At 46.2% G+C, this 144,179-nt stretch overlaps 1 protein-coding gene, 2 long non-coding RNA genes and 2 pseudogenes across 3 annotated transcripts; 4 read left to right on the top strand and 1 right to left on the bottom strand.

Annotated features, from left to right (window-relative positions):
- The first annotated feature begins 24,201 nt into the window (after positions 1–24,201).
- Positions 24,202–25,239, top strand: LOC144158984 (uncharacterized). The gene has a single exon (XM_077690202.1). The coding sequence runs from the start codon at positions 24,445–24,447 to the stop codon at positions 25,108–25,110; it is 666 nt and encodes a 221-aa protein (XP_077546328.1). The 5' UTR covers positions 24,202–24,444; the 3' UTR covers positions 25,111–25,239.
- A 51,074-nt stretch (positions 25,240–76,313) lies between these two features.
- On the bottom strand, positions 76,314–86,344 carry LOC144158982 (uncharacterized). Its single transcript, XR_013320220.1, has 3 exons — positions 86,074–86,344; positions 81,524–81,597; positions 76,314–80,567 (listed from the first exon to the last, which is right to left on the bottom strand). It is a non-coding gene; the product is annotated as an uncharacterized LOC144158982 (long non-coding RNA).
- A 191-nt stretch (positions 86,345–86,535) lies between these two features.
- On the top strand, positions 86,536–91,059 carry LOC144158980 (uncharacterized; annotated as a pseudogene).
- A 1,336-nt stretch (positions 91,060–92,395) lies between these two features.
- LOC144158981 (uncharacterized) lies at positions 92,396–96,384 on the top strand (annotated as a pseudogene).
- Positions 96,385–102,130: 5,746 nt separating this feature from the next.
- Positions 102,131–136,728, top strand: LOC144158979 (uncharacterized). Its single transcript, XR_013320219.1, has 3 exons — positions 102,131–102,678; positions 123,790–123,887; positions 135,125–136,728. It is a non-coding gene; the product is annotated as an uncharacterized LOC144158979 (long non-coding RNA).
- Positions 136,729–144,179: the final 7,451 nt, after the last annotated feature.

The raw sequence follows: 144,179 nt of genomic DNA, 5'->3' as shown, positions 1-144,179 counted from the left end.
CAACTTGCAACCTGACTGTCACAGTTACGCCACACCACACGCTAAACACTGTCCAATGTGTTATCTCTGACAAATAACTCCTCCATGAGACAGATGATGATCTCCTTGAGGGACCAAATGAACAAGGTGTTGTTGGCGTCCGTAGAATTATTATGAGAATAGTTGGAACAGACATCAAGACCCGACACATCATCCTAACATATGCTAGCTCTACCCTGCCCGAGACCGTGACGGCAGCTTTTCTTAGCTGTCGTGTACGCGCCTACATTCGAAACCCGAGGCGATGCTTGTCAACACTACGGTCATGGAACACTAGCTTGCCGTGACAAGCTCACCTGCGCGAAATGTGGCGGAAATGATCATTCTTCTGATGACTGCAAAACACAATCATGAAATGTCCGAACTGCAGTAGCTCATACGCTGCATACTCACGATCATAGCCCATCTTTGAAGAAAGAAAAAGAGATCATTGAGATCAAAGTAACCGAAAATATCTGGTTCCCTGAAGCACGCCAAAAGCACAAGATGTTTTCGGCTGCATCCTATGCAGACGCCGCCCGCCGGGGTTGAGGCGACGTTTGGTTAGTACTGCGACACAGTGCAGCTTAGCTGATGTGTCGCTGTCAGTAACCCCCTCCGAGCAGCCACCAGCTCCTGCCTCTACAGCAGAGGCCCTGGTGGTTCCACCTCTTCCTGGCTGTCATCCACAGCCGAGCACCCCACCGCAACTTCTGCAGAGCCCGTGGAGGACGTGGTGACGGGCGCTGTTGAGACTATTGCTGTTGAGCCAATATCCAAGTCAAGATTTGAGTGTGTTTTGTGTCCTATATTAACGTATGTGGGCTTATCCCAGGTAGCAGAGGACCGTTCGGCCTAACTCAAGCCGGTGTACTTTGGCCGGTGATTTTCTGTCCGGCCTTTTTCCGGCAGCCGTGTTCGGCCCGTGTCCAAATGTAGGCCTTTTGGCCGTACACGGCCGTACTCCCATGTCTGCACCACGGCCAGTATCCGTCAGCCAGTCGACCGGCTTACATTCATACGGCCAGATTACAGCCGTAGGGCTCCGGCCATTTCAAAGCCACCCGTGCGCGGCCGAATTACGGCCACCGGAGGACAGCCCAGATGCGGTCGTCGTTCTCCAGCCGGACTAAAGCTGCCGGAAGTTCAGCCATGCTACGGGCATTGGAGTTCAGCCACAGTACGTTAACTGTACTGAGGCCGGTGGACGACCACTGCGTGCAGCGCAAGCAGATGACTCAATCGCGCTGTCCAGCAGCACAAACCAACCATTTTGAGTCCACTGCACCCACATAAAGTGATCCCGCGCGCCACCACCAGCCGTCCAGCCTTCAGCGCAGCCTTGCCTAATTATCAGCGTCAGTTGACAGCAAAATTTATTTATTAAACAGTGATCACAAAAGGTCGTCCCTTTAATTGCTGTACCTCTTTTACTGTTGGATACAAAAAATATTCATTTCTTTGCAGAGCTGGAATAGATGTAATGTCCAGCTCTTGATATCTTCTTTGGGGCGGATAACCTGTAATTAATGGGGATTGAGATGTGGAGGGGGCGGAAGGCGCATACTTCAGTGGGTCCAATTTCACAAAGATGAATTGAACCGCTTTTAGCCAATTTATTTTTCTACAATATTCCTTAACACTTTCGTGCAATGACTAAATAAACTATTTTTACAACAGTTGCTTGACCAGTTTTGTATTATACCAAACCGGCGCGAATGCCTTTACGAAGCGTTTTGGTACTCCACAAAACAGTCAGGAGCATTCAATATAATTTCCTTCATACAAAGAGTATGTCCAGTTCTTGCCCATTTTTTTGCAAAAAAATTTTCTACCCGATCAACTTTTCTGATGATCTTTCACAGGGCTGCTCCTAGGTGAGATCGAACAGGTACTTTCATTTTCACTCGATTTTTTTGGTTGTTTTCATTAGTTACATGCACACCACATAGTAGTCCAAAAGAAACTAATTTTTCTCTAATGTCGTACTACGTTCAAAGAAGTGGCAGCATCTCGACTCCGTGGATGATGGTGAGGATGCGGAGTACGGGTACTCGAAATGACATCCAAGCTGCGCACCGAACGACATCCGGTTTTCACCCCGACCGTCATTCGATTTGAGCCGTGAGCTGCACCTTGATTATTCCCGAAATGAAACTGCGACTCACGGCTCAAATCGTATTTCGCCTAATGGTGGTGTGTGTACGGATGAAGGCGGGCGGAGATTGCGCGGTGCTAAGGTACTCCGCGCCTGAAAATTCTAGACGCGTTGCGAATGATGCCCAGCTTCAGGTGGCTGCAGTTGTATCCCTCTGTGTTTACGCAAGGAAAGCCGTAAGACTAGAGTTTCATAATTTGTTTCCAACCCATAACATAGCAATGGCAGTATTCATACCGCAAACCTTACATGCTGCAACGAATAAAACAATAAATATTGCATTGGTCAGGTTGAAGGCGTAAGGTTATCAACCCGTCGGAGGCGAACTTGCGGCTCAACAAGTTTATTTATTTATTTATTTATTTATTTATTTATTTATTTATTTATTTATTTGTTTGTTTTTTTGTTTGTTTGTTTGTTTGTTTGTTTATTTATTTATTGTTTTTATTTGTTTATTTATATATTTATTAATTTATTTATTTATTTATTTATTTATTTATTTATTTATTTATTTATTTATTTATTTATTTATTTATTTGTTTATTTATTTGTTTGTTTGTTTGTTTGTTTGTTTGTTTGTTTATTTATTTATTTATTTATTTATTTATTTATTTATTTCTTTATTTATTTATTTATTTATTATTTATTTATTTGTTTATTTGTTTGTTTGTTTGTTTGTTTGTTTGTTTGTTTGTTTATTTATTTATTTATTTATTTATTTATTTATTTATTTATTTATTTATTTGTTTGTTTGTTTGTTTGTTTGTTTGTTTATATATTTATTTATTTGATACCTGCTTGCTTTTGCATGCATTACAGCAGGGAGATACATAACACTAAGCATCGAATTTGAGACCGACCAAATAACAAAATAATTCTACAAAGCGCGGTGAAAATCGTCATTATAAACAGTGGATACAATCATACGTGGAAGATAATTACACTCTTGTATTGATCTAAGATAAAGTGAATCTCACAAGGCGATACCTATATAGAAAAGTTAATAATTTGCTTTAAGCTAGCGGTCCCACTTTGGAATATGTAGAATGACGCTTGGATATGCTTCTCCCCTTCTATTCCAGTTTTAGAATGATAGATATTACGAAAAAAATTCGACTTGAGGTTTCGTCTGTTATCCTTCACGTCTTACCATTTAAGTTTACTTTTACTTTCCCTCATGCTAAGTTGACAGGGCCAATTACCTAATAAGAATTGCACTGACATATTCTGTATGTTTTCCGGCGTATCAACCAGCTCTTTGGTGTAGGGATGAAAACACATTTGTTTGGAAACATGCGTACTCCAACGTCGAGCGCACATGAGTGAAATACGGTTGTTCTTTTATGTTAGATGGAGGTTCGATTAAAATTTGTCTCAGAAAGCCAAAAACACGGGCGGCCGCAATTTTTATGTTGTAAACGTGCCTATTTCACCTCTAACCACTCCTTAAATAAACTAGTTATTTATATTCCCCAGCCGTTCTTAAAGCAGCGTATTGTATGGTATACATATTCAATTTGAATGAAGGTTTTCTTGTAAAAGTGACGTTAACACACTTTTTAACATTCAACGACTTTTCTGAATCAGCACACCAGGATGTCATTAAATTCGAATCATGCTGCAGGCATTCGGAATCACGTTCATTTGCCATAGTCCTAAAAACTACAGAGTCATTCGCGAACATTGTGAACAAAAATATGAGGCCAATAGTAATAACAATGCAATAACAATTTATTCAGTTTATAGACCGCAATGTACTAACCAGAAGGTGATATGGAACACCGTGAAATGCTTTTTTTGCAGACCAGGAAAATACAGTCAACTAGTTTAAGCTTATCTATTGCTAGAGACCAATCGTGCGTGAACTCAACAATCTGCGTTAAGCAAGAAAAACCTGGAAGAATCCGTGTTTGGTAGGATAATGTTTAACCAATTGAGTTCTATAATAAGTGTAGCTAAGCTCACCTTCAAACACCGCCACTAAATTAACATCCAAGCTTCGTCATTGACAAGGCTCTGTTGTTATCGCAAATTGAAAATAACAATTTTTTCTAAATAGGCAGTCATAAAATCTGATGAAGTAACGTAGTGCACGGCACAAAATTGAGCCTACCAATGCACGAGCTTAGCCTCTTCTACGTTTATCACCAAAAAAAAGTGCGACATTGTTTTTCGCAGTATTATTGTAAGAAGAATATCCGCAACCTTGCGCTTTTGCGCGCCCCTTGCCTTTTTTGGTGGGGAGTCCTTGACATGGCGCCGTTTGAGCTCCTGCGTGGTGGCCGCTTCCTCGAAGCCCTTTAAGGCCAGTTATTTTGGTGAACCACCGTCATCTCGTGTCGTACATGTCTGCCGGGTCGATGTCTTCAATGCTCTCCATTTCTTGAGGGGGCGAATAGCCTCCAGCTGGTGCGTCGACGAAGCCGGCGGGCGAGGCGTGGTCTCGGCTATGACTGGCGAGGCTTACCCCACCCGTGGGTGTGGCACAATCTTCTTGTGGAAATAAATGGCATTTCGGTGGCCTAAAAGTTTCCCTGGTAATGTACAGTGAGTCCTTGCACCTCGCCCGTTCGCCTAGAACACTCATTACTGTTCGACAAACGAAGTGCGTTCATTTAAAACATAGAAACACCGAGCGGAAGAAAAACGTGTCCCCGTCGTTCGGCTCCCTAACGGCTTTTTCTTCACCCAGAGAAAACCCGGTTTAACACTGGCCGGTCTCCTTCCAACAAATAGGGAATGAGCTCCGGCATCCATACCCATGCCTTTCTTCTGCTGTATGCCGCTTGCGGAGACAATGACGTATAACCAGAGACCTTACGTAGGCTGGTCTCCTCTTTAACACCGGTTGCCAAATATTCTGCGGCCGTTTGCTTACCGTAATTCGGCCGAGGACCGCTAAGAAAATGAAAAACGTACATTCTGGTGCCGTACGTCGGGCGGTCTCCTTCATAACAACGCTTGCACGAAGAAAACGAATATTCTGCCGCCGGACGCGCGGTTCACCGTTGAAAAAGAGAATGCGCGGCAGCCGCGCTCCGGCCGGTCTCCTTTGGAACACCTACTGCCGCAAGAATATGAATTTTCTGTGGCCGCTCGCTTGCCGTGCTTCGGCTGAACACCGCTTCACGAAGGAAAAAGGGATGCCCTAAGGCCTTACTTCGGCCATTCTCTTTCTCAACATCGGCAGCCGAAAGTGAACTGAATATCTGGCAGCCGGCTAGCTGCCGTTGTGCGTCCGAACACAGGCGGACAGAGAAATACCAAAGCGCTGGTTGCCGAATGTTGGCCGTTCAACGCACGATCAGTGGCTGCCAGAACCTGGAAGCTGGCCGGACATGCCAGGAAGCGGCTATAGATGGGCCGGTCCTGGGACACACTTTTGTGCCGCCTGGGATTTTTGTTGAGGAGGCATGCTCCTGAAGATGTAAGGAATGTCTCTATAAGGCGACCTCGGGCATCCGTGCGAAAGAGCCCCAAAGAGAATTTTGTGCATTAAGGTCGCCTGTTAGGATGTATAGTTCGGGAAGCTAGTCGACCAGCGCCTCGAAGTCAGAGCTGGAAGGTGCAAGATCAGGAGGAAGGTATATGGAGCATACCGTTATCAACCTATTGAATACTATTGGCTACAGCCTCAATAGTGTTCAAATTGCTACAGCCTCAAGAATAGTGTTCAAAGTGGCAGGGTTGCATGCTAAAGATTTTCGGGCGATTATGGCCACACCCTCAGAAGAGTGTGTGCAGCCATCTCTGTCCTTTGTGTATACTGCGTAACTATTCAAGAAATTTGTTTGTTTAGAATTCAAATGTGTTTCCTGAACACACATTACACTTGGCTGATTAGCATGCAGTATTTCATATACATCATCAAGATGTTTAAGAAGGCCTCTGCAGTTCCATTGTATTATGTTTTCTCTTCCCATTATGAAGTGTTCAGAACTACTGGAGTGGGACTATTTACGTAAGGTCTTTCGGGACTTGCACTCTTGGAAGGGGTTTTTTAACCTTCTCTGGAGGTTTCGATGAAGGGACCCGCTCCTTCCGCTGCGAAGCAGACAGGAAAGGTCCCACATCTATGTCATCATCAGATTTGGAAGGGGTACCCGGCGGACCGGTCCCCCCTGAATTAGCACCCTTTCCGGTGCCCTTTGTTCTAGCCGCGACCGCCCAGGGCGTCAGCAGCGCCCCGGGTGGCACAGGCGGTGCGGCGGGGGTGGGAAATACTGCGATTTCCTCCGCCTCCGTCTCCTCCGGGCCCTCGCGTGTGCTTCGGGCCGGTGCAGAGGAGGAAACAGTGGGCGCAGCAGCGTCCCCAACGGACGTGGATGCCACCACAGCCGCTGATGGCTCCGCGAGCGGTGCGGAGGCGGGTTGGACTGCCCGAGGCAACCAAAGGGGGGGGGGGGGGGACCAAGTCCGACTCTCGGTACTGGGTCCCCGCCAAAACCACACGCCGCTCCGGCCCCCGGCGAGCTGCGTCTGCGCACCTCCCCAGGGGGAAAGAGGCGAACCTTTTTCGCTCCTCTGGGAAGGTGATGTTTTCTGTTACCTTTACGTTAATGATTTTTTTCTCAAGTTGAAACTTTTCACAAACGCGAGAGTATGCTGCGTGTGGACCCTGGAAATTCGGGCAGGTGAAGTTGGTGGCAGTGCAGTTGTCGGAGAGATGATCATGCTGGCCGCATTTGGCACATCTTGTTCTACCACAACAGGAGTTGGTACTATGCCCGAACCGCTGGCACTTGAAACAGCGACGCGGGTTCGGGATGTACGGCTGGACAGAACAACGAATGAAACCTGCGTTGGCATGCTGGGGCAGTGTGCTGCGGTCCAAAGTCAGTATCAGGTGTTTGGTGGCTATTTCTTTCTTTTCTCTCCTAATGACGATGCTCTTCACTGCTGTCACGCCTGGATCTTTTAGGCCTTCGCGCAGATCGGCCTCTGTCTCGGTTAGGAGGTCTGGCTCAGATATCACACCCTGGGAGCTGTTGAGGCTGCGGTGGAGTGTGACTCTGATATCCAGGTCTGCCATGCGGGTTTGGCTCATGAGAGTTGTGGCTAACTGCGGTGTGTTTGCCTCAAATACGATCTCACAGTTCTTAGTTTTTTAGCATTGTAAGTCTTGCTAAGGATAGATTCAAGAAACTTATTTGGATACAAGGAATACGGATTGTGAAACAAGAGGCTTGAATTTTCAACCGATTCAACTATCAAAAAGCGGGGGGGGTACTTGTCAGGTTTCGGGGAGTAGATGGCCGGCAGAGGTGGAAAAGATACTTCGGTGGGGACCCTTTTCAGGGTCCGATCATGTTTGAAGGGGGGTTTTCGATTTACCATATGGCATATGAAAAAGCAGGGAGACAGGGGGTACTTTCTTCGTCAGCCTTACCCTGATAGCTGAAGGGGTCCCGGAGCACCCTGCCTGGTAAACAGACAGGGAGCCCATCCGCCGGAGCTTGACCTGGGCTCCGACGGCCACCGTTTGAGGTTTCTACCCTTCATCCTAAAACACATCGTCACGGTTGGTCACAACTTATGCATGGGGGCTCGGGGTCCGCGGTGTCGCCAATACCGTGACCAAGATTGCTCAAGGTATCCCTTGCGGGGAAAAGAGCTCCATGCCTATTCTATTTGTTTTATGTGTGTTCAACAAATTTAGGAAAAGAGATATTTGCCCAACCCAAGAGTAACGGTACTTATGACACGCCCTACTTTCCACTCAAATCCTATTGTTCCTTCAGTTTGCATGATGGCAAGGAAAAATGCTTTTGAGTGACCTTTTCCGTACGAGTCAAAGCAGGAAATACAAGCCACAGCGTTACTCGTTAAGCGAAACTCTCACTTATAGCAATTAATGATACCGCGTTCTAAAACCGGCCTTGTATTTTAAAATTAGAGAAGTACGTGGATGTCCCTTCTTTGTTTGGCATTTTGTGACACTTTTTTCCGGTATATTTTAGCTTTATATTACTTGGACAATAGTTCGCTCTGAACGTAAAGCGTGTGTACTTTTACCACGCTCCCTGTAAACAATATACGTGTTAATATACGCGTTAGTGGATATTTTAGCGACTGTATTTCGTTTTGTGTGCATCGACAAGCTTCCCTGACCGAAATCACACAGCATGCGCGGCCCAGAACCGATCTGGAAAACAAATTCACACTTCGAGTTTGGCGTATCGCGTCTTGGTCTCCCTGCTTGTAAACCGCGGATAGCAGCCACTCTAGCATGACTACTCAATGATAAAAGTTTTAAATGCCTATTTCAAAATCATCCGGAAGCATCAAGTGCTCCTTTTGTGAGAAAGTGTTGCTGACGTTGTTGTCTTGAATAGAGAGAATGATGGCAGCTATAAAGAGTAGAAATGTATGCAGAAATGTGGCAGTTTGGGCCAAAGTGCGATCTACAATAATTCTAATTTCCTAAATCAATTAGCCTGGAAAGAAAATTCTGTATACTTGAGCTCGTGCGAGAATCGCATACGGGTGTCGAGAGTAGAACCGCGTGCGTTGCCATTACGCTCAGTTATCTTCAGTAGAGTTTATTTTGAGTGTACAAAAATATATACATAGACTAATAACAACCCACATTGATTAGAACACAAAGCCAAGTAGGTAATATGGATTTTTGTGAACAAAAAAATGACCTCAACACTCTCACGTACTCAGGAACAATGCAGGGCTCTTTCCGTAAACTAGGTTTCCAGAGCAAACTTACGCTCCACAGTTAACTAGAACAAACCCTGGGGGACAACAAAGCAGTCAGCAAAGTTACGTGCGCAGTCGAGCACTGACGAATAAAATGCCGTGGCGTTCGCTCTGCAATTATGTATCTCCGGACGCTATCCATCGTAGAACAACTGAATTAAATCGAGAACATTGTTGATCAAACAAGAACAGTCGAATTAGTTACGACAAGGCGACATCTCTTTCCTGTAAAACAAGACTGCCCGGCGTGGAATCCGGGACAAAAGGAAACGAGTGCTCCGCGAGAAATGCCCGATAACTTAACCGGATGTGGCCACACTCCATCAACAAATCTAATAGAAATCGCGATGCACAGTTTGTGGCAATGTGTTCTATTAAGGAGGTAATAATACACACTGGGGCACCGAACAAAGCCAATGAGGTGTGAGGGCATTTTAGTTGCAGCGACCATTTCGATTTATTGTAATTTCACATTGCATGCAGCGTAGCAATAGTTCGCGTTGTTGGTGGGGCCCTGAAGCCATATCGCCTTACAGGTCACGTGACGGCACTTGAGAAGAGCCGGTGTATCTCAGCGACGGAGAACGCTGATTCTAGGGAAGCACTGCTCTCATTAAACGGGAGAAAATTATTCCCTTTCTCATTCCTTTTGAAACACGCGTGTGAGTGCGTGCATTGAACTCTAGGGAGTTTTTTCAGCATCACCCACGCAACGAGAGCGCCCACCGATATAGGCGTCGAAAGAAGAGGCACGGGAGCACAAGAGCGCGGCTCCGCGCGCATAGAGCTAACAGAACGAAGATTCACCTAGGCTTGAGGCCAAAGCTAATGCTTTTGCCTTAAAATGTGAGTAAACTGCAGTGTCCCAAATTTTTTTGAACTTTTCGGGCCTCTATTATGGCCTACAGGTCAGAATAAAAGCTATCATGGTTGCAGATTTGAGAGCAAAACGAACAGGAACGTTCGAAGTACCTGCAGCGGCTGCCAAACGTAACACATGGTGCATATCGAGAAACGTATTGTCCAAAAATTTCAACGCCATTTTATTACTTTCATACCTGGACCGTCGTGTGCCTCGCCAAACTGTCCACGTATGGACACACTGCGCACGCCCGCGTTCTCGTTTCTCTGGGAACTAAAGTGATCAATCGTGTTGCACAAAACGTTATTTCAGAGAATCATTGCAACTGCAAAGATTTACGTGCACGGCTGTTCCTAAGACAGTATTACCTCAACGTGATTCTCTCTTTCTTTTCATTGCGCTTGCCGGGTCAATATTCCGAACCTGCTATTGTGGTCTATTGATGAGAACTATCACATGTAAACGCTCATTATTCTCGTGTTCCAACAAAGCATACCATAAAATATCATATAATCCAGAGATGCCGCAAACTGGGACCTCGTTTAGAGGCGCCTTTTCCACAATATGTTTATAAAGCTGCCACCTTTTTTTCTTCCAGAAAGGTCACTGCTGTGGACAACGAAAAGTGTAACAAAGCCTACGTTTTCCGGCTTATCCTGATGCTTTCATTTCTGTCAAGGTAACCTTTAGAATATGAAGTGAGTGCCATTGGCTGTATTTTCAACAGCGAGGCGTGAATTTTTATTCTGTCAATCTGCTCACGTCATCACATTTCGTGTTTCTCATATTGCGGTCGGAAAATATACTCGCAATATTTATCTAACGGAACACCGAGTAGCCACTGAAACATGAGACGCAATGCAAGTTTAAAAGCAGAGTGAGGCTCGATATTTCCAGCATTCGTTCATGATGACTGGCCAAACAGAAGCCTGCTTCTCTCATATATGTTCTCGGACTGCTTTCTCACTATTGCACGGTAGCAGAACAGTTTACTATTGATCTGTTGAACAGGAATGTTTTGAGATTCAATCCGGCAAGCTTCGTAATTATTATTTTTTGACCGGCCTTTGCGAAACGTGATCGAGTAATCCTCTTTTTCACAAACGCCGATGACAGCAACGAATAAAAAAAAAAATAAAGAACATCGCTTTTCCATGCTTACCCAAAGGCTCCGACGAATATTTGGTTCAATTCTGTAAATATTACCCGCATTAAGGTATCGTAATTTGGCTCATTTGAAACGAAATGCATCTGGTGGCATAATGAGCGATACTTTACTTCCGTGAACCTCAGGAGTCTTAGTGCTTTTGATGACAATGCGCTAAAACCACTTCTGTTGTCTGCAAAATAATACGCTGCTCTCTAGCTACGAATACTATCATTTTAAAGAAACAAAGCCCAATTATATTTCGCATGCTTGGGTTACGTATCTATGGTCTCAAAGTATGGCGCAGCATAGTATCTTTACTGAGTGAATGACCATGAAAAAAAGTATGTGCCCTGAAGAGCGCCTATAGTAAACGGTTCTTTCCATTTTGGCTGTACCCCCTATCCTCTACAAAGTGATTGATTGTAGGGTTTAACGCGCCAACGCAACGCAGGCGATGAGGCGCGCCGTAGTGGAGGGCTCCGGATTAATTTTGACCACCTGGGGATCTTTAACGTGTGCCGAAATCTCGTACACACGGGCGTTTTTGCTTTTCGCCTCCATCAGAAAAGCGGCCGCCGCGGCCGGGAATCGAACCAGCGACCTCGTGCTCAGCAGCGCAACGCCTTAGCCACTGAGCCACCGCGGCGGGTTCCTATACAAAGTGTTACAATCTGAACACGGCTGATTTTGAAGTATTAGAAAAAGCGTCAACGTATCAGCTTGATTGTAAAGTAAAAGTATGCTTCTGGAGCAGGCGCAAGGTAGTGGTTTTGATGCGCGCCTCAGTAGAAGCCCGAGAAAAAGTAATAGAAAGTCCACTCATAATTGTTTCAAGAATGCGTGAGAAACTCGTATCTGCCCTTGGAGAACGTTATGATCCTTCCGGTGTGCACGCCTTTATCCGGCTTCAGAAAGTCACCCCACGGCGTTTCTTGGGTACCTTTTCTGCACCGCTCCAAGTATGCTTCGCACTCAAACCGTCTCAGCGGTCGCATTCGATCGCTTTAGCAATGATATTGGCTGCCTGCCATTTTTTTTTGTTCACTCTTAACATCGTCATTTCGCGCCGTGACTCACATTCGTTCCTCTTTCCACCCTTCACTGGCGGAACAATCCATCTTACAACGGGTACCAGTAGTAAATAAAATGGCAGTACCAGTCGAGGCAGCTTGTCGCCGCCGCGTCGGCAGAGGCGGTGCAAGCCGGGCTTCGACTTTACGCCATCTTTCAGAATCAGTGCAAGTGGTACCGCGCAGCATCCTCCAGCTTACCACGAATGGTGCGGGCGTTCCCCAGTAAGCCGCAGACATACATGCCACGGCTGCATCCAGCAGGAGATGAGCGATGCGAGGCCGCTCCGCCGAGCTCCCACCATGACCTCCCAGCAGAAGTTGTCCAGCTGGCTCCAGACGCCGGCAACGACAAAATCTTCCGGACGGCTGTATGAAGGCACGAGACCCTTACCACTCCCAAGAAGCGAATCTGTCTGGATTGAGGTGACAATGAAGTTTTCTATCCCCTAGCAAAGCCGGCAGCAGAGAGAAGGCACTGCATCCGCTGCCCCCACTCTCTTGTCCTCATTCCTTTATTCTCTGCCGACCAATCGACGGTGGAAATTTTTATTGACATTCCCCTTGTATTGCTGGCGCATATCACCACAGCTCGATCTGAAGCTTAGCGACTCCTTTGAGTCGCCACCAAAAATTCACCATTTGTAAACGACGCAAGCACCACAGTTATTCATAAACGAGCGCCGCTCCACAGAAATTTTGCTCAAAAGGCACTTGAAATCTTAGTGAGGTCACTGAAGAAAAGCGATATATCCTAACCCTGCGCACTCTACCACATCAATCCCTCGCCCAGACATGAGCATTGGGTAGGCATGCCAGCCATCCCGCACTGAACGTCTGAAAAGGCCCACCAGACCGCTACCTCCCGAGGACTTCGTGATTAAGAAAACCTCCCATCACTGTGAGTCCACGAATTAACTAATTTTTGGTCCAAATAACGGTTATTGCTACTCCTTACTGGGATTAAAGCCAGTATCAACAGAACGCTGCAAAAGTACCTCGCAGTACGCTGAGTATGTTTTCGCAATCCCTCGAGAAAAGATGCTTCCCATAGAGCTACGGACGATAGCCCAACGGCCTCTAGAACCTGGTACAACAACCTGCTCAAGTTAAAACAACGGTACAAAGCGAGCTGTCGTCTTAAATGATAGCTGGAAGGAAATACATTGGATAACACTCATTTATGCTGAACCGCTACTGCTAGCTGTAATGTGCACCCGTCCGCGAGGTTGATTCATAAGTTAGTAACGGGATAAATACGACTTGCATGTGGATATAAAAACTGTTCATTAATGCGGTGCGATGAACTCCCGCGAATAGAATAATGGAGGAAAATGTTTCCTACGTGACAGGAAACATTTAGTGACCTATGATGGCTTCATATACGGCCACGAATGACATCAAAATGTAGCCCTGACAGCAAAATAAAGAAGCACACTATCGGGGGCCAGTTGAACAGGTACAAACTTGCATTTTTAAACAAGCTATGTCAAGTGGACACCAACTTCAAGCAACACCAAAAAAAAACATTATTGAGCTTTAAGAATATCAGATTCGTACTGCACTTCCACCCATTCTCGATTTCTTGAGAATCTCCTGTACGCAGCAAGCGTCTTGTAATAGCCAAGCGCATACATTTAGGACGTGGTTAGTTGAGGAAGCATTCCGTATTGACCTTTTTTGAAACATAATTGCAAAAAAAGCATTACCAAGACACTGCGAGAGCCGCACTTCTGCGATAGAAGATAATTGGTCATTTCTGCACTTGTGTTTAACACCTGGTTACCAACAGCTAAAAAGCCTAAACCAAACTCCCAGGTAAATTTCAAGAGAAGTGAGACGACTACTTTCTTGTAACATCCATTCATTCAGCGAAAATCAGAAAGACATCCCCGCTCAGTATCATACGTCCGCAAGGTTTATGTATGCAAACACTAAACGGCACGCAGTAACTAAAACATGAAAAGAGAGGCATTAGCTGCCAATTCTACCGCCTCGAGGAAACATTCTTACTTCTAAATCATTGCACGGTCTGTGCGACGCCCCTCTAAACCCTGCGGGAATCTGAATGAGGGAGAGACGGCACTGCAGCAATATTTCCGACCCGTAAATAAGCCATCCATGCTCCAGTGCCGTGATGTTCTTCGCCATTCTCGAATAAAAATTCAGTTTCCATTTGGTCTCGTGAATCATATACATGTGCACTATTATACTCATTAAGCGCCTTAACATTAGCAATTATGCATTTTCTTGAAAATGAGAATTTTTCTATTCGTGTTTCTGTATATTTTGGGTTGGCTTTTCAGTTTTTCTCTGTGTTTTGCGGGGAACTTTCCGAATGGTATTTTCTGTACACATTGCTTGTTCAAGCATTCTATCCACGTTTGGCTGGATGGCTTTAATTGAATAAAGAACAGATGAACCAACTTTTCGCGTTCATTGAGCTCACGCAAGTGCATCGTGTTTACAAAGCTTTCAAGATTTCTTACCCATTTTTCTTTCTTCAGATGTATGTTTGCATAAACTACAACCCTATCTGTAAAACGAAGAAGTCATTTTTACGTTGTAATAAACTTGTAAGCATTTATTTTATACCAGATTGAAAGCACGAAGCGGCAATGAAAGCAATATTGGCACTCAAGGTGAAACTTTTGTCGCCATCCTTCCCTTTCATTTTAATTTGTTCTGACTCCAATTTTTCGGGTTGTTTTCAAGGCACTGTTTCGGACATTCTTCTCGGAAGTTATGCGTTATCAGGGGTGAGACAGCTGAACCTGATTTGGGAGCAATTTTTGGAGCAGCAAAATCTCGATTTTGGAGCAGAAGAACCTTGATTTGGAGCAGAAGAACATTTATTATGTCACCTTAGGAGCCTAAAAAGTCAAAATTTTGGCAACTCAGGGAGGGGGGGAAGTGGACGTTTTAATCGGTTTTGAACGTAAAACAGCAGAGTATCAAAAGGTACGAACTGCACTACATCTTTACAAACCATTTTTAAATTCTTAGGCTCTATGCATGGATAGCGTGGAGCGCCATTGAGAATATCAAATTGAAAAAACTGAACAATTGTAAGGCATTTTTACTATCATGTGGATGCCTAAACTATTATTTGTGCATTCCCAGACTGGGCTTTACACACAAGTGTAGAGCCACGGCAAAAGTTGCGCACAGTGAGGTGACAGTCTTCGCACCCCACCAGCATCCCCCCCCCCCCTTTTCAATTCCCAAGGTGCACGTTCACAACGATCGTAATTTGAGTAAAGCTGGTATGTTTATCGACCTCCCTTTTGGCATTAAATTTCACTTCAGTTAGACGAACCTTTAATACTAGCGTGCAATAAGAGCCCGGGCCGTCCCGTTATCTGACACTGCTTGAACATTTTGCGGCGATGTAGCCTGCGCCGCCACTTCTGCAGTGTCGATCGTCCCATTCCCGCCGCTCGCCAGCTCGCTGTCAAAGGCAGCAATAACTCAGCGTTTTATAACACCGCAACGAGTCCAAAATTTCACTTCAAGCGCGCACCGCTTCTCACACTCAAGGCCGAAACACGGCGAATTCGCGGGCCCCACGCTGTTTTAGGATGAACTCCGGTCTTTCAAGTCGCGGAACTTCCCGCAACAGATCAAACGACTAAATGTAAACGCAGCCACCCCCATAATCAAAACAACGGTAGAAATCGGCGAAGAGCACTCTGCCTGAAACACGAGCAACTGCTTTGCCCGGCGGCCATGTTTTCCAATCTTCTCCACACCAAGATGGCGGCGCCCAGTGATGTCGTTCCGGAGATACAGCGCTCCGAGGATTGTCGTTTCTTCATCAACTTACACAAGTAAATTTCATGCGGGTTTTTATTGAATGAGCAATCAATTAAACCTTCACAAACAACATCACCCTGGTGGTGGTGGAAAATTATGCCGTCAGTAAGCATTTTTCCCCACTCAAACTGACGGGAGCGTTAACATTCTTGGCTCTCCGACTGTTTTGGAGCAGTTTGGCGCAATTTTTGCGAATTTAAAGCTTTTGGAGCAGCCCGGCGCAGGAAAACACATTTGTATCAAAACTGCGCAATATGCGCAGCTGTCTCACCCCTGCGTTATGCAACGGATTGGCAAATAGGCAGAATAAAAAGTGCAATAAAGGAAAATATCCGTCATGTTACTTACGACGGCGACAATGCTTTAAAAAATAAAGAATACGTAACGGTGTGTTTGCTGTTGTAGGCGAAATAAACTTTTTGTTGTGTGCTACATAGTTTGTCACTGTGACTGCCCGCTTGGAATATATTTATCGGAGGAATGCATATAATCTCGATTCTAATGAGTATTTTCGATACCTGGTCAAAGTGTGTGAAAGCTTTGTACGTTGCCACCATAAAGAAAAATGCGTTTTTGAGGCGTTTAGTGGCGAAAGAAACATGTCTTAGCCTTCAGGCAACTGTCTTCTAGTAAATCTTTTTCAGCATCCGCGATTATTCGTGGGGCGCCACTAGGCCGACAAGCGTATTTAGGCGTTTACAAGGCGCATAAAGTTTTGTTATGGCAAGCTTGGCTAACTGCGATACCAATCAATAACCGCTGTTATGGCGAGCGAAAAAACAAACCATAGCCAATAAAAACCATAAAAGCGTCTTTAATTTAAAGGTTGCGTCCATGCAACTTGATACGGATATCCCTCTGAGCTGAGTTGTACCAATCGCTTGAGCTGTCTACGAAATATGTGTATGTGTACGCAGTCAAGCACTCAGACACACACGCCTATGTATGTAAATATAGTTAGCACTGTCATCACACCAATAGATGCACTAGCCGTTCTCATCATCATTTGCACCAGCCAGGAACACTCTCAATACCAGTGCCGTCTTCATTTTCATTCATAGCTCCATAAAGGAGGCTATGGCTCATCTCATCCAACGGGCGCTTGCGATCATCATCATCGTTTTTGGCTCCGCATCAAGGTAGTGCCGGCGCCCTCAGAAAACCCGTTCACCACGTCTGGTCATGTTCTCTGCAGTGGAACCTCGACCCCCTCCGGCCCTTTCCTGGAGCTCGTCTCATTTCAGAGAATTTACCGGTCGGTTCATACAACAGGGACTTTTAGCATACAGTTACCATGTACGGTGATTGCGAGAGTCGACTGTGCATCTTCGAGTACATATAGTTACCATGAACGATAACTTTCCGGCACAGGTTTTGCCGTCGCCACCGATCTCCCTGGGCCGACAAACTCTACCTTTGCGTATTGATTAGAGCAAATGCACTGCGTTTAGTTCTCGATTCTTGGCACAACCAGTAAAAGCAATCTTAGTTTGTGTAGTTCATTTCGTTATTCTTTATAAATGATGCTGTGGAGTACGACAAACGAGAAGTTCTTCAGATGGCCGAGCAATATCGCTGCTCCTACTTGGGCTAAGCCTCGCCCGCGGAGTTCTAAAACCTGTCCTACGTGGTGCGAATCTACGTGCGAATCTACCTGCAAATTTTCGGCTACGGCACAATTCGCGAGGTAATTTGATCCATTGCCACAGCTACAAAAATAGGTCGTTTTTTCACACAAGCCGTGCCAGAGCAGCGAAGTCGCAGGTAAATTGTAACATGTACAAGACCATGCAGGGCAACAGAACGTACGTTCCAGAATGTAATTACTTAAAATAATTTACTCATCTTATTCTGAAATACTCAGTGCAGGCGCGAAAACTAGTTTTGATGCAAACTGCGCCCGCTAAAAGGCGGCAGCGACATGTTTTACTTTTGAAAGCTCCACTGATATCTGCCATATCAAAATGTGTGGCAAAACGTTTAATGAGCCAAAGGGAAGGGGTAGAAGGGCGTGGTTAGCCTCCTACGTCCAGGAGGCCTCTTGTCCAGGCTGCCTCCAGTGCTCGCCGCACTGGAGGCAGTCTATAAACGTATATAAGCGAGTATATAAACGTTGAAGCTATTTTCAATGAAAGCGATTATTTTTGGGCAACAAAGTTTTGCCATTTGTTTGCGACAAACTCGCCAGATCTCGCCCCTTGCATTACAACGGCGGCGGCTGCCTGCGGTGCTGGGTCGGGAAACAAAAGCGGATATTACCGCCTTGGTTTGGCCATTAAAAAGCTTGTCCATTAAATGCATGCGTCATTAGTGCAACCGTATCACGCATGTGTTTGCCGTTTAGCAACTAAAGCCCACAGGGCGGAGTCATTCGGCGATTATTCAGCTTTGTGCGACCTTATATTATTTTTTATGTGCTTTCTCTTGCCATATTCCGGGCATATCGTTCTAAATAAACCCCTCTAAATTGAGTAAGTTCTGGCACTGTTTTATTTCAGTTCTTTAAGTGTGAAAAATGTACAAGAATCGTGGAAAAGGCACCGCTGAATGCGTTCTTGAGGGACTAGATATCGGTCGCTGACCGCTTGCACAGTGCAGTGAGTTTTGTGGCGTGCAAATCCAAGGGCAGAAACCGGATAATTATGCACGCAATACCTATGCACGGTATTTGCAGAGCGATGACGCAATTAACAGTTTTAGATAGCGCATATCTCACAGCAGATAGCGCATATTTCACGGCGAAGGGTGCGGAAGACAAGGCGACGGGCACAGCGAAAGGGACACAGCCATTGTGCTGAATTGGGTTGCGCATTTTCAAATTCCACCGGTCTCAAAAAAGGCGCTGTCACTAGATGTTGCCAGCGCAGTACGGAGCACGCCGTCGATCATTATAGACAAGCGTTTTACCGACTGTACATTGTACATAATTTAATGACTGAGTGTTGTTCATTGTTCCTTGGGCCGCTAACGACGACACAACGCAGAAAACCTTGACTGGGTCTCAAAGCACAACCACGCAGAAAACTGAGCCGAGCCCCCAAGCATACCAAGGCATAAAGTTAACCCAGAATAAACTATAGTGGAGCCACTAGCCTCGCTGTTTTCCTAGTCCTCGCATCACTAGTGAGAAGCTTCGCCATTGTCCCTTCTTTTAGTAGATGGAGAATGTACACACACTCACAATACACATAACGAGAAAGACACAATACAAAAGCTCTAAGGCGTTGCGCTGCTGTGCCCGAGGTCGCGGGTTCGATTCCCTTCCGCGGCGGCCGCTTTTCTGGTGGAGGCGAAAAGCAAAAACGCCCGTGTGTACAAAATTTCGGCGCACGTTAAAGATCCCCAGGTGGTCAAATTTAATCCGGAACCCTCCACTATGGCGCGCCTCATCGCCTGCGTTGCGTCGGCACGTTAAACCCTACAATCAATCAATCAAATCAACAATACAAAAGCTATGAAGCATCAAAAAATAGGCACGCAAGCCCAACTCTGATTTCGAAATTTTAGCAAGCGGACACACACGTCCAAAATATAAAGCAAACGGGTTGCAGACAATTCATCGAACGCCATTACATCAAACGCCACTTCATGGAAGCCGTTTCATCTAACGCCGTTTCATCGAACGCCGTTTGGTAGAAGCACGTTTCATCAAGGACATTTCATCGAATTTGTTACGCAGTAAAGCAGAGCCTTTTGGTTATTTTTTGCGCGCTTATACTTCATGCTGATCATTTTGGTATGACCATTTTAATGCGTAAGAAACCGCTGATTTATTTTGTCGAATCATGGAACCAAGCACTTTGGCATGTAGCTAAACTTTCAAGAGTTCGCTAAATACTGGCATCTACATAAGTGTCTCAGCCTCAGCAAACGACGCCAATTTTTCGGCCTGCGTTCGACAAACCTGCGGTTTGACCTTCCTGACACGCCATACAATGCGACTGAACGTCAACCAGCTACCGCTCCTGCGCGCGTTGCGAAAATCTTGCTAGCTGGCAAGCGTTTGACGAGCTGAAGAAGGAGTTTCCACCTGCCGTCTCGGAGGTGGTATGCTCGTTCGCATGGGAAAGCCACGTCAGCTGCCCGAGCTGCCCGTTGGACTATGTGGACTGGCGATCCGCACGCCACCTCGGTTTCCGCCATGAGAAAATATATCTTTAGAAGGTTGGCACTGCAGGTTTTCAAAAGTTGTTGGAATCTGACATCTGGGCGTTAGACAGGAACAAAAAGCTACAAACGACCGGCTAAAAGCACTTATGCGTAGCCAGCAGCAGCCTAAGCATAGGAAGGCTGTGCTAGACGAAAAGAGGCCCTCGAGCGTATCTCGAACCACCGGAGAAACCTGCGAGTAAAGGTTTTATTTAGAGCAAATGCTCATCATTAGAAACAGTTCCATCTTCTTCGTACATGTTTATGTTATTGTACATTGCAGTTACATGTATACAGCTCATATCGTCCTTGAAAAGTAAACTTGTTTGATTTCTGCCAGACGGTCGATAAATTTTAGTGCATCCCGAAAATGTATGACTTCTGGCGATTTTCGCGATTAATTTCTTTGTATAAACACAGTTCCAGAAAACCGAAAGAAAGGAAATAACAACCAACTTTAGTATTCACAACACAAAAGGCCGCATCACCCGGAACAACTTCAACTCATTGCACGTTGCCTATAATCGTCACGACAAGTTGTAGTGGCCAAGCTTCCTGCTTGAAAAGTACGCGGTTTTCTTACGCGACCCTAAATTATAAAGCCTGCATGCTTCATGCATCTCTTTATAACGAGAAAACTTTAACTTTTCTAGCAGCAATACTTATCCCGACCGCAGCTTCCGAACAGCATTCGATAAAACGGGCGACGTCAGTTCGATGAAACGGCGTTCGATGAAACAGCGTTCGACGACTTGTCGCGTACCCAAAGCAAACGACTATCAATCTGCACCGCAAAACCTTCCTCAGCAACGCTGCCAGTTAACGAAAAATGGACTTAGTCGACGGGTTTCCGCATATATGCCGGTCAGTCGTGCAGCACTGCCGCAAGCTGTACAAGCCCAGCACAACAAAAACGTTGCAAGACACTCGGTTAACATCAAGGAAAGGCTGGACCCGAGTTTCGTCGTTATAATAGCAATGTCGTTTTTCAGAGTCCGCTTTTAAACATCCCAGAAGAACACCGCGCAGCGGGAAAACACATTACGAGTGGTAGAGCGAAAGTTGTCGTTGTTCCTTTCATTGTAGAACACGCCCACTTGGATTGGCCACTAATGCGGAACTTGAGGAACTAACGTGCCCCCTTCACAAAATTCCCAAATTATGAATTTGCGATGTAAAAGCTGCGCCTGTCTTTGTGTACCTTTAACTGCGCCTGTCTTTGTGTACCTCTCTCTATGTAACGTCTTCATTAGCGCAGTTTACCCCTTCTGAGAAAATGCACCAACTCGCCCAAGAACAAGTCCTTCTAAACTGCAGAATAGCGCGTGCCTTATGACACGTGAACGTGATGGCGCGAGAGTAGGACAGGTGCACAGCAGTCCCGCAGATCTCCGATTCTAGGGAGGCTGCGGCGTGTGCCACCCCGCTTGCGGAGGAAATGAAACTGGAGAGAGGGGCGGAAACACGGTGGAGCAGAAAGCAAGCCGGTCGAACCAAAAGAAGCTCCTCGAAGCAAGAAGTTATCTTTGTGCCGTTTATTAACAACCACGCCACATTAAAAAAAAACCTCCCTGAGCAGTTCCCAAGAGCGGAGACGACTGCACTCTTTGGTAAAAACAATTGCAAACTGCCAACAACATTAACACGTTTAACGCTCAACCGATGACCACGGCGACGCTGTTTCACGGAAGTAAAGGTGTGCGTTGTCCTGCAGCGGTCGCGCTAATTAAGTTCCTCGGCGAAATCTGCGAATAAAGGTCACCATCATAGGCGTCTACACGAGTGAAGAAGGGGGGGGGGGGTACAGATTGCGTGAGACGAGCTGGCTGGGTTTCGCCCAACCTTGGCACGAAAATTACATTCTGTCGTTAATTTTTTTTTTTTTTTGGTAATGAAGGAAACTTCTCTCACGGATATTTCTGGGGTTCAGCATTGCCATCCCCATTTTATGCGGATTGAATAGTGAGATCATTTGAACTTGGCCTAATTTTACGGCCAAACACACATTAGTGGTGGTGGCTCCACGTTCCTGCCTACCATGCCTTGCTTGGCTGCATGCGAGTGTCAGTTAGCTAGCCTCGTAGATATAGCGTGCAACCTATTGTTATCCACTAACCCTTGTGGCTATAAAACTAACGCCAACATAACAAAAACCTTGCCTGTCGCATTTAGCATGTGCTTACGCTTTTTACTTTGTGTAAACTATTACGCACATTTCATACGACCCCATTTTTTACAGCGAAGCTGTTTAGCAAATCTTAATTTTGCGTGTCCGCAGTTAAAAATACCAATAAAATGCAAAGCGCACGTGAGCGCGTGCAACGCGGCCACCGCTCAGCGTCTCCGGCGCACGTTCGTCAAGCCAACCAAGCAAGCTAAGATTGGCCAAAATTGCCCAAAAAACTCCAGCGTTCCACGTTAATGTGGCAGCAGTTTCGCTATCCGAATCACACAGGTCATGTCACTCGTTCTGGCTCCGCCCGCGAAACAGGGCTGTTTGTTCGTCATTCGCATGCGCTAGGAGGTAGCACTATAGTCCGTCTTGGAAGTGCTCCGGCTCAGTCACAGGGATGGGTCGGCCACAGGTCGACCGCACGCCCGATGAGAAGGCCACTCGCCTTGAGGGTCGTCGCGCTAGCGATCGAGAACGGAAACTATTATAGAAAGCCAACATGAACTGCGTGGCCACAGAGGGTGCTTCCAAGCGACGTCGGTGGGCCCGGAACGCCCGGAACATCAGCGGGAACGTCCGTCGGTAACGGGAGCCGACGCTCGGTTCAACCGTGAGTTTCTCTCAGCCGAATTTCGATACTGGTGCCGAGTTTGTGATAGGTTCTGGTTTGACTCTACTATAACGGCGATTAAATCCATCAAGTCCATTCGCCGGCATCAGAAACACACGGAAGGTCTTCGAGTGCTGCGTGAGATGCTTCCATACGCACCGGAGGACCACGACAAGATGCGAGTGTGACGGACGTGCCGCGATTCGCTGGTTCGAGGAAAGGTGCCTCCGTTCAGCGTGACCAACGGGTCCATGTACCCGCCCAAGCACGCGTCGTTGCAGCGGTTGAATGAGGTTGAAGAGCGGATGGTCTCGCCTCGGATTCCGCTCATGAACATTCGTCGTTTGACCAAAGGCTACAGTCAGTACGGAATCCTTGGATGATTGCAAACGTGCCGACCGCCGTTCAGCGAACGGTGCAACTACTCCCGGATGCATTGCCGGAAGACAAGGCGGTAGACGTGCACCTACCTTAAGCGTCGCCTGCTTGCAAAGCCGGTATACAAGTTGGGTCTGGTGACCAAGCGGAACCTGTACCTGTGGTTGGAGTACCTGGCGGAAAATCCCCTGTATGTACATGTTCTACAACGTCACGATAGACTAGGCCAAGTTCGATCGAGTCCCCAACATGCCGCGCCCGCCAGATCCCATCGAAGGAGAGGCAGACGAACAACAACAAGAAGGTGAGGATCACATCAAACGCGCAGTGCCGCTAGGAGATATAAACGATTCACTGGAAGTGTCTTCGGTGACGCAGCCCTCTTAGTCCGGCAGGTGCTCGACGGCAGGCATTACCTCGACATTGCGCCCGCTGAGAACAAGTTTCCGATCTTTCTGATACGTGGCGGGCATTCGGAGGAGTTTCCGTTTCCTCAGGTATATGCTTGGGAGGAACCGCGAAAGATTCGCTCTCAGCATCCCTCTCCATTCGCCATGGAGAGGGATGCTGAGGGAGAGAGATCAGACGCACGGATAGAAAGTAAAGGTCGTTACGGCAGTGAAGATGATGCAAATCACCTGCATTCGGGGCCTTAAACCGTTGTGATGGTCCTGAAGGTTGCGTACAGCTTCGTTACCTTCCTGTCTTGCGCGTCAGTTTAAGCTTCCTCCATTTTTATTAAAAGAAACGCGACCGCAAAGCTATGAATATGACTTCTTAATTTTTTTGTCTCCAGGGGTAATCACTAGGATTGAATTCATTTCGTACTGCACAGCTAATTTTCAAGGGAGTGGAAGGGGTGGGGGGGTTGCTCTGGCGAAAATTGTCCCCCTCTTATGCGGTACCACGCGCGCGCTATTGGTAATCACGCCAGTGCTTACTGCAGCCGTGTTCGGCTTTTATCTCCGTTAGCGCGCTTCCTGCGTCGTGAGCAGCGAAAACGAGCACCCGACGCGAAAGCGGCATCCACACCCACGGCCGGTCTGGAGCGTGCCACACAGGGAATGAATCGTCACAACGCAGCCAGGGCCAAACTGGCCAAACCGCGTTCGTTATCCGGGCGAATATTTCCCGCGCGGCTAGATAAGCTCCGTCTAGCAGCGACGGAGTGTCTTTACGTTGCCGTTCCATCGCCGATGAAGCTGCTCCTGGCAAAGCTTGCCACCACAGTCGACACGTATCGCCTATAGCTGCTGAAGCTGCCGGCTGCTCCCGAGTATCTCCGAGACGGTGTCTGCCGAAAGCGTGAACACTTGAAGCAAATTCGGAATTTTCCCTACGCCAGGTGAAGGATGAGCGACGCTGGAAATTCTGCGGGTGACAGTGAGTTCTACGGCTACTTTCTCGTTGGCTTCAACAGCTTCCTGGACTTCAGGACGATTGAGTTTCGAGAGCGGCTGCCGGACGCCCACGTCTGCGACAACTGTGGTGCAGTGTCCGGGGAAGTACAACTGTTGCTTCCCTGTATGCACGTCTCGTGCAGTCGTTGTGTTGTCAGAAAAATGCAGAACGGCTGTTACTATATCACGTGCGCGGTCGACAACACGGCCTCCAGGAATAACTCCGAGTGGAACAACGTGAAAGACGTCCTGTACCGAAAGGCTGTGCGCTGCCCGAACACATCGTTTGGCTGCAATCACACCTGCACCCTGAAAGACCTGGAAACTCATTTTCCAGTGTGCCAATTCTCTAAGACCGTCTGCTCCATCTGCGGAATACCCATTCAGTTTGGGCAGCTGGCGCATCACTACGCCGGCTGTCGAGCCATTTTCTTTTCGGTGGCAGCCGCATTTACGAAGTCCAAGCAGCTACTTGAGGACCTCACTAATGCTAAGAAAGAGGTCGAAGAAGTTGTGGCCGGGAACCCGAGCGACGAGGGAGCGCTTCGCCGGAAAGTGAATTCAATGCTCGATGTTCTGCAAAGGCTGCAGATCCAGGTTCCCAACACCGACGCGTGAAATTGAGAGATTTTCCACGCACTGAGACACCCCGCTCTTGTTGACTTTTCTTTTTGGTTGACCCACGTACGACTAACTGTGCGTGATTTGTGGTCTGGGTAAGCAGCCAATAAACGTTCTTTTTCCTTGCGACTTGTCATTGACTTCTAATTCGACACTCAAGCTTTGATGGTTCGGCAATCTATGCATTGCGTCAAAGAGTAACGCTGCTTTGACGAAAAATTGCTAATGTTCCGTGCAAATTTCACGCCATACGACGCCCGCAATTATGCCATTCTAGGGGTACAGAAACTCAGTAATAATGCCTTGACACCATGCTGCCGGCCAAGCAATTGGGTCAAATCAATACAACACCCTGGGCAAGTCGAGACGGGACGCTAGAGTCGGCTTATTTATTTTAAGCTACGCTGCCACAGTTTGAGAATGGGCCTTCTCGACTCCAAAAACGCTGCTGCTAGTAGCGGCGATTGAGAAAATCGCCAATAGTGGCTCTTTCGTCCATAACCACCATTACAGCTGGTGACGCTCTTTCCCAATATTGCTAATCGCAGGGCGCGTTCATCGTTGTGGTGCTAAGGGCTTGCTTTGCATACATATCGCGCTTCACCTTCCAATTAAGCTTCATGCGCAAAGGTCGCTCTTTGGGTGCGATCTTGACGACTTTTAGCGCATTTCTCAATGCCAATGATTGACCGTGCAATGACTCACCGATTTAACAGAAGCCACCGAATGTCAACCATAATCTGTTTGAAGTTCGTCTCGACGTGCCCATGGCATCCTTCAGATCCGGCAAGCGCGTTTAGAGCGAGCCACCAAAAGTAATGGCGGCACCTGCAAGCGCCCGTGCAGATGGAGGCCGTGGGAAAGGTCAATTGTGCAATGCACGTTTTCAACCATCTTTATCTGCGCTTGCAGGCACCGCCATTACTTTTGGTGGCTTGGTGTTATCGCACAAACCGCTTCTGACGGAAGCCGCATGGACGCCAGCCCAACTTCAAAAATATACTGGTTGGCCTTCGTGGGCCGCTGCAGAAGCACTAATTCATTGAATGGTCAATTATCGGCATAAAATATTGTACTAAACTTCGTCAGCAGCGCACCCGAAGATCGAACTCTGCGCATGAAGTTCGAAAATCGGAGGGTGTGAGCATGCGAACTGAGCCTTTTAGCTATCGTTATGGGCGTTCTTCGCAGTGATTAGCAACATTCTAAAACAGCGTCACCAGCAACCAAGGCTGAAAGAGCCACCAATTGTGATTTCCGTATTCGCTGCTACGAGCGCTTTTCATGTCCTGGAAAATGTCCATTACGCTCAATGCCATCTGCACCGACGTCGTATCTGCCGCCTAGCGCTGTTTACGCGAGACATTTGACGGAATCGATTGATTGATTGTGGGGCTTTAACGAGTCCACGCTACACAGGCGGGGAGGCGCGCCGTAGTGGAGGGCTCCGGATTAATCTTGACCATTTGGGGATCTTATAACGTGCGCTGACATCTCCAACACACGGGAGTTTTCGCTTTTCGCCTCCATCAGAAAAGCGGCCGCCGTGGCCGCTAACCGAACCCGCGTCCTTGGGCTCAGCGGCACAACGTCTGGCCACGGAGCCACCACGGCGGGTAAATTTGATGGTATTAATGTTGTGTGCAAAAAGACAATTCTTGCAGTTTAATTCGTATCATGTCCTGCAGCCGAATTCTGTAAAGCGTTGGCCGGCAGGTTGAAATGGCGTGCGGCTGCGGTGTGAATTGTATTCTCCTAAATTTTATTTTCCTAAATGTATTTATAATTTTATTTTCCTAAATGAGTATGCAAGCCGGGAGAAAACACAGATTTGTGCTAGTGCAAAAAATTGCAACGAAGTATTCAAGGTGACAAGACACACCCGAGTCGCCAGAAGTCATCGTTCAGGCGGTCGTCGAACCCTGATCAAGTCGCCGCCGACTTGGCTCTCTAGAGTGCGCCCATTGCAGCTAACGACCAATTCTATCGGGTCGTATTTTCGACTTTACGTGTTCGTTGTGAACTCTCCATGCTCCTTTCCGTAAGCGATGGGTGAGCTTTATAAACCCACGTCAAAGTTTGGTGACACATTCTAGTTGGACATTTGTACAACAATCGCCACGAAAATGTCTAATTTCCTATAACAGACACGAAAACACTTGCTACAAATATAACTATGAATGTGTAAGTAAGCCCAAACAAGATAAACCTATTTTACCACTTGAACTCAGTTGCAACCGACCGGCGTAAATTTATGTGCGGGCGAACGGCGAGTGTGAAACGAAACAGCATCCCGCATGTTTTGTACTACAGTCGAGCCCACACAAACGGCCCCACCTAAAACGAACTTTCTCTTATAACGAACAAAACCCGCGTGACCGTCAAAGTATGCGTTATTTCAATGGCATAAAATCCCACGTACAATGAACGTCTTTGAGCCCTGCCGATCGGTTACAGCGAACGGCTGGCGCCCTGATGTGGTTTGAAATGACGGCCTCTGCCCAGCTTTGCCGGGGCAAGTCGCTTTCCCAAACCTCCTCGCAAATGGAGGAGTTGTTTGAAGCTATGCGAGAGCGTGACGTCTATAACGCGGATGAAACTGCGTTATTTTACCTGATGTTGCAGGATAAAACGCACGCCATGAAAGGCGACACATGCACTTGAGGGAAGCATAGCAAAGTGCGCGTCACAGCTCTTCTGTGCACTAACATGGATGACAGCGACGGGCGCGTGCCCTTCGTCATCGGAAAATCGAAGAAGCCGGGTTGCTTTAGGAGCTATGTGCCCGTGCGCTACAGGCACAACGCTAAGGGGTGGAGGACGCGCGATTTATTCGCCGAGTGGCTGAGCGAGTTTGTCCGTGACATGCAGAGGCAATGCAGGCGCGGGGCTGTGACTTCGGCTGGGCCGATTTCGCTTGTGCCGATGAAGATGCTGACACTGCGGAACCGTGCACGGACGAGGACATCGTTAATGAACTGCGGGGCAATAGCGATACGGAGGAAATTGACGCGGATGACGGCGAAACTTTTCAGCCTGCGCCAATAAGTGCACATCTTGCAATGGGCTACATAGAGGACCTTAAACATCTTGTTTACGCCTCGGCGAAGAACACGCGACAGCTCTAAATAAACTGGAGACCGCCTTCATCAAGTCTGCACTGCAGAAACAGACAGCCATTACGGACTTCTTTGCGAAAAAATAAATTGTGTGTTGGCTTTTGATTTTGTTTACTGGGGTTCATTTACTATATATACGACCTTCGGGATATAACGAACGGAGGCCGCGTGACGCTCAAGTTCGTTAGAAGCGGGCTCGACTGCTTTCTCTTTATTTTAATTTTGACCGATTTTAATGAAACAATCCCGTGGTCCATTGTCATGACAACTTTCAATTGTCTTCGCTTTATCGCTTTCATGGCCATAATCCCCGCCAGGCTATCCTATGCTGATAGCTGCGGGCAGTTCGTGTTACGTCTATCGATTTTATGATAAGGTACGGACAGCAACCGCTTCTCCGCAGTATTGAGTCTTACCGATGTCGCCGACTCACATAATTCGCAAGCTAGATATCGATAAGCGCAGCGACAAATAAGACCACTGTATTGCTTTTTAATTGTCTCTCGCTTAAGATAATGTGACCCGCCAGCTTGGGTTCGTCGTTGGATTCTTTGAATTGATACGTATGGACTGCCGCCTCGTATTTCTGTTACACTAAACCCACAATTTCGATTTTACTGCTATACTCGTATACCTTTTTTTTGCTTACGCAGCCGACATTATCACTACTTTGGCTAGTAAGCAGTTATAAACGGTGCCTTGTGCAAAACGGCGGCTGCTATAAATTCCTGAAAAATTCATGGCGCTGAACGCATGCCAAAAGTATGGGAACGCGTTGGGCAATGGCGACCATAAATAAATTTCGCTGGAGCAAAATCACACGAGAATTGGGCAAAAAGGTGTTAAGTGCGACGGGTTCTTTCGCACGGGAAATTGCACATACGCCACGACCTCGCACCCGATCCCAACGCCAGCCGGGCCTTTACGCATTTCTCACGCCTTATCTGTGCGGAAGACCAATTTAAAAGTACCTCAAGTTCGTATCACCTAGTGTTTGAACACTAGGCACCGCGGTTAGGTTGACATTGCGGTCAGCCCAAAACCAAAAATTCGCTACGCCTCTGTCGAAACGACAACGATGTGAAACGCGAAGCTTTCCAAAATCAAGTCCAACACCAAACAAACCAGCCGAGTAGCGATTGGTCGAGAGCATGACGCAGCACTGTGCGCTCTTCAGGGGAACGCCTGTTTTGCATCGGGACGGTTTAGTGCACTGCGATTGTTCTCTAGTGCTTTACTGATACGGGCATTCCGTGACTCTCCCTCGCGTTCCACCATCCCCGTCGTTGACAGAGGGGTGCATTTTCGGTCAAATATAGTTTTTCCCGTTCATGCACTCCTCTCCAAATCCGAACTGTTTGCACCATGACGGAATGACGCAATCGGATACATTACGCAATTACGATCATTACGAAATGCTTCAAGTGACACTAAGCTCCTGCACGTAAAACCCTTATTCTTCCAATTCTGGACTATACTCAAATATTAGCTGGGATCCCTACACTGCTGTTAATCTTCCCAAAGTAGAAAAAGGTACAAAGTAAGGCAGTGAGGTTCATCTTCAACAGCGACGGAATTACATCGGTTTCTCAGTTGGTTGCCAGAGCAGGCTTAAAACAAATTTCAGCATGAAATCGTATTGATTGCTTTTCATGGTTAAAAGGAGGCGCCCCAGCAGAACATATGATTATGTTGAGTTTTCCTAAAGGTACGCCACAAGGCAACGACAAGCGTTCAGTTTAGTACCATTTAAGAACCGAAACGATGTATTTAAGTACTCCTTTATTCCTCGGACCTGAATAGACTGGAATGGCCTAAAAGCACACGTGGTTACAGAATACGGCATTGAAAGATTTCACATTCATCTTGAAATTTGAAATTGCTGTCGTGAAGGTGTAGAAGTGCTTCAATTTCGTTCTATTTGTTAATAGATGACTGTGCGTACATACATTCCTGAAAAAATCTCAAATCTTGCTTCGCGTTGCTCGCGTTGTGTGATAAATGCACTTGAGTTAAATCTCGAGGCCGAGCTCGGGAGATCGCTGTATTGTCTGCACTGAAGTACTCTGATGTTGTTTGGATTTTTTCTGATCCAAACGTGTACACACGTATCTATGTATTAACCACTCCGCTACAACCCCTTTCATTGGTGTTAGCAGTATTACAAAATAAATAAATAAATTAAGACGTGCGTTAATTAGCTGCAGTGATGTGCCTCTTCATGAATGACTGCTAATTTTTGTATTGTGTAATAATTGCACATTTTCTATGCAGTAAATAAAAAAGGCGTAATCCGTAAGCGGGGCTTCGTAACGAGGAATACCCAGGTTCGAATTTCGCTTCACTTCACCCGCGGTCATCATCGTCGTCTGAGAAAGTTGATTTTGCTGCAGTGCGTTTTGGGTGGACTACGGATGGCATCAGCTAGATGCTGAAAGCTTCGCTTTAATAGCAGGGTGAGCCTTATGACCGCTGCCGCAAAACTACATTCAGAGTCAGCTTTGCGAATTCACGCAGATTCTTCTGTTTTTTTAACCGGAACCCCGTCACACCACTGACTGTCAGTGTGCAAAAAATGTTAAGATGGCAATTTTACAAAAAAAAATTCACGAAATCGGGCCCAGAAGCCCAAAAGCATAGCACCACATACCAAAAAATAGGGTTTGGATATTCTGCTACACCTAAGCAATCCTTTACAACGTTGCGGATGCAAAAGCATTAGTGTTGAACGGTAAGAAGGGTAGGCCGATATTGCGCGCGCAGCCACAGCTGCTGTTGACATCTGGGGCGGTATTCTCGTGTTAGTACGTTTTGAAAACGTCCGTTTTCCGTCCGTTTTATTGTGACGTGCTTCCAGTTGTGGGTGCGCTTTGGGTTGACTTTTGCGCAGCTGTTGTGTAAACATATTTTAAACGAATAAACCTATTTTAAACTATCTTTTCTGTGTTTATTGTTCTGCCAGCGAACCAACACCAAGGCGACGAGAAATCGCCTGCTCCAAATCGTCTGCTCCGAGAAGCCGCGCCTCTAGCTCCGCCGTGCTTGCATGGCGTCACATCCGGGTGTTCGCTTTTAGCCAATCAGGGCTTGCTCAAAACGGAAACTTTTGAAATGGACACAAAACGGACAAAACACGAGAATACCGCCTCTGGACGCCAATGGGCCTTTTCCACCGCCTCTGTCTGCGCATGCGCTTGCGGGCACCGCCATTGCTTTGGGGGCTCTCAATTATTGGCGATACCGCTTCTAGGGAATCAGGCGGGACGCCGAACTCAACTTCAAACAGTTACTGCTTCGCATTCCGGTGCCGGTGCAGAAGCCCTAAGTCATCAGACGGTCGTAAAAAAGCTAGTGAATTTTGTGAACAGCGCACTCAAAGACCGACCTTAGCGCATGAAGTTAAAAAAACGGAGGGTGGGGTGCATGCCAAGCAAGCCTCTTGGCCTTCACCGCAGGCGTGCATCGCGATTAGGACTACAGTTAAACCTAGATGTAATGAACCTCTACTTAACGAATTCCTGGATTTAACGAAATATTTAAATTCCCCTTTGAAAGCCCCATTGAAACCCATGTGTTTGCGACCTCTATGTAACGAAGACGCTGCGGTGGTTAACCTTTGTTGTGCCAGAGCGCCTGGCCCAAAGGCGTTGCACGAGGCGACGCGCCGACAGCGAGGCTGAGTCACGCATCTCCCTTTGTCGCTGCGGCGCGGCCGAATCCTGCATCTCGAAACGCTGCGGCGCGGCTGAATCCCTCAGCGGAGAACGACCCAAACAAGGGCATGTCGCTACGCCCGGAGGCGAGGTCACGGAGACGGCGGCGGCATCGCTCTCCCTTTCCCCATTGGCGGCGCAGCTGACTCACCGCTTCGCTACCATTCGTCGGAATTCAAACTTCAGGCAGCGAGAGCCCTGATTGGAGCTTTTCAAACTTCTCGGGGCCACAACGAACTTCCCGGGCTATAAAAGAAGCTCGGAGGCTCTCATCGTCGGCTTTCCTCGGCGGCTTCTCTCCGGCACCAGTCTCTTCGGAAGCACCGAGTGAAAGGGGTGCTGTCGCCTTTGTGCGAGTTATGTAACTTTTGCTTACCCTGTACATACTGTATATAAATGTTACTTTGAGTTTTCGTCGGCTCGAGAACTTCTTCGCTCGGCTCTGCGCCGCGTCGATAGCGGACGGAGCAAGGCAACATCGCTACGCCGGTGACTGCGCTCGGGTGGCCAGTCGCAACAGCGGAGACAGCGTTGGGATGGTCATTCCCAACCTCGGAGACAACAGTGGGATCGTAATTTCACAACATTGGTGGCAGCGGTGGGATAGTCATTCCCAACAGTGGATGGCAGCTGCGGGATCGACCGGCAACGGCTACTACCTGGTGTGGTAAGCGCTCGACGTTTTCTCTCAGTTCACCAGACTTCTCTAGCACAGGTTATGGTAGTTTAGAGAAGGGCTGGGTGAAGCACTGTGTATAGCTTTGAGTGTTTCAAGCCTAGAGAAGTGTTTTGAAACCAAAGCTAGTGCCGAGAGGTAAACAAAAGAGCGTAGAGAATTACTTGCGCGTGCCGTACTAGTAGCTCGATAGTATAGGAACGGCAAGGGAATTCTAAAGCGGGTAAGCAGCAAGAGGCCAGTGCAAACGATGGAGGACCTTAAAGTGAAGGAACTCATCGAAATTTGCGAGGAGCTGGGCCTTGACTTAGGCCGTGCGAAACGGAAGCATGCGATCCTTGAGATCATGCGGAAGGAGAACGTAACGGCTGAGGAAGTCAATGAGGCCAGGGCTGATATCAAAGAGCGCCGGGAGCGCGAGGAGGCCGAAGAGAAAGAGCGCCGCGAGCGCGAGGAGGCCGAAGAGAAAGAGCTCCGCGAACGCGAGGAAGCCGAAAAGAAAGAGCTCCGCGAACGCGAGGAAGCCGAAAAGAAAGAGCGGCGTGAACGCGAGGAAGCCGAAAAGAAAGAGCGCCGTGAGCGCGAGGAGGCGGAAAGACGGGAACGCAGGGAGGAAGCCGAAAAGCAGGAACGGGAAGCCGTAAGGCAGTTCGAGTTGAAGCGGTTAGAGTTCCGGCAGGGCTCGCCGGCGCCTAGCGTAGCTTCTCCAACGGCTCCTGCGAACGGTCCGAGAATTCGGGACCAACGGCCGCAGTTCGTTGTGGAGAGGTCAGGGCCGGAAGACGGAGCGTCCGAGGGCAAACGCGAAGCGACCGCACTCGTATTCTTGGCCAGAGAAGCGAGCCAAGAGAGCGAGAACGGCGCGGAGGCAGAGACGCCGCTGCGAAATAAAGATTTCGAAACGCGCGCAGAGTCCGCGAGCAGTGGCCAGTGCAAGGCACTTACGAGTTCGCAAGCGGGGAAGCTCTCGGAGAATGTTGACTCTTCCCCAGCGAGCGAGACGCGAAAGGACGCCGAGCAACGTAGCTCGAACTGCGAGCCGACCGAAAACTCTCGCGGTAGGTTAGTCGAACCGCCAGCGGCTGAGGCGGGTTCCGTGAAACCCTTCGGTGGAGAAACGGAGCCGGGCGACACGGAGAGTACGTTGTCACCGTTTTCCGATCAGTCGTTACGCGAAGGCGAGCTCAAGGTCGAAGCGCTGCCGACATGGCCGACAGAGAAATCCGGTGAGCTCGTAGAGAGTGACGTTGACAGAGACCGTACCGCCGTCTCGGAGAGCAAGGGCGTACCTGAAGTAGATAAAGCACTTGCTGAGACGTCCGACAGAGGGCCGTACGGGTCCGCTGATCGCGTTCATGTGTCGGTCTCAGGTTCAACGATCTCGGGAGAACGCTCAGAATCAGCGGAGGCCTCAGGGACGGCTTCCAACAGGATCGCGCAAAGTGCGCGAGCTAGCGAGGTTTCTCGTGAAAGTTTGGACGGCGAGGCTGGCCAGACGAAGCCGCTAGAGCCCCCGGAAACAGAAGGTGTTCCTTCGGGTGTGAGCTCTAACGCGGGCGATGTTGTGGCTAAGCCTGCGAGCAGGACACGAGAGACGAGCGAGCAACGAAGGCCGAGCGGCGAGCGGACCGAAAGCTCTGGCAGTAGCTTAATCGAGCCGCCGTCGGCCGAAGCGGGTTGCGCCATCCCCATCGGCGGGGAAACCCAGGTGACCGCGCGTTGCGAGGCGAACTCTCCGTTGTCCCCAGTTCTCGATGGCTTGCTTGAAAGCAAGGTGGGGCACTTTCACCCGCATTCCAAGCCAGTGGAACGAAGGCGCTCAGGGCGAAAGCGGGAGTTGAGAGCTTTCTGCTATGAGCGGAAACGCGGTTGCAAGGCATGCGTGCCGGCCGCGGTGTTGGCCTTGAAGTCAGCTCCGCGCGCGATAACGGGCGTCAGCTTTGCGAGGCTTGTACATGACCGCGGAAAGAGAACGCGCTTCGAATAACGAAACTAGCCTTTGGGGAAGAGCTAGTTGTAACGCTGCGTTCTTTGTTTCCCCGTTCGGACAGTCCGTCCCGTCATGTTGAGTTTCGGTCTCAAACGCGCGCCGTGTGGCCTCTTGAACCGAAACTAATGGATCGGTGTTTTGTGGCCTGTCGTAGTGCGCGCTCCATTACCTCGACGATGGCGCCAGCTTTTCTAGCACATAGTAAGGAGCCAGTAGAGCACTTACGAGTCTTGCTGAGCAGGCTCAAAGCAGGCCTACAGTCAAACAGTTGAAAGTGTCACGTAAGTTACGCCGAAGTGACGTATCTAGCGCATGTGGCGGTGGTAGCGCGGCCGACGCAGACCGTCAGTCGTCGAAGTAGCCGCAGTCGTAAACTATCACCGACCAACGGCTAAGTCAGAGATAAGGACTTTTCGGGTTTGACTAGATATGGCTAGCCCTATTTGAAAAAATTACTCCACACTGGCTAGTCCGGTAGTGATACTCTTAGAACGACGGAGCCAGTTAAGGTGGAATGGGACACAAAGTAGGAGGACGCGTTTTAAGCGCTGAAAGTAGCCTTGAGCGAGGAGCCAGTTCTAACGGTCCCCGACTTTTCAAAGGGTTCGTTATTCAGTGCGATCGAGCGATCGTGGCATGGAAGCTGTACTATGCCAAGAGGATGCGAACGGCCGGGAACCGCCAGTTTGTACTTAAGCCGCAGGCTAACTTGCCAGGAAGAGGCTTACAGTACTTCCGGAAAGGAATGTGGCTGCGTCGTGTGGGCAGTGCAGAAGTTTGCGTGCTCTGTAGCCGCTAAATCAGACGCACTAAGCCGTGCGTTCTAAGTAAGGCTGCGTTCGTCCTCCCCGTGTCTTTCGTTTCGTCTCTTCGTGAGCAGCTTTTATCTTAGCAGGTAGATGGGAGCAAAATTATTGCCCTCATTTGCTGCCTCAGTTGATTATTTCCGCACCGCGTGATTTCAAGTAATCAACTTTAGCTAAGATCACTTAATGTCGTGTGTTACGTTTGACACTTAGTGTGAGTTCTTCTTTTAAGAGTTTTACGTCCCGCATGGGTCTCTTGGTGTAGAAGGTCCAAATTTGGGATAGACACTTAGCTAGGAGAGTTTGTCACGCTTTGGAGTCTGGTGTTCTGACAGAGGACAGAGGGTGCTTGCTTGCGCTTGGTGTTGCCTGTTGTCGGTCGGTTCTTTGCAAGCTCCAGAACGATGAGCAACCGGTGCTGAGGACAGACCGAAGGAGCCGGACGGAACTGGTCGAGACACCTGGGCAGCACGGCGAGGTACCGGTGATCCGGACCTGGCAGGCGGTACCCGTTCATGGAGAGGGACCTGGTGGAGTCGTCCTTTTCCTGGGGCACTGGAGGTGTACCTGGATGAGCCTGGCGAACGAGCGCGCCCAGCATCCGAGCCACGTGGAGGCAGCTCGTCTTCACGGCGCATTGTCTGGCGGCGGGGGTGCTGTTGTGCCAGAGCGCCTGGCCCAAAGGCGTTGCACGAGGCGACGCGCCGACAGCGAGGCTGAGTCACGCATCTCCCTTTGTCGCTGCGGCGCGGCCGAATCCTGCATCTCGAAACGCTGCGGCGCGGCTGAATCCCTCAGCGGAGAACGACCCAAACAAGGGCATGTCGCTACGCCCGGAGGCGAGGTCACGGAGACGGCGGCGGCATCGCTCTCCCTTTCCCCATTGGCGGCGCAGCTGACTCACCGCTTCGCTACCATTCGTCGGAATTCAAACTTCAGGCAGCGAGAGCCCTGATTGGAGCTTTTCAAACTTCTCGGGGCCACAACGAACTTCCCGGGCTATAAAAGAAGCTCGGAGGCTCTCATCGTCGGCTTTCCTCGGCGGCTTCTCTCCGGCACCAGTCTCTTCGGAAGCACCGAGTGAAAGGGGTGCTGTCGCCTTTGTGCGAGTTATGTAACTTTTGCTTACCCTGTACATACTGTATATAAATGTTACTTTGAGTTTTCGTCGGCTCGAGAACTTCTTCGCTCGGCTCTGCGCCGCGTCGATAGCGGACGGAGCAAGGCAACATCGCTACGCCGGTGACTGCGCTCGGGTGGCCAGTCGCAACAGCGGAGACAGCGTCGGGATGGGTGATTCCCAACCTCGGTGACGAGCAGGAAGGCGAGTCACAACCTTGGCGACCGCCCTGGGATGCTCATTCCCAACACCTTGATGTAACGAATTTTCTACGCTGATGAGCCATTGTTTTTTGCCTTTTTCTGTAAAATTGACGGGTAATATGCATTAATTTAGCTAATTTACCCCGCACCACAAACTACCGTGCGTTTTCAAGTGTCAGAGTGCGGCGGTTAGGTGCTAGGCCGGCCTGTCAGCAGGTAGTCGCGAGTCTCTACCTCTATCTGTGGCGTCGGTTCGTCGGTTATAAGTTCTGCTGCCACAAAACAAAAAGTTTTGTCTTTCCAAGACACGCGCGCAATTTTAAATGCCGTCTCCACCGGCGACAAAGAAGAACGTCGCCACCCGGTACAGTATCCCAGCTAGAACCATCTCACCACTTTTGGGTGCGTAAAACATCAAGTTCACAAAAAGGCTTCCTTTCAGCAGAAGTTCGGTCCTTATAGAACGCGTGAAGGTACCGAAATGTGTCAAACGGCAAATGTGATACTTCATTTGCGTTTGTGAATACGGGGGTGAGTGACATTGCTTCTTTGTAGTGTCATTTAGTGACTAAGCACGTGGAAAAGCAGCAGAAGCAATTCATGCAGTTTTTTTTACTGAAGGGCGAGGTCACCGCCACTGATGTCTAGCATTTTCTGCATGTAACGAAAACCTGCATGTAAAAGAAAAATTGCGAATTTTTGTCACCTTCGTCATATCCAGGTTAAACTGCATATGGCAGCAGCGTCACCGGCAAGCATGGCCCCAATTGCCACCAATGGTGCTTTCCTTGTTCCCCGCCACGTGCGCTGAACTTGGCCTGGATAAGATCCGTTGCAAACAACGAAGAGAGTGTTCGATGTGCGTAAAAAAGAAAGTTTCTTCGTCAAGCTCCTGTGATCTTTCTAATTTTGCCGACACATTTGCCCGCTTGAAATTATGTTGAAGATGAAAACGTTTACGAGCGGACTAAAATCTATCGAACAACATGCGCTAGATGTAAAGCTATCTGATGTGTTCAGTAGGCTCGGATCACTAGAACGCAAGTCCGGTGCCTTAGATGAGCTTGGATGCGACATTGACAATGTGAGGGATACTGCAGAACGCCTGTCATCTCAACAGCTTGTCTTGAGCAACCGCCTAGACGAATCTGAAGACAGGTCTCGCCGCAATAATGTTATCTTCTACGGCATTCCGGACCAGCAGGAATCGTGGGATGAAACCGAAGCGAAGACGATTGATATTGTATCGTCTGAACTTGCAAGTGGCTTTCCCCGGTTTGCAGTAGAACGCGCGCATCGCATCGGCGTCCTTTCTGACGGTAAATGCTGGCCAGTCATCATGCAGCTTAGTAGCTTTAAAGTAAACGAACAAATACTTTCACTGCCTTCTAAACTAAAGCAAAACAGTGCCTCAGTGTCTGAAGACTTTTCGCCTACAACGAGACTTGCAAGCAAAAAGCTCTTAGAATTTGCCAAAAGCCGGCAACAGTCCCCTCGCTACAAGTTAAAATACAACAAGCTTGATATTGATGGTAAGTGTTGTATGTTTGACGTTGTGAATGATAGGATCAGTGAAATTAGGCGCACGATCTCGGCGCATCTTGCCCCGGCCTCGCATCAAACTAAGACCGGATAGGAATCGGCGAGGGGTAGTGGCGCATCTTCGATAACTCAACCGTTGCTGCCAACATCGAATGCATCTCTTTTGTTAGCTAACACCAGAACTGCCATTAACAAACGCGAAGTACTTAATTCTTCTATCGACGCCGGTAGTGCTGATGTAATTGCTCTCACTGAAGCCTGGTTACATTCTAGCATTCATAACAGCGAAATTTTCGACAACTCTTCTTGCTTCAAAATATACCGGTGTGATCGCACACAGTGCAAAGGATATGGTGTCTTTCTCGAAATTAGGAAGTCAATACAGTCTACTGCTATCCACTTTCAGAGTGAAGTAGAAGTGGTGTGGTCATGAGTACAGATTGGTCACCGTAAGTTTGTATTTGACGTTTGTTATCGCCCGCCCTTCTTCGGTCGTTACTGGTGGGATGTCTATCCCATCTGAACTACTGTCTCGTTCGGCATTATCCTGTATGTCCCGGCTACTGTAAAGATCCCTATAGAACTCCTCGGCCGCTCTGACTATTTTATCCCTATTTGTGATGACATTGCCTTGCTTATCCTTAAGTGCATACATCTGATTTTTCCCCACGCCAAGACGTCTCTTCACTGCTTTCAGGCTACCTCCGTTCTTTACAACGTATTCAATCCTCTCCATATTATACTTCCGTATGTCAGCTGTCTTACGCTTATTGATTAACTTCGAGAGCTCGGCTAGTTCTATTCTGTCAGCTGCGGTAGAGATTCTCATGGTTTGTCGTTTCCTGATTAGATCTTTCGTCTCCTGTGAAAGTTTACCAGTATCCTGTCTAGCCATAGTGCCTCCGAGTTCTATTGCACACTCCGTGATGATGCGTGTAAGGTTGTCGCTGGCTTCCTGTGTCGTAAGCTCGGCTTCCTCGTTAAGGGCGGAATATCGGTTCTGCAGCGCGATCCTGAATTCTTCTACTTTACGTCTTACTGTTAGTTCGTTTATCGGCTTCTTTTTTTATACTAGCTTGTTGCGGTCCCTCCTCAAATCAAGCCTAATTCGAGATCTTACCATACGGTGGTCACTACACCTTACCCTTCCGAGCACCTCCACATCCTGCACGACGCCAGGGTTATCGCATGATATGAAGTCTATTTCATTTTTGTGCTCCCCATTCGGGCTCCTCCAGGTCCACTTCCGACTCTCCCGTTTACAGAAGAAGGTATTCATTATGCGGAGGTTATTCCGTTCTGTAAACTCAACTAGTAGGTCCCCCCTGCTATTTCTACAGCCCAGACCATAGTTCCCAACTGCTTTGTCTCCAACCTGATTCTTGCCTACTTTAGCATTGAAGTCCCCCATAACTACGGTATACTGTGTTTTTACTTTAGCCATTGCCGATTCCACATCTTCATAGAAGCGTTCAATACTTGGTTGTCGTAGCTGGATGTGGGCGCGTAGCCCTGTACCACCTTGAGCTTGTACCTCTTATTGAGCCTAATTACAATTGAGCCTAGTAACGACCGAAGAAGTAAGGAAGGCTTTGAAAGAAATGAAAGGGGGCAAATCACCTGGTGAGGATCAGATAACAGCAGACCTCTTGAAGGATGGCGGAGAAATTGTACTTGAAAAACTGGCAAACCTGTATACGCAATGCCTAATGACCGCAATGGTACCGGAATCTTGGAAGAACGCGAACATCATCCTAATCCATAAGAAAGGCGACATGAAGGACTGTCAGTCGTCTACAAGGTATTTACCAAGGTAATCGCTAACCGAATCTCTGCAATCTTAGATTTCAGTCAACCTAAAGAACAAGCAGGGTTCCGTAAAGGTTATTCAACAATGGACCATATTCACACGATCAATAAGGTGATAGAGAAGTGCGCTGAGTATACTGAACCCCTATATACAGGGTGTCCCAGCTATCATGCACCAAGATTTTAAAAAAGAGTAAAGGCGCAACTCGACGGAAACCAGGTGCATATTGTTTGCAGTACTGTGAGGAAGCGGACAGTATTTTTTTCTTTAATGAGACTTAATTAACTAATTGTAATTAATTATCTAACTCGAGAAATACTGTCCTAATCACTAAAGTGTCAATGAGGCACTTGTAGGTAACCACGAGGGGCATCTAACTGCGGCATTTTCAGCGATGAACTAATTGCGTACACATTTATTCTGACTGATAAAGGAAACCCGCGAAATATGAAAAATACCACGTGACGGCGCCTCCGCGCGCACCGTAAAGCAACGCCCTCAAACAGGCTGCCTCTGAGTTAGCCAGAATGAAATAGACAAAAGAAAGAAAGAAGAAATAGCGACCGAGTTTGTCCCTTATCTGCACACGCGTCCCGCGAATCTTGCTGCTGCTGCTCCTTCCATGCATGCTATTATCAAGGTGGTGCGCTGTCTCTTCGGGCGGGTAACACGCGAAGCAGTTGCTTTCAATCAGCTTTGTTTGGGGACGCTGCTTTACAATGCGCGCGTAAGCGTCGTCACGTGGTATTTTTCATATTTCGCGGGCTTCCTTTATCAGTCAGAATAAATGAGTACGCAATTAGTTCGTCGCTGAAAATACCGCAGTTAGATGCCCCTCGTGGTTACCTACAAGTGCCTCATTGACACTTTAGTGATTAGGACAGTATTTCTCGAGTTAGATAATTAATTACAATTAGTTAATTAAGTCTCATTAAAGAAAAAATACTCTCCGCTTCTTCACAGTACTGCAAACATTATGCACTAGGTTTTCTTCGAGTTACGCAATTTCTCTTTTTTTAAATCTTGGTGCATGATAGCTGGGACACCCTGTATAGCCTTCATAGATTATGAGAAAGCATTTGACTCGGTCGAAACCCTAGCAGTCATTCAGGCATTACGGAACCAGGGGGTAGATGAGCATTATGTAAGAATACTAGAGGATATCTACAGTGGGTCTACAGCTACCATCATCCTCCATAGGGAGAGCAGTAAAATACCTATAAGGAAGGGTGTCAGGCAAGGAGACACAATCTCTCCAATGTTATTCACAGCATGCTTACAAGAAGTATTCAGAACGTTGGATTGGGAACAGGTGGGAGTAAGGGTTAATGGAGAATACCTCAGTAACCTCAGATTTGCTGATGACGTTGCCTTGCTAAGTAACTCGGGGGACGAATTGCAAAGCATGCTTTCCGCACTGGGCGAACAGAGTAGAACCGTGGGCCTGAAAATTAATATGCAGAAAACTAAAGTAATGATCAATAACCTCGGGACAGCACAGCAGTTTGAGATAGGTGGCGAGGCAGTGGAAGTGGTAAGCGAATATATCTACTTAGGCCAAGTTGTGACCCCAGATCCCAACCATGAGGCAGAGATAATTAGAAGGATCAGAATGGGGTGGGGTGCATATGGCAGACATTCTCAGATAATGAATAGCAGCCTACCATTGTCGCTGAAGAAGAAAGTGTATGACAGCTGCATCTTACCGATACTCACCTACGGGGCAGAAACTTGGAGGCTCACTAAGTGGGTTCAACTTAAATTGAGAACGACTCAGCGGGAATGGAGCGGAAAATGATAGGTGTAACATTAAGGGACAAGAAGAGAGCGGAGTGGGTCAGGGAGCAAACTGGTGTTAAAGACATATTAGTAGAAATTAAGAAGAAGAAATGGACGTGGGCAGGGCACGTAATGCGAAGGCAAGATAACCACTGGTCATTAAGGGTAACAGAGTGGATCCCTAGAGAAGGCAAGCGTTGCAGGGGGCGGAAGAAAGTTAGATGGGCAGATGAGATCAAGAAGTTTGCGGGGATAAATTGGTCACAGTTGGCACAGGACCGAGGTAATTGGAGAATAATGGGAGAGGCCTTTGCCCTGCAGTGGGCGTAGATAGGCTGGTGATGATGATGATGATGATGATGATCGCCCGCCCTCTTATCCCCCTAGCTTTGTGTCCGATCTGCATTAATCACTTCACCATGTTTGTACGCGACACCCTTGCGCACCAATTTTGCTATAGGGTGACTAATTTTCCAAGTATATGCTGGTCTCGTCATCGTCCTTAATATGTTCGAGTGCAAGAATTCCTCGATCTTTGCTCAATTTTTTCTTTGTCGCAGATGGTTCATTGACTGATTGTAGGGTTTAATTTACCGACGCAACGCAGGCGATGAGGCACTCCGTAGTGGAGGGCTCCGGATTAATTTTGACCACCCGGTGACCTTTAACGTGCGCCGAAATCTCGAACACACGGGCGTTTTTGCTTTTCGCCTCCATCAGAAAAGCGGTCGCCGCGGCCTGGAATCGAACCCCCGACCTCGTGCTCAGCAGCGCAACGCCTCCGCCATTTGTCGCAGATGGTAACTGAACCCACAAGAATTACAAGTGATTGGGCTAATACGCTTGACCTTCTTTTAACCACGCATCCTCAACTTGTGCTTAAGGTTTCTTACCTACCTGGGATAAGCGACCATTTGCTACTTTCTTTCAATATTAACATTGAAGTATCCAAATCGACCTTCACCATTAAGCTGATTCGTGACTATAATAAAGCTATCTTTGAAGCTATTAATAACGAACTTTCCAGATTTATAAGCCAATTTGTGAATAAATTCGATAATCACATGGTCGAAATAAATTCGAATTTATTTAAATAAAAAATTATTGATCTAAGAAATATATCCCGTTTAGCAAGCTTTCGTCAAACCCCAAGGCACTTTGGTATAGCATAAACCTTAGAGGCTGTCTAACTGCAAAAATCGACTCTATTGGGCCATTAAGCGGTTTACATCCGGAAGCCGATTGGCTCCATATAAACGTGCTAACTCGGACTACGTAAGTGCCCTAAAAAGCGGTAAATTTAACTTCCTGCACCACGCCGTACCTTCCGTGCTCACAACTGAACCAAAAAAATTTTGGCGTGTCGTTAGGCATAACAAAAATACGTTTATTCGCTTAGTTTATTGCAGTGGTTGTTGTGTACCTGATGCCGAGTGTCCTCTTGTGTTAAACGCTGTTTTCAACCGGGACTTTGTTACACTCTCTGATTTTCCTTTGCCAAGCGACCCATACTGTAACTATTTACCAATGCACCCTATTATGATTGATGCAGGCGGCATTGATAAAATAATGGAATCGTTAAAATCTTCATGTAGTCCAGGAAGCGATGTAATTACCACGAAGTTTTTGAAAAGCACTACTTTGTACTCAGCAATTATATTGTCTAAACTTTATCAGCATTCGCTGGACAATCACGGCGTTCCGGCTGACTGGAAGGTCGGGAAGGCGGTCGCTTTTCATAAATGTGGAAGTCAAGAGTCACCTTACAATTATCGCCTCATTTCATTGACTAACATTTTCATTTCATTTATTGGTACCCTCAGGACCGAGAGGTATTACAGAGGGGAGTGGTACTTGCACATGGGGGAAAAAAATACAGAAGTGCAGCAGTTGATATGCATGTTATTACAGTGGTGCGGCTCCTACTCATACAATCTTAGCTAATAGCGTTTTTAAACAATTCATGATCTCGGATAGTTGCTATTGATGCGGGAAGGTGATTCCATTCAATGCTCGTGCGTGGTAGGAATGATGTGTAGCAGCCATTTGTTCTGCATAATGGGACTCCGACCTTGTGACGATGATCTAGACGAGGTGAAATATAATCTGGTAGGGATATAAGTTCTTTATGTAATTGGGGATGGTGATATATTTTGTGGAAAAGACACAATCGAAGAATCTGACCGCGGGATGCTAAAGATGGGAGATTCAAGCTAGATTTCATTGCTGATATGCTGGCGGTGCGGTTATAGTTAGAGAGAATAAAACGGACAGAATTATTTTGAACCATTTCGACTGAGTGTATTAGATTAGCATATACAGGATCCCAAACCGAGGCAGCATATTCTAATTTGGGGCGAATCAGTGTTTTGTAGAGGGTGAGTTTTAAGGAAGAAGGAGCTTTAGCAAAGTTGCGGCGTAGGTACCCCAGCATTCTGTTTGCTTTAGCAATTATGTGTTCAGTGTGGATTGCCCTGTTTAAATTGCTGGTTATATGTAAGCCTAGATATTTATAGCCAGAAACGGTATCCAAAGCAAGAATATTGAGATAGTAGGTAGGAGGTGGATTAGTTGTTCTAGACACTCTCATAACTTTGCACTTGTTGACGTTGAGTTTCATTAACCATTTTTGACACCAAGTTGAGACAGCAGTAAGGTCAGTTTGAAGAGCAGTTACGTCGGCATCGGAGGTTAATTCACGGAATATTACACAGTCATCAGCAAATAAGTGTACATGAGAAGAAAGACACGCAGGTAAGTCGTTAACATAAGTAAGAAAAAGAAGAGGACCAAGCACTGACCCTTGCGGTACTCCAGACTGAACAGCGGTGTGGCGGCTATTCACCCTGTTAGCTGCGACATACTGAGAGCGATTGTTAAGAAAGAATTCAATCCAGGTTAGTAATTTCCGGTCAAGGTTTAGTTGAAGTAATTTGTGCATTAATAAACTGTGGGAAACTTTGTCGAACGCTTTAGAAAAATCTAAAAATATGCAGTCGGCCTGGGAAGAGTGGTCCAGTATAACGTTCAGTTTATGTGTAAAAGATGCCAGTTGGGTCTCGCAGGAGTATGTTTTTCGGAAACCATGTTGTGCTAGGGTAAAAAATGAATTAGATTCGAGGAAGTCTACAAGGTTAGAAAATAAGATGTGTTCTAATATGTTGCACGGTATACTTGTAAGGGATATAGGTCGGTAATTTAGTGGGTCATGGCGGTTACCAGCTTTGAAAAATGGAGTCACCTTCCCGATCTTCCATTCAGCGGGCAGGCAACCTTGGTCGAGTGACTGTTGAAAGATCATTGTTATAACAATGTAACAATGTAACATTCCATGTAACATTCAAGAGCATGTTTTGTTTTCAAATCTTGTAAGGTTTTCTGAGTCTAATTCTTTTTTGTTTCATGCGCACAACATGGTTTTCGCAAACATTTTCGTTTGAGTCACAGTTTTTATCTCTCACCCATCCACTTCACGTCATTTTGGACCATCGCTCACGAGCCGTTTGTATTTTTCTTGACTTCTCCAAAGCTTGCGATAAGGTGTACCATAAACTACTTCTTTTCAAGCTTAGCAAATTGAACCTTAACCGAAATCTTTTCGCGTGTTTGGAGCAGTTTCTTCTTCACCGCTCACAGTTTGTGACGTGCAATAACCATGAATATTTACTTAGTCCCGTTTTATCAGGTGTACCTCAAGGTTCCGTTCTCGGTCCTCTTCTTTCTCTCATATATATAATGATTTACCAGACAATGTCTCATAAAATATGCACTTATTTGCTGATCATTGTGTTATTTTTCGCGAGATAATGGACACTAACGAAACATATTGCAACACGATATCGATGCCATATCAGCTTGGTGCACAATGTGGGAAATGGAACCTAGCACTACTAAATGCAAAGCTTTTCGTGTCTCTCGGTCGGCGTACTCCTCCCCTGCTTACTATCTCAATAACACCCCGCTCAAAACCGTTACATCATATCGGTACTTAGGTGTTTACATATCTGATAATCTAACCTGGTCATTTCATGTTGAAAATATAATTACATATTAAAAATATAAATCGCATGCTAGGATACTTACGTCGTAATTTTAGATCGGTCTAAACTTAGATACGCCGTATATATTTGGGATCCAAGCTCCGAAACTCTGATTACATTGTTAGAACTAGTCCAAAACAGCGCCTCCCGCTTCATCCTTCAGAACTACAACAGAACAGCTAGTGTTGCATCCATGAAAAATTTCTTGCACTTACCTCACCTGGCTACTCGTCATAAATACAATCTTCTCTGCTTGTTTCATAAAATTTATTACCACAATTCTTTTTTGCACACAGCCCTCATTCCACCACCTTCGTATGCTTCGTCCCGCACTGATCACATTCACAAAGTAGCCGTTATCACTTGCCTAACTAACACGTGCTTTCAATCATTCATTCCTCGCACATCGAACGAATCCACCTTCCCGCACCAATTGTTGGCATCCAAGACAGCGAACGCTTTCCAGCTGCATTATCAACAATGTGATGCAAAGTGTCAGTGAACCTGTACTGTTGTTGCTGCTGCTGCACTTGTTTCTGTTATTTTTGTATTGCTCCTCCTACGTCAGTCCCCACTCCCCTCTGTAATGCCCTTGGCCTTGAGGGTAAAATAAATAAATAAATAAAAACTGTGTTTTTACTTTAGCCATTACCGATTCCACATTGTCATAGAAGTGTTCAACTACCTGCTCGTCGTGGCTGGATGTAGGCGCGTATCCCTGAAACACATCGAGTTTTTACCTCTTATTAAGCCTTATACAAGACCGCTACCCTTCAGTTAATGCCATAGTATTCGTCTATGTTGCCAGCTATGCGTCTATTGACTAGAAATCCCACTCCCAGTTCTCTTCTGTGCACTACACTACGGTAACACATCACGTGTCCATTTTTCAGCACTGTAAAGGCTTCACCTGTCCTCCTAACCTCACTAAGCCCTATGACATCCCATTTAATGCTCTCTAATTCCTCGAACAACACCTCTAGACTCGCCTTGCTGGATAAAGTTCTCGCGTTAAACGTTGCCAGGTTCAGGTTCCAATGGCTGCCTGTCCGGCTACAGCCATTCTTAACACCCTCTGCTGCGTCACAGGTCTAACCGCCTCCATGGTCAGTTGCCTTGCAGCCACTGGAGACTGACGGGCGAAAGTTAATTGGCGTATTCATGGCAGTTTGTGACCATTACTACACCACGGTGTCCAATCCTGCTCTGGTGAGGGACTGCGTTACCGGCAATTCCCGCCGATATCAGGCCGTACACCAAGCCTCCTCCTGCAATTCCATCAGCACGCGGATTTTTTTAACCCGGTGGGAATTGTGTGGCACCGGGACTCGAACCCCGGTCTTACTGCACGCGAGGTGGATGCGCTGCCCTTATGCCACTGCTGCCACACCACACACACACACACACACACACACACACACACACACACACACACGCACACACACACACACACACACGCACGCGCACACACACACACACACACGCACACACACACACACACACACACACACACACACACACACACACACACACACACACACACACACACACACATAGTCTGACAAGATAAAAACTCACACAGAGCGCGAAAAAAATAAGGTTAGTAGAGACAGAGACAAACGAGAAAGACGTAGAAAATAGAAATACGTTTACTGACGTTTCAGGGAGAGGACTCCCTTTCTTCAGAGTACCAAGAAAGGAACTACTCTGAAGAAAGGGAGTTCTCTCCCTGAAACGTCAGTAAACTTATTTCAGTTTTCTACGTCTTCTCGTTTGTCTCTGTCTCTACTAACCTTATATATATATATATATATATATATATATATATACAGAAAGAAATGCCGGCAGTCTACAACGCCACAGAAGGCATAGGTGAATGGTTAGACAATTTTTACCGTTAGTGACGTTACATTATTTTTTATTATAATTACGTGAGGAAGAAAGAAAGAAAAACACGCGCCCAGAGTGGAGACCGAACCCACGCCTTTCGATTAGATCTCGAATGCCTTACCAATTCGGCTATCTGGGCGACTGTGTTCTCTTTCACTTTCTGGGGTATTTATATTTACTACAACTGTATCTGACGCTTGAGGGTGGTAGCCAGCGCCACTCAGACTACATGGGGAGAAGGTGACCTTCTTTTCAACCCCCGGGGCGTGACGCGAACGTCTACAGCTTGTCATAAGCGGGTAACTGGCGGGAAACCCCCTTATGCTACCTTGGCATCAAGGCTTCCAGAACCGAGGCCCTCGCTAAGCTTTCGCACGATAAACGGGTTTGGAAATGAGGGGCTCGTTAGGAAATACTGAAAGAAATGCCGGCAGTCTACAACGCCAAAGGAGGCATAGGGGAATGGTTAGTGTATTTTTTACCGTTAGTGACGTTACATTATTTTTTATTATTATTACGTGAGAAAGAAAGAAAGAAAGAAAAATACGCGCCCAGAGTGGGGACCGAACCCACGCCTTTCGATTAGATTTCGAATGCCTTACCAATTCGGCTATCTGGGCGACTGTGTTATCCTTCACTTTCTGGGGTATTTATATTTACTACAACTGTATCTGACGCTTGAGGGTGGTAGCCAGCGCCACTCAGACTACATGGGGAGAAGGTGACCTTCTTTTCAACCCCCGGGGCGTGACGCGAACGTCTACAGCCTGTCATAAGCGGGTAACTGGCGGGAAACCCTCTTATGCTACCTTGGCATCAAGGCTGCCAGAACCGAGGCCCTCGCTAAGCTTTCGCACGATAAACGGGTTTGGAAATGAGGGGCTCGTTAGGAAATACAGAAAGAAATGCCGGCAGTCTACAACGCCAAAGAAGGCACAGGGGAATGGTTAGACTATTGTTTACCGTTAGTGACCTTACATTATTTTTTATTATTATTACGTGATTATTATTATTATTATTTATTATTATTATTACCACCCTCAAGCGTCAGATACAGTTGTAGTAAATATAAATACCCCAGAAAGTGAAGGAGAACACAGTCGCCCAGATAGCCGAATTGGTAAGGCATTCGAGATCTAATCGAAATGCGTGGGTTCGGTCCCCACTCTGGGCGCGTGTTTTTCTTTCTTTCTTTCTTTCTTTCTTGCGCTGTTTACTTGCGCTGTTCAAAAGAATGTCGTACTAACACGCCCAAGCTTCTACCTTTAGTGAAAGCAATGAATAGGCGTAACACTAGCCTGAGAAATGCCGCCGAAATTTTAATCGGAGGAAAGACACGTTAATTTCCCACAACTTTCACTGATGCCAAATGACGCTGACTTAAACTTATAGATGAGGTAGTACTCGCGAACCTCGCGATCGTGATGCGCTTTAAAACTAGATTCGAGAATTGTGGCCTTCAGTTGTTCAAAAGAATGACCAGGAGTGTTAACATGCTTTGATAGATGCAAAGAAGGGCAGGTTTTTGCATGAGAACGGTGATTGTTAAACCTCAAACGAAAGGGTGTTTCAGTCTGGCCGATGTATTGTTTGCCGCAGAGGGTGCATTCCAGCAGGTATACAACGTTGGCGGAATCACAGTTAAAGTTCCTTTTTACATCAACATAATAGTTTGAAGCTGTGCTCGCGGCACGCTGTGTGGTGGTCATTTGTGGGCATACCTTACACCGTGGTTTGTTACAGGGCATGCAATCAGTAGTCTGTGGTCGGCTGATGCTGGATTTAGTGAGAACGTCGCCCAAATTTTTGCTGCGTCTATAAACAACGCGTGGTGGCTCGGGAAATATTCTCTTTAGGCGTTCACTTTGAGCAAGGATATTGTGACATTTCCTTAATATGGATGCAACTTTCGGAGAAGAGGCCGAATGGGTCAAAACGAGGTTTGTTTGTTGATAGGGTTTTGGAGCTTTTTCGCGGAGAATGTCGGTGCGGTTCAACTGGTTAGCTAGTGTTATCGCGTCATCAATCACCTGCTCTGGGTATTTTTGATTCAAGAGCGCGGTTTTAAGTTCTCTGCAGTTGGAATCGAAATCCGCCTGGCTTGTGCAGATTCGCCTAAAACGGTGAGATTGGTTATAAGGTATTGCAGTCTTGCAGTGCCTGACATGGCTGCTGTGGAAGTGCAAATACTGGCGCGTATCTGTAGGTTTCCTATAGAGATTAGTCTAAAGCCTGCCCTGAGAAACTCTGGCAGTAACATCCAGGACATTTATGCTGTGCGTAGAGTAGAAATGAGAGAGGGAGATAGTAGGATGCGCAAGGTTCTACGTCTTTCTCGTGTGTCTCTGTCTCTACTAACCTTATATATATATATATATATATATATATATATATATATATATATATATAGCAAGAAAAAGAAAGACACACGTCATAAAAGTAAAAGGTTTAACGTTTCGGCCGAGGGACCGGCCTTCGTCAGAATAACAGCAGTGGCTGTAGCCACACAGTATATAAAGGTGATCGTTGCTAGGTCACGAGAGGGGATGACAAAGTAAACAATTCAAATGCGATATACTGAGGCTCCATGCGAGAATCTTTTCGGATAAATACAACATAATAATAAGTGCGGCACGTGCAGTATAGCAAATAAGCACTGTCGAGCACACACGCGCACAAAAATTAGGGGGAGAGAGAAGTGGATAGCAATATTGATTACGGTCACTGATGCAAGCAACTAAGTTTTCCTGCACTTTCATTTAAACCACGTGCTTTTGTATCGAATTTAAATATTAGAAAGGATTCGCGGATTTCCCTGTCATGATGCGTGCGGAAGCCAGACTCAAGTATCGTTGCTTTGATATGGGCAAATGAGTGGCCCGCGACATTGGCATGCTTTGATATCGGTAGGTGAGGTAGTGTAGAGATATGAGCCTTGTGGTTGTTGAACCGCTGCCGGAAGGGGGTTCTGGTCTCGCCAACATACTGCATTTTACAGATATCGCATTCAAGCGGATAAACCACGTTGCTCGTGTCGCAAGTGTAGTTCCCATTTCTCTTTACTCTGAAGTTATTTGCTGTGCTGCTTGCGCTTATGGATGTAGTCATATGATTGCATACCTTGCAACGTGGCTTGTTGCAAAGGCGGCAGCCAGTAGGCACTTTACGTTTGTTATTGGATGATGTAAGAAGGTCACGCAAATTTTGCGATCTTCTGTACGTTACCCGTGGTGCTTCTCGGAATATTGATTTTAATCTCTCACTCTGTAACAGTATGTTATGGGGCTTTTTTAGAACGGCATTTACATTTTGTGCAGGCGCGGAAAATGTGAGAATCAGGTTTGTATGTGAATAAACCGGCTGTCTTGTTTTGCGGCATAAAAGTGATTTGCGGTCATGGCTATCAGCGCGCTTAATGGCGTCGTCGATAATCTCCGGTGGGTACTTCTGCTTAATTAATGCACTACGAAGTTGGGCGCAATTTGAATTAAAATCTGCCTGTTCGGAACATATTCTTTTAAATTGAAGTGCCTGACTGTAGGGTATGCTGGTCTTGCAGTGCTTTACATGATAACTATTGAAATGCAGGTACTGTTGTTTTTCAGTAGGCTTCCTAAAAACTTTTGTAGTCAGTTGGCCATCACACAAAGTCAGAGTTACATCCAGAAAATTGATCGTTTGTTCGGAGTAGATATGGCTAAAAGAAATGGATGGATGAGCGTTATTAAATTGTCAATAAAACATAACAGCTGAGCTTCCCCGTGCTGCCAAATCATGAACATGTCGCCAATGAACCGCCTGTAGTAGAATGGTTTCAGCGAACGGCTGGCCAGAAATTCGCTTTCAAGTACACCCATGAAAATATTCGCATAATTAGGGCCGATGGGTGGGCCCATAGAGGTCCCGTTAATTTGAAGGTAATGGATGCCATTGGATTCCAAGTTGTTAAATTCTAGTGCAAATTTTAAAAGGGTGACCGAAGTGGAACTGCCAATTACTTTTTCGCAGATCGACTGATTGTAGGCATGGAGTGTTGCCCGTATACCGTCTGCATGCGGTATATTGGTGTAAAGGGATGCCACATCTAAAGTAACCAGTAGTGAATCAGGGCGGACACAAAGACCGACAATATCGGATAAAAAGTGGTTAGTATCTTTGATATAAGATGCATAAGAAGGAGGAATCTGGTTAATCACTGTATCCACAAATTGGGAGATTAGTTCTGTAACCGTACCGATGCCGGAAACGATCGGCCGACCGGGGTTTCCTGCCTTATGGATTTTTGGAAGAAGGTAAAAACGACCCGCGACAGGGCTCAGTGGAATGAGTGATTGCAGGGCGGAAGGCGGAATTTCATGCTTTAAAACCAGGTCTGTTAGTTTACTCGTAATAACGGATTTAAAATTCGCAGTCGGATCCTCATCAAGCCGCTTGTAAAACGAGCTATCACCAAGTTGTCTGGACGCTTCGCGGTCATAATCAACTTTGTTCAGTAGTACAGTTGCGCCACCTTTATCGGCTGGCTTGACAATAATATCGTCACGGCATTTAAGGTCCTGCATTGCCGACATTTCTTTTGCTGAAAGGTTTCTTTTAAAGTGGGCTTGTTTACGATAAATTTCTAGAACATCCTGTTGAACGGCGGTGATATATAGATCGAGGCATTTATCTCTTTGAGTAGGGGGGGTCCAGTGTTTAGAAGATGGAAGAATAGCAGCATTAGAATCAGAAGGATCTTTGTCAGCAAAATATTCGCGCAATGTCAGGTTTCTGGCAAAATTATCCAAGTCCTTCGTGAGGTAAAATTCGCCTTAACTACCTCACGCTGGACAAAAATTGAGTCCTCGAGACAACAGTGACATTTCGTCGTTGGATAGATTATAACTAGACAAGTTTACTACATAACTAGATGACGGTAGGTCATCCGTCGATGGGGTATTATTTGAGGTAATATTTGAGGTCTGAGGGAACATGGCGGCAGGCATCTCAAGGGGTACATGAGGTGCAATAACTTTATCTCTCAAAAGCTTCTTACGTGTAATCGCACCTATTTCAATCGACTTTTTTTGTTGGTATTCCGCTAGTTGTTCCGACTCGTGAGAGCTGAGTTTATGGTGGGAAATCAGTTGGCGTTCTTGATTACAAAGGGATTTTAGGACAGATTCGTGGTGGCAAATTGCAATGCGGACCAAACCAAAAGACGAATTTAAAAGTACCTCATTCCATGCGGCAATGTCAGAAGGAGATATATTTGTTACGGCAGGCTTTACAACAATTCGGAGGCCCTTGGGTACAACACCGGCCTTTAAATAGGTCTTTAGCGTAGAAATATGCATTTGGCACCGCAGGCGCTTTTCTACAATTTTACGTATCCTCATGAATACTCTAGATACAGAATAGATACTGCTCGAATAGATACTGCTCGAATCATTCTGTATCTAGAGTATTCATGAGGATACGTAAAATTGTAGAAAAGCGCCTGCGGTGCCAAATGCATATTTCTACGCTAAAGACCTATTTAAAGGCCGGTATTGCACCCAAGGGCCTCCGAATTGTTGTAAAGCCTGCCGTAAAAATATGTCTCCTTCTGACATTGCCGCATGGAATGAGGTACTTTTAAATTCGTCTTTTGGTTTGGTCCGCATTGCAATTCGCCACCACGAATCTGTCCTAAAATCCCTTTGTAATCAAGAACGCCAACTGATTTCCCACCATAAACTCAGCTCTCACGAGTCGGAACAACTAGCGGAATACCAACAAAAAAAGTCGATTGAAATAGGTGCGATTAAACATAAAAAGCTTTTGAGAGATAAAGTTATTGCACCTCATGTACCCCTTGAGATGCCTGCCGCCATGTTGCCTCCGACCTCAAATATTACCTCAAATAATACCCCATTGACGGATAACCTACCGTCATCTAGTTATGTAGTAAACTTGTCTAGTTATAATCTATCCAACGACGAAATCTCACTGTTGTCTCGAGGACTCAATTTTTGTCCAGCGTGAGGTAGTTAAGGCGAATTTTACCTCATGAAGCACTTGGATAATTTTGCCAGGAACCTGAGATTGCGCGAATATTTTGCTGACAAAGATCCTTCTGATTCTAATGATGCTATTCTTCCATCTTCTAAACACTGGACCCCCCCTACTCAAAGAGATAAATGCCTCGATCTATATATCACCGCCGTGCAACAGGATGTTCTAGAAATTTATCGTAAACACGCCCACTTTAAAAGAAACCTTTCAGCAAAAGAAATGTCGGCAATGCAGGACCTTAAATGCCGTGACGATATTATTGTCAAGCCAGCCGATAAAGGTGGCGCAATTGTACTACTGAACAAAGTTGATTATGACCGCGAAGCGTCCGGACAACTTGGTGATAGCTCGTTTTACAAGCGGCTTGATGAGGATCCTACTGCGAATTTTAAATCCGTTATTACGAGTAAACTAACAGACCTGGTTGAAAAGCATGAAATTCCGCCTTCCGCTCTGCAATCACTCATTCCACTGAGCCCTGTCGCGGGTCGTTTTTACCTTCGTCCAAAAATCCATAAGGCAGGAAACCCCGGTCGGCCGATCGTTTCCGGCATCGGTACGGTTACAGAACTAATCTCCCAATTTGTGGATACAGTGATTAACCAGATTCCTCCTTCTTATGCATCTTATATCAAAGATACTAACCACTTTTTATCCGATATTGTCGGTCTTTGTGTCCTCCCTGATTCACTACTGGTTACTTTAGATGTGGCATCCCTTTACACCAATATACCGCATGCAGACGGTATACGGGCAACACTCCATGCCTACAATCAGTCGATCTGCGAAAAAGTAATTGGCAGTTCCACTTTGGTCACCCTTTTAAAATTGGTACTAGAATTTAACAACTTTGGATCCAATGACATCCATTACCTTCAAATTAACGGGACCTCTAAGGGCACACCCATCGGCCCTAATTATGCGAATATTTTCATGGGTGTACTTGAAAGCTAATTCCTGGCCAGCCGTTCGCTGAAACCATTCTACTACAGGCGGTTCATTGACGACATCTTCATGATTTGGCAGCACGGGGAAGCTCAGCTGTTATATTTTATTGACAATTTAATAACGCTCATCCATCCATTTCTTTTAGCCATATCTACTCCGACCAAACGATCAATTTTCTGGATGTAACTCTGACTTTGTGTGATGGCCAACTGACTACAAAAGTTTTTAGGAAGCCTACTGACAAACAACAGTACCTGCATTTCAATAGTTATCATGTAAAGCACTGCAAGACCAGCATACCCTATAGTCAGGCGCTTCGATTTAAAAGAATATGTTCCGAACAGGCTGATTTTAATTCAAATTGCGCCCAACTTCATAGTGCATTAATTAAGCAGAAGTACCCACCCGAGATTATCGACGACGCCATTAAGCGCGCTGATAGCCATGACCGCAAAGCACTTTTATGCCGCAAAACAAGACAGCCGGTTTATTCACATACAAACCTGATTCTCACATTTTCCGCGCCTGCACAAAATGTAAATACCGTTCTAAAAAAGCACCATAACATACTGTTACAGAGTGAGAGATTAAAATCAATATTCCGAGAAGCACCACGAGTAACGTACAGAAGATCGCAAAATTTACGTGACCTTCTTACATCATCCAATAACAAACGTAAAGTGCCTACTGGCTGCCGCCCTTGCAACAAGCCACGTTGCAAGGTATGCAATCATATGACTACATCCATAAGCGCAAGCAGCACAGCAAATAACTTCAGAGTAAAGATAAATGGGAACTACACTTGCGACACGAGCAACATGGTTTATCTGCTTGAATGCGATATCTGTAAAATGCAGTATGTTGGCGAGACCAGAACCCCCGTCCGGCAGCGGTTCAACAACCACAAGGCTCATATCTCTACACTACCTCACCTACCGATATCAAAGCATGCCAATGTCGCGGGCCACTCATTTGACCTTATCAAAGCAACGATACTTGAGTCTGGCTTCCGTACGCATCATGACAGGGAAGTCCGCGAATCCTTTCTTATATTTAAATTCGATACAAAAGCACGTGGTTTAAATGAAAGTGCAGGAAAACTTAGTTGCTTGCATCAGTGACCGTAATCAATATTGCTATCCACTTCTCTCTCCCCCTAATTTTTGTGCGTGTGTGTGCTCGACATTGCTTATTTGCTATACTGCACGTGCCGCACTTATTATTATGTTGTATTCATCCGAAAAGATTGTCGCATGGGGCCTCAGTATATCGCATTTGAATTGTTTACTTTGTCATCCCCTCACGTGACCGTGCAACGATCACCTTTATGTACTGTGTGACTACAGCCACTGCTGTTATTCTGACGAAGGCCGGTCCCTCGGCCGAAACGTTACACCTTTTCCTTTTTCGACGTGTGTCTTTCTTTTTTTTTTTTTGCTTCGACTTGCCAGTGTCCAAGAAATATTTTCCTGCGATATATATATATATATATATATATATATATATATATATATATATATATATATATATATATATGTATATATATATAAGCAACAGTGCTAACAAACAACTAAAACCGAGAGTTCGCAGTGTACAGTTATATATGTAGGTATATGCCAGTTTGAAAACTAAATCTGAATTGGAAGTTAGGCGTGTCTCTGTCCTTCCGTATCCCTCTCTATATATTTAACGCTTGAAAGTCTTATCGTTTTATGCTGTGTTCAGAGTACTGATGCAGCAGCCATATCGTGAGCTATGGATGTAAAAAACGGCGTTTCACGCAACTCGGTTGGCTGAGACGTGAAATGACGTAATTATTTAAAGATATTACGACAGTTGAGAACTTGCGACAGCAGCCTGAACCCCGCGTTACTCAGTACCGCTTCTGTGCTCCCCGCCACCGCCGACGCCTCTTTCACATGTTTTATACCTCTTGCCCTCACCGATATCTCTTTCATAATACGCAGAATCGGCAGATTACGGCGCCAGCGCCGTTATCAGCAGCGGAACTTTTAACTTGCTATGGGACTGGCGCGAGTCGTTCGCTCAGAGGAATTCAGGGGAAATGTACAGGATCGCACCATCGTTTGCGGCCGCAATATCGTCACGGCATATTGAAATAAAAGCGCGTGGGGAGCGCACTTTTATCAAAGCAAACTTTCGAGAATCTTCACTGTTTTTCACTGCTTGATATAAAGCGCCTCATCTGCATTGACCTGCCCTGCAGTCGCTTCGAGATATCGTGACGCAACGTCCTCAGCAGACAACCATGCGATCTAGCTCTATCAGGGAGTGTGTCCGCTAAACGCTGTAACTAAGACAGCGCGCCAGCCCGTCGCTAGACCGCTCCGCATGCAGTGAGAGGCGCACACTCCCATATCTTTAATGGAGCTATCAAAGGCTAGGTCATATGCAAGCTCCAATGTGGTGGTAACAGCCCTTTGGCTGTAAAAACGCGTAAAAAATTTATGGAAAATGAAGAAAACGACTACTTAGAAGGACGAAGTAGCTTTATTGGTTGCTTGCCAATGCTACAAAGAAAAGCCTGAACTCAGTCGTCTGAGAACAACGCAGATAGGTTAACAAGAGCACAGTATCTTATCGCGTGAAAAGGCAGGCAAAATCCCATGTACATGCTGGCATTTCCAAAAATACTTGAACTTAGTCGTGTGAACAACGCAGATAGGTGAACAAGTGCACTGTATCTTACCGCGTGAAAAAGCGACCGATTTCAGACGCTTGCGTTTCCAACCTGTACGCGCAGCTTCTCTAGGACTTCGAGCATTGAATCTATTTTCTGCCGAAGAACGGCCCCCTCACTCGATTTCTCGGCCACGTCTTCGACCTCCTTGGTGGCGTTTGTAAGGTCCTGTACTAGCTGCTTGTACTTCGCAAACGTAGCGCCCGCAGAGGGCAGGAGGGAGCGGCAGGCCACGTAGTGGTCCGGTAGCTCCACGAAGGGAGTGCGACTTCCGCACAGGCAGCAGACGGTCCAGACGAATTGGCACTTGGGAAAATGAGTTCCGAGTTCTTGCAGCGTGCAGGTGTGATTGCAACCGTACGATGTGTTCGGGCAGCGCACTGTCCTAGGGTACAACATGTCTTTCACGACGCTCCACCGCAACTCTTTGTAGAACTGCTGCTTGTCAACGGCGCATTTTGTAATGTGGTGATTACCCGTCCATTCACGCACATGACAAAACTTACAGGTGATGTGCATGCAAGGAAGCAACATTACTTCCCCCGGCACTGCACCACAGCTGTCGCAAACGTGAGCGTCCTGCAGCTGTTCCGAAAACTCTACCGTCCTGAAGTCCAGGAAGCTGTCGAAGCCAACCAGACAGTACCCGAAGTACTGTCTCTCACTCACGGTGTTCCCAGCGTCACTCATTCTTCCCTTGACGTAGCAAAACTCTTCAACGATCTTTGAGAGTTGACGCTTCCGGGCACACACACAGACTGGTCACCGAACGAGCCGAAAAATTCGGGAGCGGCAGATAGCTGCTTCGTGTCGACTGTGCTGGCAAGCTGCAAGGACAACCTTATCGGTTGGGGGGCGGAGACTGGTTACGCCCCGTACGAACTGTCCCGTCACTCATAGCATCCGCTTATCCAGCCACGCGAACATTTTGCAGTTGCAAGAATGCGCCCAGGTTTTCTTCTTGCTTTTTGCTGGTGCTGTCTTAATTTTTGTCTGAGCACACGAATAGAGCCCTTTGGCGCACGGCCGGTTTTATAGATAGCGACCTGCCCATAGCAGCCGACGACAATAGGAGCGAACGTGCGAAGGGATTGCTGAGTAAAGACGGCGCACGGTGTCAGGGGGCGCTAAATTTAATAACCAACCAAGGGGATGTTGAGAGCAATGAATCAACGTAGGCGGACAGCTAAAGGTTTTAGGTGCCTATACATGAAAAGCGTGGACATGCAGTGGCTAAGGAAGCCTAGAAGGCTAGCGATGACAAAATACAGAAAGAATAGTGGACAATCAAAGACAGCCAACGTAACCAAAAAAGAAGCAAGGCAGATAGAAACGAATAAATGGAGAGAGAAAATGGAAGCCAAAATTAACGTCGTTAGAGATGTACAGGGCAGAGAAATTGCACATCAGAATGAAAAATTTCTACGATAATTGTTAGGGCAGTGATTTGCTTTTTGAGGATAGAGCACGTTGCTTGAGAACTAAGAGCTTTGTGGGGAAGTATACAAAAAATTATGGGGTATTCGTGGTCTGCGGGAAAGAAACAAATTATGCGGCACATAGTGTTATAATGTGAGTGTATCCATCCAAATATACATGAGGGAAATATTCCCCTTCCAGAAGCCCTACGATTTAAAGGTAGCACAGAGGGAGTTAACTTCAAGGCTGTCGAGGCGGCGAAAAGACGATTAGAATGCTAGTGGACGAAAAGAAGAGAGAGGAATATTGCCTAGGACAGCTACCACCCGTAACAGAAAAAATGAGTATTTTTCACCTGCCGTAAGAGCAGCGCTAGTATTAAACGAAGAGTATAAAACATTGATATACTACTTTTATTTGGTAAGGTGACACGCTATTACCCCATAGCAAAGGGGATGCCACTAGCAATCATCATCAACAACTTCGCCAGCCTCACTTCACTCGCCATGTAACCTGCGACTGCTGACATAAAATTTATCGGCCGTATAAATCAATACTGACCATCCCTGTCAGATCGCACACTAGAGGTCAGCACCCAGAATTAGCGGTTCTGTATACACCCACTTCTTTTTTACGGAAACTTCCACGTATGCAATAAAGCGCACTGCTATGCCTGCTCGGCTAGCTTTCTCTATTTCAGAGCGTTTCCGTTCATTTAAGCATTTGGAATCTTCATCGACTTTGGTTTTATGTCGAAAAGACTTCTTTTGAAGTGGAGCTCGTCTATGCACGTGGGAAAGTTCACAGAGAAGACTTGAAAATTGTGTAAAGCAGCTCCACTGCGGCAATCTGTGCGTGGAAGCACCGTTATTCGTGCATGAAGACAATGTTTTTTTTTCAGCGAAAAGAGCACTTATCGGTGGCAACCCCTTTAACAGCTGCGGTGTTTTCACCATAGCTGGAACCACGCTTGTAGGGGATCTCTCGGGCTGGCTCACAAGCGCACAAAGTTGGCGTGACGGCCGTCTCTGGTATACGCCTGTGGTGAGAACAGGAGTTATCTCGGGGATATATTTTTATATTTACTTTTATTTTTATTTACTTTTTATTTATTTTATTACCTATTTTTGTTTTATTTTTTATTTTTTTCTATTTACTTTTATATTTATATTTATTTTTATTTTTACGGGGATATATAGACTGCCCCGTACCGAAGGGGTGGGAGTTTGATGAAAAGATTTGCCTTTGCCGTGTGGCTGCTGGTTTCACTCGGCTGTACGCAACAATACCATCGCGTATGTATGTTCACCTAAAGTAAGATGCAAAAACATTGCACATGGTCTCTCAGCATATCCTTTCGCGAAAGCGTTTCTTTTGGCTAGGTTTGTTGCCGGGCCTTCTGCCGATGTCGACTGTATCATACAACCGCGCCATTAGACGCACGGCCGCTACTTTTTCCTTTATCACAATTCACGCTGCTGCAGCCACAAAGTGTCATACTAATACATACTAGAGGGAAATCTGGCGCCATTTTCTAGGGGAGGTCCGCTTTCACTTGTCCTTGGCATGGCTTATGAACAGGCTGAAAAGTTGGCTCTGGCCGGCTCTGGCTGCAAAAAAAGCAACAATATTACTTTAGAAGGTTCATTAAATTTGTTTTGTTACTATAAAATTGAACCTCCAAAAAGATTAATTTGTCAGTGATTATAAGTAGAAGCTTCATGTACGATGAACAAAAAAAATGGTACCGTTTTTTGATGATTTTGGCTTCGAGACAAGAAAGAAGCCATATGGCTAGCTAAGCCAAGTACGCGAAGAACTACGACGCTAGCTGGCTCCGCTCAAGGCGGTCCGCATTGCGGTCCGCGACTGCAGCGACAGATTTCCCTCTAGTATATATTAGTATGAAACTCTATGGCTGCATCACTGCCTGCGCAGAAGCTGAAAGCAAAAGCACAACGCGACATATCGTCGGAGCTTGACTCGAAGCAAGTGCAAGTACCCTTTTAAAAAAAAGCCGCCCGCATCTTCCCACAGGGGGAACTCGAGTAAATGCGTCGCATCTACTCGAGTCAAGCAAAGCGTTACGTCAAGCGAAAGCCAAGCAAAGACGCCCTTGACTGAATTCCGAACGCGCGCTCCGCCGCTTATATACGTTGAGGGGACTGCGTAAGCCGGTCCCAGTCGACGACGTCGGCGTACTTGTAAAGCGGCGTGGACTCTAGGTCTTTGAGCCAAGAGCGGATGTTGCTTCGCCGGAGAACGGCACACCGGTTATATGCGCAGCGCGCCCGAAGGAGAGGAAACCGCGGAAGAGAGAGTCCTGCACATGCGCCAGCCCCAGCGCGTCTGCCGCGGCTATGACGCAACACAATCCACTTTAATCCAATCCGAATCCAATCCAAGTCAAGCCAATCCAATCCATGCCAATCCAATCGAATCCAATGCCCCTCGCGAGAGAGTGTTCGAATCCAATCCAATGCCCCTCGCGTGAGTGTTCGCTATCGCCTCGACTCGACGCGCATGCGCAGTGAGCGTGCGGACTACGGACGCCAACGCGGGTGACATCGTGAGTTACTGAAATGCTCTGCATTTAAAACTTGGCGTGTCTTAACAAGTGAAGACCCACAATGCCGATCAGAGCGGGGCCCCTGTTTCGTCGCAGCTATTGGCCAATCGAACGTTTGGAAACAAACTAGTTTTATTGGCACCACACAAGACACAAGTGGTCTCTGTTCAAAAACAATTTTTATAACATCAAACTTGTTCTGACCTGTTCTGTTCTGACATCTGCTCTTGTTCTGCTAGCGTGATCATAGAACGCATTCTTGCATACGAGCATACGCTAAGGGTCAGATACTGCACAGGTGCACACCGCACTTCAGGCGTTATCGCAGTTACGACAGCCTTGCCAGCAAGAGATTACGCTAACTCAGGGCCCATTCATGACTTCGCCGGGCTGCTGGCTTCATTTTACCCCATCGCTTAATTGCTAACATGGTAACACGACACAAACTGATTGATTTTGGAACCTCCCCAATGACGTCTATTTCCTACGTTTGTCAAGATAATTTCTTTGATAGAAACAACATTCACTGTTGCCAGAATTCATATTTAATAGTGCTGTCAAAGGCGAGGTCAAACTCAAGCTTCCACGCGATGGTCACAGCCCTCTTGCTATAAAAACGCGCCTAAAATCATGCAAACTTACTGTTTACAGAGAAAAACGACAACCTACAAGGACGAAGTAGCTTTATTGGCCGCGTACCAAAAACCGCAAGAAATTGTACTTGAACGTAGTCGTGTGTACGCACAGCACATAGGGGAACAAAAGCCGCGTACCTTAGCTCATTATTTCAGGTTTTCGCGTCTCCAACCTGCACGCGCAGCTTCTCTAGGACTTCCAGCACTGAATCCATTTTCTTCCTAAAAACTCCCGCGTCGCCCGAGTTCTTCGTTACAACTTCTTCGACCTCCTTCGTAGCGTTCTCGAGGTCCTGTACCAGCTGCTTGGACTTCGCAAACGTAGCGGCGGCTGAGGAAAGAAGAGAGCGGCACTCAGCGTAGTGCTCCGGAAGCTTCTTGAAGAGAAGGCGGATGCCGCACAGGGAGCACACAGTCCAGAAGAATTGGCACTTGTGAAAATGAGCTTCGAGCTCTCGCAGCGTACAGGTGTGATTGCAACCATCCGATGTGCTCGGACAGCGCACGCTCCTACCGTACAGCTTCTCTTTCACGACACTAAACCCAGACATTTCCTCGAACACTTTCTTGTCGACTGCGCACGTCATCGTGTACTTATCACCGCCCTTCCGTACAGTCGCACAACTGCAGCGCTTACAGGAGACGTGCATGCAAGGAAGCAGTTTTACTTCCCCCGACACTACACCACAGCTGTCGCAAACGTGACCGTCGGGCACTCTTTCCTGAAACTCTACCGTCCTGAAGTCCAAGGAGCTGTTGAAGTCAACCAGACAGTAGCCAAAGTACTGACTCTCACTCAAGGAGTTTCCAGCGTGGCTCATTCTTCGCTTCACGTAGCAAAACTCAACTTCCTTTGAGAGTTGACGCTTCCGGGCACGCACACACTGGTCACCGAACGAGCTGAAGAACTCTGGCGCAGAAGACAATTACTTTGTATCGACTGTGCTGGCAAGCTTTGCCAGGGACAACTTTATCGGTAATGGGGCGGAAACTGGGCTACGCCCCGCACGGACTGTCCCGTCACTGATAGCATCTGCTTATCCAGCCAGGCGAACACTTTGCACTTGCAAGAATGCGCCCAGGTTTTCTTTTTTTTTTGCTGACTCTGTCTTATCTTTCTTTGAGCCCACCATTAGCCCACTCTTGCGTGTCTTGGCGATGTTTCGGTAAAATAATGTGTGAAAACTAGGGCATGCTCTTGACAACGGCACAAAAGCTTGATTTAATTCGTTTTATTTAGTTCAGAACCCAAACTGCCAACTAGGTGGTCGATAAAATAGTAGTGCACTCCGAAATAATAGTGCGATAAAATATCCGATAAAATATTAGTGTGTGTGCGTGCGTGCGTGTGTGTGTGTGTGTCTGTGTGTTGTGCTACCGGCATAATTCTAGCGCTGCTCTAGGGCAGGTTCAAAATAAATTTTGTTTGAAAAAATTAAAACAAGCGCAAAGAACGCGGACAGAGAAACACACTGACACAGTAGACTGGACGAGTTTATCTGTCCTCGTCCTTTTCGCTCGTTTTAATTTTTTGAAGCGATGAACCAAATCGCCCAACAAAGCATTCTAATTAAAGCATTCTATTAAATTTTGTTTGTTACAGATGGTAACTATCCTCGGCAATATTCCCCCTCTGCTCTTCCAGAAGCATTCCAATCTTCGTTTAGCCACCGGAGTTTATTCGCTCTGTGCTACCCTTACCTCGTAGGGCTTCGGGAAGCCGTATATTTCCCTGATATCGATTTGGACAGGTACACTCACATTTTAACACTATATGACAGATATTTTCTGTTTCCTTTATGCAGACACGCATATCTTATCATTTCGTGTATACTTTCCCACAAAGCTCTTATTTGATTTGATTGATTGTAGGGTTTAACGTGCTGACGCAACGCAGGCGATGAGGCGCGCCGTAGTGGAGGGCTCCGGATTAATTTTGACTACCTGGGGATCTTTAACGTGCGCCGTAATCTCGTACACACGGGCGTTTTTGCTTTTCGCCTCCAGCAGAAAAGCGGCCTCGCGGCCAGTAATCGAACCCGCGACCTCGTGCTCAGCAGCGCAACGCCTTAGCCACTGAGCCACCGCGGTGGGTAGCTCTTATTTCTCAAGCAGCCTGCTCTAGCCTCAAAAAGCAAAGCACTGCCTTAAGAATTGTCGTAGAAATTTTCCTTTCTGGTGTCCTATTTACCTGCCCTGTACTCTGACGGCGCTGCATCACTCATTTTCCTTTCCATTTGTTGATTTCTCTTTTAGATGAGGAGCATCTCTTGCTCGGGGGGATGTCACTTGTCCGTGCCCCGTCCGCAGCGCCTCTGATGATGATTGTGGCAGGATGCCCCTAGGGATTGGCCAACCAAAAAATCCATCACGAGATAGCTTCGCGTTCAACCACCGTTGTCATCTTCCCGTAGGGGAACCGCTGAAGAACAAGAAGGAGAAGAAGACAAATCTGCGAAGAGGAGGGCGTCTGCGTTGTTCTCAGCCGGTGCACCGACGTCAACAACCTTTACCTCACCAACGCTTAGATGCGATGCATCTCTTGCTCGGGGGCATGTCACTTGCCCGCGCCCCGTCCGCAGCGCCTCTGATAATTATTGTGGCAGGATGCCCCTAGGGATTGGCCAGCCAAAGAATCCATCACGAGGTAGCTTCGCGTTTAACCACCATGGTCATCTTCCCGTAGGGGAGCCGCTGAAGAAGGAGTAGAAGACAATAAAGCTGCGAAGAGGAGGGCGCGTACGTTGCTAATCCATCACTAGATAGCTTTGCGTTCAACCACCGTCGTAATCTTCCCGTAGGGGAACCGCTGAAGAAGAAGAAGGAGAAGAAGACACAGCTGCGAAGAGGAGGGCGTGTACGTTGCTCTCAGCCGGTGCACCAACGTCAACAACCTTTACCTCACCAACGCTGACGGAGACTACCGATTCTACCACAGAGACGACAACATCGAGAAGAACATGATGGACGAGTTTCGGCGCCTCGAGAACCACCGCCTACTCACCGTCATACAACAGTACTTGCGTGCCTTTGCACCGGTGTGGACCCGGACGTGGAATTCACTCTGGCGCTACTAAACAAACACCAGATCACTCAACATAACGGTAACACAATGGAACCACACGGAACCCCCATGATGCTTCGCATCATCATCAGGGTTCCCCACGGGAAGATGGTGTAAGTTTTTTTTTTCTTGCTTCTTTTTTAGTTACCTTGGCTGTCTTTGATTCTCCACTGTTCTTCCCATATTTCATCGTTAGCCTTCTAGTCTTCCTTAGTCACTTGATGAATATCCACGCTTTTCATGTATATGTACCTAAAAACTTTAGCTGTCCACTTACGTTGGTCCATTGCTCTACACCTCCCTTGTAAACATATTTTACTCTGAGCTTTTGGAAATTCAAACGACGCCCAGCCCATATCTGCCGACACAGCTTTTAGTTCAGTTCAGTTCAGTTTCATTTTATCAGACAAACATAGTAAATAACATAACGTCAGTATACAGGCAGGGGTCCCATAGTGAAGAACACTGCAGTCGGGACCCCTGATGATTAATAACAAGATGAACAATAGGTGCAGTCGCTGAACAAAAATAAATTCATAGGATACAACTGATAAACAAAATACTAAGCCATGAATGTTGAGGCAATGGTAATATGCTAGAAACAAACAGAATTGAAGAAATGCTAAGAGTGGGCGAAAAACATGTAATGGAATCTAACAGCTTAATATTTGTGAGAACCCAAATACACATGTAAGCACACAATTAGTTATGCACACATACAAAAAATGTACTTATCTATATGTACCCATGTATAGTGTACTATCTATAGATTCAGATATTGTGTATTTTAGTCAGGTATTAGAAACGTTTTCGATTACATGGCCGCATAAACATACACACAAATTTGTAAGGTCGAGAATACCGTAAGGTGTGAGGAACATGACGTTTTGTGATGGGTGAAGTGAAGAACGCAGCAAGCGCTTAAATGAGTTGAGAGATCTGGAAGTTTTGATAGTGAACGCCAAGTTGTTCCACTGCTTAATCGCGGCAAATTCGAAAGTGTACTTTCCATAGTTGGTCCTTATTTTTGGGAGTATGAAATTATTTTGTTCCGAAAATCGGGTGTTATTAGGGTTAGACAGATATTGTCTACCTATTATATACAGGAGGTTTTGGTTGTTGAACAGGCGGTATGCCGTAATACTTATAGTATAAGTTATCAGCCTGTCTAGAGGGAAAATTCCAAGTTCTTTGTACAGAGGTGTGACATGGGCATTATATGGGCTACGAGTGATAATACGAAGTGCTTGGTTCTGGATATGTCTTATTGGATCTAAATGAACTTGGTATGTCTGGGCCCAAGCTTCGATGCAATATCTGAGATGGCTGTGAATGAAAGCATTGTAGAGTGTAAGCAGGGTATGCTGGCGAAAGTAGTAGCGCGCTTTAACAAGTACTCTTGTGCCACATGCCATCTTTCTTTTTAGTGCGGTGGTATGGACATTGAATTTTAAGAGGTTGTCCAGGTGGACTCCAAGGAATGTGCATTCATTGCAAGGAAAGATAGGGTGCATGTCAATGTATAACGGTTGCAGGTTATTTGTTTGGTTCCGAGAACGGAAGACCACATATTTTGTTTTCGACAGATTGATTACTAATTTGTTTTTATGACACCAGTTGTTTACACAAGAGAGATCGCGAATTAATTGGGTCGTCAGTGTCTGTATAGATTTATGCGAAGTATAGATAGTTGTATCATCAGCGTACATTAGACATTCTGTGGAGGTGGAAAGACAGGTAGGAAGGTCGTTTATGTAGACTAGAAATAGTAAAGGCCCCAATATGGACCCTTGCGGTACGCCGACGTTAATTGTTTTTTTGGTTGAGATCGCACCAGAAACAGTAACTACTAATACTCTATTTAACAGGTAATTATGAAGAAGCTGTAAAGGAGGTCCTACTATGCCATATGAAGCGAGTTTTCCGAATGGGATGCGGTGATCGATGGAATCAAAAGCTTTAGTAAGGTCAACGAAAACCGATCCAACAAGTTTACCATCGTCTATTTCTCGTTTGAATTGATCAGTAAGTGCTATGAGCGCTAGGGTGGTCGAATATCCAGGGCGAAAACCGAATTGTTTTGGTGTCAGAATACTATATTTCTCGAGATAATTAGAAAGCCGCTGGTGGATTAATTTTTCAACCACTTGACTTAAAAAAGGAAGTATAGATATTGGTCTATAGTTTGTTATTTGTGTCTTGTCACATTTTTATGTATTGGAATCACTTTACTTTGCTTTAGTTGGTCAGGAAAAACACCAGTTTTGAAAATCAGATTTACAATATAAGCGAAAGGTTCTGCTATATAGTCAACGACTTCTTTCATGTGACAGGCGTTGATAACATCAAGAACACTGCTAGTATTTTTCATATTAAGAATAGCACTTCTAACCTCGACATGCGTGCAAGGGAACATGAAAAATGATTGCGGAACACGTGGCAGACTATCGACCTTATTTATAGAAGACTGGTTATCAGTGAGATTACCGGTGTTAGTGTTTGGTGGTTTCGAAAAGGCCGTGCTAAAAGCATTCGCGATGTCTATGGGGTCTTGGAATATGTTGTCGTCTTCATGAATTTCGCTTATTTCACTTTTCGGTGTTGTATTGTTCAGCAAAGTATTCAGTATGCGCCATTGCTTAGAAACGTTATTACTCGCATCACAGATCTGTTTTTCCAGGTACTTTCTTTTGGCGGCTTTTAGCAGTTACGTCAAGGTGTTGGAGTATTTTTTGTAACGTTGTTTTAAAACAGCGTTGAATGGTTTCCTTTTCATTTTTCGATACAAGTTTTCTTTTTTACGCATGCTGCTAAGTAAACTGTGCGTCACCCACGCGTTTTGCGGCGACAGGTAATTCTTACGACATAATCTGACCGAGGTGGAAGAGTCTATTGCGGATTTAAGAATTGAATAAAATTCACCATAAGCACTTTTAGGATCTGTAAGAAAGGTAACACGAGACCAATCGACGACTCCTATTAATTCGGCAAACAGTTTTTTGTAAAAAACAGAATGGCGAGATTGAGGGTTCTTATCCGGCCTGGTCGAGTGAAAACGCAGTGCGATCAAATAGTGATCTGTGATATTCGCCCGTATTACGAAAGCCTCTGGAGGAGTTAAAATGTTGGTTAACGCATGATCAATGAGGGTGCTTGTGCCTTGATCGGAACATCGTGTTGGAATGCTCAATAGAGAGTTTTAGCTGGCCGTTTTTGACGCTCCGCTATGCTCCCGACGTCCCGCTCAGCACAAAACGGAGCGTATTGAAAGGCTTTTAGCTAAGCGATAACCGTATCTCCCTCGACGGGGAATGATTCGCGTGACTGGTCGTTTCGCGTTCGCGTGTGAACGAAAACTTCATCCTAAAGGAAACCTAACAATTTGTATTTGGTCGCCCAAACAAAGCAAAATGCCGTGTTTTGTATCCTCATTTAGCCTTTTTTTTTGTTTAATGTAGTCGCTGAAATGATATAATTTTTCTAAATAACAATAAACAACCCTATCAACTTTGGAACAGCCAAGCCAAGGCTGTCTTTCTCGGCGCTGCACAGAAGCAGCCCCGCGCTTCGGTCGACGTTTTTCGCTTCCGTTCTAAAGATCTTTGAGGTTTGTGGCACCATTGCCTATTTGGAAGCGCTTTCGCGGCTTCGTCAGTCGTGTTTCAACTGAAGAAACGAAGTTCGCCGGAGCGCGCTCGCATTGCGGGGGCAGCCATGTTAAAATTCCGCCCGGTAGCGTAAGCTGCCGCGACGGTCCGCTAAGAGGCCCCGGTTAGCCCCGCTCCGGTATCGCCGGTAGCGCGCTAGCGTGCCACGCATGCGCAATGGCGCTCCCGCTTGCTATCGGAGCGGAGCGGACCGTCAGAAACGGTCAGCTAAAACTCTCTAATAGTGTTTCAAGGCCGTGGCCTTGATAGCAGTCTGAGTATTCGTTTACACTTGACCAGTCATCGATAAGGTTTATGTTTATGTCTCCTAGTACTGCAACGTTTTTGTTCTCATCAGTTACTAAGTGCAGCACTTTGTCAAAAGCGGAGCAGAACTTTTGAATAGAGGAACTTGGGGATCGATAAATACAGCCAAATAAGGTGTTTTTGCTAAAGCTACCAAACGTTGATTTGCCAATTTCTACCCAGACTGATTCGCAGTCTGCGACATTCAAATCAAGATCAAGTCTGCGTTTGTACTTCAAGCTAGAATGAATAAAAATGGCAGCCCCGCCGTGATTGGATGTGTCTCGATGGCAATATTCTGATGAGTATGATGGAAAACAATAAAGGTTCTTATCGGCGTTGCTGAGCCAAGTTTCTGATATACAAATTATTGCGATTGGGTGTTTACTCGTGCTCAGGAGGCACTAAAATTCATCGAAATGTTTTCTGATGCTTCGGGCATTAAAATGAATGGCCAGTTCTTGGTTTTCTGAGCATAAAGACGGACGTTCGCTGGTGTTCACGTAAGCCATGGTGGCACGTGTACTGTCTGTTTATGCTGTGTCAGCATTTATGTCACTGCGCATAGCGTCAGCGCGCACAGTGTCAGGACGTGCGGCGGCAGAGTGCTCCGTGTCGTAGAAAACGCGTAGGTCCTTTTCGTCCCGTATCACGTACACCCAGCTATCATCCGTTCTGCGTGCTTTGATCCGACAATCGTCCGTCCACAAATACTGCCATTTCATTTCCTTCTTTCTGTTCAGGGCCATCGCAAACAACTTCTTGTTTGCAGCTGTGAGGTGTTCATTTACGTAAACAGGGCTGGGTTCTTGAGCGTGAAATCCGATGTCCTTGGTCTGCAGACGGGCTTTTCGCGCCTTACTTACAAATTCTGCCTTTTTGTCACGAGAACAGAAGCGCGCGATGTTAGTTGTTTTACCATGCTTTACTAAAGCCAAACGACCTGCCGTTTTTTGGTTCACTTCAAGGCATGATAGTGCGTCTGGTTTTAAGTAGCGTACTGCATTCGCAAATGTGAGGCCCGGGACTAATACGTTTTTACAAATTTCTCTCAATAGTTCTTATTTTTGTACCCCCACAAAGCCTTCCTTTATTTTTAAATTTTTCCTCGTAAGTTCTTCAGTATTTTTCCCCGTCGTTTATCCACATTTCCAAATATTTATATATTCCTTGACTCTGGGTAACTCGCCATGCTGGATTGACACTGCATCAGTGCTAGTCTGATTGAAAACCATTATTATCGATTTTTAATGCTAAGATTTAACCCGAGATCTCTGACTTCCTGTCACTAATATTTAGGAGCCATCGCATATATCTCTGGTTATCAGGTAAAGAACAATGTCGTGTGCGTATAACATTCCCGCAATACGCTGTTCTACCACGTCGCCTTGCCGCATGTGCATTAGGTTGAACCCAAATTTAACTTTTCAAGTTCATTTTCTAACCGTGCCATGTAAAGCATAAACAGTATTGGGCTCAAAGGACATCGATGTTTCAGTCTTCAATAGGTGTTGTCCTGCTGTGTCCATTTCTTTCCTTCCCATGTCAGGTGCACTCTCTATTATTTAAAAATTGCTTTAAGGAACTTTATTAACTCGTCATCTACAGGCGCGTAGCCAGGATTGTTTTCCAGGAGGGGGGGGGGGAAGCTATGTTGTTCTCAACCCTTCCTCCCCCCCCCCCCCCCCGAGGCAAAAAAAGTGCGGTAGTTTGCAAATGCCCTTAAAGGCTATGGAGACAAAATACATGTTTGGTTCATTAAAAGGAGTGCATTGTCCCGATAACAATCATACACATTTTATCGCAAACTTCAAAGGAATAATCGAGGTATTAAATAAAACATATGAAGCAGTGGCGACTCCCCGCCCGCTTTCCGGCGATTTCTCTATGACATATCACAGGACCTTGTTCGTACGATTGACGCCCAACGACCTGAGCAACCGCCAAGGAACATCACTGCGCGATTGTTCCATCGATCCTATCGTTTGAATTCCAACATTCAGTTAACGCACTCATAACTACCGGCCTGTACTACGTCGTTCCTGCCCATATTGTGTCCGTGCAGCGCGATATTTGGATTTTTTTATATTTGTTGCTTTGCTACGATTCAAAAACGTCTTGTGTGACTGGAATGGAGGGGAGTGAGTAACCAAAGGCTAGTTATTTCAAATTGAACAAAGTTGTATTTGGTCTTCATATGACCCCTTTAAGGTCTAATAATATTAGTGTTGATTATGATGGTATTTAGTGCCAAGTGAAGCTGTAAACTGGGAAAAAATTACGCCCATCTTCCCGCGAGGGAACCCTGATGTGATGCGACGCATCGGGGGACTTCAATTGGCGTTTCGATTGGGTTGATTCTTTAAATCGCGTAAAACGTGTTGTGAACGCGTATGATGCATTCCATCACATACGGGTGTTCTCATACGCGGGAAGATGGGCGTAATTTTACTTTTCATGCACATGCATACGCGACATGAGAGAGTTGCGATCAGCGCGTGGATTGACGCTGGTACTCGATTGTGTCAAACCACTCGCTGACGGAACTGTTGCTTCCATCGCACTACATCGGAAGAAGCAACGGAGTCGTCGTCGTCGTCAAGCGAAGCACAAGCAAAGTCAAGCGCAGTCAAGCGAGCGCACTTGACTGAACCGACGCAGCGCGCTCACCGCTTTATATTCAGCACTTGAAGGAGAGGAGACTAACGGAGGAGAGTTGCGCATGCGCAGCGAGAGCAAATGCGAGAGAGAAGCGTCAGCGAAGCGCGCGCAGCTGTTATGATAATGAGACAGAGAGAGCGCGTTGCACACAGCTGTTGGCGAGAAGTACGGAGGTGAGTTTGCGCATGTGCAGTGAGCGTGCGGACAACGGCGCGACAACGACAATTGAGGGACATACCCCCGAGCAAGAGATGCGTCGCATCTAAAAACCCGCGGGCAGCATGGTGCAAATCTGCGCGCGTGATACGGGACGTATACTGCACGCACGGGCACCTTGTGCGGGCATTGCGTTAAATGGTCATAGTGCAGTGATTACTTGCCTTTATTTCGACGTATCGGGCGTAATAATTTTACTTTTATATAGTTGTTCTCGTCCAAAATTCAGAACAAAATTTTCATATGAAGCGTTTTTTTTTCGAAATGAGCCAGATCAACCTAAATGGAATTTGAGAAACAAGCGGAAGTTTTTACTGGACTAAATGCTAAATGCAACTCCGTCACAGCTATTGTATGATATATTTTAAATGACAATAGGCTCATATTGAATGGAAACACTCAAGTTGATGCGGCACTCTTATGAAAACGTTATTTAAATTGACTTCCAAGCATGGCGCGATTGAATTTTGGTGGAAAAGTCATAAACATATGCGAAATGGCTTCAAGAAGAGTAGAACTATACATGGAGAGCAGGTGAGTCCATTTGCGCTATTAGCAGGTCTTTTCGAATTCTTCCCTATGATAATTTTTTTTGAGCACGCCTGAAGGCACTCACGAAGTAAGCAAGCTCTTCCATGAATTGCCGTAACGCTTCACAAGAAAGCCGCTCGTATATATTCTTCACGTTCATGAAGTGGTTCGTGCTCTCGGGAAGGGGTAGGCGGGGGAGCGAGATAGGTTTGCCAGGGCTTGTAAGCGGCAGATGGTAAATATGGGACAGACAGACAGACAGACAGACAGACAGACAGACAAGGAACGTTATTGATGGTCCTGAGAGACTCCAATGCCTCCCTTTTCAGGGGGGTGATGAAACCGCTGGCCACTCCCACGTTGGGACGGGAAGTCCAAGCTTCACCGCCGCATCCTGGGCTTTCAGGACAGCCCATAATTGACGCGGAAACTCGGAGCTTCGTAGCGCAGGGCTCCACTCTTCTAAAGTGCAGCTATTCGGGCTTCTCTGTGACGAGGTGCATCCATAAATATGGGTAAAAAAATTAAAAAATTCTCCCACCTCCCCTCTCCCCTCGCGGGAACCCCTGTGTAGATGCGACGCATAGGGGGTTCCGTTGTTGTTTCCGTTAGGTTGATTCTCCCATCACGTGAAACGTGCCGTGAGCCCCCTGCCGCGGCTATGACGCAACACAATCCAACACAATCGACTTTAATCCAATCCAAGCCAAGCCAAGCCAAGCCAATCCAATCCAATCCAATGGCCCTCGCGAGAGAGTGTTCGCTATCGGAGAGGAGAGGGGTGAGCGGCGGAGAGCGCAGCTCGCGCGGCGAGGAGAATGGGGGAGGGGTGTGGACGGACAACAACAACGCCGTATGGAGGGACAAGGCGAGTGAATGAGATGCAGTCGCATCTAAAATAACCAGATGTATTTCGTAGGGAAGGGTGAGACGAAACGAAATCATTGTCTCACTGAGTTTCATTTCGTTCACTTCGTCGTTCACTCGCCGATGTCCTAATTGCCGTCTGAATTCGTAACAAGCCAGCTTCGAAAAGCAAAAAAAAAAAAAAAACTTCCGAAAGCACTCACGCAATTGTCTGAACAGTCAAGCCAAACGCAAACTCCCGTTGGGCAAATGCGTTTGGCTCATTTTGGTTCGTGAAACAGCAGGATCTGGCTAATTTTCGATACGAACTATTATCTGCGTAGACGTTTCGCGCGGTGTTATCTCAACTATTTTGTGCCACCCGCTTTTAGGAGGACGTTGCCGAGTTTTTCTTGTCACTGAAGTTCTATCCGACTTAGTTTCGGTTTCTGGATCTTGCTCACTTCGAAAAAAAAAAACGCCATTCTACGCCCGTACAGTGATTTCCAGTGTAAAGCCATATGAAGCTCAGTCTGTGCTCTTTATATCTAATCTGTGCACTTACGCTAAGTGTAGCGCAGGTCTCATCTTTAAAAAAAAAACGACGGGATATAGGAATTATGCATACAAGAAGCGTTATATCACTAGCAATAATTTCAGCAAATACCAACCCCATACACGCAGACATCACGCACAAGAGCAACGCCGTTAACGGTGAAAATTACATGAACATGGTAGGATTACCCTCACGCCAAGCCGAGTAATTCAGCTATCGGTATTTGTCAAGCCACGACAGTTAAAATTTCCGCTTCTGGTTTGAGTCTATAATGCAGTCCATCTCCGCCGGGTGGACATGAGAAGATAGTGCTTTGTAACATCGTCTATCGTTTTACATTTAAGTACAGCCCAAATGCTGTAATGAGGCCCCCCCCTTCCCCCCCCCCCCCCACCCCGCCTTGGTGTTCGGAAATAGGTGCATTATTCTCTGTCAAGTTTTCAACGTTTCGTGCATAAATTCCCTCAGTCTGCCTAAAGGCGTGTACTATCCAGTAACTTTTCTGGGGCGGCCATCACGTTTTGGTGTGGGTATCACTCCTGGCTAAGGTAGAGCCCGTCACTGCAAAGTTCACTATTCAATGGTATATCGAAGCATAAATTTAGCAAGAAAAAATAATACCGCCAAAACGGCGGTGTCTGACCATACTCTTGCGGTCAGGCATACATATTCTGTGCGTGCAAGTTGCGAAAAATGTTGCTGCGTTTGGAATTTTGTCGTGAGATCTGATGAAGGAATTATAATGAGGACCTCCTATTTTGGTTTCAAACATGAATGAAAGGACTTACTTTTTTAGCGGACCTGTACGCTGCCATTGGTCAGCCGAGTACACACTGCCGGTTTTTTAGCTGAACGACAAAACAGCATGGGCAGCTCAGGAATATATAGGGCTCCTGCGGTAGAGTTTGGCTAGAGTTCACGCTAGAGTTCCTGTGTATCGCGTAGCGCAAGAGTTTCGCGTCTGATTGTCACATGCCGCGCGTTCCCGTTCGACAGGAAAGCCCGCTTTCAGTGCTGCGCGCAGGCCCCGTATTCAGTCAGTTCAGTATTCAGTCAGCAAACAAGGAAACAGAACGTACACTCAGTTCCCCAAGCAACCACCGGACGTCCATCGGCCGGCCACCGCCCATCCATTCCGGCTCTAGCGGTCGTCTGTACTCTGTAGAACGTCTGTTTCAGAGCCGATGGACGTACCATGTACGCCCGTGAGACGTCCAGACTAGCACTTCCGTCCGTCCAGCCCGAAGTCCGAAATTGGATGTTCAGAAAAAATTTCCAGAATCACTAGAAGTTCCTAGAATGAATACTGCAGCACACAAGACCAACCGGCTGACAGCCATACATAACACAGTAAACTACCTTTAGTTAGCGATTTTCAATCCTTATATATATTTTTCCCCAAACAGATAATCATTGGGTCGACAGTGAGCTGCGTCAAAAAAGTAAAAAAAAATAGTCTTAATTTCAGAACTATGCAGACGAAACTTGCAATATACAAATCAGAGTGTTGATGTACAAATTCTGTTTAATTGAAATGCGAAGTAGCTTGTTTGTTTTTGCTTTTATGTTCAATTTAGCCCTTATTTGATGCTTCGAAGTAACCTTGTACGTCCGCTGGCGGATGTTATTCGGACTTGTACATCCGTTTCTGGATGTCCACTGTACGTCTGAAACTGTATATCCGAACATGGACGTACAGTGGCTGTCCAAACAGGGCATTGGATGTTCGGCTTAATTTCGAACGTCCCACAGACGTCCATGGTTGTTTGGGTCGCCCGACCACTACTTTCGAAATCACAAAACGGATTTCATGCTTCTGACGCTCGCTGCATTTCATCGCTGAGCCACGCAATAAAACGGCAAGCTAGCGCGCTGCACCATGTATTCCTAACAGCAACGCAAGCCAGCAGTGTTTAATCACGGCCTCCGCGATCGGCTGGCGGCAATGAAAGTGCGCGCGCATAATAGCGCAGGTGTACAAAAGCGCTGCGCACCGCACCGCAGCAGGCGAGCCTGCGGTCCGCCAGAGTCTCTGGATTTTATGCAAGATCATCGCCGGTTGCGTTACTCTTCCTTTTTAATCGGCCATTGATGAAAAGTCCTCGTCACCAAGCGTATTAGTTTAAACACAAAGTTTTCATTTCAAATTTTACTTCATACGACCATCGATCGGTGAACCTGCACGTGGCAGAGCGCCGTCACAGTCCTAGCACTTTCGTCGACGCTGTAAACGTATTTAGCGCTGCAAAGTTTGGCATAAACAGTACTTCCGTGCCCCGGCCATTACCCGGTGTGCCTTTTCATTCACCATACACTGTCTAGTTCAACGGAGAACATGGCTCAAGCATAAATAAAAGCAGGTCTTTTATTTCAGCTTCATCAACGACTACAAAATGTTCGAGCACTGGTTTTTCATTTGACGAATTGAAGTTCTTCGGAATGAGAAAGTTGCTATTCACTTTGGTCCGAGTAACTCAATAAAGACGTCGTAGGAATAAGCTCACGCTGCCATATAACGAGGGTGCACGTGTTCCACAATGAAGGCCTGAAGTGGTGCTTCTGTGATTGCCGCATGGTCTTACCTGCCATTATTTGCACGGTTACATAAGGAAGCCTCTTGCTTAACTTGGCTGGAGGGAGGGATGTGGAAGGGGGCATGTAGGACCCAGCGTGTGTAGAATAGATGCGTGTATTATTATTCAAGCTACAACACGCATTATCAGTCGCTGTTATATTGTTATTGTGGTTGGCGTCATTCGCTTGCAACTTCATTTTTGTGACGACGTGCCGGTGACTTGAAGCTGACAACCACCCTGGTTGAGACCAATGAGCATCTTTATGTTCCTTACTTAACAAAAGAAAAAAAAACAGCTTCGTATATAACATTTATTCAGGGGAAACGAGACCTGCTCATAGGTGTGCACTACACAGACATCGTAGCGTTCCTTGAGTCAAATAACTTGTTAAAAGGATGCATGCGCATGTGAAATTCTCCTAGCAATTAACTGAGGTAATGTATTGCCACAGACATATAGAACGAAGTAATTGTTATAATTGGAAGTTGTAGCCCTGCAAAAGCCATAGTGTTTCTTTATTTTTACGTGTGAAGAGTATCTGATGCCAACGCCCACATGACGCAAAAAGAAATAGAAAAAAATTTCAAAGCCAACTGTGAGGGCATGAATCCTTTCATTCATTCACACGTGGCATCACAATGTCAACAAAATTATTCTGCAGTATGACAGAGTGAGGAGAAACTAAAGGTCTGAGTAAAAGCTGAATTATTACACCAAATTTAGCAGCACAATTCCTGCCAGCTGCCAACATGTGTACTAGATGGCCTACTTTTAACCATCGAAAGAGGCCCCCCACAAAGTCAAAACTAATCCTAGCAGCAGAGGCTTCAAAAAAGTCCAACAGGGGCTTTGCAATGCTGTGGAACACAGGCTGCACACCCCTGTCCTTGCCCTCAAGCTGCATTCAGCTGTGCACCATTTGGTTGATGCTCCTTCTGCATGTGCCTCCGCAGCTGATTGCTCCACACGAATGCACTCGAGCACAGGGTGCAAGCAAACCGTTTCTCACCGGTGTGCATGGCCATGTGAGACTTCAGATGTCCTAGCTGCTTGAACCCACACGAGCACACTTTACACTGGTACGGCTTCTCTCCTGTGTGAGTCCTCTCGTGTCTCTTAATACATTCGTTTGTAGAGGCGACGTACGGACAGAAGCGGCACGTTGGAGAAGTAACTTGCGCCGTAGACGGCTTGCGTGTTCTTGATTGGGTTGCGTCACTCCAACTGTCTCCGCCATTTGCTTGCAAAAGATGTAGTGCCAGCACGCTGTTCATATGCTGCCCCCTTGTTTCTGTAATGAACATCCAAAAGAAACTCTGTTCACATACCGTACTTCAGAGTTGAATGTTTTAGAAATGATCTCCTGGCTGCACCAATGTCTAAGATAAATTATGAGTATATAATGAGCCAATAGTCTCAAACATTTAAAATTACTAGCAGCCAATCAACAGGAACCAATAAAGTATTTCACAACTGAGTTAGAAATGTTGAACATGCAGCCAACAGCAGGGCCAAATTTCTGATGCATGCAACTCATCTAGAGAAATCTGAAGGAACTGTGGGTGTTGCTTCAGTACGGATTGCAAGATACACACAGTTATTTTCCACATAAAACTTCCAATCATAAACCGATCTTTCAAAACTAAGGCACCAATTATGTTCACCAAGTTGTTAGAAAGGGCTGATAATTCTAGGTTAAATATTTTCAAATTCTGTATTAACCCATCAGAAAGCAGTCAATCTAGCTATGCACAATAAAAACAATTGAAATTTGTGTCATTAAAGAAACGACAACAAGAAAACTACACACATAAGCAAGTCTTGATTAGAGAAACAAATCGGGCAAAAAGGCTACTGAAGTACTTCCGAAGCGTAGTGCACTCAGGAACCCAAAGCACCGACACCTGCATATCAGCTCAGTGTCTCACCTAACAGAAGAGCACATATCAAACCACAAGCAATATTTACAATTAAAAAGCTCTGAAAGGCTGAATCAAATGCTTGAAAACTCTTTGCAGAGAAAGACAACAATGGTACTGAATTTACTTTTTGTAATTTACAGGAACGTACAAAAATTCAATTTTCGAATATTAAAATATCCACCATTTTAATTGTTTTCGTAGCCAAAGATATTGAAGTATCATACAGTGTTTAACTGTGTGCTGGTTCTTTGCAAAAACCGCACAATTAAAATTTAGAGTACAAACTACATGGTAAAGAACCGGGACAATAGAAAAACAAGGGAATTTTTCTGTCATCTTATCTTCCTGTTGTCCACTTCACACCACCTTTCCCAAGAATATTTTACTAATGTACATGTGCATTATCTGCTCAAAAGAAATATACTCTTGCTGTTTTTCTTTTGCGGCACCTGTTTAGTGCCCAATCTAGATCTAGATCAACTATCCTACCGTTCTTTCCAGATTAATGCCCTGTGCCTGTCTCGCTGGGGTTTGTAGTTGCCTTTCGTTTTTTTGAGATAGTATCTGCCTTGCATCAGACATGAACTGTCACTAAATGTAATTTAAACTAAGTCAAGCACACAAGCCCTGACTAGCACTTGGAGGCAACATGTAAATTGCCATTAGGTAGCCATATCTAGGCATTACCTTCTACCTCCTGCTGTAGGGGTAGGCTTTGCATGCACAGCCATGTTTTATATCCTTTCACTCACTGGCTGTCACCACTAAAACTTCACCACGTTAAAGTAGGGAGCATCGCGGGCAATAATGGCCCCAAAAGGCACAGTGACTGGCAAATGCAGGACTGCCTCCTACACCTCGATACCTAAATGAGGCCGACGTGCCCAAAAGGCATATCATATAACACTTGCACCTTGCATTTTTCTGGTAGAAAAGGGTGATACACTAGCTGTGCAGAGGGGGGGGTGAAAGCAAAGTTTAGTGACTAATAAGAGGGGTGCATATATGAAGTGAGTATGTCGTAATGCACTCTGGGAATAAGCGGGGAAAAAACGACACGCAAAAAAGAACTCGTCCTTTTTCTCGAGCTTGTTCCCAGAATGTTTCACCAACTCGCCCAACTTTCAATTGTGCAATGAAATTGTATACAGGCAAGTAGTATAAGGGTTAAGATACAGGTTCACTCGTGTTACATATTGGTTACATCTGAAGTGGACCACACATATGGGAGAAACAAGTCACAAGCAGAAGACATGGCTGATAGACAAAGTGGGAAGGTCAGGGTGTGCAATCAAGCGCACACTTTTTTGTAGCATTTAAGACCCTAACAAACACAAACTGTACAGTGGTTGGCACGTTACTCAAGTAGCCAGTTCGCCTTCTCTATGTTCAGTTTCAAATGCTGAAACTGCGCATGGGCTGTGAAGAAGGCCGAGTGCTGGACGAGACTTGGACAGCCTGGAAATCTTTCACACCCACTGAAATATCGACATTGCATTTTTTTTTGCAGGCATGAGAAAAATGGCTGCCATTGCCAGAATAAACCTGCATCCTCAAGCTCAGCAGCCACTGCAGGAAATGGCACATCGTTGAGTGATCGCAGCTCTTGATGACAGATAATGTAGTGCACTAAAACCCAATTAGCAGGTACTGCTAAAAGAAAGCCCTGGGGTCTATGGCTCGTGTATCAAATGCAAAGCAGTCCAATGGAGTCCTCCTAATGCCTTGAGAATCCATTTATATTCAAGTTCATTTACTGTTGCATGTGTTGTGTGAGAATAAACGGAATTTGAGTCCTTGTTGAAGTGTCCATGGCTGCAGCTGGTGACTTTTTGCAGCTACACAATGTATTCAAAGAAAATCATTACTCACTTTGTATTCACTTTGACGACAAAAATAACAATTTGCGCTTGCTTACACATTTGCAAGATTACCGCACATGCAACACTAAAGCTCTAAACCAATGCAGAATTATTTATCCTATATCAATCAAAATGTCAGATTACAGAAAAGCCTCCTGCCCATTTAACCATCGCCCTATCCCCACACCATAAAAAATTTCAAACAAAAAGCACTCTAATCGAACACTGCGAGCTGGCTGTTGCAGGTTGTAACTTCGCTGCACGCAGGAACCTGTAAAAAAAAGCATAAAATAAGGCACCAATACAAGATGAGCAACACACACAGCAAACTTCTGAAAAATAACCTTTGCATATGCTTCCTAGTGTTCGGACAAAACCTTATTGACCTGAGAAAACTGCAGGACATCTTTTCATCAAAGCTTATCGCTAAAGCAACACAACCTATGGCATCTTTGGAGCACCACTCGGATAAGCCAAGCCACTTTCAACGTGTTTTTGACCATATAAGGAAGCCAAATTTTGTTTTTGTGTTGGCTCATGATGCATGTTTCATGCTGCAGCCAAGTAGCTCAACATGATCAGGGAACGACAGTGCAGTGGGCACACTGACAAAAAAGGAAGAGAACTGGACACACTCGAGCGCTGGGACCAACAGCATACTGAGAGATACACACACATATATATATTCAGGGTAGACAGACTATACTGCTTGTTCACGAGTGGTGCATGCATAGGAAGTTTAATTCCTTCTTAGACAGTGCTATGGACCGTGAGCTGACACATGCCAGTCCCAACTTTTTAATCATTTCTGCCTCAACAATGTCTCGTGCGATACGGTCAGAGCATCTTTTAATCACAACTGTTTTATCGAAGGCACACATCTGCACTTGAAGCAATGCTGTGCTAGGAACCCATCGTGCACGTTTCTTTCGAGTCTGTTTTTAACTTTGCTGACATGCTCCCTTGACCTATCATTTAAATATCTTCCGGTCTGCCAAACGTAAAATTTTTGGCAGTGAAGTGAAATTCCAGGCAACCCCTTTTACGCATTCACCATAGGGCATCCTGTGCTTTGTGCTGCAGCTTTTCCCCCAAATGACCCTGAGTCACTCAATGTGCACAGTTACACTGTAAATGCTTGTTTGGAGCAGAAAAGGCGACTGTCACGTCTGAACGTTGGGCCAGTTTTTTCAAGTTGTGGGATAGTTGGTGCATGTAGGGGATTACCGCAACCTTCTGCCTGCTCGTCACGGACTGTGCGGAATGCTGAGCCTTCGCACGCAGTCTTCCAAATACTCCCTCTGCAACAAAGGCGAGCACAGAAGCAGGGTAGATAGCGCTCTGCAGGCGTTCCACCTGGCCATAAAAGCCGGTGGCGGTAAGGGGCAGACATGATTTCCAGAGGGCATTCTAGAAGCACTTAGTGATTATACCTCTTTTTACAATCTTCAAATGATTGGCGTCGCAAGGCAGAAGGTGTTTTCTGGTGCGCAGTTCAGAGGACCAGCAGACACCATCACGAACTGCGTGCCAGAAAACCCCTTCTACCGTACAATTGAAAGCAGGGGTGCACGGTAAACTTGGCCTTAGTGAAAATGAAAACGACCTAAACGCAAATGCAACGACTGCAAAACAAAAACACTTCTGCCAAAATCAAACGGCAATGACCAAAATGAAAATGCAAAACCATTAATCCACCAAAACAAAAACCTTTCATTCCCCTGAACTTTCCCCAAATACAAATGTATGGTATGCGCTATTGTAGACCATTGTAGTGCGATTATCGGGAAGAATTACGTTCTTCAACGGCTGCCTGCTCCTCCCTGAAGAGAACCACACGTGGCCTACCAATGCAGTGCTAGAAGGTAAACTGCCTGACGAGATCAAGCCACCACACCTGCAATGTGGCGATGAGAGCGACGATGCCGACTGGCTCCCATCATGGTATAACATAGCACGGCACTGGCATGTGTGCACCCACTAGAGCACTGCACAGGCCCGGGCTGGCCCGAAAAGCTGGGTCCGGCCACCCGAAGTCGCTTATCGGCGGGCCTGGGCCGGGCTTAAATTCATTAGCCCGGCCGTTAATAGTTCCAATGTGAAGTGTAGAAAAGAGCATTAAAAGTAATTTTCCGAGTTTATTTTTACGCGCTTCTCCATGTTCGTTGTACGCATTGTTTTAAAAACGTGTTTTGCTAGGTCTGATACCCACTACACTGTAATTTGAATTACATTTTATGTACTGCATCAAGATTTCATATTTTGGGGTATAGCATGCCTAAGGTACAATTACAAGGAATGCCCTATCAGGGAAGGGATAAATTCAGAAAACCTGCCGCACCTATGTCTATGTACACGTGCCTTTTAGATGCCGCAACCATTAACATACGGCTGCCGTGGCAGGAATAAAACTCACGTGCTCGAGAAACACCACCACTAAGCAACCACTGCAGGTAAAATATTTCAATGCACGCACATACCCGTGGATTCAAACGTGGAGCGAAAGATTCCAGCGATAACAAGTTGTGGCCGAAACAACCATGTGATGTTGCCAAGAATGTGGTCATTAAAGATGATGGTGTCTCTCATGTAAGAATACGATCTGTTATTACGCCGATGTGACATGAACTGCAGACGAAGTAATACCTGCGCTACCCGAGCGTTTCGAAGGCCTTTGAACGAAATGTCAGTTGACTCAAATGCCACTTTTGAGCTGCTACACGATGTTTCTCAAAGGCATTTCGTTGAAATGGCGCTTGAGTCAAACGAGTACGACTACCGACCTTTGGCAATCTAAGGCCTTTGAAATGCGAACGCTTGTACTCCTAACACGCAGTTTGTGCTCCCGTATTTACGAATAGAACTAGGTTTTTAAAGGGCTCGCTGTTAATGACTTTTGCGTTGTTTTTGTTTACTATCACTTAGTCTACAATCACAAAGTAGTTTAGTACTCCCACCACTTCCGGTGTAAAAAAAAAATAGAAAAACTGCCTACGTTGTGCATGTTTTGCTCGTCTATGTAGGTTATAATCAGTTATCACTAATACTGTTGTTTGTCCATTCTAACTATAAAATTAAATATTTTTGTGATTTTACGAGAACGAAACTGAGCAGCAGTGGCGACACCAACATATGGCGGGTGAAGGCGGAAACTTTCAACTGCCTTCGAGAATTGTCGTGTAGATTGGCGGAACTCCTTCCAGTTCGAATGGCATTTCAAATTTCAAAGGCCACTTGACTCAAATGTCCTTTCAAGAACTTGTGTATCACAGGTACAAGCTAAAGTACCCGCATTTCTTCACCCAAATTTTTTGCATTTCAGTTCATGACGTGCTAGTACAAACCAGATGCTCTGTCTGATTGCCCGCTACAATGACACTCAACCAAATAAATTTTCATCAGCTTCGAAGCCCGGGCCTGGTCACGCACACGCAGGCCCTCCCTAGGCTTAAAAATAAATGCACTGGCCCAGGCCGGATCCGTCATCTCACGGTGTTACGGGCTGAGGTCGGGCTTTACAAAGCGGGCTTGGGCCGGCCCTAAAATCAGGCCCGTGCAGTGCTCTAGCGCACACTGTGAACAGCACGCAAGAGCTGTGCGCGAGAAGCGGAATTCCTGGAAGGGTGTCAATCTATAATTCCATCTGTAAGCTCCAATATAGGCAGTCAACACTTCATCCCTGGGCAAAGCCCCGAGTAGATATGTTCCAAACACTTTACGGGTATCATCATCATCATTAGAGCACACGGATAAAGCTGGCTTTGCCGCACAGAGTTAAAGCGCGCGCCATTCCGATGCCCAAGTTAGCCAATACAAGCTTTGCTTGAATACGCAGGGCCAAAGGGAGTTTGCAGTAAAGAAAAGTCAGTCTCTACGAAAATGTCGCACACTGGTCCAACCACACTGGATGCATTATCTTGTCCATGCCGTGTGTAACGTTACCTTGTTTGTCTCTGAGCGCAAACAGCCGGCGAATTTTTTAAAATATTGTGGCAGCGTCGACCAGCAGGTTGGTTAGCACCTCGTCACGGTAGAAAGCGCCGAAACAAGCGAGTACTTTGCATGCGCAAAACAATCCCACCAGTGCATTCGTCGTCTGCTAGCTGTTCGCGCAAGCACGACACAACCCCTCCCCCTAATAATGAGCCACCTATCTTCCTTGCTGGGCAGTGACAGCAATTTTACATGCACTTCATTAACGGCAAGGTGGCTGACGACCAGTGCAAAGGGGTTGTATTGTGATTGTGGGAGCAGCCTAGCAGACGATGGTTGCACTGGTGGGCTACAGCGTTTTCGATAAACTGCCCCAGTGCGCACCATCTGTTTTCAATAAACTAGGGTGCACCGTCACGGGGCAATTTTTGGTTGCCCCGTCGCGCAACAAGAGTTGACGGCGTGCAATCCCAAGATGCATCGGGAACTATGCCGAGGAAGCAGCTTCCTCTACCGTCTGCTGCAGCCGCTGCAGCAACGGCGCAGCCACACAGTCGTGTGAAGGTAGAAACGGTTGCATAGTGTTGCGGACAAGGATGAATTCCTCGCGTATTCATCAGACAGCGGTACGACAGGCTCAGAACTGGCACTAACAACGGCCAGAAATTGGTGATGAGCTGACACACATGTTGTGTCGTAGGAATTTTGCTAACTGTAAAAGTAAAGCCAGTAGAAGTAAATATTGGAGCTTTGCATTCATTTTGTTCAAATGAGGTATCACGCACAGTCACTGAAGCTCTGACTATGAATGGCCTCAATATTTTGCTGTAGCTGAGGGAGGGGCTACGACTGCAGGCAATGGCCACGGTAACCACCGATGGACCGCACTGGCACAAGGCTGTTTTGGGGGCGGCGGGCCCCACCCTTCTGTCCACTTCTGGTGGCTTCCGGGTCCTGGTCTGGTCGTGGCCAGCCCTTTGTCCACAGTGCTCTGGGGAGTGTGGCTGGCCATGGGCCACATTTCACAGCCACGAGCAGCGGGTATTGTTCCACACGCACAAGCAGCATGCACCGCGTTGCCTGGCCCAGCCATAACAAGAGAAGGGGAAAGAGGTCGACGTGTTCGAAGCAGCCCCGGACCCCCATTTCTCTTATTCCGGCCCTGGAAGGCATTCGCGTTGTTATGGCTCTCAAAGAGGAGAAGCAGCTTGTAGCTGGCTGTTTAGTAGGAGTACGTCATCTTTGATGAGCGAGGGATACAGGTTTTACGGTGGCTGTCAATAAATATCAGTTTGTAGCAGTTTGCGTCATACTGAACCCTGAACTGCTTGATTGGAACTTGTCAATGCTTTTACAAGTTACTCTCCTAGCCCAAGAGACGCACTAGTGTAGAGCTGCTCAGTTTGTACTCAATCAACGCTCCATGAAGGTGCACACCGTCGTGGAGCACTGTGCACCGCACCAGTTTTGGGGGCAACCCTGGTGCACGTTTGTCGAGGATGCTATTAGTTGTGCGCTCGCGAACTACCCTCGCTTGTTTCGTCTACTTGTGATAAGCTGCTGAACCAGTCACCGGTAGGCGCTCCCGCGATATTAAAAATTTGCCGGCTGTACATTCTATGTTAGTCGATAGCTAGCTTCTTAGATGATTTTAAGCTTCCTTCTTCCTTCAGCGTTCCCTCGATCACTCCCATAATGTCCCCACAAATGTACGAAATAGCATTTTCTTATAACACACAAAATCAGAGCCACAGCCTACACCGCTCTTAGCGATTCTGCTGCAGCGCACACATCGCGTTAGAACGAACTCAAGCAACTCCCAACACTCCACTTTCGGCACTCACGTCACTGCGCAAACCGGTGAAAACCAACCACCACTGCCGGCCAACTTGTAGATTTTCAGCTAGCGACATTTCGCCATCGCCGGCGAAGGACTGCAGTAGAGGTGAAGAAGCTTGATTGAAGCGAAGTGCACAGCCCAAACAAATCTTGGCTTGGCTTTGAGTACGTTGGCAGAATACTGTAGCTACTATACACCGGCGCGCAGCGCAGCGAATACGACACATGGTGGTACGGCGTACTCCACGGAGACCTTTGCCCCACGGCACTACGACGGGTTACCATAGAGAAATAAAAAAATTAGAAGAGAGGACACACGGGCTTATCGCGGCCGAGTGATCTGACTTGTGCGCCTACCGCCAGTTGGCGCAAGTAGTAAAAAAACTATATATTTAAAATTAAGCTAACACACAATAATATACTTTTAAAATTTTGTTACACATTAGACTACACACTTTTATTTATGTAACAAGTTGAATGGCTGTGAATCTAAATTTTTGTGGCTTCGGCGTGCACGGTATAAAGTCAAGCCGCAGGAAGCCGTCGCCCTTTGTCTTGATTTGTCTCTTTTGACAGCGTTTTTCGCGGTTTGCACGTGCGGTTTTAAACTCCGTGTCAACTTCTCTTGGACAAAGAATCCCTGGCGCTTTCTTCACGGCATCGGTTTTCCATCCTGAACGAAAGGTGAGGCATTTCCTGAAAGTTCTGACGCGGGATATCGTATTTACGTTCCTTTGTACTTGAAAGCGGCGAGTATTGCGCAGGAAATAATGCATGGCGGGTCATGTGACTTCAGGACAGTAGTTTAGGCAATGCTTTGGGAATGTGACTGTTAGTTTAAAAGTAAAATATTTTAGGGAGGTTGTGGTGTTTGCGCAAGTGCTGAAGTGTCAGCGGTACGCCCTCGTCGTCGCACGTGGCGTGCGCATGCAGCGTACGACGGCGGTGAGTAACGTAACGTGCAAAAGGTGTCGGCCGGCCGGCGGTCTGTACGGTGAAGCAAGTGTCGTGCGCTGTGGCTGCACTTAATATACGTGAGCCGCACACTGCGTTCGATTATGCTACTACCTAGGCACGGCTAGTTATTTGCTGCTGTTATCTAATATGCCGTGGCGCTCTGCAGGGCCGTTCATGCGAACGTTTTCCTCTGGTTATTTCTAGGCTAGTTTGTTTATAAAGAACGTATTGCGCATACAGCACCCATTCTCTGAACACCTTATGCATGTCATTTCAATGTTTTGCAGCCCATGGCCTCTGCTGGTCATCGGCGCGGCCCTTATTGCTGTGTGCCGTGGTGCCCACACAGTGGCAAGGCATACCCGCGCCAAGTGCCCGGTCCAGGGGTGCATTTCTTTCGCATCCCACGGGACAACAGGTACGTTTGGGCTTTGTATTACCTTCAGTTCTAGCTGTTTGTCCTGATTGGGTAAAGACCGTCATTCAGGCTGTACCGGCTGCATTCTCGTTTTGTTATGCCAAAAAATCCCTAGGTCGCATAAAAAAATGCTCCTAACCGCTCTTGCGCAGATAACTAGGCATGCATATTTTCAGTGTTGCTAAAAGCGGAATGACACGACAGCTGGGGAGAATAAGACAAGGTTTTATGTTGCACATAAGTGACATGTGGATGCAGTGCTTGGGTACTTGTTCTAGTGAACTTACTTTTTTCAAGTGCTAAAACCAATGTGCCAAATTGCTGTTTAGACTGGTAGCAGGGAATTTGTCATTGCAAACAACTTGTTTACTGTTCCCTTAATACCCATGCAGGTTAACAGCGTGGGTGGCCTACACCGGGCGGGATGACCTTAAGGCAAAGCCAGCCAGCCAACTGCATTCGTCTTACAGATTATGCTGTAAGCATTTTACAGCACAGGACTTTATGGATCCTGCCCGCACGCGGCTGACCAAGATGGCTGTGCCGACTGTTCTCCGAATGGCGCAAGGTAATGCAGTGGAAGATCTTGATTTTCTGGTTTAAGGTGTGGGCCAATACTGATGTGGGGTCTGTCATACGCTGGCACATACACAGGAAGCCTCCAGGGAGCACCTTCCTCCTCCAGCTCTCCCGCAAGCGGGCAAGATCCTTGCCTGCTGGACACTCCCACCTCCAATTTTGGGACTGGACGTCCTTTTGTGTATGGTAAGTACTGCCTTTGAAGAAAAGGTGCCACATTGACAGTAAAGCAGTACTCGTAACATACTTTTGCTGTTGTGGTCTACTTTAGTGACATAAAGTAATTCTATTTTCAGGAAAAACAAGATAGGAAATGTTTTTGTAGAGAGCATAGAATGCGATTCCCCTAATGTAGAAGTACAGGACATCACGTAGGGGGGACTGCAACACATTTCATAGTTTCTTTTGCGGGATTACAGTTCGCATTGAAATGCTTAGCATTGTCTGTTAATTTGAGACAGCCGTTTGTGTTTTCAAGCAAACGTAAGTAGTACTAATATGCATTGCTAATGTGTTCCATCACTTTCACCTTTTAACAGGAATGTGTGTAAAACAAGTGCAGTCATGACTCGGGAGATAGTTCGTTTTTCTTGAACTTGCTAACACCGCGTGGTTTACATGGTCATTGACAGAAGCCGAGGTGAATCTTGTAGGTGTTCCAATATGGTCTCCCTTGCTCAAACTCTGCTGTTTCTACCTGAGATTGCACGGCATCAGTTTTCTGTGTGACTCTGGGCAGAAAACCAGCCGAGTGTTAACGTTGACTCGTTTACCTACGAGTGGTGGCCGTTTCGACTATTTTGACGCGCCTGCTTGTTCATGATGTGCAGGTGGTCTGCCAAGCACGAGCTGTGCTGATGTGGACTCGCCTCTTCTGAGCTCCGACGGAGGAGACTTCTCTGGTGAGTGCCCGATTTGCATTGTATTGTAACCTCTGTGTTCAAGAATACTGCAAGTGATTTCACTAGGGCACGGCTATGTGGCGTTGGGCAGAAAACCAGCCGAGCGTTAACGTTGACTCATTTGCCTACGAATGGTGGCCGTTTCGACTATTTTGACGCGCCTGCTTGTTCATGATGTGCAGGTGGTCTGGCAAGCACGAGCTGTGCTGACGTGGACTCGCCTCTTGTGAGCTCCGACGGAGGAGACTTCTCTGGTGAGTGCCCGATTTGCATTGTATTGTAACCTCTGTGTTCAAGAATACTGCAAGTGATTTCACTAGGGCACGGCTATGTGGCGTTGGGCAGAAAACCAGCCGAGCGTTAACGTTGACTCATTTGCCTACGAATGGTGGCCGTTTCGACTATTTTGACGCGCCTGCTTGTTCATGATGTGCAGGTGGTCTGGCAAGCACGAGCTGTGCTGACGTGGACTCGCCTCTTCTGAGCTCCGACGGTGGAGACTTCTCTGGTGAGTGCCCGATTTGCATTGTATTGTAACCTCTGTGTTCAAGAATACTGCAAGTGATTTCACTAGGGCACGGCTATGTGGCGTTGGGCAGAAAACCAGCCGAGTGTTAACGTTGACTCATTTGCCTACGAATGGTGGCCGTTTCGACTATTTTGACGCGCCTGCTTGTTCATGATGTGCAGGTGGTCTGGCAAGCACGAGCTGTGCTGACGTGGACTCGCCTCTTGTGAGCTCCGACGGAGGAGACTTCTCTGGTGAGTGCCCGATTTGCATTGTATTGTAACCTCTGTGTTCAAGAATACTGCAAGTGATTTCACTAGGGCACGGCTATGTGGCGTTGGGCAGAAAACCAGCCGAGCGTTAACGTTGACTCATTTGCCTACGAGTGGTGGCCGTTTCGACTATTTTGACGCGCCTGCTTGTTCATGATGTGCAGGTGGTCTGGCAAGCACGAGCTGTGCTGACGTGGACTCGCCTTTTGTGAGCTCCGACGGCGGAGACTTCTCTGGTGAGTGCCCGATTCGCTCACTCGCCGTGTAGTTGAGAATACTGCAACAGATTTCACTGTGCCCCTATGACTGAGTCGGAAGCTTAACTCGGTATACGCCACATGCTTATTGCAATTTCAAGGCATCAAATGTGTCAGTTTACGTGTCGTGATGTTGAAGGTTATTTCCGAATGCAACTTTTTATACCAGTGGAATACTAGCAGAAAGTTGTTGAAAGAAGATTGCACCATGTAATTTTATCTTTACAAATTTATGACTTTGCGTCTACTTCATCTATTTCAGTTCAGTGCGGTGTTCCGGCCCAGAGATGTCAGCAGCCAAAGAAGTTGAGAGCGACGATTGCGAGACTGCAGGCCCAGGTGTCCAAATACCGGAAGACCATCGCACGGCTCCGGAAGGAAAAGACGAAGCTGCCACCGTGCATTTCACAGGCCCTGGGTGCTATCCGCCCACATGTCTCGGAAGAAGTATTCAACCTTCTGTCAGCGCATATCCGTTTGAGACCGAGAGGAAAGGGGAGGCGATACCCAGTATGGCTGAAAAAATTTGCTCTCCACTTAAACTTCCGTGGTCCGAGAGCATACCGTTCATTAGCACCACTTTTCAGTTTGCCTACGCAACGGTCACTGAGGCGGTGGTTGGCAAATGTTGAGATGACACCAGGTGTGATACCTGGGGTAATTCAGTCGATTGCGACAAGCACGCAGGATTGGAATGAGCGCGATCGCGTGTGTACCCTTATCTTCGACGAGATAGCCTTGAAAAAAAACTTGGCTTACGATTCCGCTCGCGATGTTGTGTACGGGTTCACAGATGACGGAACTGAACGGTCATCAACGATTGCCGACCGAGCCATGGTTGTTTTGCTTGCTGGTATTTCGAGAAAATGGGTTCAGCCAGTGGCATTTACAATAGGACACACATCTACGCCTGCTTGTGTCGTAAACCATTTGCTGGTTGCACTTGTAAATCTTCTTCGTGACATCAACATGTCTGTCAAGGCCGTGGTTTGTGATCAGGCCTCTACCAATGTGAGTCTTGCTACCCAGTTAGGCGTGACGGTAGAACAGCCTTTTTTTGAGGTTAATGGCGAACGGGTATACTTCATCTTTGATGTGCCTCACCTCATTAAAACAACGCGTAACAATGTGCAAGCTCACAAGTTGCACATTGGAGGCAGTGTAGTTGACTGGGAATACATTGAAAAGCTCTATAAATCGACTCATGAGATGCGCTTAAGGTTGGCTCCAAAACTCACAGAGCGGCACATCCAAAAAAAACCATTCTCGAACATGAAGGTGAGCAGAGCGACTCAAGTCCTTAGCGCCTCAGTTTGCGTAGCACTTATGGCGCTCGTCTATGCAAATGAGCTTTCTGCAGATGCGATGGCAACAGCATCTTTCTGTGATAGGATGGATAAGCTTTTTGACGCTCTCAACAGCTCCAGCCCTAAAAAAACTCCGCAGAAGTGTCGCTATGCACTTCGAAAAGGTGATGCCGAACTAGTCAAGTTTCTCGAGGATCAGATTCCATGGATCCGGTCATGGAAGTTCGATGCCAAGCGGCAGCCGCAAACCATTGTTGGGTGGCAGATAACCATTCGGGCCATTCTAGAGCTTTGGGACGATCTCTCTAAGAATCACAACTTCTTGTACCTACTAACTCGTCGGCTGCAGCAGGATCCACTTGAGAACATGTTTGGACACCTAAGGCAAAAGCATGGCTGCAACACAAACCCTAATGTCGCTCAGTTCATATCGGGGCTGAAACACATCTGCATTCGCAAACTGTTTAAGCTGTCTGAAGATAAAGGTAACGTAGAGGATGACAGGTCCGAACTTCTTCATGAAGTATCACCGTTCTCATTGAGCAGTGCTTCCCTGGCTGACAGCGTGGTAAGGGGAGAGCCTGATGACTTCCCGTCTTTCGATGACATTTCAGTGCTCGCACAAGACATCCACTCCCACACTATTGATGATTCGGCTGCCTATTATGTTGCAGGATATTTGGTAAAGCTGTTTTTGTCTAGGTCCGTGAAAGGCTGCAGCTGTTCAGAGCTGCTCAAAGGTGCAGGGGAAGACCTAAGTGGCCCCCATCAGTATTTCACCATGCTGAAAGCATATCATGTTCCCAGCAAGCTTTTTGGCAATTTAACTGTGCCATCAGAAGGGCTTTTTGCTTTTGTTCAAGACCTTGAGATGCACTTCCTTGCAATGGTTGAAGTTACTGCGCATCTTCCACACGTATGTGAAGTCTTGTTCCGTCAGTTGTTTAAGATTAGTTCTTTCACTTTCTGTTCTACTCCGTGTCACCAGAGGTTCGTCCAGATGTTTTGCCGGGTCCGCCTATGCTGGCATGTACGTTTTGTCAACCGAAACTTGGAGAAAGTCCGGTTTCAGTCTGCGTCAGGCATTCAGATGGATAAGTTTAAAGGTTAATAGTGTACATCGGCAGTTACTTGTGTTCCTGTCGGAAGAACATTTGTTTTCTCCGAGAAAGAAAAAAAGTTAATACGCATCCTACCCTACGTTGTCTTGCTCCCTGATGCGTGGTTTGTCAGGTGCAGAAAGCTGTCGTCTTATTGTTGTGCACTGCTTGTGCTGCATGGTTGGCCGGCATGAGATGGTCATTGGCGTGTAACGGGAAATGGTGGTGGGTTTTCAAGACATTTTATTGTACTAGGCAGTGAAGTGTGGTTTACAACATCCAGGTAGCAGTTGCAGTTTTCTTTTAATAGGTATGGGGTCCGGTCTGAAGTCTTGCCCTAAAAAAACTCGGCAGGAGTGTCGCTATGCACTTCGTAAAGGTGATGCCGAACTAGTCAAGTTTCTCGAGGATCAGATTCCATGGATCCGGTCATGGAAGTTTGATGCCAAGCGGCAGCCGCAAACCGTTGTTGGGTGGCAGATAACCATTCGGCCCATTCTGGAGCTTTGGGACGATCTCTCTAAGAATTACTTCTTGTGCCTACTAACTCGTCGGCTGCAGCAGGATCCACTTGAGAACATGTTTGGACACCTAAGGCAAAAGCATGGCTGCAACACAAACCCTAATGTCGCTCAGTTCATATCGGGACTGAAACACATCTGCATTCGCAAACTGTTTAAGCTGTCTGAAGATAAAGGTAACGTAGAAGATGACAGGTCCGAACTTCTTCATGAAGTATCACCGTTCTCATTGAGCAGTGCTTCCCTGGCTGACAGCGTGGTAAGGGGAGAGCCTGATGACTTCCCGTCTTTCGATGACATTTCAGTGCTCGCACAAGACATCCACTCCCACACTATTGATGATTCGGCTGCCTATTGTGTTGCAGGATATTTGGTAAAGCTGTTTTTGTCTAGGGCCGTAAAAGACTGCAGCTGTTCAGAGTGGCCCCCATCAGTATTTCACCATGGTGAAAGCATATCATGTTCCCAGCAAGCTTTTTGGCAATTATGCCATCAGAAGGGCTTTTTGCTTTTGTTCAAGACCTTGAGATACACTTCCTTGCAATGGTTGAAGCTACTGCACATCTTCCACACGTATGTGAAGTCTTGTTCCGTCAGTTGTTTAAGATTCTTTCACTTTCTGTTCTACTCAGTGTCGCCAGAGGTTCGTGCAGATGTTTTGCCGGGTCCGCGTATGCTGGCATGTGCGTTTAGTCAACCGAAACTTAGAGAAAGTCCGGTTTCAGTCTGCGTCAGGCATTCAGATGGATAAGTTTAAAGGTTAATAGTTTACATCGTCAGTTACTTGTGTTCCTGTAGGAAGAACATTTGTTTTCTCTGAGAAAGAAAAAAAGTTAATACGCATCCTACCCTACGTTGTCTTGCTCCCTGATGCGTGGTTTGTCAGGTGCAGAAAGCTGTCGTCTTATTGTTGTGCACTGCTTGTGCTGCATGGTTGGCCGGCATGAGATGGTCGTTGGCGTGTAGACTTGCCGGGAAATGGTGGTGGGTTTTCAAGACATTTTATTGTACTAGGCAGGGAAGTGTGGTTTACAACATCCAGGTAGCAGTTGCAGTTTTCTTTTAATAGGTGTAGGGTCTGGTCTGAAGTCTTGCCCTAAAAAACTCCGCAGAAGTGTCGCTATGCACTTCGAAAAGGTGATGCCGAACTAGTCAAGTTTCTCGAGGATCAGATTCCATGGATCCGGTCATGGAAGTTCGATGGTTTATAACATCCAGGTAGCAGTTGCAGTTTTCTTTAATAGGTATGGGGTCCGGTCTGAAGTCTTGCCCTAAAAAAACTCCGCAGAAGTGTCGCTTTGCACTTCGTAAAGGTGATGCCGAACGAGTCAAGTTTCTCGAGGATCAGATTCCATGGATCCGGTCATGGAAGTTCAATGGTTTATAACATCCAGGTAGCAGTTGCAGTTTTCTTTAATAAGTATGGGGTCCGGTCTGAAGTCTTGCCCTAAAAAAACTCCGCAGAAGTGTCGCTATGCACTTCGTAAAGGTGATGCGGATCTAGTCAAGTTTCTCGAGGCTCAGATTCCATGGATCCGGTCATGGAAGGTCGATGGTTTACAACATCCAGGTAGCAGTTGCAGTTTTCTTTTAATAGGTATGGGGTCCGGTCTGAAGTCTTGCCCGAATGATGTGCCACTGTATTCGTGTCGTGTAGTGGTAATTACATCCGTACATTTCCATAAAGTGGTCCCCTCCATATTCTAGTCTGTAATGGCATCTCTACAATTATGTGATATATATAATTATGGTGTGGTTTGCGCACTTTCAATGAGAATAACCAAGGTGAAGTGATCGATTTAAAAAGCACTTGTCTACGCTTCGACCTATGTGCCTTCGCACAGATTTTCACAGCTTGTGGTATTGAGTGGCGCCACAGCACTATTGTCAGCGAACCATACTTGTGATGGCTGGTGATTGCTGGAGGGATCAGCCAGTGGCATTTACCATTGATAGCACAATGCCTGACGCTGCTGTTAAGCATTTCCTGGTTATACTCGTACTTCTTCGTGATATCAACATTGATATCAACATGTATGTCAAGGCAATGGCTTGGATCAGGCCTTCACCAATGAGTCTCTCGGACCATTTAGGCGTGACGACTCAAGAGCCTCTTTTTTTAGGCTAGTGGTGAAAGGATATACACATTGAGGAGGTTCACAAATCAACTTATACTTATGTCTTTCGACGAAGTCGTCCTGCAGTTCTGCGAATATCTAACAACTACAACTTCTACGCTGTGGTGTGTGCCGTAACCTTGGCCTGCAGGGTTGAGAGCGTGAGGTGTTTCCATTTGACAACTTCTCTGTACTCGTCATCTCTTGTAGTCCTGGCCCTTTCATTTGGCCACGTACATATATATTTACAGAAGCCAAGGTTTCTGTAAAACCTTGGCTTGTGCAGCTGCAATCGTTCTTGTCTTATTAATGATGCATTCGGGAGTGTTTAGAGCATACTCCATTCTCTGATTTTCAGCAACATTGTTTCCGATGGTGCGGGTATATTTAACAAGGTGTCCAAGCTCCACTGGTAGGGGTGGCCCATGGCCACTGGTGTGTTGGACGTCTCTTTGTATCTGCAGTAGTTCTTCCTCTGTCTCTTACACATTTGAGTAGCTCCACTGCAGATGGGATTTGCATGGTAACCTTGGTGCGCAAGAATACTGCAATTGATTTCACTGTTGACGTATGAAACTATGTAATGAGTTCACCATTGCCTTGTTCACTAGGAGCATAAATTGCTCATTTGTTTCTTATATGTGTGTTCACATTGTCTGCTGAAGATGTGTGCGTGGCACCTGGAGCCTTTCGGTTCACCTAGTACATAAAATATCCTTGCCTGGCCCATTGCCTTTACTGTGAAGTCCAGGAACCAATAGGAACTTGTTTTTTTTCCCTCTTAACGTTTTTGCGTGTACATGTCCACACAAATGCGATTTCTGCTCAATTACTGCTACTGATTAGAAGTTGCTGATAGGCAATAAGCCTCATTGGAGTTCATCAAATAAGCAAGGCCATCAAGCGTTTTTGGTAAACGGGGCACACGTTTTTCTCTTCTTTTACATCCAGGCTGGAGAAATTGCCACAGTAAAAGGGAATTACCTGCAGAGATTGTGGTTGTAAACAGTTGCAAGTATCCCAGTGTCTATATTTTGTTATGGTTGCTATTTTTGTATCGCTGCAACAGCGCACACAGTTCGAGGTTGTCGTGGATACAAGTACAACTGTGGATGGCTAATTCGGGTTCTCTGCGTTTTCGGTTACCATGGAGGATAAATCCTCTGTGTGGTTGTTTTACTTGTGCTTTTTTTTCATTCCTGGAAACGCATTTTTCTCACTACTGTGAATTGTCTCTGTTGTGGTGTGTTACCCACTGTTTATTATTATGTGTATTGCAAAGAATGATGACAATTTGAACTTGTTGTTCCGTTTAGTGCCATACAATAAATATTTCTTCTATTATGACGTGTCTCTTATGTAGCTTGACAAGATGTGAACACACGACAGAATTCTTAAACAACTGTGAATGGTAACGTAAATTGCAATTTCACATTTCAAAAAACAGTTTTTTTTTTTTTTCAAAAGCATGCGGGCACTAAGCCTGAGAATGATGTATTCAAATAAACACTAATTATTGCATGAAAGCGTCCGAATACCGTACCGATGCCCGTCGCCGTGAGCAGCGCTTTCCAGTCCTTCAAACTACCCGCCAAAATCGGTGTCCGCGAAACCGAAACCGAAAGTGAACGAAAGTATGGTTGGTAGTTTGGCTCTCCGTCCGCTCGGGGCGCTACACTACAGTACAGTCATTCGGCCGCAGGGCTCTATGGGAGTGTCCACTCTTACCAGTATTTCTTTCTCTATGGGGTTACTCTGACTCTTGGAATGACTTCTTTCCATTCTTCCTTGTGTAGCAAGACAAGTAACACATGAACCCGGCAGCTGCTATCACCGTTTCGCTGCCTCAGGCGTTATCAGCGGAAGGGAAGACTACATTTTGAAGACGAGACAGAGGCAGCTTTCAACAATCGAGTCTCCGCGTTGCGCTAATCACTCTGCCACTGTAGGCGTGCTTTACCGTTGCCTCCTTCGAAAGTATGCAGTTTAAAGCACTACGGTGATGCCAAACACATTTTGCACTTCGCACACCACTAACACAGTGCTCTAGAATGTTTCTAGAGCACTTGTAGAGCACTTGAACCACTACTATCGCTTCCCGCTTGCTGCTGCAGCATGCACAGAACAGGTTCAGATTGCATGGGCCAACGAATTTTTTGTTTTGTTTTGTCTTTCGTGACTTGTTTTGGTCATTGTTGACAGATGATTAATAAAACGTGGCGAAAGCTGGACATTCCGTTCACTTTGTTTCAAGTTTCACCTTTTTATAGCTAAAAACAAAAAATTCAAGTAAAAAACTGCAATAATAAATTTTTTGTTTACATATGTACAATGATTTGTATTGTTACAGTATGCTATTTTATGGTTTTAATGAACGATTCTTCAGAATATGTTGCCAAATGAGCCAGCAGCCGTGTCAAGAACAGCACAAACATGGCGGCGTCCACAGGTTGTTGATTTCAGAGATGTTTATTTCGGATGCCGCAATAGTTCACGAATTGCACTCGTATGTGGCGTTGAATATGTGTGTGCAGTGCGCCTTTTCTACCGCGTTTCACGATAATGCTACCAGTAGCCCGTTCGGACGCGGCTGCCGGACAGACCAAAAAGGGTATGGTGTATTGATATGAAAGTGTCAGAATATCCAACGGGTGACCCCGCTTTGTGTGGTGTAATTAATGTTGTCGTGGGACGTTTACGCCATCTAGGAATACGGACGTGCCAGAAAATCTTTGTAGGATATCTTAATACCGCTTGTTTTACACGCAGGACCGGGGTGGAAGCGTACGCAAAATTAAAACAGATCAAGAGCGGGCTATGCGGGGCGATGTTTTCGCTCGCAGCGCACTATCGGTCATGTTTGATTAGCGCAGGACATGCGAAATAAAAGAAAAAGCGAGGAATAGCTTGTGCGTCACTTTTAAGCGCCAAGTATGCAAAGACAAAGTTGCTTAAAACGGGTGTTACGTTTCCCTTCTGATGCCATTCCACGATCGGAATTTTGCATAGTCTGCGTTATGTGGAACCGCGGAGACCAGCGCGTCGGTCGCCCATTCGTTGCCTCTGGCTTCGCTGGCAACGCCTTGCAGTCGGTAGTTTCGGCGCCGGAATAGGTCAGACGATTTATTTTAAAGTAGGATTTCCTGCTCTCTAAATCATTTTCTGGGCCCGGTTAAGGGTACATAGTGTGGAGGAACAGCTCATTCTTTGGCGCCTAATGAATAGACTTATTGGATTTCACACGAAACGGTTGGGTCCTAGAGTCGCGAAATTTTGACCCACCAGTGACCTAGGGATGCTCTCCGTGCACTTATCAAGTTCCTGCTTATCCGAGTTCAAAATGTGGACGAGCACGTTTATTTTCGCCGTGCTTCAAAGTGTGATGCTGTTTTGTTCGCCATCTCGCTCGGAATTATAGGTAACGCGCGAATAAGCAGCCTCGAACCGAGTTTTTCCAGGAATTAGCGTGTGGACGACACATCGCCGCTTCTGCTTGGTTTCTCTCATTTTTGTCCTTTAGTGGCTCACGATCTGTACGAGACAGATGTCATTGCAAAACTTTTTTGGCTGTAAGAATCATGCCCGCATCACGTTGAACACAACGAAAAGTCGAACAAAGCTATGCTGTAAACTAAGCAGGGAATTGTGGTCAGCTGCACACTTTGCAATGGCTTGAACACATTCGCAAACACACTGCCTTGCGCTGATCGAATTGGTAGCAATTTAAAGGCTCCGTTTTGATGACTGCCTCAAACTGGAGGTGTTTTGAAGGGGCGAGAGTGATCGGTTAGCACCTTACTCGCTGCAACAATCTTTATCGTTGAGTGGTACACTCGTTATCACGTTTATGACGTGAAATTTGTTATGGTGGAAGACAGAGGCTGTCTTTTGCAGGCACGGTGTCAGGTTCTTTGCAATACTAACAAGGAGAAATAGTCTGTGAACGAGATGTTACATTCCTATTAACCCGAACCCAAAACAAGCACGCTTGCCATGCAGAGATAATAACCTCACAATGGGAAATAGAGGCTACGTGCCAGCAAAACTTGAAGAGAGTTCAAGTACATTAAAAAAGACATTACGTGATTTACACGTGCACGGTTCCTGTCGCACTTTTAGTTCTTGAGGCGCAGTCATGGAGTGGCGGTGGTGTGTGGCCAGGCCACACCATGTGGCCCACGGTTGTGCTGCTCTTTCTGAGCCCCATTGCTGTCACAATCACGGCTCTTTTGGAAACACAGCTGCTCCCTTTCGAGTCTTCTTGAGACGACTGTCTTGCAGAGGGGAGGGTGGAGGTTCTACGTTATGGATGACTGCTGGGAAGCTGCATGGCTCCCAGCACTTGACCGCCATGCATCCCGGCCGCACTCCACACACCTCTTCATTCCTCCTCCACAGGCTCGGTTCTAGCATCCATTGGGCCGTTGCAAATCTTTCCATGGCCAGCGCTTTGCGCGTGCTCATATTTTTGTGCAATAGGTGCAGCATCCTGGTGTAAACAACGCTGCGTTGCATCCCACTGGTGTTGTCTGCTTTTTTTTTTCTTGTCGTTGTGGCCTGCCTTTCTTTCTTCCATGGTCCTCTTATCACTTCGCAGCTGCCCAGGACTCCTGGTGACCACTTCTATGGAGCACCATCATCTGCCAACAGTCATGAAACTCGTTGCTGGATCCTCGAGATAACTGCTTACCAGCCGGTGTTTGGCCAGATTAACTGGCAGCGGCGAACCAAGGGAGGCGGCCCGCTGCTTTAATGGCTACAGGCTACCACCACTTGTGCATGGGGTGCATGCTGGCGCTCTATGAGGAGCTGGTGGCCCCTGTCAACCTGGCGGCCCGGCTCCTGCCCTGGCGGCCGACGTGCGGCCGGACATCCTGGGACTGCAGAGCAGGTGGCGGACGCCCCGCTGTGGACAGCTGCAGCTGGCCCTGGGCATTGACTGGGGCGACCGAGACGACCACACACTTGTGTACACAGATGTCTTGGTGCGGTAGCAGCAGGGGTCGGCCGCAGTGGCCGCCGTGCTGGGGGAGGCCACCCGGCAGGTGTGGCTGCCCTATGCTGCATCTTCTGCCACGGCTGAGCTGGTGGGCATCGGCCTGGGCCTGGACCTGCTGCTGGAGACAGAGCCTTTTCCCGAGCACTGCACCCTGCTGTGCTACTCCTGGGTGGCCCTGGCTCTGCTCCAGGATGGAGACTTGCACTCCCTGTTGGTGCAGGGAATCCGGGAGAAGTTGGTGTAGCTGCAGACTGGTGCAGTCGGCCGAGCCTGCAGTGGGTCCCCGGCCACGTCGGGCTGGTGGGCAATGAGCGCGCAGATGAACTGGCTGCCAGGGCCCGCACGCTGTCTTTCTCGGACACAGTGGCCCAGGCGGTTGCAGACGACGCCCACCTGCTCATCCAGCGACACCTGCGGACCAAGCATTTGGGCCTGTGGCTGGGTGCTGGAGAGGGCCCGCCACCTGTGGGGGCCTCATGCCTGCCGTGCCAAGTGCGCTCGGTCGTCCTGCGCCTCCGCGTGGGCGACACGCGGACTGCCGAGCAGAAACACCGACTAGGGCTGGTGGCCAGCTCCGCCTGCACTCACTGCCGAGCACCCATCCAGTCCCTGCCGCCCGGACTGTAGGAGGGCGCCAAGTTTGTGGCAGGGCGGGCAGAGCTGCTGGCTGTGCTTTGAGGAGTGTGGCCACTTGATGAACTGCTTTGACCCCCGGGCAGTTCCAGGGGGCGGGCCTAAGTGCTTGAGGCCCTGGGGGCATACCTGAGCACCTTGGGGCTGAACAGTGCATTCCACTACAATGCCAGATAACAGCCGTAAATGTAGTGGAGTGCTGCTGACGATGCGGCTTGTGTTTATGTGTGTGTGTGCCTTTTCTATTTTTTTCTTCTAAGCTGCCATTGTGTTCTCTACCGTCACATTTAGTGTATATGTTTAGAGTTTATCTATATGTACCCCTACTTAACTTAGCACAGTTGTTTAACTCCAGCGGTGGCAGTGGAAAGGCAGTTCCAGTCGTTGCTTGTTCTAGGAATGAAGGAATCACTGTGGTGGTTTGTTTGGCAAAATGGCACACCTACTTTAAAATGATGGTCGAAACGAGGTGAAATGTAGGAGGGGGAAGAGACAAGCTGCTCTTTTAAACATAGATTATAATGATAAGTTTTATGAAAAAGAGAAAGGCAAGAGCATTTTCGACGAAACGCTAAGTTGGTTAGGTTCAGAGTTCTTTTCGTGGCTGGGATGCTGGCGTGACGCGAATAATTACACAAAATGAAATGGGCTGCGCAGTTTTGAACGGCTTCAAGAGTGAGAGTTAGGGTGACTTGACCGGTGTCCCAGATGGCGCATGTTTATTCCAGTTTAGAGGGTACTAACGTTTTATAAAGGTTTAGTTTCACTGACATGGGTACAGAAGAAAAGTTTCGTCGCAAATAGCCAAGCATGCAGTTAGCATTACTAGTCACATTAGTGACGTATTAGACGTGTTTTTTCCAGGATGGATTGTTATTAACGTTAAGCCCAAGATATTTATACGAGCGCACTGAGGATAAAGGGGTATCATTAAAAAGATACATGCAGGTGTTAGAAGCTGAAGTATTTCTAGATACATGCTGCTTTTACATTTTGTTAAGTTAAGTTTCATTCGCCAGTCATGACACCAAAGAGACGTTATCTAGGTCAGTCTGAAGTCTGATAGAATCAGTTGAGTTAGTGATTTTAGAATACAGCACACAATTGTCAGCAAATAATTTAATGCTTGAAAACTTAACACAGATAGGAAGGTCGTTTATATAAATAAAAAATAACAGTGGACCTAACACACAGCCCTGCGGCACACCTGATGTTATGGCAGAGATATCGGAAGAACAGTCATTACCAGTGACATATTGCAACCTGTTAGAAAGAAAGGATTTAATCCAACCTAGCACATTGGGGTCAATGTTCAATTGATTTAGTTTGAAGAGGAGAAGTTCATGGGAAATGGTATCGAATGCCCTATTAAAATCAAGAAAAATGCAGTCGGTGTCGTAACCTTCGCCAGAATTGGCAAACAGATCGTTAGTGAAAGATGCTAGTTGGGTTTCACATGAAAATGTTCTCTTGAAGCTGTGTTGGGTTTAAGATATAAAAATATGTAAAAAAAACCTTCAAAAACCTGGAAATTTTCTAGCAAAACAGTGGCGATCTGATTAAGCACCCTCACGCACAAAAATAAGAATATTTGAAATCTACGTATTTAAACAAATATAAAAAACACCTGGAAATGAATTAATAAAATTACAAAGATGCATCTAATTTGGCACCCTCATGTGATTGATTTTAAAAAAGAAATGATGCTCTGTGCTTCAAAAAGCCGTGAAAGAGAAAAGAGTGAGAAGCAGTTGAAAACAAACAGTTAAGAAAATAAATGAATGCTATGCACGTCACAACAATATCTAGGTAAGAAGCTTCAGTGCAAATGTTTTTGTGCATGGCAATGAGGGCATCTAGGGCGCTTTCTCGCACAATTTTGTGGATGAAATGCTTGCGGCTTTTTTTTGCCACTGCAGCTTTCCTGGTCAAGGCCAGGAAACCGCCCTAGTCATGGACCCAGTTTCTTCAGGAGCGTGCGTGGACAGTTTTTCACCGTTGGCGCATGGCACATGCCAAGTGAAGTGCTTGGTCAACGAGGTAATCTCACTTTTTAAGTATTCTGTTTTCTTCAGGTGGATGTGTTGTGTCAAAAAGTATCACCTTGTTGGCTCAGCGAAAAGGGATTTCCCATTTTTGTCAAAATTTGCACTGAACTGTAGGTATACTCTCCTTAATTAGGTTTGGAAACTTTTGGCCGCTCCTGTGATGTGAAATTTACTAAACTCTATCAATAGGGTAAGCAGTTGTGCTTATACTTCAAATGAGAGTATACCAGATTATGGCAGTTGAGGCAAGCCAAAGATTTTTCACTACTATAAGGGAAGATAACTTATGTCCCCAAACATCAAACTTTCAGCTGCTAATTTTTTGCGAATACTGAAAACTGGCTACAAATTGTACCTTAAAGGGGCACTGACACAAAAATTTTGCATCTTGTTTTTTTTGTTGCGATAAGTAGCTAGTGACCTACTTATCACCTGTAGAAACCTCATTTGCTTCAGCGTGCAACCGTTGTTTAATTAGAGGCATTTATGCGGCCAGTCGCAGTTTCGGTTTCAGCGGGTGCCGCGAAACGATGGATTTTGTGTGAACAAAGCTGACCACGTGACCGTCGGAGGGATATCACAGAGCAAAGCTGCCGTAGCCCTGTCGAATCCGTGTCGCCGGCAGTTTCTGCCGATGCCCCCACGTACTGATCTCGTGAGGCGCTTAATTAAAAAGCGACCGTGGACGTGACGCAGGCGCTGCGAGTGCAAATACTACCGCGGCTAAAGAACGACGCGCGACGCTCGAGACGGTGGGTGGCAAGACGCGCGCTGTTGAGCAGCCGGCCGGTCTGCCTACAGGTCCGCCTACAGATGTGTTCGACTTAGCACTGCGGCGGATATTCGATTGCCGCTCTCGTAAGCGGTGCAGATGACAATTTTTAATGCAACCCGCTATCACATCATTAACTCCTTTCTCATATAAACTGCCGTGGTTGGGACTTGGGCGCAATTTCGTGCAGTTGTAACAACCTATCACTCGAGCTACCGGCGCCGGCCTGGGCCACTTCGCAGCCGTGGCCGCCGCCTGCACAGCGACCGTGCAGCTCAATCAGTGGGCTTTTCGTGTCTCCGGCGCGTTTTCGCGTCCAATGTAAATCAAAAGTAATAGAAACAGAGTGACTGGAATCGCTGTAGAACTTTGGTCGCGGCAAGCTGCCCGATGAGCTGATGAATTTACGGCGCCTCCGCCGCCAACGATCAAGTCGTTCGTTCTTGAGAGCAGAAGCTCTGCCCTCCGGCCCTCCGATTGGAGCGGCGAGCTGGGCGAACCGGCGAAAAGCGCCGGCAGTGCGGAAGCGGCAAACACAAACTCGTGACCTGTGTTGATGTTGTTTATTTACAAAATACCCTTGTGATGTCGATTGCGCGTGGTCCTCTGCTGGCTGCTCGGTTGCGTTTCTCACACTTTAAAATTGATTTTAAATATGCTCTAGGCTTTATTCGCCTCTGATATTTTGCAGATGACGTATATGTGTCCACACCAATCTATTTCCGAAGTTATCTCGCCTTCAAAACTTTGTGTCAGTACCCCTTTAAATTTCTGAGTGCAGATGTAATTTAACTTCCCTGGAGCTTCTAAACTTAGCTTCATAGAAAAGATATTTTTAGTGTCTAAAACAGCTCTGCAAAGAAAATTCGGGCTGTCAAGAATACACATTTGTGTGCTCATGTACGCCACTCCCCGTAAGAAATAGTGTCAATGAATTAACTCTTCCGTTACTGCATCTATATTCAAAATCGTTCAACTTGAACGATACCTTGGAAGCCCCTTTTCATAGTGTTCCAGGCGTTGCTGGAACAAGTAAAGCTATTTGGAATTATCTCAGAAAATTCCCTTTCAAAATCAGTTTTGTTTTCATTTTTGTAAAAAAACATGCTTTTTGACAGGCGTTTGCGTAACCTGGATGTAGAAAAGGGGCGTGGTCATCGCATGCCATGGCTACCAACGAAAAAAGTGTGCAACTCAGTTGCTCTGCATCAGCGTTTGGTTTTTGTTATCAGGGCACGAATCGTGAATCAGAAAATGATTTTCAGTCAGGTTTGCACTCTGACAGTAATAGTCCCCGAAATCGGCTGAAAATGTCAAGCAGCGCCTGTTTGCAAAGCAGCTTCATGATTTTAGGTAGTTTATTGCCTTTTATTATGTTGTTCTGAGTTGTGTTGTAGCTCTACTTACCACAGGACCATTCGCGAACAGTTTACAACAGTTTTGGTTTTGTTTCTGCATCGCGAGGCGCTACTACGCAGTTACCCAACTTCAAGCCTACCTGCCATGGCGCCTTGAGCGTCCGCGACTGATCGTCGAACAAAGCATGCTGCTCCTGATTTCACAGAATCCTAACCCGATTTCTGCGATAATAACATCCGATGCAAGTCAGCCCCAGTCGCCAGATATCTATTCCGACGAGGAGAGTGCTTCAAACCGGCCTTACATGCTGCCAGCTCTTCGCCTGCCAGTTTCGTTTCCATACGCGGGTATCTCCAGGGATGTAGTGTTGCTTATTAGTTGAACTGTCTATTCCGACGGAGTCTCCGATAAGTTTTGTACTGTTTCATTTCAAAATGTTAGGTGGTGCTGCAATGCAGGAGGCTTGTATTGCTGATCTTTTTTATCGTGCAACAGATGCTCGGCCAAAGTTTGCAGGGTGCAATTCTAGCGCATCACACCTCATTTCTGCATACAAGGCTACAATAGCGAGTCAGAAGATGATAATTAAGTGCAATTTAATGTTTTGAGAGGTGACAGACAGTGAATGTCAACGAGCATCAACCACAGAGTTCCGTTTTGAACTTCGTGCATGTTTTTCCGCATCGCATGCTTGTCCCAAATATTGTGCTGGCTGTAAATGCAAAGTCAGTCATTGACAAGATGTTTTTATGTTATGTGGGAGCAAATTGGTGCCTCTGATAATTTCAAACCGCCAGATTTCTTCCGTGGAACCACCCGAAATTGCACATTTTAAATTAGAGGTTGGGCTTTACCGTGAGACACAGGCATTGTGCAAGCTAACATTTTTTTCTATATCTGGAAAACTGTTCCACGCACGTCGACAGTTTTTCTAGGGTGTGTTTTTGAAATGTTTCCCTACAAACTGTATAATCTAATTTTTTTCTACTACCGGTGGTTTGTTATACACAACTCCTTTTTTATCCTTTTCTTCAATAACTTGATAAACATTGTGATTTCGATTTTTTTTTTCAACTATAATGTATGAGATCATTTAAAAAACTGCTGTTATTAGAAATCCCATTAACTAATCACATTTTGTGTTCCTGTAATTACCGTATTTATTCGAATGTAGGCCGGCCCCGATTCTAAGCCGACCCCCGAAAGTCCGAAGGCGTGAAAAAAAAAAAACTTACCTCGAATGTAGGCCGAACAAAAAGGCGAGGTCAGCGTTCACAAAAAGAAAACACGTTTATTGAACATGAAGATGCGGTGCTGGAACTCAATCAGTTTCTCTTGAAAATCACCGGGCAACTTCTGGACGATTGAGGCTCGACGATGGAGGCTAAAGCCGAAGTGCTTCATGAATTTCTGTAGCCAGCCCCGACTGGCTTTGAAGTGTGCCTGCGATAAGCCTTAAAAGCTCCCTTGCTTTTGCCTGGAGCACTTCCGTCGTTACTGGAAGGGCAGTTGCTCGCTGCGTCTGAACGAAGTCAGCCAATGCCATCTCCATTTCATGGTGACGGCATTCTCGTGGTTCGGTGATTGCCAACCTCGTTGCGGCGCACGCAAATATCCTCTCCCGTTGCGTCCTCCAGCGACGGACATTTTTTTCATCCACGCCGAAGTCCCGCCCGGCTTGAACGTTCGACGACAACTCCGCGGCTAAAACAACTTTTCTTTTAAAAGCGGCACTATAATGGCACCGCTTCTTTTTGCGCTGTCAAAACCAAACGCCACACCGCACGCAGGCCACTGTCCGCACCATTCAAAATGGCGGCCTATGGCCCTTAAGTGGCTACTGGCTCGTCTAGTAATGGCTACAATACTTTCTTTTCTGGGTGGCGCTAGCTGCGTGCTACTTCACTTGAAAATTGGCGCGTATTTCAAAATCCTCGAATCCAAGCCGACCCTGGAGTTTGATATAATCAGTATTTCAAAAAAACTATCGGCTTAGATTCGAATAAATACGGTAGTGCCTAATCAATTTTTTTAGCATAAAAAAAATGTTTTCTTGGACCCCTAAAAATCTGTCTATATTCGTGCGGTCATGAAAGAGTTTATAAGACATGTTTGAGAAGTAGTGTGGCAAAAACCTAGGTGGACATCATCATCATCATCAGCCTAATTAAAGGTCGTTGCAGGACGAGTGCCTCTCACATTGATGTTTAACAACTCCTGTCTTGTGCTGCCAGAGTTCGTTGTATGCCTCCGAATTTTTAAATTTTTACCCCTCCATCGTGTTAATGGCATTTCCCGTCTCGCGACTGATTGTGGGGTTTAACGCTCCAATGCAACACCTGGGCTACGAGGCGCACCGTAATAGAGGGCTCTAAATTAATTTTACCCCCTTGGGATCTTCCACACTGCCGAAATCTCGACACACAGGTGTTTTCTTATGTTGCCTCCATCAGAAAAGGAGCCAGCACAGCCGGGAACAAACCTGCATCCTTCTCAGCAGCGCACCGCCTTAGCCACCAGAGTTACTCAATATATACAGTTGCATAACTCCGCTTCTGAATCCGGGCGGCGCTAGCACCCCTGCTTCGTGAAAGCTGGGGGGCTAGTCAACGCGCACGGGACCTAGGAGACAAAAACTGAACGTCACTAAACCATATTATTATTCAATTTTTTTTGTAAAATAAAGCTTGCTTTTTAAATTAGAATACATTAATTAAGTAAAATTTACTTGTGTTTTTGCAGCTTTTCTTTTTATGACTTATGGCAGCTGCCGCAAGCACTTGAGTACTACTTCAATGTTCTGCCGACAGACGATAGCCTAGTCGACGTGCCCCATGCTTGCCCCGGTGCAGGGGGGCAACCGAAGACCGGCTTTTCATACATGGGGCCTATGGGGAGTTTCACAACTGGTATATATATCCAGTAACTCTGTTAGCCACTGGGTGGCCTCTGTAGCATCCACCGTGGTCCCGCATAATTTGCACCAACAGTGCCAGATCCTTCCCTGGTGGCACGTGGTGTCTGAAAAAGTTGCGTAATCGTCATGGCAACCTGCAGCGTGGAGGGAAGGGGGTTGCTGACATCGCGGGCACTGCTGACGTCATTTTTCCTCGGCAGCCAGGCTGGGCCGCCACGCGCCTGCCACCCAACATTTGCGTCTCGTGGGCTGCTCGCGAGCGGCAGCAGGCGTGAAAGTTGGGCGAGCAGGTGGCGGTTGCAGCGGCCGGTACCTCGGAATGGCCACCACCCGTCACTTGGTACGTGTGTGAAATAACACGTTGAATGTTTGAATGAAGAAAACATGCAGGTAATGGCGCGTTTGCTGTTTTAGTTTTTTGTCGTGCAATTATTAATTGGAGCGCTACACAAACATTATTTTTGCTTGTCTTTTATTCGAAATTCGTATCAGGACGTCTTTGATTCAAAGGCATAAAAACACATGTGCTACACTCATCTACTGCACATACATTTTATGTACACACTATTGCACTTGAAGCAAAAAATATGACATATGCAAATTTAAGTATAGAATATTGCACAATAGGAAAAAACGGGCTGTATGCACGTGTTGGTGCGTAATAATAGATTACGCGAAAAGAGAAGAACTTCAAAAGTTCTAGTCACTACACAGATATTTTCTCGCGCAAGCATCGGCGCGAAATGAGAACTTGGAGGGTCCACTAATATACAGTACACTCCCACTAAGAGGAACTCGGTGAAGACTAACCCCATGCTTAAGACAAACAACACTGTTGCTCTCTTGTAACATCCACAATGGAAGATACCTCCGCTTAAGATGAATTTCTTATAATACGAACAGATTTTTATGGTTCCTTCGAGTTTCTCTGAACAGGAGTCTACTGTATACTTATTTCTCGAGCACGCCTCGAGTCATGAAGGTTTCTTAGATGTTCAAAAAATTCATTTCACTTCAGAGACAGAATAATTGGAAGCATAATTTTAAACAAAGCGTGCAATGGTTTGCTTCAAGGCCTGCCTTCAGGCCAGTTCACACAAACTTTGAAAGAAAGCATAGATTCGACACTTCCGAGAAACTACATTCTCACACCAACAAAACACAGCGAGAAAAAAGTGAAACGTAATACCTGCACAATTAACCACGTACTGCTGGCTCCTATCTATGTACAAAAATTATGCGCAACCATGTTGTGTTTTTGCTGAGCACAAATTGAAGGCACCAGTCTTTTAAAAGTTTTTTTAATGGCGCGTGAACGGTGTGCTTATCTCGGGGGGGGGGAGGGGGGGGGGTTGGAGAAGTTGCAGAGCAAAAAACAAAAGCGTTCTTGTATTGTAAGCCCCATCTGTCGAGCTCATTACTTGCAGATGTCTGCTAGGTTGTCACAAGCTACCCGGTAGCTCGTGTCTGGGCAGCTCCTCTTAACTCATCCTGTCAGACATGGCACGACGATTTAAACTTTAGAAGTATGGAAAACTGCAAGCGCACTCGCAATAAGATGACAAGGCGCGGGCACGCAAGTTAGACTGAACAGCAAAGCCAGCAGTGCTATATTTTTTGTTTTTTTTAATGAGCAAAATGATTGCGATGGTGGCTGTGGACAATGCATGCATTGCGGGGTGGCCTTCCACTGCTCCCTGTGCCAACCGACTGGCATTGAACACTGCACTATCGCATCAGATTTTTCGCGCACTGAAGCATCGCTTGGCAGCAGCTTTGCCGCAGTTATACGTTTTGGACCAAGATGGCACGGGAAAAATGGGTTATTCCGCAGCACTTCCACCCCACCAACCGCTGCAGTAGTAGATGCATAGTGAACGGCAAGCAGCGCATACAGTTGAGCCTGCCTTCTGTGTGAGCAGGTACGGCGTGATGACTTTGGGCGGGTTGAGAGTCACCGGAGGAAACGTCTGATGAAGTTGCAATCCGTCCTGGACTCGGTGCCCCGGCAGTTCCCGTCTTGAAGAAAAAAAAAAAGAGACAACGCGTTGTTGTGTAGCGAACGTAACTTCTTTTGTCCGACATTTGTGAAAACTCTTGGGCATGGACTGAGTAGACGTTAAATTGGTATTATTTACATTATGTTTAGAGATGACAATTTACCGAATAGCTGCGCACCGCTTACTTTTACTGGCAAGGGCAAACATTCAAATGTCGTGGACTCCAGCCGACGGAACCACAGGACAGAGCAGTTTTGTTCGTGCAGGGTCGGCGAAGTCGGGAACAATGAAGTGGTCAGAGCAGAATCGGTGCGGCAGTCGTATGTCTTCATTTGGAACCCCTCCCAGTCTGGCCAGTTCACGTACCTTAACCAAGCCTCAAACCTTCTGCACGAAACAAAGAAAATATACATTGATAAGAAACCTGAATTGGCGTTTAAATAACGCAATCGTATAGCAAGCATGAAACCAAAATTTTGCCTTGCAAGCGAGAGCGTGCGCACTGAAGGCACGTTCACTTTTGTTAAATCTTCGCGCACCTGCAATAGCTCGTATATATATATTGGCACATTACTTTCCAAGAGTACACGCCAAGGCGACTGACATATCTCATTAACTTCACCTTACATGGGCGAAATATTATAAAAACAGAAGAGTGGCTTCAATCGGCTTTTTTTTTTAATTCATTATAACTTGTACAAATTTAATTTGCTTACCTGTCATGTTGGGGAAGACAAAAAATTTGGCCGAACTGTTGCCCTATGTTGCAGCACCACAGAGCTTCGCAGGACTGGGGATGCTCGTTCCTCCGCAGCGCCATTCTGAGAATACGTTCAAATATGTTTTATAATGCAGTGAAACTATCAGTCCCGCGGTTGCTCAGTGGATAAGGCGTTGCGCCGCTGAGCACGAGGTCGCGGGTTCGATTCCTGGCCGCGGCGGCCACTTTTCTGATGCAGGCGAAAAGCAAAACCGCCCGTGTGTACGAAATTTCGGCGCACGTTAAAGATCCCCAGGTGGTCAAAATTAATCCGGAGCCCTCCACTACCGCGCGCCTCATCGCCTGCGTTGCGTCGGCGCGTTAAACCCTACAATCAAATCAAGAAACTATCAGTCCGCGGAGACGCTTAGGCCACCCGCGCAACCCTTCGCACGCCTGCTCGCTCATGCACACACCGAATTGGCCCGCCAAGCACGCCAAGAGGGCGAAAAAAAAAAAGAAAAAAAAAGGCTACCGGTCAGCAGCTGTGCATGCATCAAGAAGCGCAGAAGTATGGACGGTGTGGAAAGAGAGAAATGTGAGGGAGAGTGAAGTGAACGCCACGCCGCAGCACTGTGCCGCTAGGATTGCCACCATTTTCGAAACCGAAACTAGCCAAAGTCGCCGACGACTGCCTTAGCCACTGAGCCGCCAAGGCGGTTCCTTTTTTTTCTTTTACACCCATTACTGAGTAGTCACTTTGTTACTGTGGTCGTCCATTGGTTGTCAGTTCCTTGCAATAGATGCTTAGCCCAACTCTGCCTCTTTCTGCCATGCCGATAAGGCCTTCCTTCCGAGTCGGCTCCCTGATTCAAGACGCTCGTTTCCTGTCCCTGATCATCGCTACTTCTACTATCCTTAATGTTATGGTTTGGTGGGATGAGCTAAGTTGTGTTTTCGGGTGTTTAATTCTGTACATTCCCTAAACAGACGTGCATGCTAGTTCGCTGGTATGACGAGGTACGAGTTCTGGCAGAGGAGTAGTGCGACTGGGTAACTCTGTGCATGAACCAACGATGCAGCTGCATCCACATTTATGTAACAGTTACGTGCACCCTTCACATTGAATTAGTGCTAGTGTAGACTTTCTACATTTGCGGCCAGATTGTTAGCGCATCCGAAGTAAAGATGTGTATGTGCGATGTGTTTTGGAAATGCAGCGGCCAAATGTAGAGCAGTGTTGTGCCCACAGATTTTGTGTCAGGCTTCGCAAAGGCGCTTGTATTATAGTTGAAAAGTTGACAGAGCTCTGTATGAACGCTCAAGTGTTAAAATTGCACTAGGCAATTTTAGAGAGCCAAAAAGTAGTGTAAAGTGAGCGTCACCTGCGTTCTACCTCAACAAGAGGCGACAGTGTGGAAGGAGTGAGATTCTATGTTAATTTCACGCACATTTCCACCCGTTTTGTGCACCGCTGACGGTTGTCTGCTCCAAGTACTGCTGCTTGTCTCGTGCAGGCTTGTCTCGTGCAGTTTGCAGGTGTCAGGCTTTCCTGCACGACTTCGGTGGTGTGCCAGAAAGCCAACACTAAAACATTGTGGGCTGGTGAAGTTAAAAAATGTAGCTTGCTTGTGACAAAGTGAACCATTATTTCTTGGGCATGTTTAATTCCTGCATGCTGTAAAAAATTAAGCTTTTCGTTTGGTGCAACAAATGGACATGATGGAGAGTGGTAGCTGCTAAGTACTCAAAGTTGTAAATATGTGTCTTCCCTCACCTTGAAGCATTAAAACAGAAACATGCGATTTAAAACCTTAGTACCATAACATTGCTGGACCAGGATATTAACTTCGGGATGCCTAAAGTTGAAGCCAAAAGTTAGAAGCCTAAAGGAAACATAAAGTTGATGTCTCGATTAGTGCTGCTAGTGGGTTAGATGTAAATATTGTGTGTTGCTTTTGTCAACTGATCGGCAGTCAATTTTTTTAACAATGAATAACTTTGTCACCAGCTTTAAATGTTTACTCATGTTTGATGGCTTTCTGTGCCAAAATGAAGAGTTTTGTTTTTTGTTTAAAGTGTTTGTCGTGACTTTTTTACATGTTTTTCTGATTTTCAATCACCCAAGTAACTATGAGGTTCGCTCTTTTGCGTTTGTTGGGGGCTGATGTTATGGGCTCGGGCGACATTATAATTAAATTGTTTTGCCATCATTTTGCACATGGCTTGAATTGTCTCAGCTGAATTTACCGTATTTATTTGATTATAAGGCAGTCACGATTATAAGCCGAGGGGAGGGTGCAGTTTGGAGAGCAAAAAAAAATCGCCCCATATATATATACTGAGCTTCGAATATAAGGCGGGGTATGTCTTTGACACTACGGACTTTGGAAAAAGAACCTCGCCTTATATTCGAATAAATACGGTATTTGCATGGAACTGTCTCTCACACTGAGCCCACTTATGCACTAGCAGTGACGGTAAATGGAGATGCTATGCTTATGCAAAGAGTTGTACTTAACTACTGTTTAAAAGCTTCATTCTCGATGTTGCAGTGTAACGTGTACAAGAGGAGGAGCAAATTCCCTGGCATTTCTTTGTGTAAAGTAGCCTGGTTGTTCTTTGCACAGCCTGATCATTTACTGTTAACTGATATGTTGCGAATAACTGTTTATATATAAGCCATCTAATTATTTTTAATGATGTTATGATCTCTTAAAATTAAACATGGCCAGGTCCAGCTGTACTACACATCTGCTTTCGTACTGCACTCTAGCCGGGGCGTAGCCAAGGAGCGTGTTTCGGTGTCAGAACACCCACCGAAATTTTCTGAGGGGTGCATTCTGATTTCTTTTCTTTTTTTTCTTTTGCCCATGCTGTTCATACTTTGCATCGGTATATTAGAATGTAAAAACTAAAATAAGAAAACTAGATAAGACAGAACTAAACCCATTTCCACCCAGTGTGAAATCGGCTGAAACAGCAGAGCTGTTGGTAGTCTTTACGAAGATTCCGTTTAGCGTCGGCTTCTTCCTTTGTTATGCATAGTGTTAGAGACGTCTTAGCGGCTAATTGTCATAACTTTTTTTCCGGATGTTCCCGGTAAAACAACACTTACAGCCGTTTTCTGTAACCATACTCTATCACTAGATGGCCATGTTTCACTGGGCAACAGGCTATGTGAAAAAAATTCCCCCGCATTTCCCCGAAGGGGAGTATGAAGAAGTGCGAAGCACGGGGTGATGCTATGAGGGGGAGTTTGTTGAAGTTTGGTGGCATTTTGCCCGTTACTTACATTAACACCCCCTCGTGATCACGTTCGGCTTAACACGCCTCGTTTGTCCCTCTGCGGAAATCTTGGTGAATTAACGTGTATGTTCGAGAGATGTTCGAGAGGGAATGTAATCACGCACACACACACACACACACACGCAAAGTAAAGTTTATTTCAGCACTTGTTTGTCTTGTCGTTGTATGCGACGGTCATTACGACCGCCTTGTGGTCGCTAAAGTGGACCGTTAAGGGTTGTTGCAGCCGCTATAACGCCGCTGAGTCGCCAACGCACGCCGCTGACGACGTAGTTTGAAGGCGTTAAAGATATAAGGCGCGTTACTAACACTGATATCAGCGTCGCGTCCGTGGCTTAGTCGGTAGAGCGTCGCGCTGTGGCCGCAAAGTCCTCGGATCGAAACCTGGCGCCGGGTGCTGTTTTTTTTTTATATATAGTGTAGTGGCCTGGCTGGCGCGCCGAGAGAGGGTGTTGCGAGCTGGAGAGTAGTAAAGGGGCTTTAGGAGAGTAGGCGAGGGGGAGAGGAGGCGCTATGCGAGCGCCCTCACGCGTCGGAAATCCGGCGCCGTTGCTAGGCACGCTAGCTAGCTCCGTTGCTAGGCTGCGGACGGAGGACGGCGGTGGAATCAGGAGTAGGCCCGACTAAGAAGTGCTTCGCACTTAAAAGCCAGTTTACAAACGCCAAGTTTACACCTAACTCTTTAAAGTTTGCTCCACCTTTAAGCAATAATGCATTGCTGGTAAGACATCTTTTTAGGGGCAATATAAGCCGTTTAACTCTATTGTTACCATGCCTATTTAAATCGATCACCCGTGATCGATGCTTTATTGCCGATTTCGACATGTTGTAGTCGTTTCTCACACACCTAATCTCACATCAACCCCAGTGGTTAGTCCAGGCCATGACCAACTTTACATCGGACCTGCCCAGCCTGCGGCGCTCTATGGGAGCGCTTGCGCCGAGTCTTGTTTCATGCCCGGCCGCTAGGGGCGCTTTTACGCACTGTTGCGGCGAGCGGCGGCTACGCTGAGGGGGGCGGGCTCGAGCGCTAGTAGCAGCCGTCTTGCGCGGTATTTCGTGTTTAATCACACTACAGTTAATTGATTTCAATTGATTTCGGTAAATCCGAATGAAAAAGTAGCAGTTTTATGGTGACCAACCCTGAATGAATGTTTTTTTTTTTTTTTCTGATTAAGCGTATTAAAGCGGGGCGGGGCCTCCTGACTGGATTTCCCGTTTTGAGATGCGTTGCGGTGCACGCGGCGCATTTAGTTTCGTGGTCTCATATAAAGTGATGACGAAAAGAAATAACATTATCTCACGTACTGACAACGGAACTGGCTAGCCAACCAAAGTGTACAGGTTCATTCTCGCAGGGGGAGGTTATTCCCGAATATGATGTACATTGGGAAGTTCATAGCATAAACCAAACTTAGGTTATAAAAGCTTCCCAGGAACTGTTTTTGTCATAGTAAATACAACAAAATTGAAGCTTTCGGTTGAAATTCCTCATGAAGTGAAGCAGTAGCAGTTTTTTCTTGCTATAAGGTTGCTGAGGAATTTCATATGCTCAGAAAACAAGATCCATATACAAGCACCGAAGATGCCAGTTGCGGTCTTACACGCACTAATAAGCGACGATGATTTGGCCCCTTCTTTACGAATAAATTGAAATTTTTTTATTGGGAGTGCATGTGAAGTGCTACAATGACCCACTACAATACTAATTCAATAACGATGTCATTTTAAGCTTATTTACAGGCTGATTTTTTTACATACACAATGCCACGGTTTAGGCACACAGTGTCACACTGTAGTCAGGTTTTCAGAACATTAATGAACGCTGGTATTGCACAATCTTTTTCACTTTGGCATTCTTTTCAAGAGTTAATTTTCGTTCACAAATCTACACTTCACTTGAGCAGTGAAGCACAGTAGTCACACTTTGAGCTCTTTTCTGAAGTCTGGTTTTTTCGCAATCCTTTTTCCTTTGCCACTCTTGGCCGTTTTCTCCGCAGCAAAATTTGTGAAAAAAAGGTCGGCTGAGCTTCTCCAGCATGAGCTGAACCACTGCCCTCGTATGACTATCCGATGAGCCGTCGTGGCTGAAAAGCTTGTTTTCTAGTGCAGCTTGCAGCATCGTCTTCACAAACAGCGCCATCGGTTTTTTGTAGGATATCGCAAGTTCTGCGAATGCTTGGGCCGCTCTTTCCAGTGCACAGATGAATTCCAGGAACTCAAAACAGGGATAAGATAGCCCACCCCGGTCCAAATTGAAGATCACCGCAGTGGCAGGTCTAGATGAGCGAGGCACCTTAAACCGCTTCACGCAGAGTGAGCACTTGATGTGTTCCTCGACGGTTCTCACAAGGAAGCCTGCAATGAGGCCCAGTGTGCTGGCCTTGATAACTGGAACTGGATGGCCCAAAAAAAGCACCAATAAATTCTGTGTGAACATGAGAGGTAGGCTCAGATGTAAAGACAGCGCACCGCTGCTCGTTGATATTTCACACCAATCGACCATATTAAAATACAATAACTGCGCATCGAAGCATGCTAGCTTCAATCTGTCACGATCGGTGAGCGAATAAAGCGCATAATTCCACAAATCAAACACAATTGTGAAGGAAAGAAATAAAAATAAAACGAAGAGTGTTCTCGGCTTTCCTTGAGATTGTCTTTATCCATTTGTATCGAACTTCAGTGACGGGGAACTCGTGAAAGGAAACATTTGTCACCTTACCTTATTCAGATCTACAATGAGGTATGAAACTCTATACCATCGATTTCCTTCAAAAGAAATACTCGCTTCAGAGGATTGAATAAACTGTATTTTTCATACCTGAAACTTCGTGCTTTACACACAGCAGACGCAACTTACGTTCCACGCCGCGTCTGCAACTGCGCGCTTTGCATGGCTGCGCCCGCGCGTGCGGTGGCCGCGGCTGAAGAGCACGGGCGGCGACGAACGACAGGGCGTAAGTAGCGCCACTCCACTCGCAGCGGCAAAATTTATCCCTGCGACGGCGGTGCTGGGGCTGCGCTCGCTGGGCAGGTCCGAAGTATAGTTGGTCGTGGTCCAGGCACTGCACATTTATAATCAGTTGAAAGTCTTCCATGCCGGTGACATTGAGATTTTTGACGGCGTTCTTTGCCAGCTTAGGTGCGTATGTTCTTGCGAAACGGGACGTGGATGCGGCACTTGACAAAAAAGCATGCCACTCATGGTTATGACGCAGTACCATCAATTATGTTTTTAATCAAATGGCTCCTAGCGAGTCAAATACCAAAATCTGTTGTCATCTTCGTAGTCAGGCATCGTTGAGAGGTTACGATTACCTGAAAATGACATCCTCTATTCACTAGTGATCTCTGGTTCGGAAAAAGGGTAACTTCATTTAGCCAAAACTTATTTCTGAAGGTCCCTCGCGTGTCTAACAAACGAACCTGGCATTTTCAGCCAGTTTCCAGCAGTTTCGGTTTCATTTTTGCGTTGCGAAATTCATATTTCGCGCTACTAGCCAGTTACCCAACTTCAAGCCGATTTGCCGTGGCGCCTCCATCGCCCGCTGCTGTTCCTCGAAAAATGCACGCCACTCCTGATTCCACTTCACCCATGCCTTACTTCTGCGATAACAACTTTAGCTGAAAGTCGAAAGATAACACCAAGTCGTTGGATATCAGTTCAGATAAGGAGAGCGCTTCCAATCGGCCTTAAACACCGCCAGCTGTTCATCGACCAGTTTTGTTTCCATATGGGGATATTTCCGGTTGTCTAGTGTTGCTTCTTAGTAGAACTGTCTATTCTGACAAAGTCTCCAACAGGCTTGATATTGTTTCTTCTCGAAAATGTTAGATGGTGCTGCAATGCAGGAGGCTCGTAGTGCCAAACTCTCTTCATAGCGCGACAGCTGCTTGGGGAAAGCTTGCTGGGCATTATTTTAGCGCATCGCACCCTATTCTTGCAGGCAGGGCTACCATAGTGAGTCAAAAGATGGTAATAAACTGCAAATTAAAGTTCTGACAGATAAGCGACGATCGAAACGTCAACAAGCATCCATTGCCAAGTTTGGTTTTTAACTCGAAGTTGATTTCTTCACATCGCTTGCTTGCCTTGAATCTTTTGCTGGCCGTAAACATTGAAAAAGTGTTTTTGCATCACGTGAGGACTAATTGGTGTTCTTAATGATATCAAACAACCAGATTTCTTCTAGAGAACCATCCAAGACTGCGAAATTTCAAATAGGTTGGGCTTCGCCACAAAGCGCGGGTGCCATGCATGCTAGCATTTTCTTTGATATTTAACAAATTGTTCCAAAGAAATCTATTTATTTTCTAGGACAGGTTTCCAAAATGTTTACCTGCAAAATGTATATTCTAAATTTTCTCTACTACTAATGTTTTGTTATACATAACTTCATTTTTTTTTATTTTTTGTAATGCCTGTTCAAAAATTTCTAATTTGATGATTTTTTTGCAACCATTATTTATAAAACCATTCTTAACACTGATGTCGCTGAAAAGGGCGTTGAATTATCTGAATTTTCTGTCACTGCAATATGGGCCTAACAAATATGTTTAGCGCAGAAAAAATGTTTTGTTAGACCCTTAAAAATCGATCAATTTCCCGTGGCAATGAAAGAGTTAATACCAATATCTGAAGGCCCTGAAACTTTTTGATTTTTTTACGAATTTTTTTTTCTTTACTGGGAACTGGATTTTGTGCGGCAGGGAAACTCGCTCCAGATAGAACATCGCACAATACAGGCGGCAATGTCGTCAGGGTGAGTCTTACAAAAGCTCTGTTCGAAATGGAAATGAAATGGCGTTTTTGTGCACATTATCTTTATTTCTAGTTTTCTTTTTTTGGCAGCGTATAACACCCGCCGAAAAATGTTTCTGGCTAGCCACTGCACTCTAGTCTATTACTTTGGAACTTCTGGTGCTTTGTTCAGGCTAGATTCGTTTCTTCATCAGGCTGCATGAGTAGTGTTATGCGTGCTTATGTCCCCACTGGCTTTTCATGAGGAGAATCATCCAAGCGGTGCAATTACTTAGTTTGCAGTGGCGAACACTCTTGGTATCTCCATGATTTCTGTTTAATGTTATTCTATTGCTCACCTAATTTCTCCTTGTGGCGCACATTTGTGTGTGGCATCAATTTTTTCGAGTTAATATGATAATGAAGGAGAGTGGTGAAAAAATGGCAGCATCTCCACTCCGTGGATGATGGCGAGGGTGCGGAGTACGGGGACTCGAAATGACATCCAAGTTGCGCCCCAAGTGACACCCGATTTGCGCCCCACCGTCATTCGATTTGAGCTGTGACTTGCACCTTGATTATTCCCTAAATGAAACTGCAACTCACGACTCAAATCGAATTTCGCTTGATGGTGGTGTGCGCACGGATGGACGCGGACGGACATTGGGAGGCCCTAAGGCACTCCGCACCGTTGCAGGCGAGGGAGTAAGTCGTTTGACTCTCAGGTACTAACTCACAGTCGTAGCCCAATGGGTGAGAAGACTCACACTAACTCTCTCTGGTCTCCCAGACACAGGCTCGAATCCTGCTGCCGGTGCCTGTGTGATTTTTTTGCGATTGTAAATGCTATGCGCACGGACGCGGACAGACATTGTGCGGTCCTAAGGTACTTCGCACCTAAAATTCTTTGCCTATTCAATGAGCAAGGCATGGCAGATGAGTTCTGCATGCAGGTTGCTTCTCATACATACACATTTGTACGAGAAGCACTCAGTGAAAGCCAGCAGGATGCTGCCGAATGTATGGAACGCTCAGCTGAATGACAACTAGCGTTGTCACCTGCCCGGTTTTTGACCGGCCCAACCGGTTTTTTAGACAGCCAGCCGGCTGCCTGTCCATACCTAAAACCGGCCGTTGTTGGCCGGTTTTCTGGCCGTCAAGCCGTGATGATTATCTTTTGTGCATATTATAGGCGTTAATTCAACAACTACGACGATAAATGTGTGTCGACAAGCTGTGCAAAGACATGTCAGAAGAGAAAATTCGCGGCCGAGAGAGCTCCCTGAGATGGAGAAGGGGAGGAATAACACAACGAAGTGCCGCCGCTGCGGTTCAGTTGCATCGCATATATCTTTCAATGGAAGAAATATGCGCGGCGACTTTTCAGCGCAGCATATTCAGAGCAATAACCAAAACCTGGGTCACTTTTAGCTGAAACATCATGTTGATTTCTCTCTAGAAAACCCTTATATTAAAGGAAATTGCATGAAAAATACGTGGCATTTTTTTTTCAGCGCAAATTCAACATTCTATATACCATGCCCCCCTCCCCCACCGAAGGGCCGTTTTTTTTTTTCCAGGGAAGGTTTTTTTTTTTTCCAGGCAACCTTAATGACAGCTAATCAGTCATGGTGAAAAACCAGCGTACAAAACGGAATCGTGAACCAACCGACCCATCCTCACACCTTAGTAACTAATGAGTGTTTTACGTATATAATCATTTTCATGCTGCTGCACTCACTACCTGATTGGCAAACCTGTTAATTAACTGTTATTTGATTGCAAAACCTGCTCATCCCATGCGACGAGCTTTGGCTTTGGCTTTGCCTGTGCTGGGAAAACTTATCGTCTTTGTCAGGGTGGCGATTTCGCCAAGAAGCTAAACACGATCCGTCACAACTGTCACCATCATCTTTTTTTCTGTGGGAGCAGCCCGCAAGAGCAGGTTCCGACCGCTGTGGTCAGATGCGCAAAATTTGAAATTTTGCACCAGCGTTCCTTTAATTTGCCTTGGACTTGTACTTAAGAGAAAAGGCAAGATTGTTCGTATATTTTTAAAGCAGAGCACCTGAAGACGCTTTCTTTAAATTGTTTGGCCAAAAGAATAAGTGTAAACACAAAGCGGGTTTTTTACGGGCATTCTAAAGCAAAAATTCCATGCCATTGTTTATGAGCAACAGTCCGACGGCACATGCCCCTTAGTGGATAAGAAGCCTTACCGAAACCAGAAAAGATTTTGTATTAACTCGACAATACTCCGTAGTATGCAAACAACTTGCACTAAGGGTTCACGCTTTGTCCACGCGTGCATCGGGATAAGTCAGATCTGACCTCAGCCTTTCGATTAACTCTTTCGCTACTGCCGGAAAATTGACTAATTTTAGGGGTCCAAGAAAACATTTTTTTTCCTGATAAAAATTGGTTAGGCACTAATTGCAGGAACACAAAATGCAGATTATTTAACGGCCTTTCCAATAACACCAGTTTTTTAAAGGTTTTTATATATCATAGTTCTAAAAAAAATATCAAAATCAAAATTTTTGTCAAGTTGTCGAAAAAAATGATAAGAAAGGAGTTGTCTTTATCAAACCATTGGTAGTACAAAAAAAATTAGAATATACATTTTGTAGGGAAACATTTCGAAAACACGCCCTAGAAAAAATGTCGACTTGCGCGGAACAGTTTGTCAGATATAGAAAAAAAATGTTAGCATGCACGGTGCTCGTGTCATGCGGTGAAGCCCAACCTCCAATTCAAAATGTGGAATTTAGGGTGGTTTCCTGGAATAAACGTGGCGGTTTGTCATTATCAGAGGCACCAATTTGCCCCCACATAACGTAAAAACATCATGTCAATGGCTGACTTTTCATTTACAGCGAGCACAATATTTGGGACTAGCACATGATGCGGGAAAAAACATGGATGAAGTTGAAAACGGAACGCCGTGGCTGATGCTTTTTGTCGTTCACGGTCAGTTATCTCTCAAAACATAAAACTGAGCTTTATTATCATCTTACTCGCAATTGTAGCCTTTCTCGTAAAATTGAGGTACGATGAGCTAGAATCGTGCCCTGCGATCTTTGGCCGAGTAGCAGTTGCGCGATGAAAAAGATCAGCACAACGAGCCTCCTCTGTTGCAGCGCCACCTAACATTTTTCAAATGAAACAGTACAAAAACTTATCGGAGACTCCGTCCGAATAGACAGTTCAACTAAGCAGCAACATTGGACACCCGGATATACCCTCGCATGGAAACGAAACTGGAAGTCGAACAGCTGGCAGTGTAAGGCCGTTTTAAAGCGCTGTCCTCAGCGGAACAGACATCTGGCGACTGGGTGTGATCTTTTGACTTGCATCTGAAGTTCTTATCGCAGAAATCGGGTTAGGGTGGGGGAAATCAGGAGCGCCGTGCTTTGTTCGAGGATCAGTCGCGGACGCTCCAGGCGCCATGGCAGGTAGCCTTGAAGTTGGGTAACTGCGTAGTAGCGCTAAATATGAATTTCGCGATGCAGAAACGAAACCAAAACTGTTGTAAACCGTTTGCGAATGGTCCTGGGGTAAGTAGAACTACCAGAGTACTTAGAACAACGTGCGCAAATAAAACTGCCTAAAATCATACAGTAGCTTTGCAACCAGGCACTGCTGGACATTTTCAGCCAATTTCTGGGATTATTACTGTTAGAGTGCGAACCTGACGATTGAAAATCGTTTTCTAGTTCCCCATTCACACCCTGATAGCAAAAAACAAGCGCTGGTGCAGAGTAATTACGAGTTGCACGCATTCTTCGTTGGTTGCAGTGACGCGCGATGACCACGCCCCTTTTCCACACCAAGGTGATTCAAAAGCGTGTCAAAAATCCCGCTTCCGTAACAAAAATGAAAACAAAACTGATTTTGAAAGGCCATTTTTTGATCTAACTCCGAACAGCTTTACTTGTTCGAGAAACGCCTGCAACGCTATGAAAAGGCACTCCCAAAAGTATCGATCAAATTGATTGATTTTGATAGGCGCGGTAGCGAAAGAGTTAAAACCACGATGCGCTGCAGTTTTGCTACCATTTTTTTTTTTTTTTATGAGAGGTCTCTGTGCTCAAGACACTGTACCTACAAACCTTCCAAATGACCCCCTGATCAGTCTGGTTGTGAAAATGTTAATTATGCTATGGTGGTTGCAGTGTACAATGATTGCTACGGTCATTGCAGCAGTGATTGATGGGGTGGAGTGCATTCAGCAGGCATTCTCAGATAATGAATGGCAGCCTACCACTGTTCCTGAAGAAGAAAGTCTATTACAGCTGCATCTTACCGGTACTCACCTACGGGGCAGAAACTTGGAGGCTCACTAAGAGGGTTCAACTTACATTGACAACGACTCAGCGGGAAATGGAGCAGAAAATGATAGGTGTAATATTAATAGACAAGATGAGAGCGGAGTGGGTCAGAGAACAAACGCGTGTTAGGGACATATTAATAGAAATTAATAAGAAGAAATGGATGTGGGCAGGGCATGTAATGCAAGGCAAGATAACCGTTGGTCATTGAGGGTAACAGAGTGGACCCTAGAGAAGGCAAGCGTTGCAGGGGGTGGCAGAAGGTTAGATGGGCAGATGAGATCAAGAAGTATTCAGGGATAAATTGGTCGCAGTTAGCACGGGACCGTGGTAATTTGAGATGAATGGGAGAGGCCTTTGCCCCGCAGTGGGTGTAGATAGGCTGGTGGTGGTGATGATGATGCCTGCAGCAATCCTTTATGTTATTGAGCTCTCACTGTAGTTGGGTTCAGTTCTGAAAGCCGTACCATCCAAGCCTCTTTAAGTTTTGCAGTATGCTTGTGTTAGGGAGTTGGCTTTTTATTGCATTTCACGAAATCGGTTAAACAACCGTTTATGTAGCAACAGCAGCCCAGCAGTTTTGCGCTGTTTGTGTGCAATGCCCTTAGGTTTTTAAGAAAAAGAAAGATTTGTTCCTTGGCAAGCACTTGTCAACAAGTTTGTGCCAAGCGAGGTTGGAGAGCTTCAGGCATGCACAGGGAGAATTCAGTGAACGATTGGGCCTGAAAGCAGTACAGTAGAAACCCGGTGACATGTTCCACGATCATACGATTTTCCTGTTACCATGCTCTCAATTGTGAACGCTAAAAATGCCCGATAGTACGTTTCTCCCTCGCGTCTTTTTTTAAACGTATCAACGAGGTTTTACTGTATGTGGTTTTCAAGATAGGGGTCAAGGACATGCATGTGTGGGGGAAAAGCTGGATATGATGTTAAGTGAGCACTGATGGCCTTCTCTGTGAAACATGCAGTGGCCAGAAGCAATGGATCGGCGATGGAGAAGCAGGAAACTGATGAAGCAAGATCAAGTTACCACGAGTGACGTGCTTGCCTCGCTGGTTGGCTTCAGGTATTCCCTCGACCAGATGGTGGCGGTAACACGTACCGTATTTACATGATTGTAGGTCGACCCTTTTTTTCAAATTTGACAATCCAATGTCGGGGGGTCGACTTAGAATCGAAGTCGAACCGTCTACCGCTAGTAACGGCAAGAGAAACGAGAAATCGGGGGTGTTACGAGGTGGGGACAGCTTTGCACCCTCGTTCCCCACATGAGGCGTTCTCTGCTCGTGAAAATGCGCCGCGCTGACGCTGCCGCAAATACCACGCGCATGCTGCGAGCTACGGCGGCGGCGGCAACATGGCGGCGTCACCAGCCGCGAAGAGGTGTGCGTAGCTCCAGCGACCGCTTCTAACCGCTCCCTAAGATATCACTGAAGGCACAAACGAAGACGTGTGTGCAAGAAGGGATCTGATAATGTGATCGAAAACGACACTATAAAGCATTATCCGCACCGTGAGGGAAAACGCCAATCAAATATCCGCCACCGTGATAAGCCTAAACATCTCCGGCGGCGCCAGCCGGCATTGGGGCGATTCATCAGGCTCTTCCCGCTGCCGCGTGGTAGAACCATAGAGAAAGAAAATTTTTCATTTCTCTATGGTAGAACTTAAAAGCAGTAGAAGCTGCCGCGCGCGGAATCGTCGACGCGGGCGTGAAAAAGTCGCCCGCGCAACGCCGACGCGCACGAATCGTGTGCAAAAACGCGTCAAGAAGCGTTTTATTCGTCTCTAACAAACAAAATGAGTATTAGCGAATCCCTTGATTCAATGCGCCACACTAACGTAGCCCAAATCGTATACGTTGTTCAGTACACTTCCGAAGGCAGTTGTGGGAGGTTAGTCGCTCAGAAGTAAATCGCGCGTGCCGCCGCTTCCGTCAGCTCCCATGTTGTTTGTTTTGGTATCGCGCGGCAGTGGCCGCTGCCGGTTGCTTCGATGGTTGTCATCTCGCAGCGAATGTGTTCTTCCCGCTCAACCCACAGCGCGTGGTTATTCCGGGTGCTTATACAAAAGCTTTTCTTCTTTAACATCTACCGCGCATACTGCGAGCGCACGGCTCTTGTGGGAGCATCGATGATGGTAGAGCCGCCGTGTGGGTTGACGGAAGAGCTTCTCTTTGTGATATGATTTTCTAGGCGGCACTCGTTTTTTTTTTTTTTTTTTTTTTTTTGAAAGATGCAGTTTTTGGTGGTCGACCTACATTCGAGTCTACTTACAATCGTGTAAATACGGTAACGACATAGGTGACACCATGGGATGTATTGGCCACTGGTGGTTGCTAGCTGGTTACCATGGAGCAGAGACCACTGGAAGGGAGAACGAGAGGTGGTGTATTGCCATTCGCGATTTCATTTAATGTTCAGTCAGCTTGCTGCACTAAATGCACAAACTACGCTTATTGCTACTCTAGTTATGATGTCATTCCACAAAATTTACGTAGAAGAGCTAATGGAGCTGTAGCTCAGAGTGGGTGAGCATAAGCTCTCTGCAAGGAAGCAGTTGAGTGGTACTGTATTTTCGCGCGTATAACCCGCACCAAAAATGTGAAAAATTCGGTGGCAAAGTAGGGGTGCGGGTAATACGCAGGGATTTTTCTTTAGTGCAGCTTCACGGCAATGCGCGTTGTGCTGTGAAGCTTCACTGGGCGTTGTGCCGTGAAAATGACCTTGTGTGGCCTCTGGCCTCAGAGCAGTGACACTGAGTGAATGGTGACCTTCGCCTTGCAGTCGTCAGTGTATTCTACTTGGTAAATATACACGTTTTCTGTCTACATACTGTGTGATGTGTTGCTTGAGCTGAAGCTTTGGCGCAGCCTTTCCTGTATCAAATGTGTGGGAAATACGGCAGGATTTCTTTTTTTTCTTTTCTGGCGGGCTGGAAGTGGGGGTGTGGATTATATGCAGGGGCGGGTTATGCGCGCGAAAATACGGTACGTGTGGCTTACATCGCGAAAACTCGTTTATCCACCATGCCGGGTTCGCTATCGCTCCAGCACAGGAAGTGCCTGCAGCATAACAGGCCGAGTGGAGCGAAAACAGGGCACAGTTTTCTTGGCATCCGTCGATGTGTGCCTGAATGAAAACGTTAGTGGTATACTAGGTGATGCCAACGTCTCACCAACTCTCACACTGTTGCTCCACTGCAACATAATGGGAATCTTGTCTTGGGCTTCTAGGGATGAGTGTTGTCTGTCAGTGTGGCTGCAATGCGTACATGGCACCGTGTGTGCTAAGCAATGCGAAGCGAGCATTCAAGACAGCTGCGTGTTCTGACATTCTGTAAGATATTCCAAGTACCCACAGCAGCCAAAGCATCGCATATGCAACCTGGAAGGCAGTGTCGGAGACTGGTACAATTTGTCAGTTATGAGGGTTTGTATAAAATGCCCCTCTAAGGGGGGTGCTGTAAGCGGTGCAGAATGCATTGCATAAATATCAAGCCGTGGTGTGCCAAAGAAGAAACTGCAAAAAAAAAAAGCATTTTGCACCTCACAATAGGTAAACAAAAGTAGATCCAAAAATGAAAACTGGCTTTTTAACAATTACCGTATTTTTCGGTCTACAAGTCGCACGTTTGTATAAGTCGCACCCTTCTCAAACGGCAGGTTTTTCCGAAAAAAAAACTTACATGAGTTGCACTGGTGTATAAGTGTGCACAAAACGCACTTGTTAATCAGGTAAACCCGTAAAGGGTCAGTTCGTTAGAAAGGTCAGCGAAAGTTCATGATTGCGGCGGCCGCCGCCTCTGATCGCATCCCCCGGTAAGCAGTGCTAGACATGTGCATATACAGTTGAATCCCGCTACAATGAAATTGACGGGACGTGCAAAAAATTTCGTTGAAGCTAAAATTCGTTGAGGCGAAATCTGCCCCGGCACAGCACGGAAGGGCAAGAAAAATAGCCCCGGATATTTCCGCATCATTGGCAGCATAATACAATGTTTAGAAAAAGGAGTGACGCGCAGTAACGTCGCGTTTATTCAGATAACAAACATACCAATGATTACCCGTTTTTTTACCAGCACGCAAAGAGCGTGATACTGAGGAGGAGGGGAGAGGTGAAGAAATACAGGCACAAAGCCTATTGCTGTACAACAAGGCGTGTCCACCGAGCTGATAACTTGCAGATAGCTGCTCGGGGGTTGGAAGCCCCCCTCTCGCTTGTGGCAGGAACAGCGCCGTTATGTTATCCTCTGACTAGGCACGGCAGCAACTGACCTTGGCGGGCAAGCGTGCGGTAGCATTTAAAGCAACTGCGCGCTTGCAACTAAGATAGGATGATGCGGCATGAAGACTAAACAGGAAAACATTATTTTTGCTTTTGACTTTGAAGAATTGTAGAAGGAAAACTGCAAGGACAGCTGCTCACAGCAGCAGAGCACATTTGCGCGATTTCAACTGGATACAGATTGGCTATAGCTCTGGCTTGGCGAACTGGTGCTGTGCCTCGTGCAGATATAGCCAGCCACATCGTTATCACCAGCAAATAATGGCGTCCACCTATGAGTTTGTTTTTGCTTTGGGTGGCAGTGTGGGCGCACCACGCATGTTTTCGGCGAAACGAAGCATCCTGAATGTATAAGAAGTTACAGATAGCTGGCACTATGCTTTTTTATTGTAAAATAATTGTTCAAACCCAGCCAGAATCATCAAAAATTTCGTTGAAGCGAAAGCAAGCCAGACAAATGGTTCGTTGTGGCAAGTACTTTGTTGCATTGACTTCTATGGCTAGCTGACGGGGAATTGGAAATATTTCGTTGAGGGGAAAATTTCGTTGAAGCGGACTTCGTTGTAGTGGGATGAGACTGTACCGTCCAAAGACTAGACAGAACTAACTTCTCGAAAATGGCTTATTGATACACACAGATGGCATGCACTTACAGACGGCGTTTAGGCAAAACCATCTAAGTCTTCTTCTTCGACTTGCTAACAGATAATTCATTCATTTAGACCACAGAGCTGTGTCTCTTAAAGGGGCCCTGAGATGGATTTCAAAGTGTTTTTGTTTGTGTCAGAAATCTGCTGTGTAGTTTTTGTAGCAGCAAGTCCAAAAATAGTAAGCATATTCGCTCACGCTAGCACCAGTTGTTGCCCCGACGAGACAGAACTATTTGCTGGCTTGGTGGCTTGCGATGACGTAGAAGTCCGACCTCGTCCGAGGCGAAGCACTCATTTCATCGTTGGCCGGCGGAATTTTCTTCTATGTCCACGATTTCTGATGGCGGCGGTTCTACCCGCCTTGGTTTACAGCGTCGTCGTTACCATGGTTACTTCAGCGAGTGGGTCCCACATGAGACGACGCCGCCCCCCTCCACCCCCCTCCCTTTTTTTTAAGCTACCTTTTCAGTTCTTACAGACTTTGAGCAGGAAGTACTGGTGATTGCGGAAGTCGACCTTGCATGCATGCGCGAGAGTTTCCGTGAATGGTAACTTATTTTTACCGTCGCTACATGGCGATACAGCGGCTAGAATTTCTAGCGACTGTCATAGCAAGCTCCCTGCATCAACGAAATGTACACTCGCGCCCTGATTAGATTACCATAAAGTTCCGAGAGAACGCCCTCCCCTGAAACATCGCCCACCTTCTTTTACGGGTGAAATATTCAATTTACTGAAAGACACGCCCACCCCATAAAATCCAGAGAGTGTGGTGAATGCTCTTTGGGCATTTACTGGGGCTTATGGAGCCAATTTTCCTGGGAAAGAACTTCATGTGCAAGGCCGGCATTGTAATCGACATCAGTGTGGGAGGCTATTGGGAACCCTCGCTTATGTCACCTGTGCCGTTGGCCGTCCCGAGACCGCCGCATGCAGCGGCAGTGCATGACGCTAGTGGTGCTGGTGCAAGCAAAACAGGTGCTGAGATGAGAGGTCAAAACCCAGGGCAGCCAATGGGCGGAACACATACCAGTGGCATAGGCTGGTCGTAGCGGCAGCCACAACCCAGCATGTGGATTGTGATGTACAGACCAAAGGTTGTGTGCACGCTTGGCGAACGCTTGGGAGCTGTCAGCACCTGAGCAGGACTGTGTCCTGTCACTGCTGAGGGAGTTTGAGGAACTCCCATCTCCCATCGACCTCCAACCGCACCTGTCCAGCACCGCTCTAGTCCATTCATTGCCCCCAAAATTCCCTATTTTGTCCCTGCATCGGATATTTTGCTTTCCATTTTTTATAGACATGTCTCTTGATGTCCACCCTGTCACTCTAGTAGTCCACCGATTGCCATTTCTTCTAATTACGTGGCCAGCCCAAGTCCATTTCTTTTTTTTTTTATTTGGACCATGATATCTTCTACTCTAGATTGTTCTTTAATCCAGGAAGCTAGTTTCGTGTCTCTAAGTGCTACTCTGATCATTATTCGTTCCACGGCCCGTTGACCCGACCTAAGTTTGTCTTTAAGTTGTTTGGTAAGGCGCCAAGTTTCCGCTCCATATGTCATCGCCTCACATTTATTTCTGTCCTCCTTGCCATTAAAAGTTCTTCATCACTGGCAGGCCTGGACCGTTTTGTCTGCAGGCTTTCCCGTCTTTCCACAGGTGGACTGCGTTAGTACGCATTAGAACTCGCGGTCAATTCCAAAGCCAACGCCCATGCTATGAACCTAAAGGAAATTCTGTGTGCCCGGAATGCGATGATAGGTCAATCGGATTTGAATTTGAATTTGAATTTATTTCATTTTGTGTTACACTAAGAATGTGTACAATACAAGATTTCAGAAGGAGGTCCCAGAGTCAGAGGCTGTAGGGGGGACCTCCTGTTATTCATTAAACAGACGGACACACACGTTGTAAGCACAAATATATCGATCAACGAAATGCAAAATAATATTAGATGATAATTAGATAATAATACTAGATGCCAGTTTCATAACGCGTGGAACCCAGGTTCTATTCGTACCATGGGAAGCATTTTCTCTCTTTCCAACTGGCTACACATGTAACTGTTTCCCACCGCTGATAACCTGTACTCCTCGTGCTCTATCCTCGGGACCTACCTAACCACATTTCTTTCTTGAGGCTTCGGGGTTTTTGGGTACAGGGAACAGATTTGTGTCAGCCTAAACAGCTCTGCTGTTAAAATGGTTAAGTGGAATTGTGTACAGGCACACTTTTATTTTATTCCCACTTGACCACCTAAAGGGACACTGAAATGGATTTGTCAAGCTCCTGTCTTTGCTTGCACTGTGTAGACTGTCTCAAACAAACACACTTGTCATCGTGTATCTGGTCAATAAAGTGGTATTTATTTTGTAAAGCCCAAAAGGCGAAAAACTACCATGAGCGGTCTGCGGCGGCCGAACCAAGTGCGGTGGCGTCCATACAAGGTGCTGCGTGATTGGACGATGTCCAAGATTAGCATTTAAGCAACTTTCGGTTTGGTTATGTGAAACAACACGCTTCGCATCCGACGTTATCGTTGGATGGGCATTCTCGATATCTCAGCAATCGGCATATTGCACATCTGCCATGTTGTCAGCTATAAAATGAGTCAGATGAGTCTAGGAGCATGGCTTGGAATCATAATCACTTCTGGGAAGAAACTTCATGTGCAAGGTTGGAATTGTAATTGACATCAGTGTGCGAGACTACAATTTGCGCTAGTAATCTTGTAATGTTTACGAATTAGTTCAGTGTCCTTTTAAGACGGGTACAAGTGTAATTGCTTTCCCGGATTTTGTAACGTAAATGCGCGTAAGAAGTTTTTGCAGCCTTCGCATGTCAGTCACTTATGACCTTGGCCTGCAGTGTCACCAGGTAACACTGATTTTCTGGGACAGCCAAGTAACATGAGGTGGAGTAATGAAGGATATTTTGTGAGTGATTATTTTGGAGGCAATGTTGTAATCATCTCAAATCACCCCCCCCCCCCACTGCCTTTTTCAGAATTCAGCGACTACACAGCACTTGACCTCACAGTGTCACCACCTTTCCAGTGCTTCGTGTTTCTTCTGTCACGAATCATTCTGTATTTACATTTCCTTAAAGCAGATGGCGTTTCTTAATCCTGCATGTCTACTGCCATTAGAGAAGCCTGCACGTCTATGACTTACTGCAGCTCGGACATTGTTGTTTATTCATGTTCCAAAGGAACTTACAAAAGCAGTTGATCTTTGGATACTTGGAAACATGCCCATCGAGTGCTGGAAGTATTACACACAATTTAAAGGGGCCGTGCAGACAAAACACAAGTTTAGTTCATTCGAAAGATTGCCTCGTTAGAATTATACTGACACCATTCTTAACAAAAACTTCACTCAAATAAGCTATGTAATGAGGAAAAAAGGGAATAGCCATGCGACCCACTAGCTCATTTCCCGCAACAGAACCTATGATGTCGTACGTGAGAGCTCTGCGATTGGCTGAGGCCTGCAAAAGCAAACGCAAATTAGGCAGAGCTTATAAGCTTGCCGAAGAAGCTATTTGTGCTTAAATTTAGGGCACATTTTTTTATAGCAGTAAGAATGCTGGAAGTTAGGAATGCACACGTAAACATACAAGTACCGATGCGTACTGCTGTTGGTACTGCGCACGCTATGCTTGTTTTCGCTGCACAGAAGGCCGCCGCTTTGGAGTTTTCTCACACGACTCTGGCCTATTGGCGTAAGCGACGTTGTCTTACGTGACCACATTTGTCGACCTAACACCACGTTTCACGAAATAATTATTTTCTTCCTGAACAAAAACAAGCCAAGTACGAACACGGTCAAAAACAAATCAAAGGCAGAAAACGGCCCGCTGCGGTATGGTGGCGCCATCCAGGTTGACTATTGGTAAACAAATATCCGCTTCACTCCAACTTCAGCTTGAAGACCCGTTCTTATGATGTCATCGCAGACGTCCTTAAAGCACACGATTTGGCGGTAGAATCAAAATTTTAGCCTAAATTGAATAATTTCGCAGTTAATAAAGCATCGTTTGCTTCTAGACAAGTGCTGGGGGCACTATAAATCACGAAATCTTTCGAATAAAACAAACTTGTATTTTGTCTGCGTGGCCCCTTTAAGTATTATGTAACGACATTTTTTTATTTGACAGACTGCTGCGCACTTGGGTTTTTGCAGACCTGAGGAGTGTTATTGTGATGTTGCATTAATGTGAGGAGTGCTGAATATTGCAAGGCCATTAACCTATTCTTTATAAAGTGGGTAATGTAAGGGGGTCTGATTTCATCCGGCATCCTGATAATGTGAGAAATGTCTGAAGTAGGATTATTCTTCTACTGCCTCTGCGTCCTCTTCTTTATTGTGTGACATATGGGACAATGGTCCGATTTTCTCATGAATGGTTACATCAAAAACAGGATTGTTATCATACCCGTCACTACTGAGACAAGTGGCTCAAAAATCTGAACGGTCTGTTGAAGAGGCACGCTTTCCTTTCTATTGTATTCCTGACAGACTGAGAAATTGCATCAGTACTGTCAAACTTTTCTGCAACGAAACTGATGGGACAGGTGAAAATTTTCACTGTGGCTGAAATTTTTGGGGTGGCAGAGACGTGCCCCAAAACACCAGAATAAAAATATCTCCGCATATTACCCGTAGAATTGATGGCGTAATGCAACCTTTCAATGTGCGTACACCATGAGGGCCGCGAATTTGCGTCATGTTTGTTTCGGTAATGAATGTGCCAGTTGTTGGAAACCTTCTTTACCCGCATGTAAAGAGTGTTCCCAAGGAAGGAATACGACAAAAAAAATAAATCCTGTACAAGAAGGCACGTCTGCTGTGCTATTTTCTGGCGGACAGGTGCTAGGATGACAGAAGCATTCTTCTAGCTTGTGCCACGAGTGGAAGCTGTTATCCTCTTATAGGCCACATGGCACCATAGGACCATAGAATGGCAACTGCACTTGCAATAAAGTTATGAAAGCTTGGATTCAAGACTGAACATTACGACTTTGCTTTATCTTCACTTATAAAGGAATTGGTTGCCATATTGGAGCTGGGGAAAATTTGCAATGACAGCTGCCCACAACGCAGCTCCTTCCAACTCTTGCGGGTGGGGCTGCTTAAGACGGCACTCGCTGAACAGCCAAGGATAGCAATGTGGCCGGCTGCCTGTTGAGAAAGCACAGGCCGTTTTGCAAAGACGCAGTCACAGCAAATCCGTATTCTCTTCAGACCACGCAATTCAGCTTTACAGCCTTGTGTGCTGCACCGTGATGTATAATTTTTAATGTAATGGAGGCATGAAGCATGCGATCGTTATTGCGCTTCAAATGTGTAATCCTACTTCTCGCATACATGAATTGCCAAAATCAGGTCATGATGTATGGCAGTCGTATTTCATGCTCCTTATTAGCGAGAGCAAGGCCCTGATACTGCTCCCGACATGCAGCCTGAAATGCAAACAGAGCGACGTCAAATGTGATAAGTAGCCCAGTAATGCTTCCAGAACTCAAACCTGCATTGCTACGTGCAAATACGCACTTCTCCCTCTTGTAAGCATCTTCTCAATGAATGAAACCACTGGTTTATTGAATTGTTTGCGTTCTCATGTTTTCATATGTGAACAACTCTTCCCTGTTTTGATTGTGCTCTTTGCTTACAGTGTGTTGCTGTGCTATCTGATTTTCCAATGTTCAGTGCTGCAAATGGAATGTGTTTGGTACAACACTTGTATTGGTTTTTGTCCACCTGTTGCATTTTTGCGGGTTTTATTGGAAGAGAACTTCTTGTACGTCGTGATCAGGACAGTGTATCATTTTTTAGAGTTTTGATTGTGGCATCTTATACTATTGTGTTACTTGTGCTACAGTGTGATTTATATAAAATTTCTTATGCACTAGGGCAATAAATTTTATTGCATGACTGCCATTCAGCTATTGTTGCATAGGTTAGCTACCTTATTCTTGTAAGCGCTGTGTGCCTGCTCTATTTTTTTTTTCTACGTTGCTACTGGGCTACTTAAAATCAGACTCCTCTCAGCTAGTGGTAGGCCCTTTTAGACAGGGATACTGTTTTTATTACATGTCAGTGATTCGATTGCCTTCTGTGGAAGCCATGACTAGCACTTCAAACTGAAATATGCTGCTTTGGTCAGGGCTGCAACACCCCAACTAGTTCACACTAGAAAAGATAGCAGAAAGGGTGTGTTTCAGGAAATATCCCTATTCAATGTGCTGTGATAGATGGCTAGGGGAACTGCTTTCTCACATTTTTGTTGCACGACAACCTTTTCAACATTAGCCATTAGATTCTCGACACCAAGTATACCTCGCGAAGTCCTCTCCAAGATCTGTTTGTGCTTGGCTGTGATTTCTGTGGTGCGGCTTCTAGCTTGGAGAACGCTCTGTTCATTGAATTTTGAGCAGGATAATACATATTATCCTTAGTTTAGAATTGTGCACTTGTTACATTTATCACTTAAACACGAAAGGCATTGTATTGACCTCTTACAGGAGAATTTATCAGTTTTGCAAAATCTATGCTCTGGCACAAACAGAAGGCATTAGTAATTCACAGATACCAGCTTGTCTGCTGCAAGCGGGGCAACAAAACAAACGCTAGTAAAGTATCCTGGCTTGTTCGGCATGTGGCGCAGTGTTTTAACTTAAAGGAGCCATGAAGAGAAAATACAACTTCATTTAATTTGAAAGAACTAGGATTCAGTATCTCACTCAGCTACATTACCGCCACAAAAGATGGTTTTTTAACGAAAAAAAAGCAAGAAGTATTTAAAAACTTCCAAATTTTACGCCACAGTGACGTGTTATGAGCAAGAATGACGTCATACGGGCCAACAATAAAGCATAATTTTCAGCGCGTCAACAGCACGTTAGCATTCAAGTGATGCGGTTAAATGGAACTAGAGGCCCCATTACAGACGTCCAGTCATGCGTTGTTGCGACAGGTCTGTTAGGCGGCCGCCAACCGCACAAACAAGGTTCCGTGACGTCATAGAAAAGTTGCGGGAAATTGGCTAGGGGGTTGCCACTGCTTCGCACGTTTTCTTTAATATCTCCGTTATTTGTTCGAAGACTGCGATGATATTGGTATCATTGTTATCGGGACTAAGCAGTCTTTCTTATAAACCCAACTTGTATTTTGTCTTCATGGCTCCTTTAAGTGTTGATATGTTCTGCAGTTACATTAAAAAAAATTCGCGTAACCCAAGCCACCAATTATAAAGCCATTTATCATGCAGTAAGCATTTGAATAGAGTACAGTCCTCATTCCGTAAACCTAGCTTGGTTGTAATTCATGTACAATTGTTTATTTTTTTGCTCACTTCGTTCAGGTGCATGGACAACTGGTGACCATCAGAGCAACAGTCAGCAGTCTCCCTGGTTACAAGGGACGGGCAATGACGACAACGTCGCAAACAGTCAACCTAGAGGAGGCCAGCCGTCATGGTCCCTGGGGCCTGTATCCCTTCACCAGTGCCATTTCTGTCCTTACATCGCTTCCGACCGTGACAAACTGATCAGGCACAAGCGGAGCCACACTAGAGAGAGACCCTTCAAGTGCAACGTGTGCTCCTGCACGTTTGCACGGCAGGACTACATGAAACTTCACATGCGCGTGCACACGGGAGAGAAGACGTTTGTGTGCAATTTATGTCCGAACACTTTTGTGTGGAAAACTCAGCTGTGTCGGCACATGAACAAAGAGCACAGAGTGAAAATGTAGTGTCAGTCAGGTGTGTCAGTGTGTGTGAGCAGGGTAGCAAAGATCGAGAGAGAAGTCTGTGTCACAAAAAAACTTTATTTAAAGTCCACCTTGTTTACATTGAAGGGGGTTACTTGAAGTGCGTGATTATATGAAAGAGTTCAAAATTATTTAGAAAATCTGAAGAGAATACACAACTTTGGTTCATTTGAAAGAAATATGAACGTGCCTACTCCAGTGCGAACTGCGAACAATTAGCCGTGAAGGAAAGTTTGACATCCGTCTCAGTGCAGCCGTATGGCTACAAAGGAAAGCTGTACAGCTTTGTCACAAACTTCGCAGTGGAACAAAAATTCGTCCTGGTCCAGGATTCGAACACGGGACCAACGCTTAACTGGAGCAGTCGCTCTACCAACTGAGCTAACCAGGAGGCTAGTCATTTGCAGTGCGAGAGCTAATTGCCAACAACTCGAACTGATGGACAGGTGTTAATCGAACAGATTTAGGGGAAATCCCGAAGGTGGAGTAAGTTTTTGAGGAAGCTGTGGAGCTTTCCTTTTTAGTTGTACGGCTGCATTGAGGTGGATGTCAAACTTTCCTTTGCAAGAACTTACTGCACCTTGGGGATTTCCCCTAAATCTGGTCGAATTGACGAAATCAGGTCATGACGGTACTCATGTGGCAGTCATATTGCAGCCTCCTCATTAGCAAAAGCAAGGCCCTGATACAGTTCCTGATGTGCAGCCTGAAATGCACACAGAGCGACGTCATATGTGATAAGTAGCCCAGTAATGTTTCTAGAACTCAAACTGCGTTGCTACATGCAAATCCGCACTTCTCCCTCTTTTAAGCATCTTCTCAGTGAATGAAACCACTGGTCTATTTGATTGTTTGTGCTCTCATATGTTTTCATACGTGAACAACTCTTTCCTCTTTTGATTGTGCTCTTTGTTTAAGGTGTGTTGCTGTGCTATCTGATTTTCCAATGTTCAGTGCTGCAAATGGAATGTGTTTGGTACAACACTTGTATTGGTTTTGTCCACCTGTTGCATTTTTGTGGGTTTTATTGGAAGAGGACTTCTTGTACGTCCTGATCAGGACGGTGTATCTTTTTTTCGAATTTTGATTGTGGCATCTTATGCTGCTGTGTGACTTGTGCTGCAGTGTCATTTATATAAAAGTTCTTATGCACTAGGGCAATAAATTTTACTGTATGATTGTTGTTCAACTACAGTTGCATAGTTTAGTTACCTTATTCATGCAAGCGCTGCGTGCCTGCTCTATTTTTTTCCCTCCGCATTCCTACCGGGATACTTTTAATCAGACTTCTCTCAGTTGGTGGTACGCCCTTTTCGACAGGGATACTGTTTTTATAACACGTCAGTGGTTCGATTGCCTCCTGTGGAAGCCATGACTAGTACTTCAAACCGAAATTTGGCTGGCTGCAATCAGGCAGCATATGCTGCTATGGTCAGGGCCATGACACCCCAACTAGTTCAAACTAGAAAATACAGCAGAAAGGGTGTGTTTCTGGAAATATCCCCATTCAACGTGCTGTGATAGATGGCTAGGGGAAGTGCCTTGTCACATTTTTGTTGCACAACAACCTTTTCAAGATTAGTAGCCATTAGATTCTCGACACCAAGTATACCTCGTGAAGTCCTCTCCAAGAGCTGTTTGTGCTTGGCTGTGGTTTCTCTGATGTGGCTTCTAGCTTAGCGAATGCTCTGTTCATTGAATTTTGAGCAGGATAATATACAGGGTTTTTCACCTTACTTTAGCCAGAGTTTAAAAATATTTTGATGCACTCTAAGATGATGCAACCAAATGCATGCTGCTACATTTTCTATGTAGTTTCTCACGCTATTTTTTTGTATGTTGCCTAATTAGGTAATTAGTCAATTTTAATTAGCCAACTTTCTAACCAACGAAGATAGGCAAAAAATCCCAATTAGGAAGTTGCAGAGCGGTATTCAAAACCTCAGAATAAACACTTTCTGTCATTATATCCAGTAGGCGTTAGTGTTTTTCAGCGTATTGAAGATGCCCGCGAAATACAAAAAAAATACCACGTGACGTGCCGGCGCGCGCGTCTTGATGCGCTTCCAAACGTTGCGCGCACAAACTACCATCGGCGCTCCTCCGTTTAAAAAGTGACAGCGAAGATGACAAGCCTGTTGATTCTGGCAGAACAAGTGATAACCGCGGCGTCTGCTAATCGCTATTGGCGGTCTGTCGCGAGAGAAGCACATCGCTGGCGCAAATAGCACAGCCCACGCCTACGTTGCTGCCCTGCCGCCTTTTAAGCGGAGGCTTGCCTGTGGTAGTTCGTGAGTGCAGCGTTTGGAAGCACTGTTATCAAGACGCGCGAGCCGGCACGTCACGTGGTATTTTTTTGTATTTCGCGGGCATATTCAATACGCTGGAAAACAATAATACCTAAAGAATATAATGACAGAAAGTGTTTATGCTGAGGTTTTGAATACCGCTCTACGACTTTCTAATTGGGATTTTTTGCCTAGCTTCGTTGGTTCGAAAAATAGCTAATTAAAATTGGCTAATTACCTAATTAAGCCACATACAAAAAATAGCGCGAGAAACTACATAGAAAAGGTAGCAACATGCATTTGGTTGCGTGGTCTTAGAATGCATGGAAATATTTTTAAACCCTGGCTAAAGTTAGGTGAAACACCCTGTATATTATCCTTAGTTGAGGATCGTGCACTTGTTACATTTATCTCTTAAACACGAAAGGCATTGTACTGACCTCTTACAGGAGAATTTCTAAGTTTCGCAAAATCTATGCTCTAGCAAAAACTAAAGGCATTAGTAATTCAGAGATACCTGCTTGTCTGCTGCAAGTGGGGCAACAAAACAAACTCTAGTAAAGTATTCTGGCTTGTGCGGCAAGTGGCACAGTGTTTTAACTTGCATTGATATGTTTTGCAGTTATATAAAAAAAAATTTGCGTAACCCAAGCCACCAATTATAAAGCCATTTATCATGCAGTAAGCATTTCATTAGAGTAAAGCACTCTATGTGTGACCCTAGCTTGGTTGTAATTCATTGTACAATTGTTTGCTTTTTGGCTCACTTCCTTCAGGTGCATGGACGACTGGTGACCATCAGACCAACACTCAGCAGGCTCCCTGGTTACAAGGGACAAGCATTGACGACAACGTCGCAAGCAGTCAACCTATAGGAGGCCAGCCGTCGTGGTCCCTGGGGCCTGTATCCCTTCACCAGTGCCATTTCTGTCCTTACATCGCTTCCGACCGTGCCAACCTGATCAGGCACGAGCGGTGCCACACTGGAGAGAGGCCCTTCAAGTGCAACGTGTGCTCCTGCACGTTTGCACGGCAGGAGTACATGAAACTTCACATGCGCATGCACACGGGAGAGAAAACGTTTGTGTGCAATTTATGTCCGAACGCTTTTGTGTGGAAAACTCAGCTGCGTCGGCACATGAACAAAGAGCACAGAGTGAAAATGTAGTGCCAGTCAGGTGTGTCAGTGTGTGTGAGCAGGGTAGCAAAGATCGAGAGAGCAATCTGTGTCATAATAAAACTTTATTTATAGTCCACCTCGTTTACATCGAAGGCGGTTACTTGAAGTGCGTGATTATATGAAGGAGATCAAAAATATTTAAAAAATCTGAAGAGAATACACAACTTTGGTTCATTTGAAAGAAATATGAACTCCAGTGCTAACCGCGAACAGTTAGCTGCGACAGAAAGTCTGACATCCATCTCGGTGTAGCCATAGGGCTACAAAGGAAAGCTGTACAGCTTTTTCAGAAACTTCGCACTTGAAGAAAAATTCTTTCTGCTCCAGGATTCGAACCTGGGACCACTGCTTAACCGGAGCAGTCACTCTACCAACTGAGCTAACCAGGAGGCTAGTCATTTGCAGTGCAAGAGCTAATTGACCAACAACTCGAACTGATGGACAGGTGTTAATCGACCAGATTTAGGGGAAATCCCGAAGGTAGTTTCTGAGGAAGCTGTATAGCTTTCCTTTTTAGCCGTACGGCTGCGTTGAGGTGGATGTCAAACTTTCCTTCGCAGAAACTTACTCCACTTCGGAGATTTCCCCTAAATCTGGTCGATTAACACCTGTCCTCCACTTCGAGTTGTTGATTAATTCGCCCTCGCGCTGCAAACGACTATAGCCTTCTGGTTAGCTCAGTTGGTAGAGCGACTGCTCTGGTTTAAGCGGTGGTCCCATGTTCGAATCCTGGACCAGGACGAATTTTTCTTCAACTGCGAAGTTTCTGAGGAAGCTGTATAGCTTTCCTTAGTAGCCGTGTGGCTGCACTGAGATGGATGCCAAACTTTCCTTTGCAGAAACTTACTCCACCTTGGGGATTTCCCCTAAGTATGGTCGATGAACAATTAGCCGGAAAAAAAAACAATTAGGAGTGGTGAATCACCACCTTTCCTGTACTGGCTCTGTGCTGTTGTGGGAACTTGTTTTTCTGACTGCTGGAAAATTTGGTTCCAATAAACATACTTGTGGCAATGTGTGTGGTTCTATTTTACAACAGAGCTTCAGTGAAGTTATTTGTGATTACTTTGTTTTCGCACCACAACATAGCTTCGGTGAAGTTATTTTGTGATTACTTTGTTTTCGCACCACAACAGAGCTTCGGTGAAGTTATTTTGTGATTACTTTGTTTTCGCACCCCAAGAATGACTGCCCTGTTAAAGTTGTGCCCCGCAAATGTAAATGTTTGTCGCCGTTTGTGATATATTTCTTTGCTGAAAACATTATCTTTGCGGTCTGAATGATCATTCAACCTGTTACTAAAATCTAGTTCATTCATGGAAAAGAACAATACATGTCATCACTGTCTCTAAATTATTGGGCGGAGATATGAGCAATGTTACTTTGAACACCCAGGTCATTCAGTGTAATAAACAGTGAGCTGCATCACTAAAATAGTGCCTTAAGGGCAATTCTGTGTTTCTGGATTAGCGGTGACTGGAGGAAACAAACACCACACATAAGCGTGCTAATTTGAAATGTTACATACCTTACTACATTTTTTGTAGCGGGGAATTTTTGAAATGTTGGGCAGCTAACACCTCACTACAAGTTTCTTGGTAGGAATAAAATTGCAGAGGAATTTGAATTTCAAGGGACAGTTTCTCTTTCAAGCCTATATTATCTGCCGAAATTCCCGTATGACACGCATGAAGAAACAGAAAAATGGATTTAAAAGGCTAACTACTAGTCCAGCTGTTTCTGGACTTGTAGTTGTAGACTGGTCAGAACCAGTAATCAGGCTGTGGCCCATTTAACTTGCTAAATGGTATGTGCCCTCTTACTTGGCCTATTTTATGCAATCAACCTCGACCTTAAGTTCACATTTGGCTAGAATTCAAGAGCTGAAGCATAACTCGACTCCCAATGAGAAAACAACAGGTTCAAGTTCTGTATACTAATCCTTTAGTGTCTGAGTGCGCGTGATTATTGCAGAGTGAGCGGAATTTTCATGTCACTATTGCACAGAGGAGTCGCCACATCATTACCAAATACAAGTTTTATTGTTACAGGCAGGCTAATGACGTCACGTGTGAGAAATTCCCCCTGGCTAAGGTGGCTAGCCACCTTACCCTGGCATTGCACGTTTGTTCTTAACTTTTAGTGGATGAGTGGTAAGTGCCCCAACTTGTGAAATCTCTTTGTTGGGGTGAAGCCTGTAAATGGAAATCAGAGATGTTGTGAGCAAGAACGTTGCAGCAGAAGTGGGCCAATCTAATCTGATACTATTCTTTTCTCCACCGTTGCCCTTCTACCCAGCACGGCACCCACTTTAGAACTAGAAGAGGCTCGATCAGTGACCGTACTAGATATTTTCGCACATCAAAATGAGTCTGGAGCCTTCCACTGCAGCGCGCTTTGGCCCGTGAAGCCACCAATATTTCAATTTTTTCCGAAGAACGCCACTCAGCATGGAGGAAGCTAGCAGAAGAGGGGAGGTTTTGTTGGTGAACTTTGCTGGAGGGGAGATATAGGCTGTCAGGGGAGTCCTCTAGTGCCTCACCCTCCTTGCTAGCCCACATCCTCAAAACTTCTATACTCTCGAGCTAACAGGAAAACAGTTCTCGTGGGACCAAAAGTTGGGGAAAGCAGGAGGCTCGCGATCAGGCAGAATTGGGTCCAGGAGCCTAGGGTCGCGCTGCAGAGCCCCCGAGATAGCAGAGAAAGGCGGCTAAGATAACTGAACCCAGTTCTGCCCAGTGTGAAATATGCTGGAACAGGGGAGCTGTAGTTCTCGTGTGTCGACTCGAACGTCAACAGGCGTTCGCCCAAGAACGGCAGCGCGTACGCCGCGCAAATTCTACGCTTCGTGTAAAGGATTCGTCTGGTACGCGTCAGCGGTGGGACGCTGTCTCCTTGCTCTAGAAGGGAAACAAACCCACGCCTGCGAGACCACTGCGGCCTCAATTGGGTCTGGGAACCGGTTTCTGTGAGTTATAAAACAGTGCGGGAACCTGCCCCTACACCTGCGTTACGCACGGCCTTCAGCAGACGGACAGAAAAGGATCGCCCTACAGCAGCTCCACTGTTAAAACTGTAGGCAGGCTTGGGAGTACGCTAATATCACATACTTAAGGTGCTCGGAAGTTTCGTAATTCGCAATGTTCTCTTCGCCTTGAAAGAGTTTTCCGCCGTCTGCCCATATCGCCGGCAATGGTAGCACTCAGGTGTGCGGCCCTGCCAACGAACGTGTAAAACTCTGCTGTAATGAAGGCAGAAAGCGTCCTGGTAGGAGCAATAGCTAGGCCCTATATCTCGTAGGCCGGGAATCGAACCCGCGACCTCGTGCTCAGCAGCACAACGCCTTAGCCACCGCGGCGGGTCAAACTTCATTTACTGTATTTCAGGAGCGAGCAATTAGGATAGCCATCTTCTTACCTTCCTCTTTTTTCTTTTATTGAATGAAGATATTTTCAATCAACCAATTAGGGGGAACACGGAACGCGTGGCGCGAGCTGGTTCTACTAGAACATCCTAACGGTGCCTCGCGGAGACAGCGCGCATGGGGCAAAGGAGAGTGCAGAGCTCGTCACGGGCATCGCATCATCAGGCGGCACCGCGTCGTCTGCTACAGTGGAACCACGCTGATACGTCCCCCGGACTTACGACGACCCGCTTCGTACGACAGATCACCGCGGTCCCGGCAAACTCCCCATAGAAACAATGCATAAAAACCCCGATGATATGACGATCGGGTGCACGCGGTTCGCTTCTTACGATGGACCCTGGCGCGGATAAATTGGCGTTTTTCCCATATTTTACACCGCTTCGCCGCCTCGCCCCGACCTTCTTTATTCTTAACCTCCGTTGGACACTGCTTAATGTGCAAAGGTCCGCAGGCGGGCCAGACAACTTGCTGAACAGACGCACGCAACAGACGGGTACTCGTGAGCGGGAGTTAACCTTCGACGGCTCCACGAGGCAGCAGTAGGCCAACGCGCCCACCGCGAGAAGTCAAAGGTCAGATGGCAGGCGGAGCGTGAATTTGAAGCTCCCGTCGAGGCGCCGACGAACGCGAAACACATACGACGCAACCCCACGGCGATGACCGAACACCCACTCCTCGCCCGCTCGATCCAAGTTTCTTCCATTCACGACGCTCTCCGCATTTCTCTGCTCTCTGCTTATCAGTGTCTTTCAAAGCCGCATTGTCACTCCACTCCTTACTTTGGTAGCATACCTCAATTCACGCGCGTCTGCCGCAAGGGTGGAGACACGTATACGTTGGTTCAATCGGCTGGCCTCCACAGCAAGTCACTGTAGCAAGACCGAGCTATGAAAGGAAAGCAGCTATGTGTTGAGCACTTCGGGACCGTTTAAACTTTAAAGGGTGTCTCCATGCACGAGAATGCTGCTTTTTTCATCTCCGCCTTCTACTATCGTTCGTTTCGCTTGACCTTGGCAGTGGAAAACTCGCCTTTCATCCTCTCAATTTGCTCGACCACATCGACCTTATCTCGCTCGCGCAAAACGTGGTGCTACCGGTCTAGCTCGGACGCATGGAGAAGAGGGACACAACATAGGCGTTGCGTTTTTTTAGCTTGGGACTGCGGCCTTGCGCCATAAAAATCCAAACATCGGTTTGAGCTAAAGGTTCTCAAATCACGGAAGAACGCGCTAAATATAGTAGTTTAAATTAGGTTCTTAGCCCACCTGTCGCGCAAGACCGTCTACTGGGTTGGAATTTACCTGCACCCCTGTCGTACAACACCCCGGTCATACGACGCTTTCTCGCGGTCCCTTGAAAGTCGTATTATCGGAGTTCCACGGTACTTGCGTGTTTCCGGCGCAAAAGAAGCAGTTCACGTTGCTTGCCAGTTGCCTTGAACTGCAGTGCTAAATACTGCGGCGCTAAAAAAAATTACACTTTTCTGCGCAGACGAAGTGGCAGATGCAGCGAAGCAAGAAGAAATTAAGGTCTTTTACTACGACGTCCATTTCCATTCTCGAGCCATGAAATTGCTAGCACGAGCCATCACCACGAGCTTAGAGTTTCTTACGATATACACCAGAGAGGAATCTGACGCTAGCGTCTACGCGGCTCGCATAAGGGCCGTCTGTGTCGTCATGGGCCGCCATTATACCATGTGCTGGCCTTAGTTACATGATTTCATCATTGAGTTGGATTGAAATGTTTT

Source organism: Haemaphysalis longicornis, unplaced genomic scaffold (assembly GCF_048455015.1).
Source record: "Haemaphysalis longicornis isolate Haplotype H1 unplaced genomic scaffold, Haemaphysalis longicornis Haplotype H1 scaffold_10, whole genome shotgun sequence".
NCBI classification, from domain to species: Eukaryota; Metazoa; Arthropoda; class Arachnida; order Ixodida; family Ixodidae; genus Haemaphysalis; species Haemaphysalis longicornis.
Note: the sequence above shows the minus strand (reverse complement) of the source record. Positions and strands in the feature narration are given on the sequence as shown.

Excerpts from the sequence above, each read along its gene's own strand:
- LOC144158984 (XM_077690202.1), top strand. The coding sequence starts at position 24,445 with ATGAGCGACGCTGGAAATTCTGCGGGTGACAGTGAGTTCTACGGCTAC.